The sequence below is a fragment of the Giraffa tippelskirchi genome, chromosome 2, assembly GCF_054371585.1.
Source record: "Giraffa tippelskirchi isolate mGirTip1 chromosome 2, T2T-mGirTip1v1.2.pri, whole genome shotgun sequence".
Lineage (NCBI taxonomy): Eukaryota > Metazoa > Chordata > Mammalia > Artiodactyla > Giraffidae > Giraffa > Giraffa tippelskirchi.
The window spans coordinates 236242267-236386445 of record NC_137276.1 but is presented as its reverse complement, the minus strand read 5'-3'; the positions used below and the strand labels follow the sequence as shown (position 1 = coordinate 236386445).

The window sequence follows — 144179 nt, the reverse complement described above, 5'->3', positions numbered from 1 at the left end:
CAAACTTCATCTATAAAGGGCCAGGAAGTAAGTATTTCAGTCATTGTGGGATGTGTGCTTTTTGTTGCAACTCCTCAACTCTGTCATAGCATAAAAGCGGCTACAGACTACAAATGGTCATGCCTGTGTTCTAATAAAACTATTGGACATTGAAAGGGATACTAATTTTGAATTTCATGATTTTTCCACATCATGAAATACTATTTCTCTTTTTTGCTTTTTCCAAATGTTAAAAATATAAAATAAAAATGAAAACACCATTCTTAGCTTGCAGACTATACAAAAACAAGCAGTGAGCAGGTGTGTCTAGCTGCCATAGTTTTCCAACTCAAGAATATAATCGAGTACTTGGTTGGGTGGCTCAGATCCAACGGTACACAAGTTTAAGGAAGAGGGGGAATCACTGAGATCCCTTCATCAGAAAGTCGAAATGCAAACTGAATCTAGAAGGTAGTAAAATAAGTTGGATGATGGAAGGAGGGAAGAGTATATTCAGTCAGTGACAGCGTAATCCAGGAGGGATGAGCTGAGTGTGAAACGTCAGTGATTAACGAGGTAACGCTTAAAAAGGTCCTTCCTGTGCTGCGCTGTGCTCAGTCACTCAGTCGTGTCTGACTCTTTGCGACCCCATGGACAGTAGCCCACCAGGCTCCTCTGTCCATGGGGATTCTCCAGGCAACCCAGGGATCGAATCCAACCCAGGGATGGAACCCAGGTCTCCCACATTGCAGGTGGGTTCTTTACCGTCTGAGCCACTAGGGAAGCCCAAGAATACTGGAGTGGGTAGCCTATCCCTTCTCCAGGGGATATTCCTGACCCTGGAATCAAAGCAGGGTCTCTGGCATTGCAGGCGGATTCTTTACCAGCTGAGCTACCAGGGAAGCCCGAAAAGGTCCTTATGACTCACCAGCTGTTGGGTATCTGTTGATGATGTACACTTGGCTGTGAAGCTGAGAAGATAAAATGAAGTGTTGCTTCTTCTCTCTATCGTCTCCTTGTAGAATGGCTTTTAGAAAAACACTGAAACTTGTTCTAGCCTCTGCAACTCATAAACTCCCGCAGTTTTTTCTTCTCCGTACTTCTTCCATCTTTATTCTGGACACTTTCCTCAGATCTGTTTTCTATTATCTAGTGCTTATTCTCAATAGTTTCTAATCTACTCTGGAACATTTCCACCAAGATTATAACATATTGATATTTGGCCTCTAGGTTATTTTAAGAATTCTGTTTTCTTAAAACTTCATTTCCTAGTTTTATAATGACCTTGTTTTGAGTGCAGTATTATAACTCAGTTTTCTCTTTAAGCCAACTACATATACTTACTTTATAGTACAGTTTGGACTGTTTTATTTTCTCTAGGTTTTTGGGTTAGATTTTATTGTTTGTTTCTCATGATGCTTTAATTCTTTGGGCAGGGTATAATTTCTGACAGAAAGTGCCTATTCAGTGGGGATTTTGCCTGGGAGACCTTTATGAAAGTGTCCTTCCAAAGTGGTTTTGCTTTTGTACTTGCAAAGCCCATAGAGCTTTTACCCATTCCATAACCATTTCTACATGAATTTCTTACCTTATATATCATGTGAGTAATATAAATTTAAATCCCACAACCACAAAGAGTACAGGCTTGAGTTTGATACCTTATGAAGTAATTATTTTCCCATTCATTACCCAAGCATAAGACAGGTTTTCTTGACACCTCCCTAAAGCTACTAGTTAGAGTTTTCTAGTCCCTCAAGCTCCTTACCCAGCATTAGCCTAATCGTTCATCTCCTGTCCCAGGCATTATGACTTCAGGCCCTGCTGTAAATCTGTGGGTCTCATATATTCATGGATCGTTGCTTTCTGTTCCATCACTGTGGACTGCCCCTCCATTTGAGTTTGCCTATGTATTTCACACACTTAATTATATTTTGTCTAACATTTCCGTCCTTGGAGGGCAAAGGGAGCCTTACCATACGCTTTCATCAGACAAATTCTCCAAAAGACCCAGTGGTTTTTGTGTTTAGGATGAGGACATAAAAATATGTGAGGACCAAGAGGATGAAGATTTTAAAGGTGGACAAAGAGAGTGTAAAGGATTTAAAGAAGGATGGTAAGATCCCTCCAGAGACACAGAGAACTGAGACGTCTTTTGGGTATACACATTTCATTTATTTTAAATTGTTTATTTTCAAATTTTATATTTGAATTTTATAAATTTTATATTTACAGAAGATCTGCAGAGATAGTACAGAGGTGCTGTATACTCTTCACCCAACTTCCCCTAATGTTAGAATCTTACATAATGATGGTGCAATGGTCAAAAGTAGGAAATTAACAGTTACAATACCAGTAACTAAATCACAGATTTTATTCAGATTTTGTCAGTTTTCCACCAACGTTCCTTTTTTGTTCCAAAGTCCAATCCAGGATCCACATTGTATTAGATGTTGTGTCTCCTCCTCCGCCTCCAATCTGGGACATTCCCTCAGTTTATCACTGTGTTTCATGACCTTGACACTCCTGATGAGTACTAGTCAATTATTTTGTAAAATGCTCCTCATTTGCACTTGTTTGGTGGTTTCTCATGATCAGATTAAGGTTGTGCACTGATAGGAATGATATCACAGAGCTGGGGGCCCTTCCAAGGGCACCAGATCAGGGTTCCATATCCTATTGTTGTTTAGTCACTAAGTCATGTCTGACTCTTTGTGACCCCATGGACTGTAGCCTTCCAGGCTCCTCTGTCCACGGGATTTCCCAGGCAAGAATACTGGAGCAGGTTGCCATTTTCTTCCCCAGAGGATCTTTCTGACCCAGGGACGGAACTCCTATCTCTTGCATTGCAGGTGGATTCTTTACCACTGAGCCTCCTTATCCTATCCAAGTGATAATAAACTTGATCGCTTGGTTAAGCGGGTATCAACTGTGTTTGTAGCTTCTGTAAAGTTATTCTTTTCCCCTTTGTAAATAATAAATATCTGAGGAACAAAATTTTGAGACTATGCAAATATTTTCTCTTTAAACTTTTGCCTACTCATTTTAGCATATATAGATGAATCCTGCCTAATTTTTAATAATTACTAACATTTTTACTAATGTTCTAGTGATCTACTGATGACTTGCTATTTCCTTTGTTCCTTTTTCATTTATTAGTGGAATTCTTCTGTAAGAAGGAGTTATCCTTTCTCTATCATTTTTTGAATGATCATTTATCTATGTCAGTATGGACTTCTGAGTATTCACTTCATTGTTTCATAATCCAGTGTTTTATTTTGTTACTGAAATGGTTCTTGCTTTGGTCACTGAGAGCAGTTTCAAGTTGGCACCATGTCCTTCCCGCCTGCTGTCATCCTTAGTCTTTCCCTACATTTTGGTAACCATAGGATTCCCCAGACTCACCTTGCATCATCCCTGCCCTAGCCCTGGAATCAATCATTTCTCCAAGGACCTGGGTAGATGTCTTAAACTATGGGAGTGGACAGTTCAGAACCCTCCACTTTCATCCAGGGGATGAAAATTGGAAATTGGGTCAGAAAAGAAGTTGGAAGGAATCTGGGGAAGCCCAGCGTTCAGGGTTTGAGTAAAGAAGACTCTCAGAGAAGAGACGGTAAACCTAGAGCGGGACGTCAGCGACACCATGAAGACAATTCTGTGCAGCATTCTGTCGCCTTAGCTCAGCGTTTCTCCTTCAGCCAGGTGGCCAGAGAGCTTCATGCCCTGGGGGCCCCCGACTCTGAGGAGTGGAGGCAAACACAATCACAACTAATAAATTCAGCCGATGGACTTTAGCCCTTCATCTCTCTAACTGAAATGTTTTCCCATACTTTCTCAAGCCAAATCCCACTCATCTTTCCAAAGCAGGGCAAGTTGCACCTTTCAGCCTATATTTATCATTTGCTTTATACAAATATCTTGGCTCTTATCTCTTTAGTCAATTGATGTTTGGGTTATATTCTTAAAATTGTTTTTCCATTTGTTTCATATTACTTGTTCCTCCAAAATACTGTAGTTCCTTTAGGTCAGGGGCCAGACCTCACACCCTCGGTATGCTCAGCAGTCAACAATATCTAAATACCAAATAAGCATTTAATAAATATGTCATTTAACATTCATATTAATAAATCAAAAGGTATATCGAGTCATCAAAGAAATAGTTGAGCACTGGGAAGTTTCCAGGAGCTATCTTATCTATGCAGGAATGTTAAAAACTACTCCTTAAGATGCAAAGTTAGAATAGTTATTACTTATGGCTTTGATGATAGTCCAAGAAAATATAATCCTGAGCCACAGCAGTTCTTATTTCTCACTAGGAAATAACTCATTAAGATATTTATGGCCTACTTATTAATAAAGCAAGTATTTTATATGGCCGCTTCTTGCTTTTTTAAATAAAAACTATCTTATCTATTTCCATTTTTAAAATCAAGTACCCTTTAGAGAATTTCTAGTATATAAAGCTATCAAATTTTCAAAGGACAAATGGGGGCATATTAATAAAATTAATTGTTTTTTTTAAAAAGATAAATACCATTGTTTTTCATATTAAAATAGCATGTACTATTGAAAAAAATCAAACTGTAGGTAAGCAAAAATAAAATAATCTCATAATCCCAACACCCAGAAACAGATGCTATTAACATCTTTTCTAGCTTTATTGAAATATAATTGACTCATTAACATCTTATAACATTGTGTGCATGCGTGTGCTCACTCAGTCATATATGACTCTTTGCAACTCCATGACTGTAGCTTACCAGGCTCCTCTATCCATGGAATTCTCCAGGCAAGAATACTAGAGTGGGTTGCCGTTTCCTACTCCAGGGGATCTTCCCAACCCAGAAATCAAACTCATGTCTCTCTTTTTTTTTTTTAATAAATTTATTTATTTTAGTTGGGGGCTAATTACTTTACAAAATTAGGGCGGAAATAAATGCAAAAGAAACAAAAGAGACCATAGCAAAAATCAACAAAACTAAAAGCTGGTTTTTCGAGAAGATAAACAAAATTGACAAGCCATTAGCCAGACTCATCAAGAAACAAAGAGAGAAGAATCAGATCAACAAAATTAGAAATGAAAATGGAGAGATCACAACAGACTACACAGAAATACAAAGGATCATAAGAGACTACTACCAACAGCTATATGCCAATAAAATGGACAACTTGGAAGAAATGGACAAATTCTTAGAAAAGTATAACTTTCCAAAACTGGACCAGGAAGTAATAGAAGATCTTAACAGACCCATCACAAGCACGGAAATCGAAACTGTAATCAGAAATCTTCCAGCAAACAAAAGCCCAGGACCAGACGGCTTCACAGCGGAATTCTACCAAAAATTTAGAGAAGAGCTAACACCTATCCTACTCAAACTCTTCCAGAAAATTGCAGAGGATGGTAAACTTCCAAACTCATTCTATGAGGCCACCATCACCCTAATTCCAAAACTAGACAAAGATGCCACAAAAAAAGAAAACTACAGGCCAATATCACTGATGAACACAGATGCAAAAATCCTTAATAAAATTCTAGCAAACAGAATCCAACATCATATTAAAAAGATCATACATCATGACCAAGTGGGCTTTATCCCAGGAATGCAAGGTTTCTTTAATATCCGCAAATCAATCAATGTAATACACCACATTAACAAATTGAAAGATAAAAACCATATGATTACCTCAATAGATGCAGAAAAAGCCTTTGACAAAATTCAGCATCCATTTATGATAAAAACCCTCCAGAAAGCAGGAATAGAAGGAACATACCTCAACATAATAAAAGCTATATATGACAAACCCACAGCAAACATTATCCTCAATGGTGAAAAATTGAAAGCATTTCCCCTAAAGTCAGGAACAAGGCAAGGATGCCCACTTTCACCACTACTATTCAACATAGTTTTGGAAGCTTTGGCCACAGCAATCAGAGCTGAAAAAGAAATAAAAGGAATACAGATAGGAAAAGAGGAAGTAAAACTCGCACTGTTTGCAGATGACATGATCCTCTACATGGAAAACCCTAAAGATTCTACCAGAAACTCATGTCTCTTAAGTCTCCTGCATTGGCAGGCAGATTCTTTTCCACTGCACCACCTGGGAAGCCCTTTATAACACTATATATGTATATATATAGTCTGTAAAAATTACTTTGTATTTTTTTCATTTAATGTGTCTTATTTTTCACATCATTAAATACTTTCTACACTATTTCTTTTGTAATAGTGAATGGAATTTTATAGATTGAATTTATTATATTAAACTAGTTTCTATGCTTTGACATCAGGTGCTTCCAATATTTCCACAATATATGCTGCACTGAACATTCCTATATATAACTGTGAACACATCCATATTTCCTTTGCACAATTTTCTAAAAGTGATGTGTGAATGGCTATACACAATTTGTTTTTTTGTTTGTTTTTGTTTTGAATTCTATCACCACCTCTTGTTCCAATTTACTATCTCAATCAGCAGTAGTTAAAGCAACTATCAAATAATATATCATCTCATATTTTTAAAGGAACTTTGCTCCTCTCTTGAGAGTCTCCAAAAAGATGCTAAAATAAAGCTACATTTTCTTTTTCCTATTATGGGAGTGCCATTTTCCCTAAAACTTTGATTAACTTTTTAATACTTTGCTTCTTGCTATAAAAAATGCACAATGACACACATTATTGAGTGTGAGTTGCAAAGAAAGTACAAGGTCATCTGAAGTAAAAAAGTTCAAGGGATCAAGGCAAAAGCAGGAAGAAAAAAACAAGAAATTTATAAATTAGGCTCCTACATGTAAATCTGTTGTCAAGAACAACTATTTTTTAAGTAAGTTGTCTTGTTTTCTCTGGTATTATCAGTATGTTTGCATGAAAGATAATCTTCTGCACTTTTATTTCAGATTCACCAGTTTTTCTTATAAAAAAGGAATCCATATAAAAGCCCATATAAAAGCAGTTGGTTAGATTTTTTAAAGGAGTAAATATGTGGCTGGGACAAGGCACCCTTATAAAATATTTTTGTAATAGAACTGTTTCCATCTAATATATAATTTAAATTAGGCCAAGTCTCTGTTCCCTTGGATCAGAGAATGTGTTTTCATGGACAAAATAAAATACCGGAAGTTTTGAAGTGAAGAAAAAAAAAAAAGGAATCAGGGTCTGCCAGCAGTTTTATGTACACAAATAACTGAGGGATAGTTGTCCCATTTAAAAAATATTTCCCAGTAGAAATGTGATCATCAGGCCTTTGTCATTATTTATACACTGTGCAAATACCAATAAGGCCAAGAGAAAGGAAAACACAAATTCATGAACATCACAGTTCTGCTTGAACTTCAAATTTGGATTTCATGAATTATCCTTTCCTGTTTGGGACATAAGTCTTTGTTGCTAATATACATATTAGATTTACTTAATGTGCAACATTAAGATGACTATTCAATAATTTCCAATGATTAATTTTTATGCCAAGAGACAAATGAACACAAGCCCTTAAAGAAAAAAGTAGCTGATATATACACTTCCTCATTTCTATAGCTAAAAACCTGAGGAGCAATGTAGCTTTACTTACTTTCAAAAATTTGAACAGTTTTCAAGTACAATCTACTTTCTTTCCCCTTCAAGATCTGAAAGGCTGGGGATGAAATAAACCTACTTTTTTTTCCTGTATGTCCATCAGTCATGGGTGAGAAAATCTCTACAAGTTTGTTTTAAACTGAAAAGTCCTTTAAACTAATACTGAATTCTTCAAGTATAAAGGAGACGAAGTTGGTGGTGTGTAGGAAAAAAGAAACTCTACTGATTCCCAAAGAGACATGAAGAAAGCCAAAAATTACATAAGCAGTCTATTTGGCACTGGCAATAGTTCAGGAAAGAGCTATCAGTCCTAAATAGATCTGTGCCGCCTAGGATGTACGAATCTGCACACAGGATCTCCTTTTGCTGTTTTCAATATTATTTTTATTTTCTGCAAATCGGATACTATATATTGGTAAGATAAGCAACATTGCTTCTTACACAAAGTAGTGGGTGAAAGAAGTGATAAGTGATTAGCAGAGTCAGGTCTACTTCTGGCAAGTACATCACAATGTTTATAAATCACATATGTGATTGCCAGCATGCCTACAGGACGACCGAGTGAATCTTCTAGAAAAACGCCTCCCAGTTTCAATGCTAGGAGAGTGACTCTGTAAACACACGTTACACCTTGGAAGATCTCACTGGTGTGGGGTAAGAACATGCACAGATGCACGCAAAACACTTCACTCTCCTTGTAATGTTCCAAATTCTATGAATGTGTTTTTAACTGGCGTGAGTTATCTCTACGATACTGGCAAATTACCTGTTTTTCTAGCTTAAATTTTTGGAAGAGCTTTTTCGTAGACTGAGTGTGTACTGAAAAAAATGATCCATTATTTTCCAGAAACCATACTCATTAGAAACTTTTGGAGGAGGGAAGAGATTTGTGTAAATTGGCACTTTGACAACTCAGTACTTTTCAGAGCTTTCCTTCCTCCTTAATAGAAAATGTTGACTTTTTTCTTTCTAGTGAAAGGGTATAACTAGATACAATGACTCTTATTTGGGGCTTTAAATTAAACTTCAAAAACAGCTTCGCTAATATTCAGTGAGTGCCTGGATGGTCCATCTTTCATTCTATCTCATTGTGTGTAATAATGTCATATTTTGATGCGTGTGCTTCTTCTTTAACTTGTTTATTTCTGGTCTTGCGGAGGTACTGTGCATTTCCTATGTCTTCAAGGCTCTGATCAATAAGCACTTTCCCGATGCTTCCTGTGCTAAGGGAAGCAGAGATACCCCAGAAAGAGCCCTAACTCTTTCTACGCAGACACCAGCAGCAAAGTATCACAGGGAGTTTATATTAATCTACCATCTATGTCCATGACCTCCTTCACTGTCTCAGAAAGTCCACTTTCAGGTGACAGTGATTTTTTTGTTGTTGTTACGGCAAGATTGTAAAGACAAAGGGAAATAGTTAATGTTCAGACTTTTGTAGTCATTGAGTCGCAAAATTTTGTCTGACTCTTTTGGGACCCCATGGACAGCAGCTCACCAGTCTCCTCTGTCCATGAGATTTCCCAGGCAAGAATCCTGGAGTGGGTTGCCATTTCCTTCTCTAGGGGATCTTCCAGACCCAGGCACTGAACCTGCATCTTCGGCATTGGCAGGCATATTCTTTACTACTGAGCCACCAGGGAATCCCAGTGTTCAGCCTACAATATCCACAATAAAATGTTTTATCTTGCAAAAGATAAGACTTGAAAGCCAGGCTTTGTTAAGATTTTCTACCAGCCCCATCTTTCCCCGTTTCATCCTATCAAGGATGATATACAGAGCATACGATTTTTCCATAGCGTAGAAATGATCGGTATTCCACCTGTTCCTTACACTGTGAAGTTTTCCCTTCATTGTTTATTTATTTATTTGCTTTTGGAAGTGACTACATATTTACAGAAGAGCCACAAGCATGGTACTGTGAGTTCTCCTGTACCTTCCCCCAGTTTTGCATAATGATTAAAATTAATAAATGGACATTGGCACCACATTCAGACTTTATTTGGATTTCCTGGTTTTCTACTAATTTTCTCTTTCTTTCAATTCATGATATCACCCTGAATCTACAGCATGAGTCTCCTCTAAGCTATGATTATATATATCTTAGTCTTTCCTTATCTTTCATGATCGCTACAGTTCTTTTGTTTGTTTGTTTTTGGCCAAGTCGTGTGCCATGTGGGATCTCAGTTCCTCAACCAGGGCTCCAACTCCCAAGCCGTGCACTGTGGGCACTGGGCCTGGAGCACTGGGCTGCCAGGGAGTTCCCGTGATCTCTATAGTCTTAAAGTAAATGGGGTAGAGACTTCAAAAAATGTCCCTCAATCTGAGTTTATCCAATATTTTCTCACAATAAGCCTAAATGCATGTGTTTTGGGGAGGAATACCAGAAAGGTGATGTTAAGCCATGAGTGGTATTCTTAATGTACAAAGACAAGATGTGGAGGAAAGAAAGAGCCAGAAATTTGCTGCTTCTGGTCCCAAGCGATGGTAGGGAGAGAAGGGAGACAGAAGCAGATAAGAGGATAATAGGGGATCAACTTTTCAGTATCTCTTCCACATACAACTTTTGGGGGCTAATCTGGAGGGCAAGGGCTGCTTTGTAACACCTAGATAAGTGTAGTGTGAGAGAGGCCACTGGGTTAGTGGGTCACTTTCCCAGATTTACGCTCTAGGCAGTGATGTGCTGGTCAACATTGAATAACTGGCCTTGGGCGCGGGGGGCGGGGGTGGAGGTGTGGGTGGGGAGCCCTGATTATAATGTTTGCTCATTTCCATGGTGTCAGCACTCTAGCCTTGACCAGTCTGAAACTATCAACATAATGTTACTGAACAGAAGTGAGAAGACCTGTGTTTAGGTCACTGTTACATGGTATTCCCACCACACGTCTATGGCAAGCATGTTGCTGTTTAGTTGCTAAGTTGTGTCCGACTCTTTGAGACCCCATGGACTGCAGCCCACCAGGCTCCTCCGTCCATGGGATTCCCCAGACAAGCATACTGGAGTGAGTTGTCATTTCCTTCTCCAGGGGATCTTCCCAACCCAGGAATAAAATCTGCACCTCCTGAATTCACAGGCAGATTCTTTACCACTGAACCACCTGGGAAGCCATAACAAATATAGATAATAGTAAAATGCTGTAAAACAATAGAAAGTGATGGTTCTGAGTATCAATCAACTTGGCTTTTAATATAATTCATTTAAAGATATGGTTATATCATTTAATTTGTAGCAATGGCTCTGTTTCACTTAGAGCCAGACATCTTGGAGTGTAAAGTCAAGTGGGCCTTAGGAAGCATTACTATAAGCAAAACTAGTGGAGGTGATGAAATTCCAGCTGAATTATTTCAAATCCTAAAAGATGATGCTGTGAATGTGCTGCACAAAATATGCCAGCAAATTTGGAAAATTCAGCAGTGAATTGGAAAATTCAGAAAATTTGGAAAATTCACAGGACTGGAAAAGATCAGTTTTCATTCAAACCCAAAGAAGGGCAATGCCAAAGAATGTTCAAACTACCACACAATTGCACTCATTTCACATGTTAGGAAAGTAATGCCCAAACTCCTTCAAGTTAGGCTTCAACAGTACATGAACCAAGAACTTCCAGATGTTCAGGCTGGATTTAGAAAAGGCAGAGGAACCAGAGATCAAATTGCCAACATCTGTTGGATCATAGAAAAAGCAAGAGAGTTCCAGAAAAACATCTACTTCTACTTCATTGAAAATGTTAAAGTCTTTGACTGTATGGGATCATAACAAACTGTGGAAAATTCTTCAAGAGATGGGAATACCAGACCATCTTACCTGTCTCCTGAGAAAGCTGTACGTGGGTCAAGAAGCAACAGTCAGAACCAGACATGGAACAATGGACTGGTTCCAAATTGGGAAAGGAGTACAACATGGTGGTATATTGTCACCTTGCTTATTTAACATATGCAGAGTACATCGTGAGAATTGTTGGGCTGAATGAAGCTCAAACTGGAATCCATATTGCTGGGAGAAATATCAACAACCTCAAATATACATATGACACACCCTAATAGCAGAAAGTGAAGAAGAACTAAAGAGCCTCTTGATGAAAGTGAAAGAAGAGAATGAAAAAGTTGGTTTAAAACTCCACGTTCAAAAAACTAAGATCATGGTATCCAGCCCCATCACTCCATGGCAAGTCAATGGGGAAACAATGGAAACAATGACAGACTTTATTTCCTTGGGCTCCAAAATCACTACAGATGGTGACTGCAGCCATGAAATTAAAAGATGCTTGCTTCTTTTAAGAAAAGCTATGACAAACTTAGTATATTAAAAAGCAGAGACATCACTTTGCAGACAACTGTCCATATAGTGAATGCTATGGTTTTCCCAGTAGTCATGTATGGATGTGAGTTGGACCATAAAGAAGGCTAAGTGCTAAAGAATTGATGCTTTCAAACTGTGATGCTGGATAAGACTCGAGTGTCCCTTGAACAGCAAGGAGATCTAATCATTCAATCCTAAAGGAAATCAACCCTGAATATTCACTGGAAGGATGGATGCTAAAGCTGAAGCTTCAACAGTTTGGCCATCTGATATGAAGAGCTGACTCATTGGAAAAGACCCTGATGCTGGGAAAGATTGAAGGCGGGAGGAGAAGGGGACAACACAGGATGAGATGGTTGGATGGCATCACCGACTCGATGGACATGAGTTTGAGCAAGCTCCAGGAGATAGTGAAGGACAAGGAGGCCTGGTGTGCTGCAGTCCATGGGGTCACAAAGGGTCAGACACGACTGAACAACTGAACAGACACAAACAGAAACAGTTGGAGTGCAAAATTCCAAAAAAATTGAGTTGTAAGCTCCCTCCAGCATGTCCCTACTTCTGGAGGATTCTGAGCATTTGGCCCAGCACCACATTCCATGTGGACCAGAACCAAGGATGCAGAGAGAGCTGTAAAAGGTATACAGAACTTAGAAAGAGATCCTGTCTCCTTGAGGCCTTTGTGTGGGAAGCAGGGGTCTCTGGAGTTTCTCACTTCCCCATTGAGACTGTTGGTGGACTAGCAGAGGTCTAAGGCCCGAGAAAGAAACTATGGGTTGGGGTGGGGGCAGGTATGGAACTTTGACAGCAGGGGAAAAGTCCAAAGTTACAGCAATACAAGTGGCCAGCACACATCATCTCGAAAGACCAGTGGAATCTAGTCAATTTCAATGACCTCAATTTCAGGCAGAAGATGAATACAACCCTTCTATAGAATCTTTTCTATAGAAGGGCTTCCCTGGTGGCTCAGATGGTAAAGCATCTGCCTGCAATGTGGGAGACCTGGGTTCGATCATGGGTTGGGAAGATCCACTGGAGAATGAAATGGCAACCCACTCCAGTACCCTTGCCTGGAAAATCCCATAGACAGAGGCACCTGGTAGGCTACAGTCCATGGAGTTGCAAAGAGTTGGACATGACTGAGGGGCTTCACTTTCTACAGAAGAGATTTGGAGCCTCCAGAAAACAATGTATAATCCAAGGATGCCACAAGTACACAAAAATACCCCCTTCATATACCCAGATGCCATCTCAGGAAAGAGACAGATGAAGGAGGAAGAGAATCTGAGACTCATCTCAAATTACATAAAGTTACTCAAAAGGCAGTCTATCAGCAGTGCCAGTCTGTTGGCTACCTGAGGTGAGATACATACGGGCGAGTCATGTTCAGAAGTTTGTATCATGAATTGGCATTGCCTTGACATCCTAGCATGTGATTGGTGGATGGGGTTTGTTGAACAAGACATGGACCAGTTCAGGTGCATTGAACTGGTGTAGCCAGGTGCTCTTGGCACAAGCTGCATCCTTATCCTACACTGGAAAGCCATGCATTGGATCCATGGTCCACTGGAAAGATCAATCAATTTGAGAAGCATTCTTCTCAGAGGGGATGGCTTTGAAATAATCACCTTTGGATGGGAAGACGATGCCGAGTCGTTTGAATGAGAGGTTGTCAGCGTGTGTGCCTTGGACCAACAATATCAGTGTCGTCCTCGAACTCCCTGAAAACACAAAGTTTAAGTCTCCACTCAATGCACTGAATCAGAAACCCTGGAGTTGGGCCCAGCAATCTGTGTTTTAACAAGCCCCTTAGGTGATTCAGCTGCAAGCCTGCATTTAAGAGCCACTGGTTAGAATGTTTTAAGTGAAAGAATTATGTTCAAACTGGAAGAAAATGAAACAAGATTAATTAAGTGCAAACTATTTCCACTAGAACGGTAAGCTGGAGCCTATGAAGAAAATCAGATCAGGTAGAGGAGAAAACAACTTTCTTTGCATATCAGAAGGATATGCAAATAGTAAAGCTGAATACTTTTAGCAGATGATGATTTTTCATTTTTCTCTACGAGCTTACCAATAGGGCTGTGGTATCACTCATTTCCCAGTCCACTGAGGCTTGTTTTTTTACCAAAAAGGGTCACAGTAGTAGGAACAGAAGAGTGTTTGCTTCGGCTTTGCTCTCACCACACAATTGCTGGATTTCTGGCTTCCCTCGCGTTCCCTACAATTACCACTATTAGTTGCTCAGGAGGCCCCTCTTGGCTGCTTCGGGTCATCCATCTCTTCCCTCTCTGCTGTCTGTTCTGGATACTCCAGCATTTCATCTTCCCTGATGCTTCTGTTCCTTCTCTGGAAGATTGATATGGTTTTGGCTTAGTATCTGGCTGACCTGGACATAAACCATATGACAGCCAAGAAATTCCCTCTACTTTCCATCAGCTGTACATCTTCTTACTGGGGGAAGCCATCTGGGGCCCACAGGATCTCCTAAGGCTGTCTTTCTCAAACTGATGTTTTGCAAATCACTCAGGGCTCTTGTTCTAGTACAGGTCTAGTCCTGCAGGTCTAGAAGTGAGTGAAAGTTGCTCAGCCATGTCCCACTCTTTGCAACTCCATGGACTGTCCATGGAATTCTCAAGAAAAGAATACTGGAGTGGGTAGCTGTTCCCTTCTCCAGGGGATCTTCCCAACCCAGGGACTGAACCCAGTTTCCCTGGATCAGACCCAGGTTTCCAGCACCGCAGGTGGATGCTCTACCAGCTGAGCCACCAGGGAAGCCCTGAAGCTGACCTCTGATAAGCTCCCAGGTGATGCCACCTTTGCATCTGCAGACAGTTACTCTGAGAAACAGGTTTAGAGCAGCACTGTTTCTGCTTTCACCACATCTTCTCCCCAGGCCTTGAATACAGGTTAGGGAGTGTAGCCACGGGGTGACCAGTTGTCCTGTTTGACAGGTCTTGTCCTGGGATGCCCCACAGTCCTGGGCAAACCTAGTGACTGGTCATCCCCAAGGCCCCAGAGCCACCCTGAATAGCCCTTATTCTTCTTCTCCCCAACTTCCTCCCCATCCGACCCTTGGATTTTTGCTTTTTGACACTTAAGATAATGTGTTTTCTCTTGAGGCTCTTCATTTCTCTTCCATGAGATGTCCTATCCTTTGGCAGACCTGTCTCCACCAGCCTTGAAGACAAAACTGAATCTGCACCCTGTGTATTTAGTTAGCCCAGTCTCTGGAAGAGCTGCCCGTTTAACTTGGTTTGGAAGGTCCGACGTGACACTTCCCCAGAGTTCATTAGAACTAGAAGGCCTCTCTGAGACTGACTGGGCCCCATTTGGACAGTTAATTCCTGTGCTTTCACATAAGCGTCCTCATCCCCTCTGTCTCTGCAGACCCAGCAGGCGCACCCAGTGCCTGGGAGCAATGCCTGTCCTGTTTTGCTGCTTAGGTGACAATGCGGACGTTATCTGCAATTAGAAAAAAAACAAAATATTCAACTCTGACAATTGGCAGATACGTGTTTTCCAGTATTGCTACTAGTCCTTTGTACATCAAAACCATGAATTCTTCTAGGCACAACTTCATGCCTTATCATATCAGAAATACAGCTCTGATTGTGTCCATCAATAGCCAACCACCTTCATTAACACTGAATTTCCAGGCGAATCACTTCTAAAATCCCCACAGTAGTACAAAGCAATGGTTCTCAAAACTCTACTATGCATCATAATGACCTAGAGGGACTGATTGCTAAAACACAGACTACTGGCCCCACCCTTGAGTTTCAGATTCAGTTGGCCTGGGTGGGGGCCCAGAAACTTGCATTTCTAACTGGTTCCCAGGTGATTCAGATGCTGCTGGTTCACAGACCATACTCCAAGAACCAGCCTAGTGGACCCATTATATCTGATCACAGATTGCTCTCCTAACACCCAGCTACAGGACACGTTTTCAAGGATGGCCCTTCATTCCCTGTTCATACTGAACGCTTTCCTACTCTGCGCTATCATTTTGTTTCATTCATAGATTCACTCATTCATTGTCTTAATCTGCTCAGGATGCTATAACAGAATACCACAGACTGGGTGGCTTAAGCGACAGACATTTATTTCTCATGGCTCTGGAGGCAGGAAATCCGTGATCAAGGTGCCAGCAGGTTTGGTTCTTGGTGAAGACATACTTCCAGCTGGTAGATCACCCCTTTTTCACTGTATCCTGTGTCTTTTCCTCTTTTTCTAAGAGGCTCCACCTTCATGACCTCATCTAAACTTAATTACCTCCCAAAGGTCCCACCTCCTAATACAACCACATTGGGGATTTCAACATATGACTTTCCGGGGGACGCAGACATTCAGCCCAGCGCGCTCATGGAGTCATTCATTCAATCAGTGGTTCTTTATTTCATGAAACTTTTTTACCCTCAGTTTTATTGAGGTATAATTGAAAAAAATGTAAATATTTAAGACTTATAAGATAAAACTAAATATTTAAGGCTAAAGGAACAGGAGAAAAGGAAAGATATACTCATCTGAAGGCAGAGTTCCAAAGAATAGCAAGGAGAGCTTAGAAAGCCTTCCTCAGAGATCAAGGCAAAGAAATAGAGGAAAACAATAGAATGGGAAAGACTAGAGATCTCTTCAAGAAAATTAAAGATGCCAAGGGAACATTTCATGCAAAGATGGGCACAATAAAAGACAGAAATGGTATGGACCTAACAGAAGCAGAAGATATTAAGAAAAGGTGGTAAGAATACACAGAAGAACTGTACAAAAAAGATATTAATGCCCCATATAATCACAATGGTGTGATTACTCACCTAGAGCTAGACATCCTGGAGTCTGAAGTCAAGTGGGCCTTAGGAAGCATCACTACAAACAAAGCTAGTGGAGGTGATGGAATTCCAGTTGAGCTATTTCAAATCCTGAAAGATGACACTGTGAAAGTGCTGAACTCAATAGGCCAGCAAATTTGGAAAACTCAGGAGAGGCCACAGGACTGGAGAAGGTCAGTTTTCATTCAAATCCCAAAGAAAGACAATGCTAAAGAGTGTTCAAACTACTGCACAATTGCACTCATCTCACACGTTAGTAAAGTAGTGCTCAAAATTCTCCAAGCTAGGCTTCAACAGTAGGTGAACTGAGAAATTCCAGATGTTCAAGCTGGATTTCAAAAATGCAGAGGAACCAGAGATCAAATTGCCAACATCTACTGGATCATCAAAAAAGCAAGAGAGTTCAGAAAAGCATCTATTTCTGTTTTACTGACTATGCCAAAGCCTCTGACTGTGTGGATCACAATAAACTGTGCAAAATTCTTCAAGAGATGGCAATATCAGACCACCTGACCTGCCTTCTGAGAAACCTGTATGCAGGTCAGGAAGCAACAGTCAGAATTGGACATGGAACAACAGACTGGTTCCAAATCGGGAAAAGAGTACGTCAAGGATGTGTATTGTCACCCTGCTTATTTAACTTACATGCAGAGTACATCATGCAAAATGCTGGGCTGGATGAAACACAAGCTGGAATTAAGACAACTGGGAGAAATATCAATAATCTCAGATATGACACCAGTCTTATGGCAGAAAGTGAAGAACTAAAGAGCCTCTTGATGAAGGTGAAAGAGGAGAGTGAAAAAGTTGGCTTAAAGCTCAACATTCAGAAAACTAAGATCATGGCATCTGGTCCCATCACTTCATGGCAAATGGAGAAACAATGGAAACAGAGACAGACTTAATTTTCTTGGGCTCCAAAATCACTGCAGATGGTGACTGCAGCCATGAATTTAAAAGATGCTTGCTCCTTGGAAGAAAACTCATGACCAACCTAGACAGCACATTAAAAAGCAGAGACATTACTCACCAACAAAGGTCCATATAGTCAAAGCCATGGTTTTTCCAGTAGTTATATCTGGATGTGAGTGTTGGACCATAAAGAAGTCTGAGCAGGAGAACTGCTTCTTTTGAACTGTGGTGTTGGAGAAGACTCTTGAGAGTCCCTTGGACTGCAAAGAGATCAAACCAGTCCATCCTAAAAGAAATCAGTCCTGAATATTCATTGGAAGGACTGATGCTGAAGCTGAAGCTCCAACACTTTGGCCACCTGATGCAAAGAACTGACTCATTGGAAAAGACCCTGATGCTGGGAACAATTGAAGGCAAGAGGAGAAGGGGACAACAGAGGATGAGACGGTTGGATGGCATCACCGACTCGATGGACATGAGTTTGAGTAAACTCCGGGAGTTGGTGATGGACAGGGAGGCCTGGCGTGCTGCGATTCACGGAGTTGCTAAAAGTCGGACACAACTGAGCGACTGAACCAAACTGAACTGAGCAACTGAACTGAAGTTTTACAATATAATTTTTTGAAGGTTTACAATATAATTTCTTGATAAACTCCATGAAGCATTTTTTAAATGCTGACACAATCAGTCCTGTCCAGTGCTCTCATGAAGTTTACGCCATAAGAGAAGAAAACATGTACCCTCTTCCTTCACTGAGTGCTTCATGGTTTCCAAGGAGTTTCCACACTTGAGCTCCTATTAGATCTTCTCCAGAGCCCTGAAAGACCGATGGGCACAGAGGATTTCACACATTTCACAGAGGAAGGAGCTGAAGGGGAAGCGGTCCAGCCAAGGTGACCCCATCCTAGGTCTTGCCAGTCCCAGGTCAGTGTTTGTTCTACTCAGTTCCACAGCTTTAGTCTTGGCTCATTGCACCCCTACCTTATCTGCTGTCTGAACTGTACGTCTTTTTTAAAGCCCAGTACAACACTACCTCCTCCATGAAGCCTTCCCTGACAACCCTAGTTAATAAAGTTTCTCCTTCTAGAGATACTCTGATTTGAAAAGATACATGCTACGCATGTTCACAGTGGTCTATTTACAGTAGCCAAGACATGGGAGCAATCTAAATGTCCACTGACAGATGAAAAGATAAAGAAGACTTGATACATATATATGATGGAATATTACTCAGTCATCAAGAAGAAAGAAATAATGGTATTTGCAGCAACATGGATGGACCTAGAGATTATCATACTAAGTGAAGTAGGTCTGTGCTTAGTCACTCAGTCATGGTCTGACTCTTTGCAACCCCACGGACTGTAGCCTGCCAGGCTCCTCTGTCCATGGAATTCTCCAGGCAAGAATACTGGAGTGGGTTGGCATGCCCTCCTCCAGGGGATCTTCTCAACCCAGGGATCAAACCTAGGTCTTCCACATTGCAGGCAGATTCTGAGCCACCAGGGAAGCAAGTGAAGGAGGTCAAACAAAGACAGATATCATGTGACGTTGCTTATATGTGGTCTAAAAAAAAAAAAAAAATTGATACAGATGAACTTATTGACAAAAGAGAAATAGACTCACAGACATTGAGAACTTCTGGTTACCAATGGAGAAAGGGGAGGAGTGTGGGATTAATGCATACACGCTGCTATATCTAAGATAGATAAACACAGACCTGCTGTATAGCACAGGGAACTGTATTCAGCACCCTGTAATAACCTATAATGGAAAAGAATATGAAAAAGAATATGTATGTATATGTATAACTGAATCACTGGGCTCTTCACTAGAAAGAAACACAACATTGTACATCAACTAACTTCAATTTAAAAAAGAATAATTTCTCCTTCTTGTAAAGGTAATACTTTATTTTGTTTCTCTACTGGCATTTAAAAAATATGTAGCCTCCCTTTCTAGACCCCAATTTCCTTGATAACAGGATTAATAATTCACTCTCCTTTGTTGTCTTCCAAAGTAGTCAGTTCTTTTAGTAGATGCTCATTAAAGCACTGAAAAATCAATAAAGGCATGAAGGCTGGAGAGATGAAAATTTCACCTATTTTCAGAATCAACAGCTCTATTCATAAGATAATCAATTTGGAATAGATTTCCAGATGAAATCTGAGTTGTGTGTTATCTACATAAACAGGGACAGGGAGGACTAGCATTTATTCACTGACTGCTGGGTACCAGGTGTTTTATGTTATGACATGTTGCTCTCATAACCTAATAGATAAATACCATTGTTCCTATTCTCAAGTGGAGATACTGAGGCGCAGAATTGTTTAGAAATTTCCCCCAAGCTCAGACACTGATGAATTGTTAAAGAGAGGACCAGACTCCATTCCATTTCATCTCATGTGGTAGCATAAACACAAGAAATCTCCTCCAATTGTACTATAAGAATAAGAAATTGTCTAGCATTTGCCTACATAAGAAACTAATTCAAAATATAGTGATAATCTTGAGATCACCTTTTAGTAACATAGACTGTCACCTTGTCATTCACTTGATTTAGCGTTTGCTGGGTGAATCCATTGACCCATTTTCCGAAAAGAGGACAGGGATTTCACGGTTACTATTACTGTTACTATTTTCTTGTTCTTCACGTGGCCAATCATCACTAATTGTGAAATGCTACCTCTGACTTAGCAAATGTCTTCAAAAGTGGTATTGTGCGCTAACAGAACCTAACTATTAGCAAAGAGAGTGTGAAAGGTTTGGGGTCAATCCTGGAATGAGGTGGAGGTGGATAAACCCAAGCATGCCTTCATGAATCAAGGCGATAATAACTCTAGCAAAAATGAGAAATTCAGACATTAAAACAGCTTGTTAGGCATTTACCATTTTATAGAGCTGATCATTATGAGGGAGTTTAACCAAGGGACATTATTCATGAATGCCGTAGGGCCTGGGAGAGACAGGTAAGGAGAGAGCTGGCATTAAGCAGAGGGCCACTCATCTCGGAGGGTTCAACCTGGGTTCTTAGAAGCCGAAGGCTCAGAAGAGCAGAGGCCAGCTGCACCCCGAAGCCCAAACAGACACGTCAGAGGGACTGCTCTTGCAGATGTGCAAAATACCAATTTTCACCTCTCCTCTTGCAGGTACTGCTATACTTCTCCTGTAAACACCTGTCAATATAACTGGCAGAGGTTATTATAAGGTCTCGTAGCTTCATTAGCCCATTACGACAGTTAATAAATCCTGGCATCTTAACAGTTGTTTGGCTTTCTGGTTTGTTTGTTTGTTTTGTTTTGATTTTTTACTTCACTGAAACCATTTCAAGTTGTGAATAAATTCTACCAAAATCTTCTAAATCTTTTGGATCTGCTGAATGGGATAACGTTTCAAAGCACATCTTCAGCTTTCTAGAGTGTGCGATTCAGAAAACTCAAGTCACAACAAATGTCCCATTTCTTAAACAGCTATCGACTGTCAGATCAAGGAGCTGGAAAGAGGCACGCTGCTAGAGGGAGGTGAAAACTGGGGAAGTAGGTAAATATTTTCTCTGACTCAAGGCTGGTGAGATTGGTGTAGTCCTGGGTTCAGTGGGCAGTGTCATCTGCTCATGTCCATGTCCTCGGAGACAGAACGCAAGCGGAGAGGTTGAGTTTCTTGAAAGTGGAAAAAAACATAGAAATTTGATTTTTGACAATGCTCCTTGGAGAGAATTCTCAAGGGTCCCTTCAACCAATAGTAGGTAGTTTTCTAGAAATCTCTGCATTGGGTAATTCATAGTAAAGACAAAGGACAATCTATATATAAAAACGAAACTTGTTACTAATAGATGTCCTATCTAAGGACGAACTAAAGGGAAATGTCATTTTGTCTGGTCACTAAGAAACTGTGAAGCAGTGAGGTTTATTTGTAAATTAACAACAACAACACTAGATGACACATATTTAAGTTCCACAGTGTTCTAAACACATTAAAAGCGCATTTAATCCTCTCAATCACCCAATGAGGTAGGTACTACAATTATCCTCATCTTACAGGATAAACTTAGAAACAAAAGTTCAACAACGTGCTCACAGCCGCACACCTGATGAGCGCTGACACAGGCCGCCTGGCTGCACAGCCCAGACGCTTACCCAATAAACGCTGCAAGTTCTCACACTTAAACAATGGTATATTTTTAATATAAGAAACTTAGGTCATCCTAAGTTTGAGAATGTGAAAAACGGAAGAAAAGAAATAGAGCTGTGCTGCGAACTGCCCATAACTGATGGGGCTTTATATTGTCTTCAACAATTTCTTATTGCTTTCTTTCTATCTTGCCTGGTGCATGGACTATGTCTTATTTACTTTTATCTTCCACAGTTATCTATAAAACAGATATTATGTTTCCCATTCAATTAGTATCTATAATAAATTGTTCACAACAATCTTTAAATACATTCTTACCTGATTATTTAAAAAGAAAGCAAAACTTTTAATGATTTTTCTTGTTTTGTCCAGTTTCTCTTTCCACATTTCGATCATTAGCTATAGCCTCTTTATTTAAAAATTTTAAAACCTCCTTTTCAGAATTATTTTATTGAAAACATTGCTTCCTTAATAAAAAAAACTCTAGTCACCAGCATCAATTCTTAATCACTTCCATGTTCACTATACTTTATTCATTTATTACTTTATCTTTACCTTCAAGGCTTAGTTAGCACTAATCATTTTCCCTGAAATTTCCTATTCTTGAATTTTTATATTGTCTCACTTCTTAGTCATCTAGAAGCTATCTCTTTGCAATTTTACAGAAAATACTCTTAGTTGTTCTATTTTCTGATACTTTGCAGATTTTAAAATGTTCTTCTGTTGTTTTTACACATAAGCCAATAACTGGATAGGCATAAAACTTGCAGAATCAAACATGTTTCTCTAAACTTGTGTAGAAATTGACCAATGGTCTTAAAAAAGTTCTTGTTCTAAATAAGAAATATGAAGGTAATCTACGACTGTGTATATATATATATACACACACACACATTATGTATTCATAGATACTTGCAGGAATTTTGCTTGTCCTAAAATTTAAAAATTAACCAGCCTATAACCAGACATTTATCTCTATTCCTTAATTTTGCCCAAAAGAAACCTTATAATATCATTATAGTTTTTATATAGAGAAAATTTTCTTCAGTTATAACTTTGATTTTTACTTCTGATCCACTTGCTTTATTTTCAAGGAAACATCCATTATTTTATTCATAAATTTAAGAAATATTTATATAACACTAATAGTATATACTATGTATATACTATATTAGGGGTAGGGTTACAATAAGATGTTTATTGCTCTCAAGAAGCTTACATTCTAAGTGAGAGCTTCATAATTTGCCCATTTTTCTCTTATCCTTTGAACTTTTATTCATTTTCTTTGGATGTTTAGACTAGTTACGAAGTTTTTCTTCTGTATCCCTCACTGCCACTCTGCAAAACAGAAATTTCATCTAATGAATTTTTTATTTAGTCACCATCTATTCTTATTTATACCTGTTTAATTAAAAACAACACAGTCTGTCCTGCTATACTACTGTAATTGCATTCCTAAGAAGCCTTGTATTATCAAAAGGCTATTATAAAAACAATTATTTCAAGGAGAAAAGGGACTAGGGGGCTGAACAGTTTCAAATGCACAAAAATAAGATAATTTTTACCACAGTAATGTCAATAAGTGTGCTTTTATATCTCTGTTTTTAACTCAAATTATGACTAATAATTTTTTCTTTAAAAATCAATAAATACAGTTCTCAACATTACTGACCAAGTAATGTTAGATTTACAATGTAAAGTAAGACCACATTTTAGACAAGGGGTTTCTAGGGCCATGAAATAAATTGTGACAGTTTGCAACTATCCAAGGTGAGGAAAGAACTCTAACAGCAATTGAACAATGAGCCATTCAAACAAATGTAGTCCAACTATTTTTATGGGATAATTTTGCTTCCATATGTATAGCTCAGGTTCTAAATAGGCCATCAGGTTAAAACTAACAATGGCCAGTAAAATGCAAAGATTATCTTCATTTATTAGTGGTGTTATTACAGAGGAAAAGCTCCCATGCCTTCAGTGTACTTCCAGGCAATTCCCCCTTTCCTGTAAGCCTACAGAGTCAACTTTTGGCACTTACAAAGAAAACAAAGAAGAAAACAGAAAAGAACAAAGGAGAGCGTTTGGGGATGCTCATATATTTCAAGTCATTCATGCACGAGGCCCAAGAAGCCATCAAAGGGAAGCCCTGTGTTTGACCATTAAAATGCAGTTCTGCCCATGAGTAGCTTTTACTCTGCTCGCATAGGAACCTCCCAAAGTATGCCAGGGCAGGCAACACAGAAGGCCCAGAAACATGTCACAGTACAAATGTGACACAGTAGACTCTTCACTCCTTCCAATATCTGGAATACACTCCTTTCTCATATTTTTATTGTTGATGCACAAAATTCTTTTGCAGATGGTTTTAAAGCCTTAAAAAAAGTAATTTGCTGGAGGAGTGTATTCATATATTGCAACTCATTCGGTGTCTTCACAGAAGTCCCCCAAATTGGAATCTTAAAATATGCATATTGGGATGAAAAAAAAATCCAGCTTAAAAACAGTTTTGTTAAATGTCTGTTTTTCTAATCCAATGAATGATTTAAAAAATTAACTTCATTGTTTTTTAATTTACCATCTGTTAACTCAATAAATATGAGTTCTTAAAGTTAACCTAATTGTCTTGAAATTTGCTGTTTTTGAAGCTGATTAAAGTTATTTAAATTAATTTTATTGCATATCCAGACTAGAACAAAGCATGTCTGTGTTTGGATAGATCTTGGCTAATAATTCAAAAATAAATTTGCCCATTTAAAAAATAGACTAGTTTTGTTTATGGTCTTTAATATATATCAGTCAACTGGTAGAAACACAAAGATGCTGAGTTAGATAACCTAAGAGATAGTATATCAACACACTAAAACTTGCAGTTATTAAAAACTGACCAGTACAAACTTTCACCTACTTTGACTCTTGTGCTATAAAGAGGGGATGTCAAGTGAACGTCAGCTGAAATGCAGTTTCTTCTCGACCTGCCGCCCCGGAGATGAAAGGAGCTGCTGTGCTTCCTTAAATACAGTCCTTCAGTCAGTTTGCTGGACCACGGGTGGTCATAGCCCCAGGCGGAACAAGCAGACTCTGCCCTGAGAACTGTGCAAGACAGAAAGGCAGTCCTGTCTCTGGGAGGCTCTACGGGAATATCCAAGGCTCAATAACAACCTGTAACAACGTTCAGTTATATCACTGAGGAGAGGAGCAGCAGGACAGCCACCAGGAAGAAAGACAAAGGAGAGAGTCTGAGAAAAGAGACTGATGGGCTCCCTTCAGCGCTTCAGGACTTCCTCTCCAGGTGGCCCCATCACACCCCTGACCCTGGATCTCATGGAAAGCCCCAGCGGGCTTTTCCCTTTTCTGCTCAAGCTCACAGTCCCGTTCTAGCATTTACAAATCAAACCAATTTGAACTAAGGCACAAGACAGGAAATCCTCTTGACGGTGATGTTTGCTTAATCATGGATTCCCAGGCTTTCAGTTCAGTTCAGTCACTCAGTTGTGTCTGACTCTCTGCAATCCCACGGCCTGCAGCACGCCAGGCCTCCCTGTCCTTCACCAACTCCTGGAGTTTACTCAAACTCATATCCATTGAGTCGGTGATGCCATCCAACCATCTCAGCCTCTGCCGTCCCTTTCTCCTCCTGCCCTCAATCCTTCCCAGCATCAGGGTCTTTTCCAGTGAGTCAACTCTTCCCACCAGGTGGCCAAAGTATTGGAGTTTCAACTTCAGCATCAGTCCTTCCAATGAACACTCGGGACTGATGTCCTTTAGGATGGACTGGTTGGATTTCCTTGCAGTCCAAGGGACTCTCAAGAGTCTTCTCCAACACCACAGTTCAAAAGCATCAATTCTTTGGCGCTCAGCTTTCTTCACCGTCCAACTCTCACATCCATATATGACCAATGGAAAAACCATAGCCTTGACTAAACGGACCTTTGTTGGCAAAGTAATGTCTCTGCTTTTTAATATGCAGCCTAGGTTGGTCATAACTTTTCTTCCAAGGAGTAAGTGTTCTTTAATTTCATGGCTGCAGTCACCATCTGCAGTGATTTTGGAGCCCCCAAAAATAAAGTCTGACACTGTTTCCACTGTTTCCCCATCTATTTCCCATGAAGTGATGGGACTGGATGCCATCATCTTTGTTTTCTGAATGTTGAGCTTTAAGCCAACTTTTTCACTCTCCTCTTTCACTTTCATCAAGAGGCTCTTTAGTTCTTCTTCACTTTCTGCCATAAGAGTGGTGTCATCTGCATATCTGAGGTTATTGATATTTCTCCCAGCAATCTTGATTCCAGCTTGTGCTTCATCCAGCCTGGCATTTCTCATGATGTTCTCTGCATATAAGTTAAATAAGCAGGGTGACAATACACATCCTTGACGTACTCCTTTTCTCATTTGGAACTAGTCTGTTGTTCCATGTCCAGTTCTAACTGTTGCTTCCTGACCTGCATACAGGTTTCTCAGGCTTTAGTCTTACCCTTTCCTTTAATGAGGAGAAATTTTTTAATATGTAATTTATCTACTTTTTTCTTTATGATTATCACTTTTCAGGCTTCTCTAAGAAAACTTTGTCTATCTTCAATGTATGCTTTAAAACATAAAGCTCTAGAAGTCTAGGGTTTTGGCTTCCACATTTACAGCTGTTAATTCATTGCCGATGAGTTGCTGTGTATGGTGTAAGGCAGGGATCAAGGGCTTTTGGTTTGTTTTCCCCGTGGATGTCTAGTCACTGCTATCGTGGGTTGAACACTTCCTCTGGCACACTCAGCTGACTGGGGGACAGAGAAATGGGGAGGGAGGTCATGGAGAGATCACGTGAACCTGAACTAATGACAGGACTGAAATGGAGAGGTAGACTTAGTTTATTTCACTCATCTTACTGAGTTTAAGAAAACATAGTAGTCTCTTCACTTAAGAAAAGAATGGGCTGACAGTCCATTCATTAGAGTTCACTTTTGCCATGAACTTTCACATAATCCGCCTAAAACATATCCAATGCCCAGTAGTTAACTCAGTTTTCTGTCCTATGCTGTTTCCAGCTTATCCTTTTGCATTGTGTTTATAACGTGCATCCCTTAATGTTCCAGACATTAACTGAGATCTAGAGTAGGACTGTATCCGTTAGGTGGAATAGACTGTGTTTGCCCAAAAATATTAAATAAAACCAAACTGAAACTCAAGTCAAAGTAGGAGTTAACTGCTGGTCCTGCTTGTTTGTTTGTCTTGTCCCACTTATTTTGCAACATCATTGGAGCTTTTATTGTCCTTTCAACTGGATAAATCAACTCCCAAGTTATCTTAGAATAATCACTTAGATCTTAAAACAATAACCTTACTATGTTAGAAACAACCCCAAAGTATGAATGATTCTCAAAATCCCTTGATTTGCAATCTGCAAGTCACAGGTAAGCTGCATATAAATCATCCTTGTGGAACACATAGAAAATGTTTAATATTGGCCAAAAACACTGGAGATCAAACCAGTCAATCCTAAAGGAAATCATCCCTGAATATTCATTGGAAGGACTGATGCTGAAGCTGAAGCTCCAATACTTTGGCCACCTGATGGGAAGAGCGGACTCTTTGGAAAAGACCCTGATGCTGGGAAAGATTGAAGGCGGGAGGAGAAGGGGATGACAGAGGATGAGAAGGCTGGATGGCATCACTGACTCAATGGACATGAGTTTGAGTGAGCTCCTGGAGTTGGTGATGGACAGGGAGGCCTCCCGTGCTGCAGTCCATGGGGTCGCAAAGAGTCGAATGCGACTGAGCCACTGAACTGAACTGAAAAACACTGGGGTAAATGGATGAGGCAATGGGTCAGGGATTGTAATAACCTAAGCCTTTCCCACGGAGAAGGCAATGGCAGCCCACTCCAGTACTCTTGCCTGGAAAATCCCATGGACAGTGGAGCCTGGTAGGCTGCAGTCCATGGGGACGCTAAGAGTCGGACACAACTGAGCGACTTCACTTTCACTTTTCACTTTCATGCATTGGAGAAGGAAATGGCAACCCACTCTAGTGTTCTTGCCTGGAGAATCCCAGGGATGGCAGAGCCTGGTGGGCTGCCATCTATGGGGTTGCACAGAGTCGGACACAACTGAAGCAACTTAGCAGCAGCAGCAAGCCTTTCCCAGGCCCTGTTGGATCTCCTGGAAAGCTTAAGACCTCAATGTATCGGCACATTGGTCATCTGTTTGTAACAGAGCAGTTGGCTCATTCTCATCCAAGTACTTCCAAAAAATGTGAGGTAGTGGCTGGAAATCTACAGTTGTGGTCAATTTGCATCCATTGTTTCTGTTTCTGGAAAAATGATCCCGTTTATCTTGGAGAATCATATCTCCCTAATTCCAGACTACTTGATTTGGGTAGGATGGCTACACTCACAAATCCAAGGTGGGCATTTGACTGAAGACTAGTGAGTCAAAGTACCACAGCCCCTGAGCAGGGTGATGAGTCCAGGATGTAAGTTGATTTAGTTGCAACCAGGTGTAACTCTTTTGGCTGGAAACTTTGAGCACGAGGGAAGCTCTTTCTGCTGGGTTTCCTATGACAGAAGAACAGACGCCTGGAAGGGTAGCTTACTCCAGTGAAGGGACAATCAGACCAAGAATAAAGTTAAAACAGAAGAAAACAGAACCAAGAGATAGTTGGTGACATTATTTGAGCAGCTAGATCTAATTATGCCTAAAGCAGTCCTCACACAGTATTTTCAGTGTATGGGTGCATGTGTGAGAATATATACGTATCAGGGAGAATAAACAAGGAAATAAGCTCTTCAGTTTTGAGTTGGATTTTTCCCCTTACAGCCCTCATTTCTCAAATCCGTGTGGATTGCTGGATCCCAGCTTGTTCTACTGAATCTGAATATACGGACTTAGAGCCGAGGAAGCTGCACTGCAATAAGCATTTTAGCTAATTCCTGACGACACTCAAGTTTGAGACCTGCTGTTCCAATTTTATGGTTTAGGAAACTGAGGTGATGAAGATTAGGTGTCTATCCAAAGATCTTTCAACAGCACATATTTATTCCAGGTTGGTAGGCATTATAGTTGGGCAGACATCAACAAACTAGCTGATGAGTTACAGAACCAGAACTAGAATTTTGTTCCTGGCGACCTGACCTTCCCAAGCTTCTGCTTTAATACATTTCTTCCTGATTTCTCGTCTAAACTGTGAACGCTGACTAATGGCAAAGATTCTGCATTTGGGCAGCATTCATGGTATATAAAAATAGGTGTTCTAACAACCTTGAGGTAAATGCTACTAAGTGGATGGTCTGAAACTTGCAAACATTTCTATCAAAGAAATGGTGGGTACAGAGCAGCAGAAAGAAGCAAATGCAGGCCCCGCCCCTCCCCACCCAAGTCTCAGAGACACTTGTTTTCCTCAAAAATGCATGCTAAACGTTGTATTCAATTCCAGAGGATGTAACAGAAAAAGAATTTCTTCCAAAGTATTTAAGTAAAAACTAAATATTCCAGAAGCAGCAGCCATCATTATTCTGGGGCTTTGTTTACCCCTGGCACACCAGCAAGTCACCCAGGAGGGACTTGCTTCTACCCCACTTATATTCCAGTCAATTCATTTTTAGTCTTCTTTAAACCCCAGGATTTCTTTTCTACTAGAATCATTCATAATGAAAACATTAACGAAAGAAGCAATTGTTAGCCTTTATTGAGTACTCAGTTCAGTTCAGTCGTTCAGCCGCATCTGACTCTTTGCGACCCCATGAATCGCAGCATGCCAGGCCTCCCTGTCCATCACCAGCTCCTGGAGTTCACCCAAACCCATGTCCATCGAGTCAGTGATGCCATCCAGCCATCTCATCCTCTGTCGTCCCCTTCTCCTCCTGCCCCCAATCCTTCCCAGCATCAGGGTCTTTTCCAATGAGTCAGCTCTTCGCATCAGGGGGCCAAAGTATTGGTGTTTCAGCTTCAACATCAGTCCTTCCAATGAACACCCAGGACTGATCTCCTTTAGGATGGACTGGTTGGATCTCCTTGCAGTCCAAGGGACTCTCAAGAGTCTTCTCCAACAACACAGTTCAAAAGCATCAATTCTTCGGCGCTCAGCTTTCTTTATAGTCCAACTCTCACATCCATACATGACCATAGCCTTGATTAGATGAAACTTTGTCAGCAAAGTAATGTCTCTGCTTTTTAATATGCTGTCTAGGCTGGTCATAGCTTTTCTTCAAAGGAGCAAGTGTCTTTTAATTTCATGGCTGCAATCACCATCTGCAGTGATTTCGGAGCCCAAGAAAATAAAGTCTATCACTGTTTCTACTGTTTCCCTATCTATTTGCCGTGGAATGATGGGACCGGATGACATGATCTTTGTTTTCTGAATGTTGATTTTTAAGCCAGTTTTTTCACTCTCCTGTTTCACTTTCATCAAGAGGCTCTTTAGTTCCTCTTCACTTTCTATTCTGCCTATTTATTTATTTTGATGTTTGCTGAAAATGTTATAATTTGCTCACGCTGCTCCACTGTCTTCAAAACTCATGGAATATATAAAATAGGTGCGTTTTATCCTATAGATATTAAACCTCAGGAAAGTTGACTTAAAAAATTACAATTTGTAGAGTGAGTTGTTGAGAATTTAAAGATTTCATTGCCTAGTAAACTGAGTGGCTTGAAGAATCTGGATGTGCCCAGGGGAACAGAACCTACAAGAAACCAATCACACATCTTATGAAAGAATACCCAGTGATTGTAAGATTTTATAGGAGTTTATGGGAGAGTGTGGGGCATTCTTTCAGACTGCTGACTGTGGAATGGCAGACAAGTATGGTTTCAAAGCAGGAAAGAAGCTGTGAGAAAGAAGTGTTTAGTGGACTCATGCTTTTTTAACTGAAAAATTAACAACATTGAGACGGTCTTAGACACATGGGTGGACAGACTGAGTTATAATGTACTCTGATGGATAGTAATAAAGAGCTTGGTTTTCACTAGAAACATACAGAAGCTATACAAATGGGTCTCTACAGTTTCACGGAGCCCAAGAGTACAGTTGTAGGCCCTGGAATAAGATCCATCTGTTTAGGTGGCGTTCCTTAATAAGGTAGACAGATCAGCGAGTTCAGTCCTAGAGAATAGATATTCTAACAGCTGCTGATCTTCACGTGCTGCACTGAATCATTTGTGCATTTTTAAAAACCCAGTAATATTCATCAGAGTCATACAGACAAATTATATCTGATCAAGAAAAGATCAAGGTGCATCCATGTTGCTGCAATTGACATTGCTTCATTCTTTTTATGGCTGAGTAATATTCCACTGGTTACACATACCACATCTTCTTCATCTGTCAAAGAAAATTAAGTCAGAGAAAGACAAATATGATATGATATCACTCATATGTGGAATTTTAAAAAATGATATAAATGAACACATTTCCAAACATAAACAGACACACAAATTTTGAAAATAAATTTATGGTTATTAAAAGGGAAAAAGATGCATCAAGGAGGAATAAATTAGGAGCTTGGGATTAACACACACACACTACTATATATAAAATAGACAACCAGCAAGGGCCTATTGCATAGCACAGAGAACTCTACTCAATATTCTGTAACTACCCATATGGGAAATAAACTTGAAAAAGAATGAATGTATGTATATGTATAACTGAATCGCTATGTTGTACACCTACAACTGACACAACACTGTAAACAACGATAAGCCAAGAAATTTTTTTAAGTCATTAAAAAAACCCAATCATCGTGATCTTGAAAAATAAACAGTCTAGCAAAGGAAGGGTATAACACAAGGAGTACTCAAAATATGTGCTCCTCCTCTAAAAATGTCTTCTCTTTCATTCATTAGTTCTGTAAATATTTATTGGGTATCCCCCATACATGGGCTTCCCAGGTGGTGCAGTGGTAAAAAATCTGCCAGCCAATGCAGGAGATTCAGGAGACACCAGTTCAATCCCTGGGTCGGGAAGATCCCCTGGAGGAGGAAACGGCAACCCACTCTGGTATTCTTGCCTGGAGAATCTCAAGGACAGGGGAGCCTGGCGGGCTCCACAGAGTTACAAAGAGTCTGATGGGACTTAGCAACTGAGCACGTACGTACCGCATACACACGGAAGGTTGTGTCCTTATAAAGGGCTTTGCATCATCACTCAAATGGTTATGAAGTATCAGCTAGACTCTCCTGGCTCCAGGTTTTCCTGTCCACTCTACCTCCAGAGCGATCCTTCTAGAGAGACCTGACGGCGTTACCCCACCTTTATGCGCCTTAATGACGCTTTAATGACTCCCTGTCTCATGCAGCAAGAGACGTAGGACTGGGCATCCTTGAGCTGGTTTTGACCCACAGACATGTTTTCCCCCCACGTGTGTTCTTTAAAATGTGGATAAGTCCTCAACATGTAATGTTTTAATTTTTCATATAAATCTGAATCAGCAGCTTCTCTTTAAAAGTTGCAAGGCCTGACATTCGGCAATGGGCCAAACTGACCACCCCATTTAGACAGAGGACCTCTTCTCCTGCTTGCCACAGGCCTCGATGGCTTCAGCTCCACCTGCTTTGTTCATTTACCTTCATGCTTGGACCAAGGAGATGTAAAGGTTTGAAATCCCTTGAGGGATGGGATAATGTCTATACAGAGTATGTCTTCGAGGATCTTCACAACTTGAAACGCTTTGGTTTCATCCTTTGTAAAGACCCCCTGTTCCAGCCACAGTGAGTTCTCTGTAGTTCACTAAATGACAAGCTTTGTCATCCTCAGGGCCCTGACTCATGATGGACTCTCTGCTTGAAAAAGCCTCCCTCCAGCTTCCTTTCCTGCCTAAAGGAATCTCACGTGTCCTCAAGACTTAGTCCAATGCCTCCGAGGAACGTTCCTCAATCCCACCAGAGAGTTATCTGCTTCTACCCAAGTGTTTCCACAGCACCATGTGGCTCTGTTAGTACCGCAATTCTAATAGGAATTAAAATGCAAAATTCTATCTGTCCAGTTGGAAAATATATTTCTTGAAAAGGAGGACTCTATCCACTCCATAGGGCTTCCCGGGTAACTCAGAGGTAAAGAATCCACCTGCCAATGCAGGAGATGCAGGTTCGACCCCTGCATCAGGGAGAAACCCCCTGGAGAAGGAAGTGGCACCCCACTCCAGTATTCCTGCCTGGGAAATCCCACGGACAGAGAAGCCTGGCGGGCTACAGCCCATGACGTTGCAAAACAGTCAGACACCACTTAGCGACTAAACAACAATCCACCTCCACATCCCCAACTCTTTAATACGGTACCTGGCATCTGGTAGGTACACAATGTTTACTGAATGGACAAAAAGATGGATGAATGGATGCATGAATGGATATTTCCAGGAGAATGTTTTATCTGTGGCACAAGATTGTGACATTTAAAATAAGGGAAGTAATGAGTTGAAACCAAATTTCAAAGTTTGATAATGATCATGACATCTTCAGATAGCAGCTCTTAAAAAAAGTTCTTGTTCATCGTACCCTTTCTGGGAAAACAAGTCTTGAGAAAATGAAATATATACAACAAAAGTAAGTGAATTTTAAGTAAAAGAGACTTAAAATTGACAGGGCACCACGTGCTGTGTGGAGGGGTGAAGCATCATGCTGCATTCAGAGAGCTGGCGGTGAAAGGACCCACAGCGTGTCTCATATTAGCTACTGGTCCCTCTGGCAGCATCTGCCCTGAGGAGCAGCACATCCGGGCCCCCGAGTGGCAGGACGAAGTCGTTTATCTGGAGTGGTCATGTGGACACGAGCCACCATGAGCACAGCAGCTCTTAGAGCTGTGGCCACAGTTCTCCTCTCTGGAGCACAAGACAGGCCGCTCTCTTTGGTCTTGTGATGATTCCATGGGGCCATGTCGTTAGTCCTGGACAATGAGCTGTGAGCCCAAAAGATGTGTGCCTTGTGGCCGCGGCATTTAAATACCAGCATGAGACTGCCCAGGGTGATCTTCATTTCTACCAGAGCAACATGAAACACCAGGGTGACGATTGTTCCATCAGCCTAGGACCCTGAATGAGGAGACCTGGAACAGACCAGTCAACCTGCAGTGGACACATCACATAACCAAGACAACTTTTGCCATCGTGGTCACTAATTCTTGGAACTGTTTCTTACTCCAGCATAACATAGCCTTTCCTGACTAATACAACAGATGGCTCTGGTTTGCTGCAAGTGGCAGAACTAAGATTGACGGCTGGAAATTTTAGGAAGACTGATTCTGTGCAATTTAAGAAAAAGATGTACAAAGTGTACAAAGATGGAATGAACTACTTAGGTTATTATTCATTCATACAGTGTACACTAAACTCTACTCTGGGGTAAGTATTCTGTAGACAAAATCCTCGTCTTTATGGAGGTAAGTGGCAAGTTTCTCTTCACTCAAGATGTTTGTTTGGATGGCCCCGAAAGTTTTGACTCAACAAGTTAACTTTAAAAATTCCTTCCAACCTGGAACTTCAGGATGTCTACTTCCTCTGGTCTAAAAAAGAAAACTAAACTCTATTTATTTAAAGTATTCTTTTGCCTCAAACCATTCACTGACCCACTGAGTTGTCTTTTCAGATTTTAATGTAATTTTCCCAGCAAATCAGTCCCTTGCAGGCCAATACTCTTATTTTTCCTTTGCATCTTTCTCAGACTATTTAGGAAGCAATAGTTTATTGTCTGTCCTCCTAGGAAAATAGCATTTGACACTAGCTATTATTAACTGATTGGTATGTTTCAGGTTTACTTGTCTTTCTACCATTTAAATTAGGTTTGGACTTGTTTTTAAAAAAACAAACAAACAAACAAAAAACAAGGAGCACAAATGTATTATCCTAATAATTTTCAGGCAACATGATTCTTCCTTCTGAAAAAAAACCCTTAGCCCTGTACTATTGAATTTGTGGCCAATTACAATATTTCATTAACTTCTTAATTGGGTAAGTATTTAATGTATTCCTACTATGTGCCAGGGGGCAAGGTTTACATAAGAGTTTACCAGATATGTTATTTCATGCACTGTATCCATCATTACATAATTCTATGTCATAATAGTGCCTATGAGTTCTCTGTATAAGACTATTTGCAAGAGGAAAAACAAACTCAAATGGATGGAGCAAACCATCCCCTTGGTTTAACACCTTAAGTTCTGAGGCTTTGATGAATGACTTGGGGTAGTGATGGGTAATGTAAAAATATGTAAGGGAGAAGAAACAACCTTTTTTTCAATATTTCCATTTCTGCTAAGCTTCATTGCAGGCTTTCAGAATTGGAGAATCAGCTGCCTGCTATAAGAAATTGCTAATAAGCAGTAATTAAAGACTGAGAATTTATTCTTTCCCTTCCAAACCTGATGTCATCCCCAGATGGAGATATTGGTACTAGTTAGGCAATTCAGCATTTTGGTAAATGAAGGCAGAAGGATTTGGTATCTTCTGGATCCTGTGGAGGCAGAAAGTGGTCCAGGAAGAAACATTTGTGTTTTATTTTGTTTAGCCCACTGGGATCATTTACACCTTTTTGCTTTGCTCTAGAACCAGGAGCTGAGGTGGGCACCTGCGTCTTAAAAAGCAAGGTGCTAGCTCTCTAAAAGAACACTAATTCATAAACTTTCTACATTCTTCTGTCTTTGGGATTGCGGACTCTGCATAAAATGATAATCAACTGAAAAAGACGGATCAATTCCAGTGAATTCAATACCCATTAATAGAAAAGAATGGGCATATCAGAAGCCAGGTTGAAGACAAGCGCTGCCCTCCTTTTATTTAGAAAAACCACACAAAAATACAGCACAGTCGATGTGCTGTTACCAGGACTTGAAAGTAGATTCAACCACCGTGTAAAAGATAAAGCAAGACGGCAAGGATATCAGGATTTTCCCAGCGTGCCTTATTCACAGACATCTGACAGAAGAGGACCTCACAGAGCTTTGAGGAAAAGCTGAATTCTCAGCCCACAGCCGCTTTCCAGGAACTTCCCTGCAAATAGTGCTCTGTACTGGCGGGACGGAGATCTGAGCCATCTGCCTCCTGCTCCCCGAGCTTCCCTCGAAGCACAGTTATTGACGGGGGCTTCATGAGAGAGCCAGCCTTAAGCGAAAGGACCTCAAGAAAGTGCAGCTTCTAAAAAATACACCGGGGCGCCTCTGCAGTCCTTATTGTTACAAACTGACGTTTGACAGTTCAAGCCACGAACTTAACTACACACACAGATACGCACGCAGAAAAACACCTCGTTTCCGCAATTTCCTTAACTTTGAATAAACAGGAGTCATTTTCTGCGGTCACACTGCATGCGAATTTCCCAAAGACAACACGACACAAAAGACCTGTGAGCTCCCTTAGGAAAAGAGGGCAAACCGAGTTCCCTTCCTCCTGAGCCCGGGGTCCGCGGTCACCCAGCCCCCCGAGGCGTGTGGCGCCTCAGTCCCTGGTGGAAAGGGCCCCTCGCCCCCTCTCCCCGAGACCCCAGTCATTTCAGCCTCCTCACTTGCCCTTTGTGCTGCCTGCCTTTTGGAGCGTGTGGACCTCAGTTTAGGCGTCTTTGGCCAATGGGTTGAAAAGCAGGAGAGCTGCCCCGGGAGGATATTAAATGAACGAGGAGGAGCGGGGGGCGGGGGAGGGTGGTCTGCAGGAGGACCCCCCACTCGTCCGCCACGTGCTCCGCGGAGGGGGCGCCGCGCTCCCGGATGGGGCGCTGCGGGCCGAGGGTGGGGCGCGGGGAGGGGAGCGGAGCCGCCTGGCGGGCAAGGAGGCCCTCTAGGCGGGATCGTCTCCGCTGAGCGCCGCGGAGGGGAGAGCCGGCCCTGCGCCCCGGGTAGGGGGCGAGCCTCCGCCCGCCGGCCGGCCTGGGGGGGGGCGCGGCACCGGGGGCCTCTGCCCTGACTTCCTCCTCCGCTGGCACTCAGCCACAGTCACCCCCGGACCCCCCCCGTCACCCCCGAAAAGCCCAGCCAAACAGCGAACCGCGGGAGGAAGCCGCCGGCGGCAGGAGGCGGGGTGCGCGCGCGGGGGGCCCGGGAGAGGCGAGGGGCCGGGCTGGCGGCGTCCGGAGCCGCGCCGCGCCCCCCGCGCGCCCCCCGGGCGCCCACACTTACCCTCGCGCCCGGGGGTCGCGGCTCCGGCGCCCGTCTCGGCGCGCGCCCCTGGCCGCCCGCTGCGCCCCGGGCCCAGCCGGCGCGCGCGGGGAGGGAGCCGGGAGCGGCGCGCGGCAGCGGCGGCGGCGGCGGCGAGGGCTCCGGCGCGCCCCGCGGGCGGGCGGCCGCCGAGGCTCCACCGCCAGGGGGAGAACCCGGCGGGAGCCGGGGAGGCGGCGGCGGCGGCGCGCGGGTCCGCCGAGCCCGGGGCGCAGCGTGCCCGGCCCGGGGCTGCGGCTGGATGCGCGCCCGAGCGGCTGCGGGCTCCCGCGGGGGGCGCCCCGGTGCCTCCAGACCGCGGGCGCCGCCCCCCCCGCCCCCTCCCCCGGCCGCACCCCTCCCCCTTCCTCCCCCGGCCCCGCGCGCTCGCGCGCTCGCGCCGCGCCTCGCTCTCCCCTCTAAACGCCCACTCCGGATGGGAAAAGAAGACAACTTGCAGTCAAGTTGCAGTTAACTTCCGCGGCGGCCGCAGCCCGGGCGGCGGCGGCACCGGAGGCCGAGCCCGCCGCCTCTGGAGCCCGACGCCGGCGCGCCCCCCGCCGCCCCCGGCGCCCGAGCCTGAGTGAGTGCCGCTCCGCTCCCCGCCCTCGCTCCTTTCTCTCTCTCTCTTTTTTTTGCCCCGATTCGTGCTCTTTTCCCTCAGTCTCTGCTTTGCTCGGAAGCGATCCAAACTTCACCGCGGGACCCGCGCGCGGGGCACCTCGTGGGGGCCGCCCGGCGACAGGGGTCCCCGAGGCCCTCCTCGCGCGCGCGGCGCGACTCGGAGGGGCGGCCGGGGGACGGGGAGGGGAGGAGGCGCCCGGGCCGGGGCTGCGGGGCGCTCACTCGCCCTCCCTCGGGGTGTGGACGCGCGCACACACCTGCCCCGACAGACTCCGGCTGAACGAACGCCTCTAGGCCAGCCGTGGGACCCCCTTTGGCAAGAGAAAAGGGGAGTCGGGCAGAGCGCCGGGAGCTCGCGGGGACCCGCTGTGTGCGCCCCGGAGCCGGCTTGGCCGCGCGGCGCCCGGCGGGGAGCGGGAAGGTCCCGTCGGCCGGCCGCGTGCAGGGCAGGCTCAGCATCCGTCCCGGCCCGCGCGCCCGCCGAGGGCGGCGAGGGGGGCGCGGGAAGTTTGCCGCAACTTCTCCAGCCCGGAGCCGCTCGGCGCCGGGGCGCTCAACTTGGAGCCGGGAGTTGGAAAGCGGCGGCGCCCGGCGTGTCGAGCCCTCGCCGGCGGTAGGCAGGTGGGTCCTGACCGGCTCCAGGGGCGAACGCGGGCGGGGCGGGGGGCCGGGCTGGGGGCCGCAGGGCGCGCCGCCCTCCCCGGGGGCCGGGACCGCACCAGGGCGGCCTGGGGTCCGCGCCGGGTCTGCCCCCCGCGGCCCCGGCCCGGGCACTGCGGCCTTCGCGGGGAGCTCCGCCGCCCAGGCTCCAGGGCCGGCGGGGCACGGGTTTGCACAGCCTCGGGGAGAGGGCAGGGTCGGCCAGCGGCTGCTCCGGGCAGTGACAGGCGCGTGCCGGGACCCGGAGACCCACTGGGCTGGACGCCCGGGCTCCCGCAGAAGCCACGGAGAGGGGCTCGGGGCGCTTGCTAGATGTTTCGGCCCGGATCGCCACTAGAGCGTAGCACCTTTCACTTCCAAGTGTCAACCTCGGGATCGCCTCTCAGAGCGCCCTGGTTGGCAACTTGGACCCTGGCGAACTTTCTCCGCAGCATTCCGGATTTTCAGGCAAACGCTGTGAGTCTTGGACTCCACATGGTTGCAAGGAGATCGAGAAAAGCGAAAGACGAAACAAGTCCTAGTCTCGGGAGAGAACCTTTCTGCCCCTACTGGCTAGGGTTCCCTCCTGGGAGGCCAGAGGACCTTACTTTCTCAAGAGGACAGAGGAGGGGTTAGGAATGAGGAACAGGAGACTGCTGGGTGTCAAGATTTGTCCCAAGCAGTTCCCGAAATCCAGTGTTGGTGCTGCCCACAGTCATTCATGCCGCTGAAATTTTATTGAAATTTACACCCAGTCTAAGGTGGATTTTTCTGAGATGTCAGGAATTAAGATTTATTCTGCAGTCAAACGTAGCTTGGGGAAAAAAAATAGACGAGACAGCCAAGGTTGAGGTGTTTGCTCTAAAAACCTTTAATCCTGTGTGGTACTCTGCTATGATTTAGCAGCAGTCCTTTATTTCTTTTGCATATTATTTTAGTAGAACAGGAGTACATTCATATACTGGCTGCTCCAGTCTGCTGGCAAACATTAGCATTCAGGCTTACATTTTTGACAAATGTGCAGACAGGAATAGCATGAATAGGCATCTTAAATATTAACAACCTAAGCATCTGTTGTGAAACAAATTTAATATATTTACTCTGTTTTTCTCACATTGTTAGAAAAGGTTATAATAAGTGCATAATTTCAACTTTAGTTAGCAGAAGTAACTGGCTGTATCTTTCACTACCTCTCCAAGTGTTTAACACAATCAGCAGACATAAATACTTTAATTAACTTGGTTAGGCACATTATTAAATACACTTTAGACAATGTGAATACTATATAAAATGTAACAGTAGCGAAATATGTATCCTATTTGTGTACATTTTAAATGACTATGCATTTTATAAATATACCAGGAATGTTTATTCTTCATCTCCATTTGACACTTATTACTTTATATTTTTCCTAATGGAAACAATATTTTAAATGCAGAGTTGTTCAGTCATATGTGATACATAATATGTAAACAGTAGCTATAAAATACAAAGCATTGTTAAATTTGAGCATGGCTACATTGTAACAAGATTATACAAGAGAAATAAAAATCCCTGCTCACTTTTGCTTTCCTTTCTGAATGATGAATACACATGATGGATGAGAAAGAACAGATAGGGATTTCCCTCCTAAAGTCCCAGTGCCTTAAAATGTGGGGGGGGTGGGGGTGGGGGGTAGAGGCAGGCAAGGGGGAGAAGCAGGGGAAAGGTCAGCAGGGAAAGAAGACTTAGAGAACTTCCAAAAGTCTGGATAGTTATTTCCAGAATCAATGCATTCCTCATTTTCCCACAAGCTGAAATATGTAATAAATAATAGTTCTTTGTATGTAAAAGTATTCCAAAGGAATGCCTTTTGTTCAGTTGTTGTAATAAATTAATATATTCTTTGGTTGATAATCTACAAAAGTAGTTCTTTTGTCTCACAGCATCTTAAACGAGAACAGCAACAAAATGAATGTTGGTTTATTTCTGCACAGAAGTCTGTTGCCAGCTATAGGAACCTGTGATTGAATAAGATGATGTGCTGAGTGATGGTTCAGCAAGTCTGCATTAAATTAGCAAAAAACGGAAATATCTGGGGGAGATCTTCAATGATTTTTGTTCATGTGATAGGTTGAGGATCGTAAATTAGGCCTAAGAGGTCAGGTGGCAAGCACCTGTTCCTCATTATTGTTAAAACCTTTTGGTTACAAACACTGTTAAGCTAAACACAACATGGATATACAGCAGGAACTCTGTAAAGCACTCTGGTGGTTTTTCATCTGCTCTGTAAATTTCCAAAAGGGCCATACCAGATATGCCCTTCGCACAAACACCTCCCCTCCTAGGACGCGTTGTCCCGGGTGAGTCTTGTGTCATTCTCATGCTTGAGATGATGGGGTATGGGATGCATGTGGCTGACTCGGTCTGAACCTGCTGTAGTCAAGTGCAGGTCTAGTCAAAATATGATTTTCTCAAACCTCTCTCATTCCTTTACAATCCACTGATCAAGGATCAGAGTTTGTCCAGGTTTTAAATAGAAACCTCCCCAAATTGCCTTTTATGCTTTTTAGATAAGGTGAGTTCCCACTTTAAATGATGCCAGGAGATATTCTGCTTGTGCAGAAGAACAGGAGTTGCTCCATGCCGTCAGAGCTTTCTGGTGTATAGAAAAGGAGAAGAAAACCGCATCTGACATGAATGCTGTTTGGGTGGGTATCATCATTTGCTCTCCAAACTTGCCACTTCTCTCAGGGGAGTTCAGTAGTATTTTGATTAGAATTAAGGCATGTGATTGGATTTTTATGAATGGTTTGCCATTAGATATTTCAGAGAGCAGAATAAGCATCCATAGTGAACAGACCTCAGTAGCACAAGGTTGCAAAATATAAAAGGTGCCAGTTGCTTTTAATTAGCAAAGGAGGAGGATTTTGAGTAAATTCGGTAACCGTGATGATTAAATTCTCTATTTAAATATGCTCTTTGTCTTTTTTTGGTTTGGTATAGTTTCTGCTTATTAAGTAGTCATTTTTAGCATTTGTGATCAGATTACAGAACCGTCATCCCTCTTGCTTTTCCAATTGATTTGGTTTGCAAACTCCAAAACTCTGGGATGCTTTTAACAAATTGGTTTACATTTTGACAGAACAGAGTTAAGTTAATTAATAGATCAGGCACGGAAAATCCTCTATGGTAGGGTGTATTTTCTGGTAAAATGAAAGTTATGTTTCAGCACGATGAGCATCAGGCTTCAGTAATCTGTTCCTCGTGTGGAATGAACACTTCCTACTTCGAGCTAGCAGGCACCTACTGTTTATTTACGCTGCATTAAACTGACAGCTCAGCAATCAGAGGAAAAATATTACTTACCTTCCTGAAGTAAATACCAGTTTATAGGTTAGTGCACGTATTTATACTCCTGTCACCAGGAAATAATGGCCCTGTCTCCACTTTAATATCCACCTGTACTCTAATCCGGGGCTTTAGACTCTTCCTGCTTGGGGGTAGGGGTCGAGAAGAGTCTTCTTACCATTTCGCAGTGGCTAGACTTTAAAAAAAGAGCCACTTCATCTTCTCATTTCTGTCCTGCAAGAATCAGTTGAAAGAGATATTATACATGTTTACTTTACATACCTCAACTGTTACATCCAAATCCCAAAAGAATCCACATGCCACTTAAAACAGTCATCTTAGAGCAACCTCAGGACAAATATGTTCAAACACATTCAAGTGTACGTTTGCTAAATTAAACTCTCTACAAAGTTCCAAAGACATAACTTCAACTCTTTGATTACTTAGATAATAGCTTTGATAAAGTGTCTTCTCTTCCAAGCTTTAGATGAAATGCTTCAGTTTTTAATGGAGATCTGCAAATATGAATATGAAGTGAGACACACAGATGAATGGATGGATTGGTACAGTTAACTTTCCTCTGAGAATATTCTTGCCTCCTTCATCTTTTTGTTTAAGCTGCCAACCTTGGATCTCAACTTTTTTACAATACTAAATTCAGGTGTTTTTCCTTTTAAATTGGAAGCCCATTCTCTTTGGAGACCCCTGGAAACATCAAAATACAGTTAAAGTTGAGTTCCAAAACTTATAATTAATTTGAGAAAGTGCTTGTTATAAAGGACATTCTGTAAGTAGCTCTTAACACTCAGCCTGTCCACCCAGTTGTCAGTCTCTAATCACATGTTCCATTGACATCAGAGCAGAATGTGGCCTTAATGCAGCATATCAATCAAATCTGTTACACAAGGTTCTTCTCCTTCCCTCCCAAAGAAAAAGTGTCTTCTACGGTAATTTATATATCGTTCCTAAGAGCTATTCTCAATGGTAAGTCTATTTCAACTTGATGTCTTCATAGAGTGTGATCAGCACATTAACACACATTATTTAGTACTTTTGAACTTATGCCAATGGTACCTTTTGCTGTTTATTTTTTAAAGTCTTTTTTAAGATCAGATATTTCATTTCAGAGTAAATAGATACAGATTGTGTGTATATATATTCTGGGTGAGATTTAGTAGCTTAGCGTTTCTCCAGCATATTGGCCTATTTTTATGCTTTGAAGTTATTCTGTATCTCTTCCACAGTTGTTGCTGTCTGAAGGTTCGTAAATAGAAATTCTCATCACCTCTTTCAATGGACTTTCAAGGATGTAATTTGGTTTATGTGGCGATCCCAGCTTAGTTATCAGAGATGAAAATCAGTTAACCAGTATCCCAGCATGTATGTGCCTAGATTCAGCTGACATTTATTCAGTCCAGTTATTTGATATTTGGTAGTGAAGTGTCTTGTAATCAAACATTAAGAGTTGGTTCAGTTTTCCAGTGGAGAAACAGTCTTGCTGGATAAAACCTTTAACTGTGCAATATTTTATTACACTCATCACTCATTTGCGAGCCCGCTTATCGTGACACGAATTTTTGCTGCACCTCAGGGGTGCAGGTCCCCCAAATGAAGCTGAAACGCTTGCAGAAGAAGCAGATGGCAGGCTGCACCTGGTCCTGCCCCTGCTAGGGTGTCTGTGGACCTGCATTGTGCCCCCCCCCCCGCATCCCTTCCCCCCAGGTGTGCAGGAAGTGGAGGGCGTTGTACCCGGTGAAGTGGGTGGACTCTACCCAGAGCTATGACCTGATTTGTGACGTACCCTCAGAACTGCAGTAATGGTCCAGCTGCTTTGCAGGCAACTGGTATCCACCTCATTTGGGGATGCTTCTGCCTTGCCAGCAGTGCCAGAGACAACTTCATCCTTGTCACCTCGTCAAAGACTACTTCTTGAGAGCTCTCCTGGAGGGCTAGATTCTGAGAGCAGCCTCTGGTGTTTGGAGGGTAAGTGCCAGAAAAGTTCCATGTGGAGACTCAGGGGCTACAGCCACAGGGAGAGAGTCACTTAGAGTCCAGGGGAGGTCTCCGTGTCTGGATGTTGCTTTTTCTTGGTGAGAGATGATTTGGAAGCAGATAGCAGCAGAAATTCTGCAGCATGCGTGCTACTCTGGGTGGTGAAATGGGGTAGAGAGCTCCCAGGAGAAATTACTAGATCTTCCTTCCTTGAGATATTTAAAGAAAAGGTACTCAGTAATCTGTGAGAGGGGGTACTCTTTGGATGCAGTTTTCCAGGAAGCTGGGCACAGAGTAGAGTGGATTGCTAGAGGTTCTTTTCTAGTCTTCCTCAATGGTTTCTGATACGCCGTTAAGAGCCTGCAAATGACAATTTGGCCTTTTAATGTTTATAATGTTAAGGACTTTAAGTTAAAAGAGGTCTTCTGTTATAAATATTTTATTGTAATAATTATTATAAATAAAATACAACCTAGTATATGCAGATATCTTTTGAAACAGAGATAGTCCTGAATATGGTGTCTCCATAATTAGCTGTTTGATGTTGAATGCAATTGAGTTTTCCTGATCCAGTGAACCAGACAATGGAACTCATTGGGGATTAACAGCAGGGCTATGTAATGATTCTTGATATAGCAAACCTTCCTTTCCCTGTTCACTGATAAAAATATTTTATCAGTAAATAAGGCACTCAATTCAAATACTTACAATTTAAAATTTTAAAAGGACATCCAGAATTGATGAAATAATCCAAGTGTTTCTCACTGTATTTTCGCCAACTGAAATGATACCTAGATGTTCTTTCTAATAGATTTCTCCAGACTGTGAGAGGAAGGAATGATATTTTAATAACTATGCTTTAAAATTTTTTTTCTTAGAGGTAGGCTCGCTGTGGGGTGGTTTAAGAAGATTCAAAAACAATTTAGAACATTATCTTAAAAGTTTAAAAATGACAGCCTTACTTTGCAAGGAGTCATTGTATTTTAATAATACTGTACACTTATTAGTGTTATTGGAGCAGTAGACAGTTAATTACAGCCTTTTCTGAGACATGTTAACTGTATATTAACAGTCATGTTAAAAAAGAATGATGTATACTGTTACATACAAGCTGCTGCTTGCTAGACTCTTTTCAAAACAGTCTTTCAGAATGTATGGAGTCAGATTTTGGGTCCAGATTATCAGAATGTTTTCTAATAAAGTAACTTAATTTTAAACTTTTCACTGGGATGTAAGATTTTTAATTTTCTTCTTTTTTCCCCCCTTCTCTGTATTAGCATTGACTTGAGCACTTTTGCTAGTAGGTTCAGAAATCAGTGTCCCTCAGCAGTTTTAGCCTTCCCACACTGTAGTTTGAGATGCCTGCATTTTTGTTTTGTGATGACTTTGGCCACCATAAGCCATTAAAGCTTTTTGAGTTGATTTAGCGCCTCTTACTGCTACTCGTTGTAGCATCTTTTTAGTCACAATTTCTTGAGCCAGGCTATGCTTTCTTAGAATTCTGTGTAGCATGATATATAAGATACATTTGAGCAGTTGATCACAGCAGTAGTTCTAAGACTATTTTATTTTCCAAATCTAAAGCCTGGGTTTTTGCCTTGGCTTCTGGCATGGCAGACAATGGGTGACTGAAATTAGTGAGCTTGAAAGCTGGACTGAGCCTGCCTTAGACAACTCTCAAACTGCTTGACTCTTTGAACTCTCTCAGTTAATCTGGATATGTTGACCTTGTAACCTTGCAATACAGCACTTAAAAATGTACTGGGATTCCCATTTTATGACTTTTTAGGTGCTGCTGCCTTTATTTATTCCAACAAGTTATCCAACTACACACACACACACAAAATCAGTATAAGGTACATGTCTGTGTTATAGAAAATAGTAACTTCACATTCTGTCTTGCATGGAGAGCACTCATTAAAGATCTGCTAAATTAATAACAGACTAGTGAATTTAGCTTGTGCCGATATGGTTCAGTGGGAAAAGGCTTTTCTCTTTTCCTGGGGTTATCTGCACGTGCGCCAGGGTCGGGATAACTGAGTGTCTCTCTTCTCTGTGTGCTGTGGCCTTTGGACAGTAGCACCAGGGGCTGTTTCCTCCTCCTCGACTTTGAGGATGGGGCAGGTCTCTGTCCAGGCTCTTGTCCTTTGGTGTCGGGTGGTGCTCATAACCTGCTCTGGCATCAGCGCAGAGCACTCCTGGAGGTCCCTGGAGTCAGGCTACTGGCTACCGGTTCTCCTGATCCTCTGGGCCAGAAATACTGGGCGCGAAGCAGCCCCCGTCTGACTGACCTCTGTCTGTCCTTTGCCACGATGCTGATGTTTCTCTAGGACCTCACTGGATAAGTATCAGCCATAATTAGTTGCATAACAGATATTTTTCTATCCACTTATATATAAAATGGATTTTTATATCCGTTGTATAACACTGTTTTGAGATTAAGGGTATTTATGTTAAGGACGATGTCCTTCTATTCCTTAAAATTAATGCTCGCATTGCAGTGGGGTTGGGTTAGGTGCATCTAAAACATTCTGAAAAGTTCCCAGCCTTCTAAGAAAGTTATCTTTAAAAAAAGACACTTCCTCTTTAAATTTATTTCCACGTTTGAGGCTCTTTGCAAGACAGTGCTCTTTAGTTACACAAAGAAAAATCTTCCTGAAGCAGGGACTGCTGTGTGACCTAGCCCATTATCATGCACATTCTGTCTCTTTAAAAACAGTCTCCTCTATTCGCCCTATTAATTGTTGATATGTTGCCATCCACGAGGCAAAAATTAGAGCTGTAATTAAATAATCATGTGATGCTCCTTAGTGCCAGTGAGAGCAAACTCATTTTTCCAGGCCCTGATGGTCACTGATTATTGTGTTACCAGTGGCTTGCTTTATTTTTTTAATGATTCTCTATCTGTAGATTACCCAACTCCTGTCCTTCTTTGCAAAATTAGAGAAAATAGAGAGCATTCAGCCAGTTAATTGGCTGGAGGTCCTTAGGGATGTAAGGTAGACACACCTTTCTCCGCTTTGGGCCCCTGGTAGGTTCTCTGGGGAGGCTACGTCAGTGGTGTGGTTGCCCGCCATTTAATTCACACTGGTGTTTTGGCTGGGATGGAGGCATATGGGGAATGCCAGGAGAATTACAAAAGGAGCCGGGTATTAAAATTCAGAAATGATTAAAATTGAAATAAAAGGATGCTGCTTCTCTGCCAGTACTCTGGCAGTCATAATGACACATAGAGATGAGTTTCCACCTTCATCTTTCCCTTCTTTTTCATTTCCTCTTGTTTATTGTTGACACATTTTCCTTCTGTCTGTCTCCCGTCTCTGTGTCTTTTTGTATAGTTATGCATTCCTGGTTCTCCTTCTCTCCTTAAGCATGGAGAAGCCTACTTAACCTTATTATAACAATAACAGAATAGGTTATTAATATTTAATATGCACATGATTAAAATTTCTCTCCCTTAAACATAGGTCAGCTGTATTATTATTAACCAGCATGTAATTTTTCATTTAAAATATTCTTATTCTGCCCTTGCTGTTTCTGAAATGTAGTCTACTTTGCTAGTGATTTAATACATAATGTTTAGAAAACTGTGGTCGGCTAGTGAGAAAAGAACTTACCAGTCATGGATAATCAATTATGCATGAATTCAGATGTAACAGATGGAATCTGGTGAGTTAAAGTTTCCCTTTGCCTTAGTGGGTTTTTTTTTTTTAATTTGTTTGTTTGACACCTGTCTCATATATAGATAAACATCTAATGTAGCATGTGAGAGATTTCCTCATATCTTTATATTCTCTTTAAAATGAACTTGATATTTTTTTAACTTAAATTTAAGGGAAGAGACTTTCTGTGGTCTTACAGATGATCAGATTCTTTCCCATCACTTCGTGGATACAGATCCGGGTCCTGTTTGGCTCACAAAGGGTGACTCTTCTAGTCGGTAGAGGAAGAACCACCTGAATCTAAGGTCTCTGCTGTTCTCCACTTCTTTTCCCACTATGTCACTGACTCTTTTTTGTAGGAGTTGCTTACTGATAGACAGCACTATTACACTAACTCTGGGTTTAAAAGAATTTCTGATGGAAACTGTGGTTGACTAGTTTTAATTTGTGTAACATTCTCTTGTATGACATGCGGATTGTATCTGTGAATGTATATATCATGCTATGCTAGATGTGTATCATATATACATTTATTCATACTAGGATGTTGGTCAAACAACTGGATTTTCCAAATCTATTGAAAATACCCCAAGATTTGGTTTATATCCAAAACTACAGCATATGCCAAAGATGCTTTTACACTAGCTTGTGGTGCTATAAATTCTTAGAGACAAAACCCCTTTGTGCAGAGTGAACTAAAAAGTTATTTTTGAGAGTCTTGTTACCTCCACAGAGAGATAAGTTTAATTTTCATTAAATATGATATGAATGTGTAGTAGTTTTTCAGTTGCAGAAGTAATAAAATGGTGGGGATTGTCCATCTTTACAGCAGTTACAGTCTCAAAACAGTTACAAGCTGGTCCCCATCAAAAATTTTCATAAATGTGCTGTTTGTTTCTCTCCCAAGTGTATTTATATATAGATTTTAAAAATACAAATGAAAATAGTCTTTACAGAATAAATAAAAATAAATGATTAAAAAAATAGCCTGAAGGCTCACTACTTCTGTTTTTAAAGTTATATTGCAGCATTATTTATCAACTTTTTGCTTCATATCAGCTGGAAATTTGCATGTGTATTTATAGTCCCTGTCGGTTATCTAATGAATTAAATTCCACAATAAACACACTAATAAAGCCGCACCTGAAAAATAGGTAACTGGATATCCTTTAGCTACAGTTATGCTTTGAAACTATTTTTTAGTATTTTATTTAGTCTTTAAATTATTTTCTTTTATTTAGTATTTTATTTTAGACCAATAAATATGTAATCTTCATTTGGCTTTACTATGTAATCATATTCCTTAGTCATACGTCAGAAAAATACATATATGTGGAATGAACTTCAGGGAGATACAATTTAGATACAAATTTCCAATACTTAAAAAAAAAAACTCCATCATTAATATAAAAGTCCCTGATATAAATGCAGTGATAATAGATGATAGGAAACAGTATCTGGCAATACACTATAAAAAAGATATCATTACAGATTACTGCATGCAGAAATAAATAATTGTAATTACTATCACAAAAAGTGACTGATAAAAATAAATTTGAAAGCCTTTTGAACTTATTCCTAAACATGCATTCTCTTATTAATAAGTCCAATCTAGACTGTTTATATGGAGAGTGTGTAAATTATTACATGGAGTACATATATGGAGTTGTCACACCTCTGTGACTGGACTACAGGGAGTGTCAGCATCCTACAGATGCTTCCTAGGGACTGTCTGCTGTCTCAGGAGTGTGGTTAATTTTTACTCATTTGAAAAATATCCAAATAGAATGTTTGGGTATTTGAATGTTGGATATTTGGAAGGCCTGGTTTTTGTCCCTCCTTTCTCTTCTTTTGCTAAGATACAAGAATATAGAAGAAAATCTGAAAAGAGAACCATTTTCTTGCATCAGAGGACCATCAGATTACCTACTTTGGGTGGGATGTTGGGTCTCTCATTAGCAATCCATGTTAATTATCCTTGGGTCAGGTAATCATCATATGAATTAATTATCCAGCAGAGACTGGACCGTGGCTGTTGGCGGGTGAGGGCAAGGCAGTGGAAGGTTGGAGGCAGTTGTCAATGCATTGCAGCTTATTGTTTTCTGCATAGCGTGATATTTACATGATAATATACATCTGCCAGCCTTAGGAACAAATGATTGTTTTCCTTTAGTTTTGTTGTTTTCAGAGTTTTAAATTGGAGTAGAAGATAGGTGCCATGCCTCATGCCGTTTGGACGGCGTGAAAGTGGGCAGTTTGGTGGCCTTGATCACAGCCACACCATCATGCGCCCCGTGCCACAGTCTCTTCCAGGTCTTTGCCGTCATCCCAAAGAGAATGTGCTTTAGTTTTGAATTAAACTCCTCCTTTGCTTCAGCGAGCTTCAGGCATCAGAGGAGTATTTCAACACTGTCCAGACGCGTTGCCCTTGTGTCCCCAGTGAATGGCCCTGTGGGCACGGTGGTACAGTATCTGATACGGCCCTCGGTTGATCCTTTTCCCAGAAACATTATGGACCAGCATCCAGGTCTGTTGCAACCTCAAAGAGACCTTCAGGTTTTTCCCTTCAGGTAAGCCGGGAAAGATCAGAATAGCATTGGCATCACTAAGAAGACTTGGTTGATGCGTCTTGACTAAAGGTTGGCTGAGAACAGTTCCTGTTCGACTTCGCTGGAATTAAAATCCCATGGGCTCCCTGGGGTGCCGCCCAGTGGCGAGGGGCCCTGCCCCCTCTCCTGGGCACGGACAGTGTGGACACTTCAGTCCTGCGCAAGTGCCACTACTGGGGCTGGAGAAGAGTTGAACGGTGTCAGCTGTTTCAAAGGGAATCTCACTAAAGGTTGAAATTTTCTGGGAGAAAAAGCCTGCTCAAGTATGTTGGGGGAAAAAAAAATTAGAGAAAAGCAGGATGGTTCTGGCTCCAGTAAATAATAGACTGGTTTTGGAACTTTACTTCCACGTGTAATTTTGTGGTTCGTCTCTTATGTCTGTGATGATAAATCATACACTAGCGCAGGATTTCTGGCACCCCTGTAAATCTCAAGCAAGTGCCCAAATGCTAATTTATCACGGTTCCTCAAACAGCAGACTTTTATTCAGCAAATCAATGATCTAATAGCTTTCCCCCTACCTTTTTTTTTTAATTTGAAACAAGTATCTTGCCTGCACATAAATTTCTTAAATTTGGGGTAAGTGCTGATTCTTAAAAGAGCCTTAACTTTCCCAAGTGACTCCAGGATCTCCATACCCTTGGAAGATGTCCTAACAGGTATATTTGATTTCTTGTCTCTAACACATTACCTACTCCAGTGGATGCTACACCTGGCTGTACACTGGAATCAGCTTGGAAACGCAACCGCTGCCTGCCTGGCTCCAACCCTTGGCAGTGGGGTGCAGCCTGGGTATCTGGACTGTTGACATACCATGTGATATTAACATGCAGCCGATTTGAGGAGCCACTTAACTAACTTCTGATCTTATCCTTGGCTTTTACTGCCTAAGAGTGCAAGAATCTTTCTAAGATTTTTCCAGCACGCACTCATCAAAACAGTCTTGGCTTCCTTTCCCTGTTAATTGCCGGCACTGTGAGACTCCTGGAATACAGACAGGAGTCCAGCCTCAAGATGTTGACAGACTTGCATTTGGGAAGGGCAGGCATGCAAATATGAAATGCCACAGTTGAAGGACTGGGGTGGGATGGGGCATATAGGAAGGGGCTAATAGCTGGAGGAGGCTTTGGAAAGAAGAGGCGCAATCAGGCTGCATATCAAAGAATGAGGCAGAAGGGAGGTCCCCAGTGAGAAGAGGGAGGCCCGGCTCTCCAGAAGCAATGGGGAAAGAAGACAGCCTGAAACTCTTAAGGGATTTGGTGCTGATAGCTATTAATACATAGGCTAATACGTAGGTATGTGGGGGTCTCAACAGCATTGCTATTGGAACCTGGCCCCCTATTCAGTTTTGGAGTTAGGTCTAGGCAGAGATAACCAATTTCAACGGGATTATTTCCATTGTGAATGTCAATGTTGTGGTCCATACTGATATCTATGGAAGGAAGATATAAAATTTTGTCTAATAAATTCTTGCTTTAAAAAGAGGTGATAATGAGAGGTAATATTTCTGTTAATTCCATCTCACTTCCACAGTCTCAAAAAGGAATGGTCATTGCAACTAGCGATAGAATTTGGTTGCAAGTGACACTGAGCTTTTGGCTCTCATTTATTTATTCAGAATGTAAACACTGCAAATATTTCAAAGTCTCACCAGGTTCTAGAAGCCAACTCTAATGGCCGTTCATTTATCTCAGCCCGCTCTCCCCAAACTAGCTCAAACATCAGCCTTTCTTTGCTTTGCTTTAATAATGACCTTTGTCTATTAAAACCATAACCCAAATTACCAGTGGGTATTTACATTCACCTTAAAGTAATTAGGAAACAACTTTTGATCGCTGTTAGTCCGGCTATAACTGAAACCCCACATATTAGGGAAAAAAAGAAAAACCAAAAACCTTAGGCCCCATATTTAGAGTTTATTATTTCTCCTTTATCTCTCCTGAAACATTTTCAAGCCGTTTGCTTTGATTCTCTGCAGCACACCACTATTTGTTTGGTATTTGGATGCCCTCCCAGTTTGAGTAGATATCTACACTAAAGCTTCCAAAAAAGCCATTTCTAGTGGCAACTCTGCTTTTTTAATGTGGTGATGGGAGAGGGTGTGGAATGATTCTGTGGTTTTCAGCTTCACCTGTGAGCTGTTGAAATGTTCGTGGAAAGCAGCCTTTGGGGTAAATGCATGTTATTCCAAACGTACTCTAAGACCCTTTCACATACAGACATGTCTAGAAAGCTGTCTTAAATTTGTGTGCAGTACCACCCAAGTCTCATTCCATGCAACTTTACAGATTCATGGGCCCGTTCTAAAATGGAAAAGGACTTCAATTTGAACTTCATTAGGATGTCTGAAAGCTGTCCAGCACCTCTAAGACTCCTCCAGACAAGGTCCTGGATTTATTTAGTCGTGTATTATAGAAGTTCTCTAGGTCCGTGGTGCCTGGGAGAACTTTCTGCGATGGTGGAAGGGTTCTCTAACCCACACTGTCTCATAGGATAGCCACTCATTACTTGGGGTTATAGAACACTTGATGTGTAACTGAGGAACTAAATTGTAAATGTTATTTAATTTCAGTGAATTCACGTTTCAACGATACAGCCACTTCCCCCACTGTTAACTCCACTTCACTTCCACAGTCTCTAAGAGGAACGGTCATTGCAATTAGCCATAGAATTTGGTTGCAAGTGACACTGAGCTTTTGGCTCTCATTTATTTATTCAGAATGTAAACAGTGCAGGGATGCGGTATGAATGCCTGGTAATAGGGCAGTGAGCAAGACACAGTCTCTGCTCTCATAGGGATTACAGTCCAGCATGGGACAGGGAGGCCTGGTGGGCTGCAGTCCACAGGGTTGCAAAGAGTCGGACATGACTGAACTGATGGAAGATATTTATTAAGCCAATAATTATCCAGATTGTTAATTGATGACAACTGTGACAAAGGAGAAGTACCAGAGGCTATGAGAGTGTAAAATGGGGACCAGGCCTTCTTGCATGATTAGCCTGAAAGTTTAATCAGAGTTCTGTTGATTCATTAAAGGAGAAAAGCGTGAGGTGGCTTCCCTTCCCCAGGTTCAAGGCGGGGTCAGGCTGGATGCAGGGCCCAAGCCTCTCGAGTAGGGCAGTCCCACCGAGCCTGACGTGACCTCCAGAGGTGCGGGGTCCGTCTGACTCAGCTGCACACGCAAACACGCTGCAGACTCCTGAACTTGAGCACACAGATCCCCTCCCAAGCGATGCAGTTGTGATGATGTCAGTCACAGATAAGACGTGAGAAGGAGGGTGAGAATGTTTACAGGATATTGCATTTCCTCTCCAATGTATGTTTTGACAAAGTTGCTTGGGCTCCAGCCCCAGTTTTTTTTTTTTTTAATCCGTCCCCCCCCCGCCCCCGCCCTGCTCTTACAAATTTGTATCTGGTCCATTCAAGAAACGATGTGGAAATCAGTCCTGACATCCGAGACAGACAAAATGAGACACATGACAGCAGAACATATGGCTCAGAGAGACATCCTTCTATGGCCAACACAGACCGTATTCCCAGAAATCATATATGGAAAACACCACCTGCAGCTAAAGCCAAAAAACAAAGAGTCGACGCGACAAAAAGAGCAATATGCCACGTGAAATGTGCTGCTTTAAGAGCGTGGAGAGATAGCCAACAGTATTTGAATTTAAAAAGATGGGAAAAAAAACCCCTACCATGTCCTTAGAAAGTGCTATGGTGGTAAACATTGCTTTGCTAACACAGTCACTGGCGGAGCTGCCGTATCTTAAAAGCGTTCAAATTCTAAATGCTTTCTCTGTTTGTTACAAATGTATGTGCTACTCAGAACTCTGAATGTGTTTTAATGCTTTCGGATATCTGCCAGCATATTTATCTTAATATGGGGCCACCTGAAGCATGCAGTAGTCCTTTTGTTATTGTTTTTAAAAAATCTCATATCTGTTACAATATTTTATCTCCACTACCTTTGTGTAGCCAGACTGAATTCCTTCTCCTGTGATAAAAAATTGATGCACTGTTTTAACTGTACACCCACATGTTTAGTAGTTCATGTATTTGACTTGTAATATTTCATGTTCCTGAGGTTTTCCGTTCTCATAGCTGGACTTATAAAGTTTATCTTAACTTTTCTCAATACTTGGCTTGCATCTTTATTGCCAAATTTAAGATACTTTGTAGAATAAAACTGATGCCTCCCCTATCACGATAGTTTATTTTCACATATGTCTGGAAAGGTGGGATTTTCCTTATTATTTTTCTTTTGTTCTTTATTTTAATCTGGGTTTAGTACTAAGTGGTTTGGTGAGTATTCTAAAAGAGTAGATAATATACAGGAAGTTCGTCAGTGTACTATTAGTTGGAGGGCATAAATCTCTGTGCCATTTTGCTTACATCTTACATAGTTCTGAAATAAAGAATGTGCTTGAGGGAAATTAATATGCATATATGATTAATAGACTTATAATTGAGTATTTTTTAATAGTAAAGTTATTATTAGATGCCTTTATCCTCATTTATTCTGTTTTATCATTTTCCAAGGCCATGTCCATTCTTATTACACTTTTTTATGTTTTGTGTTTGAGAATTAGCTTGGAATTCCTAGATAAAAGCTGCTATTCAAATTTAAAGATTAATATTTTAACCCCCACATCAATCGGAGGCTAAGGTAATCAGAAAGTTTTCTGTCTTATTTGTGGAAATAATGGGATAATCATCATTTACAGTATTTTATCCCAGTGTGTTTTAATATTGATATATTCAGTAACCTTTTTTAGTCTTCCTTTCTCTTTGTTCAAATTTTGTTTTGCCCAGCAACTTTCTTTCTTTCTTTTTAAACACTCAATTGGAGTTCCATTTGCCTGAATGATTCTTTGTAGTAAAGGATACTTTTCCTCTATTCCGAGATTTTGCTATTGCTTGTAAATTTATACACTGTGATACTAGAATGCACAGTCCCTACTGAAAAGCCAGGCAGGTTTCAGGGAAACATGTCAGGCAGCACCAGTTTGAAGCAACTATTATAATATACATCTTGGAAATTCCCAATTTAACCCATCACATTGCAAAAATCACTCATTATAAAGATAACAGTGTTATCCGTGTTTTTCTTCTGAATATCAAACATTTAAAAAAATGTTTAAGTACTTCCATCCACAACAACAACTCTGAGACCAGTGTTACATGTTGCCATGTTTATATATTTCCTTATTGATTGTATTTCTTATACTTTAATCAAAATACTCTCCTCCATACTTTCCTGCATATCAACTTTTGAAAATACGGTATCATTTGAGCTTTTTCATAAAGATTGCCTTGTATTTCTTTTCTTGTTTTTGATGCTGTGTTTTATCATCACATTCTTTAGCTCTAGGTTTGGGTTTATGTGTACCAAGATTCACTGCTGCCTTCACTAACCTTTCTGGTTTTGTGGGTGAAACGTGGGTGCCTTTAGAGTGATATATTCTCACTGTGTTCCTCCTAAGCTTGTCCTCCCCAGGAGGCCATTATTTCCTATTCTTTATCTTGTGTTTTACCTTCTGTTTGTCTAAGATTTCTAGTGTAGACAGTGTCTGAGAGTATATTGGTAGCTTTAAAGAGCTTCATTTGCATATTTTCCTCTTATCTCAGTACTTGCGCTAACTTGTTGCTTTTTTATGTGTAACAAAATGTTTATCTCACTGATTTTTCTCTTTTCCCTCTTAGTGTATTCTGAAAAAATAATTGGAACATTTTTGTTTCTGTTGAATGATTAACTACCTTCAGGGTCTTAAGATGTTAGCACTCAAACCTAAACGATGAACGCTACATCCCCATTTCGGGCAAGACTGTGATGTTCTTCATTTTTATAGGAACTGTATTTAATAGATTATCTAAATAAGAGGATCATACTTGGGTGGTAATGACCATTTATCTACCTGGGTAATTAACCTTAGATTACAGAAGTATTTATTGCTACAATACAGGTATTAACCGCCCCCCCCAACTTTACTGTCTTTCACCAGGGGTAAAGGTTGCACGTTTTCCTTGTAATAACTTTTAAGTAGTCGGGTCTCTTTCAAGAAAGTGACCCAAATTTTGTTTAACTCGGCCACCGTGGGCCACGTATTCCCTCCTCCGAGTTCTCCAGCTCAGAAGTGAGGGACCTTGGCATCTACCTGCGCCCAGTACAGAGAGGACGGGTACCGATGAGCACGGAAAGTGCTCGTCTTTTTGGGCCGCTGGCTCTTCGTGGAGGCTTCCCCTCCCGTGACGAGTGATCCTACTGCGCAGAGCGTTTCGGGGGTCCCGGCCCTTCCGTTTCTGCTGGCGCGCGCTCCGCGCTTCCCGAGAGCCTGTGCCCCGCCGTCCCCCGGCCCCGTCCCGAAGGGCCCCGGCCTCGGAGCCCCGCGCGGGCCGGTGCGCCCTCGCCCGTCCCCGAGCGCCAGCGCGCCCCGCTCACGCCGCCCCCCGCTCGCCTCCGGCCTCGCCCCCGCCTCCCCCCGCGCTCCCCGCCGGCCGCTCCCCGCCGCCGCCGCCGCCGCGCACACCTGCCCCCGCGCGCCCGCGGCCCGCGCGCCCCGCTGTTCCAGGCATTGTGTACCGCCCGCTCGGCCGGCCCCCCGCGCCGGGCCGCCGCGCCGCCGCCCCTCCGCGCTCCCGGGCCTCCAGCCCGGGTTTTAAGCCGCGTCCCTCCCCCGCGCCCCGCGCCCCTCCCCACGCCCCCGCCCCCGCGCCGCCCGCCCGCTCGCTCCCGCCGCCCGGACGCGGCGCAGCCGGCCCCGCTGGGGAAGGGCCGGGCGGCGGGCGGCCGGGGGCTGCGAGCGGGGGCCGTGCGTTAAGATGACGAGGACGGGGAAGCGGCAGCCACAGCGGCGGCGGCGGCAGCAGCGGCGGCGGCGCGGCCGGGCGCGCGGGGCCGAGCGGGGCGCGGCGGCGGCGGCCGGGAGGAGCGCGCCCCGCGTTTGATGGGGGCCGCGCCGGCGGCGCGGGGGGCAGCGGAGCGGCCGGGCGCGGGGAGCGGCCCGCGCGCGCACTCGGCGCCGCGCCGCCGGGCGCCCGCCGGCCTCGTCGCCTCCGCCGCGCTCTAGGCGGCGCGGGGCCCAGGCGGCTCGGGGGGCGCCCCGCGCCCCCAGCCCGCGCGCGCCGAAACTCCTGCTCAGTTTGGAGGGCGTCCGGGCCCCCCGCGCCCCGGGGCCATTGTGGGGCCGGGTGTTTACCTCGGACTCCGGCTGAGCGAGGGCTCCGCGACTTTCGGGGGGCGGCGGGGGCGCCCTCCGGCCCCCTCCCCCGGCCCCCCCGCCCCCGCCTCACTCTCCCGGCTCCGCAGACGCTCGCGGCCCCGCGTCCATGGGCCGCGGGGGGGTCCTCGGGGCGCTCGTCCGCGAGGGCCGGCTCCAAAGTGGCGCCCCAGTGCCTTGCCGGGGCTTCCTGCGCGCCCTGCGGCCCCCGGCGCCCCCGGCCCCCCGCTAGATGCCCCGCGCGGGGCCCGAGGCTGCGGGAAGAAAGTTGCAGGTCGGTTACTCTCCGGCGCGGTTCCCGGGGAGCGGGCGGGGGGAGGCGAGCCGGCCCCCCAGCCGCGCGCGCGGGGCGGCAGGAGGAGGGGACCGCGGGCCACGGCCGGGCGGACTTTCGGCCCGCGCCCCGGAGAGCCCCGGCGGGCGGGGGGCGCTTCTGCAGACCTCGGCCGCCGAGGTTTGTTTGGGTTTGTTTTTTTTCCTTTTTCTTTTTAAGAGAATCCCCGGTCCCCACCTCGCCTCCCCAGCACCGCCACCGCGTACTGCTCCGAACGGGTTTGGCTTTGTTTTTACGATTCCCCCCAACGAATCACTTGTCAGATCAATTCTGTCTTCCCCCTCCTCCCTCCTTCCCGCCTCCCCTCCTCCCCCGTCGAAAACCCCGTTCTCCGAGGTTAGACATTTTACAAACCATATATGCTGTTTGTCCAATTGTGATTTTTTTTTTTTTTCCCCTTAACCCCTTTCTCCCATGGCTACTCTTCCAGACGCTTATCTGCCCTTCCGTCGCTTAGGGGGGCGAGGGTAAAGGAAGAGAAAATAATACAATTTCAGGGGAAGTCGCCTTCAGGTCTGCTGCTGCTTTTTTTTTTTTTTTTAACTAAAAAAAAAAAAAGGACATAGAAAACATCATTCTTGAACTTCTCTTCGAGAACCCGGGCTGCAAAGGAAATCTCCTTTGTTTTTGTTATTTATATGCTGTCAAGTTTTGAAGTGGTGAGTTTCAGGTCGGTTTTGCTAATTTCACTCAGTAAAACTGCAGCGTTTCTGTTTCTAGATAGTACTTTGCTTCTTTGTCTCTTTAAAAGGTCACAGTGAAAGCTTGGCCTGGATCGTGCCGGCCATATGGAACGGATAAGGGCACAGTCTCTTAAAATGTGATTATGGGGTTGTGTGGGGGCGAGGGAGGCGATTCAGCAAGGAACTCGTTGAAAAGGCTCCCACACTGCAAAAAAATAGGTTCTTGAAACCGGAATTTAGTGCTTTGCTCTTTCTTTTTCAAGGAAATAATTGCTGTGTCTGAGTTCGCTGTTTAATTCGTTAATTATCATATATGGACTTCGTTTATGGACAGGGAAGTGGGGTTTGGAGAAAGTAGCCTGCTTTCAGTGTGCCAGCCAGACATCACAGTGAAATAGGTTTTTAAAATGTGTAACTCACAAGAAACTCTCCAGCCTGTCGTCTGTTGAGACCTTAGTTTGTTCCCATGCAGTCAGTCCAGCAGGCCCCGCAGAGGTTGCTCTTTGCAATTCCAAACTCAGGTTTGGTGAACTTTAGCCTTGGGCATAGAGTTTAAATGAGTAAATTGGGTGTTTTATGTGCATGTAATTTTGCTTTATAATGTAAAGCTTTTTACAAGATGACTGAGTGTTTAATAGCTGCTTATAGGTGGGTATTCATTCGAAGGACAATTTTGCATGACCTATATGATGTTTTGATTGTCAATACATTAACTAAATTATCATCTATCACTTCATAGTTTATAATGTTGTTAAGCCTCATGACTACTTAATACGTTTTGTAGCATTAACTTTGATGCTGTTGTCTACTTATCCTCTCTCTTTTTTTTGGCTCTTAAATTGCCACCCGGGTTAAGTATTTTCTTTTCAAATCATATGTTTTAAAATTCATCTTCTGCTTTAGGGTAAGGCAGCCAATTTCAGGAAAAGCAGTTCTATATTATAACCCACATGAAGCATTATAAAGAGTGTTTTGAGTAAGTTAATAATCACCACTAATTTTGGCTTTAGATTACAGTTTAATGTAATGGAAAGAGTAATCTTGATAAAAAGTGGTTAAAAGAGGCACATTTATTGTTAATGAACCTCATAACCAAAAGCAGATGGGACCTCAATCAGCGGGTAAACCTTTGGTGTCAGTATACTACCTTGGAGTACAAGGATAAATAGCCATTATTTCTCTAACTTTATAGTTCTTCAACTGGCATTCTGAAGGTTGCTTTTAAACTTACAGATTATCATTGCTTCCCCTTTCCCATCACCTCTTTCCTTAATTATAGTGGACACAGTAATCTGGTTAAACAGAGGGGGAAACAATGCTTTCAGAAAGGCCCTGCTAATAATGTAACCTAGCTTTCAAATCTGTATCTACGTAGCTTCTTCATATTTTATATATACGCATATGTATATATATATATAAATGTGCAAGATAGGTCAAATTACCAAACAGCTGGAGGAAAGTGATAATTATCATATTCTCTCTGTTTTTTCTGAATATGACTCTCTTTTCATTAGTATTGGTGAGCTCAATACTTCAAGTACCATGAAAGTTCATAAAATAATTCTACTCACCTGTTCTTGTCAATGTTAGAGCTATTGTAGAAGTGATTTTGATAATGTACTAACTGCTTTATTATAAACAGTATGAAAATTGATGTCCAAAGTATAATACAACTGAAAAATAATTATCTGTTCATTTTTTCTGGAGTTAATTGAAATGTTGACTTCATTGCCTGCTGAGATTTTTTTGAACACTGGTTATTTTGTTTTACCAACATTAACAAGATTTCTTTCAAAGCAAGTTTAGTGCTTCAGTCTAACGTGTATATTACAAAATGTTTTCAAAATTTTTGGTATTTAAATTGTTAACAGCACTCTATTACAAAAGAATACCTAAATATTAACTCTAAGATACATGAGTTGTAATACTTCAGTATTGAGGCTCTTTGAAGAAATCCTCCACTTCTATCCACTTGGTCAGGGATGGAATGATCCAATTGCATGTTTGAGCCAAGACTTGACTGAATCTTTAAAACAAGTCATGTAATTCTTGATACTTTGACAGTAGAAAACTTTTTCTACACATTAACCATAAAGCCAATAGAGAGTTTAAAAAGCAGATGTCTGCTACCTTCTTTTGAGGTGGTATATATACATATGAATCTATTTTTCCTTCATGAGAATTAAAATGTATATAAAAATATAAAGACGGCAGATCTAACTAATCTCTTGTACTGATAAGATAATCTTTCCACCTTTGATTAAAATGTCATTATTATGTTCTGTAGTAAGTTTGTCATTTTTAAAAATTGGGACCCATAAATACAATTTGTTATTTTCCTTTTAGCTACACTTGTAGTAATTCTTGTTCTAAAAATAATCCCCACACCCCCCACACCCCCCACCCCCCACACACATAGTTTTGCTGGTAGGTGACAAATTATCTTTTCGTTCATGTGTGTTGATACAATTTCCACAAGTTATTCCATTAACTTGAATGGAAATATAATGCTGTGATCTAGAAATAGAGTAACCTCTGCATTATATGTCTGGTTAAGCAGTCTTACAAATACATTATATTTGTGGAGAGAAATATCCAGGGATAAATCATGTAGATGGTGTTATATATACACAGAGAAAGGGGGGGGCGTGCGGAGACCCCCACCCAATTGTAACATGTCTTCTTCTTTTTAAATTCTGGCAGGTGATCTTTAGAGAGTAACTGAGTATGGATCATTTGAACGAGGCAACTCAGGGGAAAGAACATTCAGAAATGTCTAACAATGTGAGTGATCCGAAGGGTCCACCAGCCAAGATTGCCCGCCTGGAACAGAACGGGAGCCCGCTAGGAAGAGGAAGGCTTGGGAGCACAGGTGCAAAAATGCAGGGAGTGCCTTTGAAACACTCGGGCCATCTGATGAAAAGCAACCTTAGGAAAGGTAAATACTCGCGAGCCAAATCCTGGAAAGCAGCAGCCCTGTGTCCACGCGGCATCGCCTGGTGCGAGGGTGGACAGGTGGAACCTGGCTTCGCGCGTTCTCCTCCTTGGTTCTCTTTTCCGATCTGAAATTAGTTCCGTTTCTGGTTGCAGCGTCAGTCCTGTCTGGAAGTGTGGGCTCCGTGCTGGAGCAGAGCATCTCCCTGTACTGTAGGCTGGAGTCTTTGGACGTTGTGGATGAGAAAGACTGAATTAAGTCTAATGGTCTCAGTTATACAAGGCTTCCATTGATAAAGTGTTGGAGAAGAGGGTATAGAAGTGGCTGTTGCTGAAACTAACCCTGCTTGAGAATGAGACCTTTAAATTGTTTGACGACGGACCTTGCTTTTTCATAGTGTTACTGGTTGTAAGGCAGTTTCACAGATAATGGAAGTCTTCTGCGATATGATGTAAAAGTTTTGTGATTTTTTTTTTTTTGTGGTTTGTTTTCTTAGGAGCAACTTCATTACTTAGTAGCTAAAAACCTGATAATTCTGGTGTTTCCCTTTTGCTATAATTGGGTGTTTTGGATAAAAGGGCAGATTTAAACAAGTTTATAAGGAGGGGATATGCAACTGTGTGATTCCTTTTTGCCAATTTTATGTCACATTGATGGAGTTTAACCACGTTGACTGCATTCAGCACTGTTGTTGCTGTAAATCAGTGTCTACCCTGGGCATAATGTGTGGGCCTTAGAAGGTCTTTATTTGTCTGTGAATAACTGTGTATGGGATTCAGATTTTCCTTACATTTGCTAAAGCAAAGGATAAAAATGCCATCTTGTAACAACCAAGAATATTAAGTAGATAAAGTTAGCAGGCAGAGGAATTTCATTGTGTTTGATGCATAACATTTATCATACAATCATTTATTTTTTCCTTGGTTTGGCGAAAACAAAGAATATATTGATCCTGAAATGAACAGACACAGCAGTCCGTATTGTTAGATCTTTATCTATTAAAAATGGAAAAACAGCACTTCAGCAAATTCTTTGGCCTCTCCTCATGATTACCCTATTTATTGATTGTTTGCCAAGAATGTATGCATCTTAAGAAAGCCAGGGTAAGAGCATTAAAAATATAATTTATTATGGCTTTTCAAACAGAGTGCATTAATATTGTACTGTGAAGCACTGGGGCTCTATAAAAAAGACTTTCTGACGCCTGCAAACATATAAGTTCCATAAATTCCTAAATAGGAGATTTCAGCTGTCTCTGGTATTATGTGATATTTGCACAGCAAACTTTAATGCCAGGACAGTTTTAGACAAGGATTCTACAGACTTCACTGCTCCTTATGGCAGACGTGCTGTTTACACAGGCTCATAAACCTTCAGCAAAAGCTTCTAAGACTGCCTCCAGGTTTAAATCATGCGGTATTTTTAGCAGTCAGCAGTGACCAGCGCACTCCCCTTTCCATACTGGAAGGTTATGAAGTTGCTGGAGTTGGAAGCCTCGCCAAACACTGACACAAACAATCAGTTCAGAGAAGGCTCCTGTTCAGCCTGACTCGCAGTATCAGGAGGACGGCGTGGCAGTTTGCTGGAAGATTTAAGCAGTCAGATTGACAATTAAAGTCCGCGATTGTCACCTTATCAGCAGCCACCTTAATGATCTTACAGGGTCCCTCTAAAATCCAAAGCGACTCGCATTTATTTCCACAGTTTAAAAAACCTTCAGTTATCTCCCAGGTCTGAGGAGCAGCAAAGAGCAGCCCAGGCCTGTATCATTCTATAAGAGGAAAAATCAATGCCTATGTTTTTTGTTGTATTAGTGACCCAACTCTTTGAAGACCTCAGGATAGAGGGAGGAGAAACCAAAGTACAATAATTTCACTTCCTGCTCAAGTGCTGCTCCCCCCACCCCCAAGCACTGCGTTTGTAGTGACATTTTAAAGATGCACTTTAATTGCAGAAGGTTCTCTGCTTGAAGCAACAAAATGCCTCCAGCCTTGTGCTGGTGGTAGTGTTGTTTTACCTTCTTTTTCACGTGCAGCGTTTCTGCTTGACGGGTGCCAGAGAGTGAGTGTGGCTGGCTTGAGAAAGCACACCTTAAGGAAAGGGGTTGGAGGTTTTTTTGTTTGTTTGTTTGTTTAGGAGGTTTTGCCAGAGTACCTTCCAGCCAAGGAAGAAATCACCAGTTTGCGTATTGCTGTTTTTGCTGTGGTCTCTCCCAGTCTCCTTCTGATCCCTGACGGGTTCTCTCTCTGGTATAGAAACAGCCGAATGAATGACAAGGATATTGGCAAGCTCCACAGCTTGTTTTTCATGCCTAGCCTGTTGGGTCCCTCCAAATGAGTTTGTGAGCTTTTCTAAGTAAACCTAAAGGGGTTTATTTGTCAGAGCTAGAATCTCTTGTGAACAGTTCACTGAAGCTGTGGTGTAGATACCCACGTAGAAAACTGTGGCTGCTTTTCCTGCCGGCTTTGTTCAGCAGAAACAAGCAAATAGGGCGTTTCTAAAGGGTACCTCTGGTGTCAGGAGGAAACCCTGGTTTTTAGCTCTGCTTTGCCGGCCCTGGACACCTTCAGAAGTTGGTTGGCTTCTGTGGATCCAGAGGGCAGAGCTTAGAGAGGCATTAGCGTTCCAGGACTAATTGGGGGTCGTGGGCGCCCTGGCACAGTAACCTTTGTCATCATTTATGCTAAGGATGATGCCCTCCTGGCAGTGTGCCACAGTGCCCTCTGCTGCATCTGCTTTTAACCCTTTTCTGTTTATCACTGGAAGTCTGACAGTGGGCTGTGTAAACACGTCGAGGACGACAGCGTTCCGTGATTTCTGTTTCTAGAAGCCTCTTTGCTGACGGTGGTGTGGCCTGTGTGTAATAGCCATCTGGCTCCTGAGTTATTACCTGGGATTACAGTAAACAGGGAACACATCTAGTCTCTGCAGATTCCTGTATCCTGAGACACCCTGATGAGCACAGTTTCCTCTGCTCTCATCCTTACCCCATTTACTAGAGCAGGGATTGTTCGTTTTAAAGACCTGTGGTTACCGTGATGTCTTTTTAGGCAGGTAGATTAAATGAGTAGCCATCAAAATAAATATTACTCATCTGCAGTGTGTACATACTGAAATCCTGTGTTATGAACATCAGTTTGGTTAAGTTTTGTGTTTCTTCTGTGGCCTCAATGTGAAGATCTTAAAGAAGGAGGTGAACGTTCATAATTTTATAATCAAAGCTAATTTGTTTGGACACAGACAGGGAAAGTTGAATCCTAACAAAAGCATGTAGGAAGCATGAAGACGGGTTCTTTCGAAGCCGAGTTTGGTGAATTACATTTGCACACCAGGTACCACTCACAGCAGATCAGACCAGACACTCACTCCTCTCCTGTCAGCCCTAGGATTTGATCAGAAAGGGAATTCTGCATTAATTGGTTTGGGGAAATGCTCTGTTAAGATTGGAGCCCACGTTACCTCAGGGCCAAATTCATATGCTATTTCAACATTTCTCTTACAACTTAAGAAAATAAATAAAAGAAGGTGTATGTTTGTGTCTGTGTGCCTGGATCTCTGTGCCGGCTGCCTTGGGAACAGTCTCCCCTTCTCTCACTGTGGTGAAGATTTATTTTCATGGCTTCATTTTTCCCTCCCTCCTCCCCCCAGACTGTGTTGCTGAAATTCGTTGGTTTGCATCTCTTTTCCCTCTGTCTCCTTGATAGGAACCATGCTCCCGGTTTTCTGCGTGGTAGAACATTATGAAAATGCCATTGAATACGATTGCAAGGAGGAGCATGCAGAATTTGTGTTGGTGAGGAAGGATATGCTTTTCAACCAGCTGATAGAAATGGCCTTGCTGTCTCTGGGTTATTCGCATAGCTCTGCTGCCCAGGCCAAAGGTAAATAATGCATCCATGGGGTTGGGGAAATTGCTTGGCATCCTTTGTTTACCTTACAGAGAAGGCATCTGAATATTTTCATTCAAAGAACTGTAGGCTGTATGTTACATGGGTTCCTTCTAGACTGTGGCTTTAAAAAATTGGCTTAATTCAGTTTGGTTTAGTTAACACACATTTTGCTCATGTGGAATGTGGAGGTAGGTTTTTTTTTTTTAAATTACTTCAGCTGAATCATTAGTATGCTTATTGACCTTAATAATCTGCTCCACTGAGGACCCACAAGGAAGTGAGGAGCGTATCTGAGCAGATGGACTGTTGAGAGTCAATTTGCATTTATGACTGAATATCTAGTTCTGTTTCTTTTATTCTGTTTCTGATGGTTTTATGGGCTGTAAAGTATTTTTCAATGCTGATTCCCATTGCAATCGAGAATCTTATCTAAATTGTAAAGCCATTTAGAACTGGTTCAGCTATGTCTTATTAGAACTTCCTGTAAGTTAGGAAAATGTGGCCTCTGCCTAGGTTTTATTGATGGGATTTTATTTCCAAAATAATAAACAGCCCCACCGTCATTTACATAATTTCACAGTTTGGAAAACTAAGCTGTGAATATTTTCATTGACCTGCCTTTTAGAGGGAAGGGAATCATTCAAACAGAAGTAACAGTATTGCTCATGGTGGGGGCGGTGAGAAGCAGCCTTCCACTGGGCAGGTTATCTGAAGGGTCAGACATGCGGTGACACGTGCTCTTCATCTGGAATAGGGCTGATCCAGGTTGGGAAGTGGAATCCGGTCCCACTGTCTTACGTGACGGATGCCCCCGATGCTACAGTAGCAGATATGCTTCAAGACGTGTATCATGTGGTCACATTGAAAATTCAGTTACACAGGTGAGTCAGGAAAGCAGTTTCAGGGCAGAACGTTCTACTCACCTGATCGTTTGAATGAAGTTATCTTTGGTCAGCCTTCAGTTGTGATTTCCTCTGCATTTCAGAGAGGTTAACCCAAATTGATTTTGTCACTTACCCTTTCTCCTTTATTTTCCTAATTTCAGTCTATTGTTTAAAAGCAGTTTTCCCCCCAAGTGCGTCTATTTGTGCAGGTTATGAAAAGACAAGACTTTTTATATGTAATCAATTAAATGATGCATTGCAAGAAGGCATTTTACATAAAGTTTACTTAAGAGAAAAATATTTTTGCATATCATGAACAGTGCCATCTGTGTACACTTTGTGAAAGAATGCCTTATTCACTATCGCCCTGCTCTTATTTATTTATATAATTTTTTTTAACCATTCTAATTCGTACGAGCGGAGTCCTGAAGGGAAAACGGTTCCCACGTTCGTGTTTTTCACAGTGGCTCTTGAGGAGGCAGTACACCTTAAATTGTCTTCCCGAGCGCATCAGAGCAGGAAGGTAGAAGTAACATGGAAAAATAGCCACCACAGGCAGCTGATGTATAATTCATGCATCGATACAGCAGATGTGTTGTATAAAGTAATTAACTAATCGGAACAATCAGGAGACCGAGAGCAATCTCCAGATGCATCTGTTTGATGCGCAAAATGAAATCTGTCTGTCTTAAAGGAATGTTCTGCAGCGGGATGCAATCTTGTCATAATCCCCTTTCTAATCTGTGTCTCCAATAGTTGCCCCAAACTGGAAGACCTGCCTCCCGAGCAGTGGTCGCACACCACCGTGAGGAATGCGCTGAAGGACTTGCTGAAGGATATGAATCAGAGCTCCTTGGCGAAGGAGTGTCCCCTCTCACAGGTACTGGGCATCGCTGGTCCTAAATGATAAGGCATTGAGGGCAGCCTCATTGGAGGAGTGATGGGAAGCCATAGTCTAAAGCAGCTGGTATCGAAAGCAAGAATCTCCCCAAAATGCAAAGTGACTTGACCACTGGTGACTTTCAGAAGTATGCGCGATTCATCCTGAACAGTGTGCGAAAGAGAGGGGAGGAAAAACCACTCAGCAGAACTTTGCGCTAGCTCATCTGTAGACCTCTCATCCGAGTGCTCTGAGACTGGATGCCTCGTTGTCCTGAGGGCCTGTATTTAAGGGAATAAAGGTGGTACACCTTCCTGGAACCCCTGGATTCCAGGAAGCGCCTTGGAAGTGTTACTGTCCAAAACGTCACCATGCTACCTGAGTAAAGGAACAGAATAGTGTTTAGGTACTTTCTTCATTACCAAACAAAGGAAAAAGAAGAAGTAGAATTTAGAAAAAAAAATTATACAGAAAACAAATCTCTTCCCTCTAATTATAGTTTAGATAGTTATTATTCATCAGGATTCTGTCACCGGTTTTATGGCATTGGTTCAACCCCCCCTACTTTTTTTTTTTTTATTGGGTTCATATGTTTTCCTCTGAGATGCCTGTCATACTGTCAGGGATTTTTGCAATGAGACAGAGATTTATTATTATTGTCTTTGAGTTTTTAGAATGAACTTTGGTAGAGGGGCAGTAGGAACTCTGGCGAGAGACTGCCTCTGTTTCTAGATGTAAAGCTGAGAATCACTTTTGATGCTGCGCAGTCGATTTCAAATAGAAAAGCAAAGGGCGCTATGAGCCCGCTCTTTTTTTTTGGCTTTCTTTCTTTCTTTTTTAATTTAAATTAGTTTATTTATCCATTTTTTAACTTTACAATGTTGTATTTGTTTTGCCATACATGGAGCCCGCTCTTCAGCGCTGCTTGTGTAGCCCTGACGTCATGCCGTCTCTCGGGGCCCACGCCCCTGCAGGTCACGCCCCTGGAGAGTATGATTGAGGTGCTGGTCTAACTAGATTTTTACTCAGTTTTTACTAACGTTTTTCTTTCAATGCAAGGTTAGTATGTAAGCCTGAGTGCTCAGTCTATCAGGTATTTGAACATGAACTCTGTGACTGCTGTAAATATTTCTGCAGTAGAGGATTTCTCCAAGTGTGTTTCCGATGTGATGGCCGTGAAGACACGTGGGCACCTTTGGAAGGAAGCTTGTGGGAATTCGTGCTCGTCTTTCATGAAAACTCCATGCATTTCAGGTTTACTGCATTACGGTCCGTCAGCTTGACTTTGATATTTGTTAGCAATTATAGGAATGAAGCAAATGAATTAAGCTTATAATAAATGATGGCTTTTTATGTTCTTTTAAAGTAAGCTGTAGCCACAGGTGAAATATTCTCTGGCGTTAAGTCCATTTCATGAAAATCAAAGTCTTTTTGTCACTTTAGCGGATCTCCTCCTGTTCTCTGTCTCATTCTTTGAGTCGAGAGGATGTGAATTTATAACCATCAAGTAAAAATAATTTAAATTAATTAAACACAGTTAAATCAATAGGATGATATAATGAAGCAGGTGACTCTTAGCTCTGGGGCTTTGGGTTTTGCAGACAATTCCAGATAATCTGTCAGCTGGTCTCTAGGATTTGAAATTTGAAATGTCCTACAAATAAAGGTTATAACTCAGTATTAAAATATGTATAAACACCCAGTATAGGAATCTCACGTATCTTCACGTTATTAAATGTCCCGTTGATTTGGGAAGTAAATTCAGGCAGAGGCTTAAGGCATTTACTGTGAGCTGGAGAAGAGGATGCTAGCTTGAGTATTTGTTGATGCAGGCGGTGAGAACTAATGGTTAAACGGTAGCAACATTCAGCCAATAAACTCCACCTCACTATAGCTTATGAACACAATTGTGAGTTTACTTAATGTTATCATGGGTAATTAATTGAATAAAATAATAATAGCATTAAACGGAATGACAAAATAAAATTCAGGACTGGATTTTGGAGTCAGATGTGGGTGAATTTCTGAGAAGCCTCAAGTGGAGCACCTGGGCCTGTATAGCTGGGCACCCCAGTGCCATCCTTCAGGGTGAAACCAGGCTGTAGCTTCAACATCAGTTGTAACTACCGTCTTCTTTTCTTTTACAAAACAATTTGAAAAGAAAGATAAACATCGTTCAGCAGTGGCAGCAAATATTTGAAATTAATATTATTATGAAAAAGGGCAACTTGTTCTCTAAACGAGGGACTTATTTTCTGTTCTGCTGCATCATCTTCTATTTCTTTCTCCAGAATGAATTTATGAATCTGATACTCAATTTGGAATGTTTTAATTATGAACTGTTTTCCATTTGCTTCTTTATTTTCTCTTGTGTCAGGAGCTATTAGTTAGAGGAAGCACAGGCATCTGAGGCCTCAGCCCCAAATATGTGCTGAACTGGGTAAAACTGCTGTCTTTCCTCCCTGCTGAGATGCGGTGGTGAAGGTGCTACGGTGAAAGAGGCCTAGCAAATAAATACTGCTTCAGTCTTGTACAAAGCGGCACCTAGCACCAAGAAATGCTTCTGCCTCAGACTTTCCGTCTCCGTGGAGTTTTGACTCATTCATATGAGAACTTTTAGCATATCATTCAGCGTGCACATTTTGCTGTGCATTAATGCTTTGGTTTTGCTTGATACGGTTGAAGGGCCCCAGTCTTAGAAGTGGCTGGTGGGCGCCTTAGCGGTACTCTGAGCGGCACGTCCATCTGCTGTGGGCCAGCAGATTCCGTTACTGAGTGGAGGCGGCAGGGGAGGCGAGGGCAGCCCAGGAGGACCGTCCCACACTTGACACGCACAGGCCCAGCTTGCACTTGGAATCTTAGAACTGGAATATGTTCTCCTTCACAGACTCCTCTTCAGAGCCAGCGTCCCTAGACATTAAAGTCAGTGTGCTGGCTGGCGACTGACCCACAAGTCCCTTCCCAATGTTACGTTTTCAAGTGTTGACTTTAAAATGCACGCATAGGTTTGGCTGCAGTAATGTTGTCTCGGAGAATCTCTGCAAGGGTTTCTGTAGCCGTAGAAATTCTGTTAAGTGTGCATGGGGTTTGATTTATAACTCAGACCTTCATGTCTGTGGCTGCTTTTTCTCTTATACATCTGCCCAGATAGATTGACATCCATTTATTAAGTTTTTTGTACCATGTGGTTATTTTTGTAAACTGTTCTAAGGCATAAAAAACCATTAGCTCATGGTTCTCTGAGATTGGGCATTTTGTTGCTGTTCTTGCTTTTTTCATTGGAGGTGCTTAGGTAAGGTAGGTTTTCTATTCATACCTGCAAGGAGGGAGGAGAGACTGAAGTCTGACTTGGGGGGACAAGGACGTTTAAGGTCATAGGAACTTGGAGAGCATGTGTTTGGAAGGTATCAATAAGTTGGGATTTGAAAAAGTAAATATTTTGATTTACAACAAAACATTTCATCTTGATTTTAGTTTCCCCTGAAGTTTTGGAAATTGAACTTGACCACTAGGTAAATGTACATACATTTGATACAAGGATACATTCATTTTTTTAAAAGTATCATGAGTAAAAGTTCAGTTACTGCTTCTGCCAGCCTAGTGTCTTATTCTAAAAATGTTTAGGTCAGATATTCCTGAGGGGTTTTAATCTGACATGTGTGCGTTGTTACCACTCACTTCCATGGTGCACTCGTGCGCGCTTATGCCCACGCACACACGTCACCACTTTCACATGTTTCAGGTGTTGGACTTTCTGTTTCATCTCTCACCTGGGAAGAGGAGTCCCAAGCCCGAGTTCTCCATAAAGTGAGAACTGTCATTTTTATTTTCAAGCAGCGAAAGACACATAAAATGAATTTAAATTTGAACATTCCATTTAGAAGTAATATGGGGAAAAGTGATTTTTTAGTTTTCCTTTTCCTGACAGCATCTAGGGATCCTGAACGCATCAGACTTTTTGTAAGATACTGGCAAAATAAACAAAAAAAAGAAACCAACCTCCCTGCCCTCCTGAAGCTTAGCATTTATCCAGGTCCTCTCTCTGAAACTTGATAATCATCTCTATAGACATTAATAAACCCCTGTATTCAGCTGATTTTCAGTGTATTATACAAAGCACCAATTAAAAAAACCTACTCATTAGGAGATATTTATATATATGTGTGTGTGTGTTTAACTGTACTTTGTGTTTTTTTCATAATTTTTGAACTAAAATGATGTTTCTGAAAAAAAAATCAGTAAGTATTAATAATCACATTGTCTCCAGAGAACATCCAGCATCAGTATTCATATATCGCATTTCACATGAGCGTCTAACCTATAAATTTATTCACATATTTATTCATTCAAAGGTATGTATCGACAGCCTGCTGTGTGAGAGGCATTCTGTTTTCCTGTGGAGTAATAAGGATAACAATCTTAGTAGTTTAAATAATGGTAACTTTCCTTTGGTATTTTTGCATCAAGAGCATGCCTGTCACTGTAAATGGTAGGTGGTTTTATATCCTCATTTTCAATTAAGGAACCTGAGGCATGGAATGTTTAAGCGAGCCCCATGGTTATGGAACGGGTGAAGCGTGGGGGTGGCAATTCATCCCCAGACCTGTGAGCTTAATTAGCTATCCTTGGGTGGATGGATAGATGGATGGAGAGAAGGGAAGGAAGGAGAGAGAGAAAAAGGCTTTAAAAAGTCTTTCTCCAATTAATTCGATGTTTTATAAAAGAACTTACATTTCTCTGAAGCGCTGATAACTAAAGTTTTCCAATTGTATTTATTCTCACTGCTGAAATTTTTAACATGTATTTTGTTTTTGTATCTTTGATTGTGCCATTCTTACATTGACTCCCTTGAAAAATACCATCATGTCCTTAATTTAGAGCGTGGGAGGGTGATTTAGAACACGGGGACTGACTTCTGGGATAATCTGGCGTTTGGAAGGTTTCGAAAGGGTTGACTGTAACAGCTCTGTGTCAGTCAGTTCTCGCTGGCTTCACATCCTGTCTGAATCAGTAAGTGTAACTGAGCTAAGAGCCTTTGTTTTGATCCCCACGACAATGTTAGGTATTTGCGTGGGAAGCAGTGGGCAGTTTCCCATGTTTCTTAGAAAATATAGACCTTAGTCATTCACTGGCTTGATGCGGTGAGCAAGGGTATAACTGGCAGCTCCAAAGTTTACTGGTTGAGACGGTGCTTGTAGGATTTTGTACTTGTCCCTTCCTAGCAGAATATTGTAAATCTATTGCAAAGCTTGCCGTTAAATAGCATGCATTTTGAGGAAGTCCATTCCTCTTTTACATTACAAAACTTTCCCCAGTTTTTACACTACTGCCCATGGAAATCCAAGGTTATGAGTAGCAGCTTTGCTAGGCACTGAAGTACTTGATATTAATTGGATTTTATTACCACTTTCAGCAATTGTATTAATGGTGCGATCCATAAGGAAATGGTAAACCAGTCTTTTATGGGCAAACTTCCACCAAGTCATTTTTTTCTGTCTCCTTTTCTGAACCAGCTATAACTTCACTCTAGTACTTCTTTCGAATTAGACAGTGAGATAGCTCTTCTGTTGATAATGTGATCCATAGTATCTATGATAGATCTGTCCTCCAAATTATGAGTTTTCCTTTTTGCATCTCATCTGTCAGGTTCATTTTTAGCCGTTTTAGATACGTGAAGATTGTATTATAGCTTGATATTCGTTCCCTGTAACCTTTCAAAAGAGCCAAACTTAATAAAGCATCTAACTTCAAATGGATTGATCTCAAATGTTGTATGGCCACTGTCTTGTCACAATAGTAAAGCCTAAAAGAGTTAAGCCATGCCAATTTAGAGTGCTTTAACAATGTGTAGGCACTTCATCTTCACTTAGTAGATATTTACCTATGCTTTGTTTTAGATCTGAACAGGTTTCCTTTGACCTCAAAATCACTAATGCAAGGAAAATTACCGTATCATGAGTGCATTTCCCTTATTTTTTTCTGGTTTGCAGAATAATAAATACTGCCAAGGCTTAGGAGCAGACGTGGCCTGAGAGAAAGCCTATTAAATGTTATTTTCTAATTGCTTTTTTATTTTTTAAAGTTAACCCAAATCATGCTAATCAATCAGATTTACTTACTCACACAGAGCAAGTTTTAAAGTGCTCTTTTGTTGGAATAACTACTTAAATTTCAAGTTGGGCTTTATCTGGATTTGCTTTTTAAACCTACTGTATTTCATGTCAGATTTGAGTCCCAAACTAACTCACAAACAGGAAACCCTCAATTCAGAATAATCAAAACCAACAGATACCATGTGCCCCCAGTTTTTTTCCCCTTTCTTTGGAAACTGCTTGATCGTAAGGTGCTCTGGTGTAAAAAACACGAAAGCCCTGAACGTAACAGGAGGGAGCTTCCGCCAGCTGCGCGGCTCGTTGCCAGTTGAAGCAGGGAACGCTCTGGCTGTTGGGACTTTTAAATCTAGACTTAAAAGTTATTTGTTCTGTTTAGCATTTTTAAAATGGGCCTATTAGGGATTGAACGTGCTTCAGTTTTAATTTTAACTCACAGTGATTGTGAAGCACCCTGGGATCCTTGCAACAAAGGGCGTCCCAGAAATACAGGCTTGTCTTGAGTTCCGATATGCAGTGTTGTTATGGGTGCTGGTTCATTATGGACAGTTGAGGAGGCTGCAGAACTCCACATCCTAGAGAAGGTGGATGATTTGCTTTAAGAGTCTTTTTCCCGCCTCTTATTCTTACTCTAAAACTTCATCCTCCTTAGTCATCATCTTTTTTCTTTCTCCTTTTCAAAAAAGCTATCCTCTTGTATGGCAATATTTTCCCATAAAATGCTAATCTAATTGAGTTTACTCAGGTTAAAGAGGCAAACCAGATGATGTGTTGAAAGTTAAGAAAGATTAAAGCTTTAATTATTAGTGCCATTTGAGATCACATTCTTCTCTAGACCACAAGACAGTATTTCCTCATTGGGTACCATCCGACTGTTCTAGGCTTGTCCCATTTTCCTGTTAATCCAGCGTGTATTCCTATGCAATGAAAAAATGTGGAGCTAACCAGAACAAGTATTAACTTTATGAAACGTCACAAGAAGTATTTCCCAAAATGTATTGAATCTCTTCAGTTGTGTTAACATAGAGTGTAATCTCATTTTCTTTTTATTTCTTAATGGAACTATCTTTGGAAGTGATATATTTCATCAGCAACTGCTCTTTGCCGTCATATAATTAGTGTGCTAATAGCATTCATTCCATAGGAATTGAGAATGTGAGCTCTGTCATTACTGATCTGTAAATTCAGGCAAGTGACTCTCCACGCCTCAATTTTTTCATCTATAAAGTAGCAAGATAATAGTACCAATTTTTCAGGAGTCTTAGGAGGATTGCGGGAGTTAATACTTGCAAAGCATTTAGGATAGCACTCGGTTCTAAAGTACACTGTAACGTTCCTTGTTTTTCTGCAACGTGGGGGCTTGAGACTTAGAAATCACTCTTGTAGGTCTCAGAGACTGTTGCTACATAGAAGATTTTGAAGCAAGTGTTGTTTTTAATGGAAACAACCAAGAACTTTTCATTTGTGAAAAAAATTGAAGGGCTGTTTTATAACTCATTCTCACCTTTCAGGAATGCTTTCACCACCGTCCTGAGATCATTATAGGGTTCCGATGTGTCTTACAGGGTAAGTGGGGGAAGCTGTCCCACGGGGACTGTCCTCTGGGGTGTTTTTCCCGGCGTTACATTAACTGCCCTCACCCCCACACCCTAATCCAAGGCCCAAACCCTGCTTCCTCCCCCCTCCATAGTGCCTTGCACATTTTCTGTAATTATAGGTGGACTGAGCAGGTTTTCTGAAAACACTACAATCAGTGGTCACAAAGGGACTTGGTTTTATTCATCATCACGTTCAGGAGTCTGGCACACAGTTGGGTCTCAGGAATATTTGTCAAACTGAAACAACCTCATAGGGTTTTCATCATATTTATTTTGTGAACCAATAAACTATGTCCATAGTGTTATTAGTAGTGTTTTATTTGTAATCTTATCTAAAATAACTTACTTTGCAAAATGTTTTTTCCTATTACGCTTAGTTCTGATTTTTTAGTTTACTTAACGTACTTCTGCATTTTCCTCTAAGAAAACCTACTGATGTTCCAAGCTGTCCCATAGTTTTGCTTGTATTGCAATGTTCTTGAGTGTATGTACAAAAGTTGTATGTTTGTAAGCAGAAGAATAATCACGGGAGGTACACAGGACCCAGAGATCTGAAAAAATGCTATAAAAGACCTAATTATATGTCACTGTTAAGCGCAGTCGTTAACAACTTATTTCCGTGCACATTTAAAATGTTTCTTTTATAATCATGTATTTCAGCGTGACTGATAGTTTTCATTTTGTCTCAGTCATCTCATATTTGAGATCCATGCTTTTTTACTATTAGTCAGTTTGTTTGTCTATTTCTCATATTGACGAAAGTATAAAGGAGGGGAATGTCAGTAGCAAAATCAGGTGACATATAGCCCAAGATGCTGATGCTGCCAAAATGGAAATGCTAACACTTAGTACCACCCTGTGTTAGCTCACAACATCCCTCCATCAGCTGAGGCTCCAGAGTCCACATTTGGCATTGGAGACTCCGTTTAGGGCTATAAACATGTGATGTGTGAAACGTCAGCTGTGTGCGGGAGCAGGATCACTGGAATTCAGAGAGAGCTGCAGGTGGAGATAAGTGCTCAGCCGTTCCAGAACGGGCCTCGGGGGGTCGGCCTGGACACCCTCCTGCAGGAGTACCAGCTCAGTGTGGAACTCAGGCCCCAGCCATGGGCAGGGCTCCTTATTTCATGACCGACAGCCTGTCTGGCACATTCTTACTGCTTCATCATAACTCCCAAAGAGGTGATTACCAGGATCTGGCATTTTCCTTAACGGTGAAGCTTTTTCATAATGTTGATAGAGATGACCTAGATTAATTTGATTTTTCTCTATGACCTCATCAAGACGTGACATTGCTTTATTTTTCTTTAGTAGACATGGGAGATCTTGGCTAACAACTAATAGATCACAGAAACCAAGGCCATGATTTAGCCCTCACTTTCCTGTGAAATATTGGATCAGATCTGAGTCAGACCCGTGGGCCCTGCTCCCAAGGGTTTGTACAGACCCCGAAGTTCCAAGCCTCTTTGGGGCAGTTTGTATGTGGGAAGAGCTTCTGTCAGTTTCAGGAGACTCCCAAGGAAGGTTCTTGGCCCTGTAAAAAGCTAAAAACCAGACTTTTCTCCCCACTTTTTAGGCATTGTGGCCTAAAAAACTAATAGGATTCATACAATGAAGCAAGAAATATAAAAATCTGTGAAGTGTTACAGAACTTAATTCTAGTATTTACTTTTGGAAAAATGGATTGCTCAAGCCAGTTTAGTTCTTGTTTTGACTCTGGGGCTTGAAGTTTTTCAAGATGCTGTATTTAGGACCTCTGGAGTTTAATACAAATTGGGTATCTATTTCTAAGTACAGATTCAAGAAATTTTAATCATCACAGAGAATGGGAGATTTAACCACATAAGGGCCATCAGAGAAAGAAGAAGCAAGCATCCCAGGTGCTCAAGATTTAGAATCTTGGGAAATAATTTTCGCTATAAAATCAAATAAGACTCATTAGATTTAGATTTATCTAATGAAAAACTTGTGAAAATTCTATTTGGGGTAGCATAGTGTTTAATAATAGTATATTTTTAATAATCACATTATTAAGCAAGCTACCAAGGGACTTCAACATTCTTCAGAAATAAAGCTGTCATTCACGTCTTCACAGTGAATGGATGATGTGTGTTACAATTGCATCGTCTTCAGTCGCTGGAGAAGACCCTGTAAGACCTGTGTCTGGGAATACATAGAGGTCTCCTAGAGTCTTCGGGCTCTGAGAAGGGACCTTGCAGATTATTAGTCCATTTCCCTTCATCCTGCAGATGAACAAACCTAAGCTTTTATGGGCAATTAATTTGAAATACTGCAAGCCCTTTTGTAATAATACACTTTTTAACAAGTATTTTCTAATCTAAGTTCTTTGCCAACATATTCAATTCATTTGAGGAGGAAGGTTTGAGCACAGTAGGAAGATCTAGATGGATACTTACACAGAAGGCATGGAGAATTTGGTCAAAGGATATCATCTGGGCCTTACATAAGATTACTTTAATTATGCAGAAAAGTCATATGAACCGTGAACCAGCATTTCCTTTAAAAATTATGAATTGCCCGTTTAAATCATTAGGTAAAATTTCCGTGCTTTGAAACGATGACCTTTTCCTCTTGAGGAGCTGCAGTAAGAGGGTTCTTGCGATGCTTCCTTTTGTATTCCGCGGAGCTCTGGACCCAGTTTCTGTTCTGAGCACGATACGAGGGTGACTGTGTGTGAAGGGGCCGTTTTCAGGTGCCAGGATTGATCAAGATGGCAAGAACCGTAACTGTGACACCTGGAGTTTAAGTCAAATTTAGAAGTGATTAGTCTCTTCTCTGGAGAAGGACATGGCAACCCACTCCAGTGTTCTTGCCTGGAGAATCCCAGGGACGGGGGAACCCGGTGGGCTGCCGTCCATGGGGTCGCACAGAGTCGGACACGACTGAAGCGACTTAGCAGCAGCAGCTGTCTCTTCTCCGCAGATCGAGATGCCGGCCATGCCCTGGTTTTATCTCCCAAGAGCATAGCTTAGAAAGCAGAAGAGGATCCCGAGGGAAGGGTTTTGGGGAATGTAAGCTAACATCTCAAACCAAACAGGACTCTTAGAAACCCTGCCGTTTGCTTCCCATAAACTGCAGCCCAGTCCGGACCTCGCCCTCTCCTCCCCCAACACCGGGTGGGGCCTACCTGCACGTTTTCAACAGATGCACCCCACGGCCCTGCCTCCTGCGATGCCTTTTAGAGCTTGTTTGTGGTGTTTGATGTCCTTTGGGATGAAAAGAAAACCCCGCTGACTGAGAGTCCCTATGAAAACAGTGTTTGAGTATGGAGTTGATGTCATTTGAGCTGAAGTTCAAGTTTGACCTTTTTAAGTTTCCCACACGCCTCGAAAAACCTGCTGTGAAGATTCAGGCCGCAGGCAGACAGGACCTGCAGAAAAGCAGAGGGACATCCGGGCCTGTGAAGTTACACACGTCTCAGAAAATAAAGATGTGAGGGAAGAGAGAGCCAGCAGTTTGACAGATTGGTCAGTAAATGCTCATTTTATTGAAAATTATAAAAAGGTGCTTAATGTCTCTGTGCCATTAATACCATACATAAAAAGGTTACTGTCAAGATGAGTGTTCTAGGCCTGAAAATTAACTGCGGAGTTTCCTTAAGCATTGCTCTGTGTCACCTGAGAAGTTAAAGGTTTCTGTATATCCATTTTACTCGCACAGACATTTATTTCAGAAAACAATTATTTTAGACTTGATGCCAAAGACATTAGCAGTGATGTACTTTCATTTAAGACATGGATGGGCCAGATATATGTTACCGACAAGGTAAGAACCATGAACAATCGCCTTACGGAATTAAACCTGTGCAAGATGAGTTCCCTTGCCGTCTCTAGAGTATTGCGATTCAAAACATACATTCCTTTCTACAGAAGAAGATACTCAGATTCCTTAGTTGAAATTAATTAGCATTCAGAAACCAGATAGCATGTTTTTGGGTATTCATGAGATCTCTGTTTGAAAAAAAATGTTTTTAACTTGTAGAAATGTGTTGCAACACACAGATGGGAAGAAAAAGGGAAAAAAAAATCTCTTTAGCAAGCACTGAGTGTAAAAGGAATATTACATTTTGCACGCTCCTGATTGCTCTGTGTAAACAGTTTTTGACATCTGTCTTTATAGTTTTCGAGGAGAGGAAGACTTTGTTAAAAGAATCATTTTTATACAGCAGTCCCCATTTCAGTCTTGCTTTACCTGTATTATGAAAGCAGATGGTCTGCATGTCTTTTGAATATTTATAACTATCAAAAACAATCTCTTGCTATTCACCCTTAGGCTTATGAGATGTCAGGACTGTTCTGGTTGAAAAAAAAATCATCTTGGGTGTTTACAGAAAGAGGATTACATTAAGCTGAAATGACTATACATTTTCCAGTTTAATATTTGTCCATCAGCTGTTTAATCGTATTTAGATAATTGTGTAAATAAGATGTTATAGCTTTTGCCCTCTCTGCTGATGGAGCCTGAAAGCTTTAAATATGGGGGACCCACTGTTTTGTAGATGCCTCCTCCCACCTCGGTTACACCATCCTCAAGTCTTTAGTAAGTTTTGATCGTGATATCCCAGTCCTGTTTAAAAAAACAAAACAAAACAAAACAAAACATTGTGCAGGGGAAGCCTGAATGGAGCTCACATGAACGCTCAGGAGCCGCAGGCCTCCGGAGCAGACTGCAGTGCGTTCCGTTCTAGTGTGCAGGTCGGGTCCAGTCCTGCGGTTACCCTGTAGAGATATCGTGGCATTCTCTTTCTTTCCAGTGAGCACAGTATTTTGGAAAACTTTTGGTATAGTGGGGGTTAAGTGTTTCTTTGACTGGAAGCTGAGCAATCACAGATAACAGATTTTGCTGTGGTTGGTTGATTTGGCAGAAAAGCATGAACAGTTCTGGTTTAAATGATTGAATAACCTGATTAGCATTGTTTGGGGCTGGGTTTTTTTGTTGTTGTTAAAGGCACAACAAAGCGGTTTTAAGGGTAATCAGATCACTGTCTTTCCCGGGTTGGTGAACCTTTTTTTTTTTTCCCAGAAGGTCTCACCTCTTCCAGCCTCTTCCCTTGGCTATCAGATGACCAAGGAGAAAAAGAAAGCTTATCTTCCTTTGGTTTCAAGTGTGTTATAAATACACACCCCCGGTGTGTGCCCTAGGTTGAAAGGATAGAATATTTTGGAAACGTGTGACCTCCACCAACTCCTTGTGGGTTTGGGGGTTGCATTTTGTTTTTCAAATTCAGAGACTGGCAGTCTTTGAGTGCAAAGGTTCAGAATGTTCTAACCATGTCGAAGCCAGGCGGTAGAAAAATTCCACCCTTACCTTTTCACAATTAGAAAGGTTATAAATAATGTATTTGGCTGAAAAGGAAGCTCAGCCTGTGGCAGATGGTATCATTCTAGAGAACCCGGGTTTCTGTGAAGATGGCACTCTTTCAGATCGGAACTCGAGCAGACTCTCAGAAAGAGCCGGAGCTCCTCATGGAGCGCAGACATGTGCTTTACGGATCTTAGAAAAGCTTACAACTTGGCTCCTAGGATGAGAATATTGTGTCACACTGGGGTTAGGAGACCCACAGCCAATTTCTGCCGACTTCCAAATTGTATTTCCTGACACTGGAAGCTGGGGCCTGTTCCTTGGTCTGTGTAGCGTTTGAACTTGGGATTTAAACCAAAGGAGTTTGATCAGCCTGGTTATTTTTGTCTCTGAACATGGATGCTTTATGCAGGCTGGCCCCCAAGTGGGACTTGCCAGGCAAGTCACATACAGATCTTCGTGAAAGAGATGGAGAGAGGGAGATCTCTCGTATCGATCAGTATAGGCGATCTGGGAGAAGGCAAGCCCCAAAGCCCCGTGACTCCCGAGACGTCTATGTGGATGTAGCTTCGAAAACCTGGGGCAGGATCTCTTGCAAATTCGAGAGCCAAGAGTTCGAAGAAGTCTGGGTTGGAGCTGGATAAGCAAAAGTGATGGATTGAAAAGATTCCTCTGATAATGAAGCTGCCGTAACCTTTGGCCTTTAAGGAAACAGAGAGGATGGGTTTCTGGTAGCCTGCAGAGATGACCCGTGTCAGTGACCTTTGATTGATCCCCATCGACGTGCCCAGCCCTGTGACGGGTCCAGGCTGTACAGAGATATACCCCGCGGCTCACTGCCTAGCGGGAAAGAAACAGCGTGACCAGGCCGCCACGGTGTTCCCCCTGGAGTTACACCCTGGGTGAGCAGCTGTGGCTAGAGATGGGAGAGGGCATGGAGCTGACGAGTCAGAGGAGCGCTGTGTGTCCTTCTGGCGTCAGCTGCCCCGTGGTGCCTGCAGGCCAGCTTCAGAAGATACCACCAGATTGGAATATTGAAACGATTCCAGCGGAAATGCTCTTTTCCATTGAGGTTTTCCCTTGGTCCGACTGGTCATTGGACCATTAATTTGTATTTTGTGTGTTCTTTGTAAGAAAATTTCTCTGACTGAAAAATGCGATGTTTGAAAATTGTGTCTAAGACTTGAGTTATTCAAGGCATAGTCTTTGGACTGATCTGAACTGTGATCATATAATAAAAGCCAATGTGAAGGGAGGCGGAGGGTTGTCGTCGTAATTAACTTCTCTTAACTCTGTGCTGAGTGTGTTCCAGGCTCTGCTAACTGCACCACATTCATTATTTTATTTATTGTCTGTCCAGGTACCTCTTCAAGTTCTTTTTCCAGCGACCTAGTCCAGTGGTAGACACACAGTAGGAGTTCCATAGTTATTTTCAGAATGAATTAGTGGATTCTCGGAACAGCCCCATGAGGTGGTTGCTGCTGTCGTTCCCACTACATATGGGGGATAGTCCTAGTCATTGATTAATTCAGCCAAGGTCGCCGTACCAGTGTGCAGCACAGCTTGGACTTGCATGCAGGTTTAGCTGATTCTGCTTCATAAATGAACATGTGAAAAGTGAAAGTCGCTCAGTCGTGTCTGACTCTTTGTGATCCCATGGACTATACAGTCCATGGAATTCTCCAGGCCAGGATACTGGAGTGGGTAGCCTTTCCCTTCTCCAGGAGATCTTCCTAACCCAGGTCTCCTGCGTTGCAGGCGGGTTCTTTACCAGCTGAACATGTCGTGTGTATATAATATGTGCCAGGCATTTGGGCTGGAAAGAAATACAGAGCCCCAGACCTGTATGGACTCACAACTTAGTGAGTCATCTTTTTAGTTAGTAACCTTTTTGAATCAAGATCTCCTTGTGAATGACGGAAGAATCCCAAGCCTTTCTCCTTAGAAACATGGATCTTTGTCTACCTGCCCCCTTCCCCGCCTCACCCCATAGGAAAATATTATCATCTTGACTCTGTTCTTTGTATTATCAAAGCGATAGGTATTTATGTCCAAATTTGAAATACACAGCAAAATGTGATCTTTCAAATACCTCGTGCCTCACAATTTTCTGAGATCTCTCTTCCCTACCTTGGAACTCATAGACCTAGTCAGATGCCATGCCTAAGCTTCAATAGCGACTTGACCACAAGGAAAAAAAAGTCTCATGTAGTGGCTGGCTGAGCCGTTTAGTTGTACAGATCACTTCATATTGTTCCAATAAAAATAGAGGTAACCCCGTGTTACCTGAATTACGGGCTATTTCCCAGCCCCCTAAAGGCACAGGAAGAGAATCTAGAAAGTTGCTCTGGCCTGCTTCATAACCTGTGGATTAGCCTTTTGATTTATGTCTCGCTTAGGCTAATATTTACATTAATCAGAGTTTCCCTAAGCACGCATCACTTGACAGAGGAGAAAGCATCCAGAAGGTCACTTAAGGACAGTGCTCACCCGTTTAGGGTTAACCAAGGGCGGGGGAAGCTTTGATGATTACGCACATATGGATATTATTTTCCACATATGGATGATAATGAACTACACAGCGCTGTTACATATGGGCTCTACTTTTATGAGAATATTTCACATCTTTTTTCTTTTTCCCCACGCAGTATATATCCCCCCCCCCATATATTTTCCTCTGTAGGTCTACTGAATCACAGTAAATTGAAATGATCTGTTTACATGTCTCTTCCTAGTGGAGGGTAAACTTCTTGTGGGCAAAGGTTGTGTCTGAGCCACCTTCGTTTCTCTAGTACCAGCCAGTCACATAGTAGGTGTGCAGCCCAGAGCAAATCTCATACACAGAACTATCGGCAAAGTCAAGTAGCCTAGACTTGTTTGTCAAAAACCTCAGCAAAATTTCAGTATTTCATCCCTTTCTAAAAATTAAGAATAAGCTACATGCAAAATTTGCATGTACTATTACCTTAACATTTAAGAATCTCCCAACATGTCTAAATTGAAGAGTAATAATTTTTTAAAAATTGGACCAAAGTAGAAGAACATGGGCTCTCGCCCATTTGCAGAATCATTGTGATCCATCAGCCATCTCCGTAGTTTTATTATCGTTGACTTTATTGATCCATCATTAACAATAGAGTAAGTGTGATTGAGGCTGATGGATTGTTAACTGGATCAGGTAGATTTCTGGCTCTGGTTTTGGCAACCTTGCTAAGTGTCTTTTTGTACCCTGGGCTGAGGGACGCTCTGAGTCTGAATTAATGGCCGAGTATCACATGCACATTAAGGATGTCTTCTTAGAGAAATAAAATGTGAAAATGACTATCAAGTAGAAAGTGTCACAAAAATGTCATTGTGGCTCTTAGGATAGCCGTGTTTTACATCGATAATGTAACTCCAGCTTATCCTTCACTGGAAGTTCTTCAAAGATCCCCTAGATTTACATGTTACGAGAATGTGTGCATGGTACGAAATTAACACTGATGATGGATGTCAGGAGAATCAGTGATAACCAAAAGGGCTCTACATTAGAAGTAGCTTAAAGAAGATAATGGTGTAAAAGATACTTTTGTTCCCAAACTGGCTTTTCTGGTTGTGTCTCACCTCCCAAACAATTGCCTTCTGTCAGTTGTTTATCGTAGAACAACTGAAGTCTGAAAGGTAAGTTCTCATGTTTCTCCATAAAGGAGGACAGGTTGGTGCTGCCAAGTCTAATTGTTCCTACAACTCAATTGAGAAATTAATTTAGCCGCTACTAGAGAATATGAGTGTTGTGGATCAAGTCACTGAAATGACCAGAACCAAAACTGGCAGGGAAGAAAATACTTTTCCATGTTGAAAATGAGTTTAAAAAAGAAGAAAACATACCCAGTAATATGTCAAAATCATCGTCTTTCTTCATTTTTTCTATGTTAACCTGTTGATTCTATTTTCCAAGCTTTTTGTTAGAAGCAGGATGAAGACAAGTGACAAAATAGGTTGTTTTCTTTTTTGTGGTATCCTTGAGAAACAATTCAGCATGAAATGCATATATTTAAAAATGTTACACTTAGTTTGAAATTGAAAACCCAAACTTTATATGAAGCTAGCAATAAGATGGCAGCATGCTTTTTTTCTGATAGAACATCTTTGTGAATAGTTTGTTTCTTCTTAAATGTGGTCAATCAGCCTTGGAACAGTGTTAATTTACCTGCGATTGAAACTCAAATACTACGAGTGAAAAGTATAAGGGGTGTTTCCCAAACTTTAATGTGCACGCAACCCTCCTGGGGATCTGATTGAAATGTAGACGCTGATTGCCCTGGCCTAGCTTAGGGCCCAACCTTCTGCATTTCTAGTAAGTTTGCAGATGATGCTGGTCCCTGGGCCATCCTGGGACTTGTAAGGATGGAGATTTAGGCAGCAGACCACAAAGTGGCCTTTCTGTATGAGCTGCGATCAGAAAGTCATCTCCAGGTATTTGGATTTATTGGGATGGGTGGGCAGTTGTCAGCCCAGGAATAGATGACATTTCCCATACGTACTGGAGCAAAGCCTGTGGGTGTGATCGCTTTATAGCAGTCTCAGTGGGCTGCAGCTTTCTCCTGAAACAAGCACTTGATGATCTACTTAATGACTTTGAGGAAGTCAAGGCTTTAGGCTAAAGTGTGAAGCAAAAACGTGTCCGTCCTCTGTGAATTTAGAGAAAAAACAAGCCAGTTTCCACGAGTGAAGTCATGACTGTGTTCTGTCTTGTGCCGCTGTGTATTACAACTGTTCTCCCCCCCCCCCCCCATGCAGAGCATGATCTCTTCCATTGTGAACAGCACTTACTATGCAAATGTCTCAGCAGCAAAATGTCAAGAATTTGGAAGGTGGTACAAACATTTCAAGAAGACAAAAGATATGATGGGTAAGCAGAACGCTGTCGCAGCAGTGGCTCCATACCACCGCGTGTCGTTTGGGGGTTTATCCAAGTCACATGTGCAGCCAGGTCTTGTGATTGCCCAATTAGAGATCGATTTAGAATGTTTCTTGGAGGGTGGGGAGTGGGCCTGAGTATAATGAGATAATTAAATTCAATAAATGTTTGTGTTTAAATCAGCCCAACTGACTTGGTTGTCAGACATGCAGGAGATGGAGGCGGGGTGGGGGGGGAGCTGTCATTTTTTTAACATCTCAGTGAAGACCTAACCAGGCCTGGAATAGCTAAGAGTGGCTGTGGGTTCTCTCAGAGATAAGTCATGCTTTTATGGGTTTTTTGTTTTTTGGTTTTGTTGGAGAAGAAGGGAAAGTGCCAGATTTTACAGCCAGTGTTTAAAGATGTTAAATTGTATTTATAGTCTCCAGAGTGGAGATCAGGTGATGATCGGAGCTGTTGTCTCCAGTCCCTTAGATGGGGACTTTGGGTGGGTCTGCTGCTGTAGCGGAGAAGGCAATGGCACCCCACTCCAGTACTTTTGCCTGTAGAATCCCATGGACGGAGGAGCCTGGTAGGCTACAGTCCATGGGGTTGCTAAGAGTCGGACAACTGAGCGACTTCACTTTCACTTTTCACTTTCATGCACTGGAGAAGGAAATGGCAACCCACTCCAGTGTTCTTGCCTGGAGAATCCCAGGGATGGCGGGGCCTCGCAGGCTGCCGTCTATGGGGTCGCACAGAGTCGGACACGACTGAAGCGACTTAGCAGCAGCAGCAGCAGCTGCTTTCTTGACCATCCATCACCCAAGAACCGTTGCATCATTCCACGACTCTCCACGCCAGGCCTCCTATCTTAACATGTAACTTTAGGTCAATATTTGTTACTCAGGGAACACATTAAAATTATCTGCAGTGTGAAGTAACAGATAAAAGTTGTGTGTTGTACCTGAGCGTTTAGATTATGACCTTTTTTTCCCCTGTTGAATCTGTTAGTGTTTGTAGAAGCAAACACTATGATTAAGGTTAATGTTTTAATTTCTATTAAGGTTTTCTTTCCATACTTGTCCCTTCCAAATAAATGTCTTAAAATAATATAGGAATGGGATGTTTAATATGCATAGCATTATGTCATGTTTTCAGTCTATCTCTGTTTACTTCCATTACATTGATTTAATAAAACAGCAATAATAACTTCTTAAGATTTTAAGAGGCAGGAGAACCTGAATTTTGAGCCTGTTTTAGCTTTTAATATTTGAAGCAAAATCATCCATCTACCAAAACAGATTCTTTGCCTTTTATAGCTTAGAGCTGTAATGAAGACAATACATCATTTTTTGGAATAATTGCTTGAATTACTATTCCCTATGAATGGCCCACTTGGGCTGATAGCACTGGTAGAAATGGAGGTTTCTTCCCCAATTCTCAGTTATATTTTGCATATATCAGTGATTATAGCAATATGATAAGTTCCTCTAAATATAAAGCTGGAATATTTAATAAAAAGAGAAATGATGATGAAAATCAACCCAGAGTCCACACATGGGAGGCAAGGTGTACTATTTTTTTATTTATTTATTGGCCGCACCGCACAGCTTGGGGATCGAACCTAGGCCCACGGCCGTGAACATATGGAGTCGTAACCACTGGGGCCTCCAGGGAGTTCCCATGGTGTGCTGTCGGGAAGGACTCACTGACCTACCATCCTCAGCTCTCGGTTCGATAGCATCAAAGCTGTCTCTTCCTTGTGGCCGCAAAGCATTTGGCTCCCTTACTGCCCACTCTCAGCCGGTGCGCATGAGGTATCTAGCCAAGGGAGAAACACTCATCTCGGGTGGGCGATAAGAAACTGCAAAATGGTGACAACATCACCTTGTACCAGGCTGATTCCCCACCTCTCCCTTGAAAGATTGTCCTTAGTGTCTGGTGGTGGCCACAGCTTCTTCAAGAAGCGTTTGGATCTTAGCAACACTGGGTGTGCTGGCTTGCAATATGCTAAATCAGCTGCTTCATTCTAAGAAATGACTGCAGCTCTCAGTGCCGCCTAACTTGAGCGTTATAATTCAGTGAAACAGGACACGTAAGCTGCTCAGCCCAGGGTTCAGTCTGAACTCAGCTATCATTACTTATCATTATGACCCCTTTTATTGATTATATTGATTACGTTGTTAAACTCACAACTGGTTTAAAATTGAACGTAAATAACATTTAGATCATTTTTCTTTCAAACCTTTTTCTTGAAGTGGTAACACTTTATATACGTGTGAAGTGAAGTGAAAGTTGCTCAGTCATGTCCGGCTCTTTGCGGCCCCATGGACTATATAGTCCATGGAATTCTCCAGGCCAGAACACTGGAGTGGGTAGCCTTTCCCTCCTCCAGGGGATTTTCCCAACCCAGGGATAGAACCCAGGTCTCCCACATTGCAGGTGGATTCTTTACCAGCTGAGCCACCAGAGAGGCTTATATATGTATCTCCAACTATTTTCTCATTGTAAATATACATATATATAGGGCTTCCCAGGTGGCACAGTAGTAAGAATCCACCTGCCAATGCAGGAGACACAAGAGACTGAGGTTTGATCCCTGGGTCAGAAAGGTCCCCTGGGGTAGGAAATGGCAAATCACTCCAGTATTCTTGCTTGGAAAATCCCATAGACAGAGGAACGAGGCAGGCTATAGTCCATGGGGTTGCTATACATATATATATATATATATAATAATATATATATATATATTTGGATATTTCTTTTTTTCTACAGTTGCATATGATGTTTTCTTAGCGTCACTCTTTCTAGTCGCCACTAAGCAACTAGTGTTTTTCTAGAATTTTTTTTTTGGTGGGCATCTGTACCACCTGGCTTCTGGGATCTTAGTTTCCCGACCAGGGATTGAATCCAGGCCCTCAGCAGTGAAAGCACCAATTCCTAACTACTAGACCCCAGGAAATTTCCCTAGAAGCTGTTTCAAAATAAACTTTGCTTTTATAAGCCTTCATGGTATCAGAAGTAGTAATGAATAATAATTTGACCCCAAAACTAGTCATGTAGAGTGTGAAAATCATCCATTTCGGGCCTTGAATCTAAACCACATCACAACATTAGAAAGTGTTTTCCCCCTTTCAGAGTTTGTGGCCGGGTGCAGAAAAGAGAGGTAGACTCACAGCTGGTTGGGTTCTGTCCTAAGATGTTCTTCATTTCGTTGGACCTTCAGCACACCCTGTGCCTCTCTGTATTGGGGGAAAGTTCAGCGCTCCTCAGCAGTGCAGAGTCTCATTGGCTAACATGGTTTTCCTTCTCGCCCGCTGCAGTGGAAATGGATAGTCTCTCGGAGCTGTCCCAGCAAGGTGCCAACCACGTCAGCTTCGGCCAGCAGCCCGTCCCAGGGAGCACGGCGGAGCAGCCCCCCTCGCCTGCCCAGCTGTCCCACAGCAGCCAGCCCTCCGTGCGGACCCCGCTTCCCAACCTGCACCCCGGGCTGGTGTCGACGCCCATCAGCCCTCAACTGGTCAACCAGCAGCTGGTGATGGCCCAGCTGCTGAACCAGCAGTATGCAGTGAACAGACTTCTAGCCCAGCAGTCCTTAAACCAACAGTACTTGAACCACCCTCCCCCCGTCAGTAGGTCTATGAATAAACCTTTGGAGCAGCAGGTGTCCACCAACACAGAGGTGTCTTCCGAAATCTACCAGTGGGTACGTGATGAACTGAAACGGGCAGGAATCTCCCAGGCAGTATTTGCACGCGTGGCTTTTAACAGAACTCAGGTCAGTTTTGTTCATTTGAACATGGTTCTGCTTTGTCTTGCTCTTCTTCATTAGTCCTGGCTGTGCTAACCTTTATTCTTCCGCTCTGTCCAGTGTGAACATTCTCTCCGCTCACCATGTCCTCCTATTGTCTGTTCCTGGCGGTGCCTGCATTTAAGTACTTCTCTCCTTAGCACAAACCTTTCCTACCCAGCGAAGGCTGTGTGCAGATGGATCCTGATTCGGGGGCCTTGAGAGAATGAATGTCAAAGATATTTCAAGTTGACATTACCTATGCTTTTACCTAACGGACTCATAGAGTGTTTGTAGCCGAGGGAGAAAGGTTTCAGGACTTGGTCAAGGCCACTGGTAGGACTCCAGGCTTCTGGCTGACCGGCTTCCTTTCCTAGACCAGGGATCAGCCAGACCTTTTCTGTAACATGCCATTCAGTAAAGATTTTAGGTTTTGAGGGCATAGTAGCCATAGAAGCAAATGCATGGATGTGGGTATGGTGTTTCAGTAAAGCTGTTTATAAAACAGGCCCCAGAGTAGGTAGGCCTTCAGTTGAGACTTCTCACTGAGTTTTGCCTACACCCCTTGTGTTCACACCTTTGTCCTCCTGGGCAAATTCCTGTGAAGATACTATCAGCAGGGAGGATATTTAGCAGGACTCCAGAGGGTGATCCAGGGGAAGGCCTAAAATAAACACTTTTGAAAACTCCTAAACAAATAGTGAATGAGAGGATTTTTTTTTTTTTCCTTTTTTTGGCAATTGGTGCAATGTATATAGTGTTTATTTCTGGCCCAGGCACACACAGGCACACACACACCAAAAAATAACCCAGAAGAACCTGTAACTCTGATTATCAGTGAGGACATTATGTCTTTTAACTTTCTTGTTCTGCCACTGTTATTTCTTTTGTCGTTTTTTTTTTTTTAAGCCTGAGTCATACTTTCCTTTCATATTTAAGTTATTCTGTTTATTACATGAATATAAGAATAAAATCCTGGTACAAAAATATCTAGTATTAATTCCTTGCTGGCAGAGTTTCCATACCTAGGAGAATCCCAGCTGTGACTTATTTTTGGCTCGCCTTCGCTGGATTGAAAGTTAGGAGGCCTTACAAAACCTTTAACTCGGTGTTTGTTTTTGGGTTCTTTAACTTGTTTTTGTACATCATTTGTCTGTGTTTAAAGGGGTGGTTCAAAAGTTTTTTCTCGGGTTGCAAAATTGTAAGCTTTTGCCTAGTTTTATATCTTTAACTTAAACATGTATTCATTATTACCTGGCAAATTTAATCTGACACCCCTATTCAGTTGGAGGGTCATTATTTTAGAAAGGTAAAATAAAGTGAACAGATGAAAGAATCAAGTCAACCTTCTTGATACTCCCATTTCTGGCAGCGTCATTACTTTTATAAATAGCAGTTAACAACCAATAGTTCTCGGTACTGGGCAAAAACCAGGCAGGTCTCTGCATAAAAGTTCAATAAGATGCTTGTTGAACTGAATTGAATGCCCACAAAGATAGCATTGACATGGACACAAATGACTCACAGATTCACTGGTAAGCATCTTGGAAGTTGAGCAAATTGTTATTTCTTAAAGGACCAAGGAAAGCGTGTTTTATATGGTGAAGAGTGTCCAGCTAAAGGAGAAAAGGGTTAAGTCACCACCCATTGGGGCATTTTTTTCATCTTTGGGGCTGTCATGTCCCAGGCATCACCCTGGAGAGGGACCATTTGTTCTTCTTGGGTTTTCACATGGACAGATTCCATAGATGTCAGTAGGATTTGTTCCTGGAAAAAAGGTGGAGCTCTCCCTTTTTTATACCCTATCAATCTCTCCAAAAAGATAGCTATTTCTGTGGTTAACATCGAAAACAGTGACTTAATGTTTTTGAGGGAGAGAGGGGAATGAAGTCTGGGTATAGCTTGATATCCATCTCTTTATTAATAATAGCCAGTTGAGAAACAGTCATTTCTGAAAAATTGTCTGGAGCCCCCAGTGACAGAGGGGTTTGGTTTTAAACCTTTATATTGGTAATTGGGATTCCTCCGTCGAAATGGGTGTTGGCCATGTTTGTAGCTGTCTGATTTCAATGAGAGTGATTTTTTAATGTGTATTTAAGGATCCACTTTTGGGGAATTTGCTTTAGAGCATGCAAGCATGCGTGTCTTTTCGGTGGTCATACTGCAACGCCGCGCTCACGCACGCGCACACACACAGCTGCATTTATTTTAATGATTATACATTCATAAGCGTGCGTGTAGTGTGTTTATTTCAAAGTGTATGCATTTCAATAAAAGCAGGTGCAGCGTGAGAGTGTATGGTGTGTGTGCGGAGGACGAAAATACGCACGCTAATGCATATGTATAGAGCAGGGGCTCTGCAGAGCTAGACCATGCACACGCTGTGTGCACTTATTACAGTGTGCAGTTCCAGCTCCAGGATTAAAAAACAATTAATGCAAAGTTCTATGATGTGGTCGGATAGGGACACTGACCCCCTGTAAACAGAACGTGAAAACATTCATATAATAGATAATGGTATTGTGAGCTGAGACTGTTTAAGCCATTGACAGCTCTGTACAACTCTAAAATCCTGGATCTCTTGTTTTGACTCTGCTTTGGAGAATTTTCTCATCATATTAATTGGGTCTCCTAATTTAAAATCTATCCCTCTCTTAAGATGTTCATGTATCACTTTTTTTAAAAGGTCTAAAAACAAAAAGGTTTTAAAAAGTCTACCTTTTCTGAAAGTTTGTTTCGAAATTGATATAATTTCTTGTTTTGAGGACTTCTCTACCTTCTAAATTTAGGGGCATATGTTCTTTAATTGCTAGTGAAGATACCAGCTCTTAGCATCTGCCATTCATTCAGTTATGCCTACTTGATGTCTTTTTAATGGAAACCCATGGCTAAAATTAATTGCTGAAGCTTCTAGACTTATACATTTCAAGTCACTTCTCTGTATTATTGTTATTTAAAGGTCATTATAGAAGGAAATACATTCTTTAGTGCCTCCCCCCTTTTAAAAAATTTAACCCAGAGTTTAACTCTGATCCCATCCAGTGGCTTTTTTTCTGCCCCCCTCTGCTTGTCTTTGGCACACTTTGTTTTCCAGTAAAATAAAGAATGAAGATGGATTATTCAAAACTGATAACAGTAATGGACCATCATGTAATGTTTTATTGAATTTGAGTCCTGTAAATTATGTGGTAGAGAGAAATTTGCCTGCTTAAGTATAACAGAAATTGCTACTGTGTTCCTATAATTCTTCACAGTGTAATTTAAGAAAAGTCCACTCTCCATATCACTATTGAATAAAAGGTAAAAAGGTGCTATTACCCCAACGTGACAGCTCCGGTTTGGCCTCCCAAACGGCAGAGATAAATGTGTCTGCTTATAACTTGCTTGGCCTGAGGCCAGGGTAGTAGGTGGAGCTTGAAAGTAGTCTTTCACCTGGACATGTGATTAAAAATTCACCAAACAGCAAAGGCAGGTAGCCCTGAAGAATATGCTACATGTTTTATTTTTAGGAGGCGATTTCATCAAATCATATTTTTTCTTCTGAGGGCTTTGAAGTTCCATGAAGCTGATAAAAATCTATTTGAATCAGTGATTATGTTCAAAGAGGAGACGAACAGGAGGCCAGACAGGCCTTTGTTCAGATTGGCAGTCTCTTCGCTTATCTGCTGTTTTCAAGAATTCATAATTAGCTTTTGGAAGTACTGATAGTATTTATTGAAGGTTTTTCTTTCTTTTCCAATTACTAATGAATTTTACTTGTAAACTCTGGAATATAAAAAAGGTTTAGGAATTCATCAGCAAGTTCACTCTTTAATTGAAAACATTAGAATTCTCACAACTGTTGTGGAGTGACGACGCAGAATAATTTCACATTTTCATGTACAGACGACATACTGATCGATCTGATGACGCAAAGCACAGTGTAAAGCCCACATACTGATCGATCTGATGACACAAAGCACAATGTAAAGCGAGTTCTCATTTCCCATAAAATTGACATCCACGAGGTGCTGGTAACTCACTGTGTAACATACAAACTCCAGGTTCTTTTTGGAAAAACGAATGACTGATGATTTTAATTTTGTTCAACAAATTTATTGAGCACCTGTAGGGCACAGTATTGATGTGTTTTAGTCTTGGCGTTTCAGCGATAGTAAGCATGGTACACGATGACCGTGAGATGTTGTATTTTTAGCACAAAGAAGAGTTTTGATAAGAGATCTTTCTTACCGTCCACCATGAGGGATTACTACCAATGGCCTTGACCTAATGTGACAGTCTGAGCTAGATTTTCAACCATGAGAAACGGGAAACAAGACCATATACATGTTGAATTCATAAACGCAGCTGCTCAAGTCACAGCAGCGTGAATAGGACCAAAATGCACATTCCCACTTTGTAAGTCTAGTGGCAGGCATTTTGCGTCCGGAATTTTCTCAAGTGACATCATTTTTTTGAAAGTAATTAACACATTCTAATCAAAACATTTTCTAATAATATTTTCAAGCGTTTCCACCAGGGGGCACTCCCCTCATTGAAAGCCTGAGCCAAAAAAAAAAAAAAAACCCGGAGGTTTTGTAAAACACCTGAGACTGTCTACACTGGCTGCTTTAGAGCTCTTGGAATCTCCCAGGATTTGAGATATCAGTCTAGACCTTCCAACACATCCCAGGCAGAAAACCCGTACTTGCTCTTGTTAGAATAATTAAGTGAAAATAAAATGCTTTGCCCCGAAAACACTTTATATGCTCAGATGGGACATCATGCCAACCTCAAAATGTGGTTAGAGAAATTTCTAAATTCTCTCCCAGGTGAGCTGCTGTTACTTTAAGCTGCACAGGAATGACTCAGTCTCGTGTTAACAAGCCTTGATACCGTTACATGTGTTTTCCTGTGTTGGCTTTCTCACCGTGGTTCTCTAGTGGAAAGAAAGAATATTTTGTTGAGATGGCTGAATACCTAATTCAAATTTCCCGAATATAATAGCATCCTAAATGTTTATAGGATCTCTTTTGATCTAAAATTATTTGTTGAACTGTAGTTGATTTATGATGTCATGTTAGTTCAGATGTGTAGCACAGTGATTCAGTTTTTATATATGTGTGTATATGCACACATACATATATGAATATACACACACATGTGTATACACACATACACACACGTGTACACACACATTCATATGTGTGTATATTCTTTTTTCAGACTCCTTTCCCTTATCACCAAACATTGAGTATAGTTCCCTGTGCTGTGCACTGCGCACTGGGTCCTTGTTTATATTTCATGTCTATATATATTTATTTTTATATGTGTTATTTATATATGGCAATGTGTATGTATTAATCGCAGTCTCCTAACTTATCCCTTCCTCCTTCCTCTTTGGTAACTGTAAGTTTATTTTCTAAGTCTGTGAGTCTGTTTCTGTTTTGTAAGTAAGTTCATTTGTGTCATATTTTAGATCCCACACGTAAGCAGTATTATGCTGTATTAGTCTTTGTCCGACTTCACTTAGTATAATTTCTAGGTCCATCCATGTTGCCACAAAGTTTTTTTAAATTACTGAACAGTTACTGCATATAAACATCTCATAAAGTGCCACATAACTTCTCACTGAAGGCTTACTTTGCGTAAATTAATAATTACCATTAGAATTTTCCCATGGGAAGCATAACTTGTTCTTAAGTTTCTGTCACCTGTTTGTAATTTTTTCCTTTTATGCTCCAAATACGTATAATCCATTTAGTAAATATTTTTCAAACATGTGGCAGGCGTTGTTCTGGGATAATATTAAAGCGTATTAGATTATTCTACTTGAGGAATTTATAACATTGTATTTATATCTACTATACGTTAATATCTCTTTCCCTATAGTTAAGATAGACTGCTTTACCAAGTACGTCTTTTAGTATCTTTAAAATTCTTTATCCCCATTTGGTGGGCAAGACTGGAAAGCAGGGGCTTTTTATTTTTTTTATTTTTTTTAACACCTATTTTAAAGATTGTTTCTGAGACCTGCATTTTTTGGTTTCAACACGACATATCAAAAACCCAGTCAATCTAATTAGTTGGCCTTGTGCAAATTAAATAGCTGGGTGATTGACTGCCTGTTTGACTAGATTTTACTTAAATTGACTGGGTGTTTTGCTTTTGTGTAAACACAGTTGCAACATTACTTGTCAGTGTTGTGAATGAAAGGACACATACCCTTCCTTCATTCTTCAGTCACCTTTCTTAGGGTGAAGCTGGCTTCCCTTGTGGGGACCAAGGGAGAAACTAAAATGTACTCTTGAGCCCTCTGAGCCTGTTGGAGGTTCTTTTTAACAACAGTCTATAGATCATTTTTAAAGTAGACACTGCTTTTATATTGCATGTACCCAGCTGTTATCTTGAGGCAATAGGCCACATTATCCGTGAGGAATTGGGGAAAAAACCAGGTTTGTGCTTCTAGGAAACCATGAAAAAACCCCAGTGTTTAACCCCGGGGCTTGGTTGTTTTGACACTTGACCTCCCTGCCCCAAGTGTACCCCATTGTCATTTTTTCAGGGTTTATCAGAAAGTGACATTTGCACATTATAAAGAGGTCTTGACAACATTTTATCTGGAGCCATATTGTGATGAACTGATTTGTAGAAAGCAAACATGACTTGGCATTCCATGCATTATTTTATGTAGAAGATTGAAGAGGTAGGGGCTACTCAGCCCTTACCAAATGGGCAGGAAATGTTTCCAACCCTTGTATTTCATATAATCCCTTAAAGAGAATTGTGGAAAACCACCCACTTAAAAAAAAACATTCTTCCAAAAATTAAAGTGTTGACAGTCTCCGTTATTGGGGAGGAACACCTGGAAGGAGCCTGCATCTCTTCTAGCACTAATGAAAATATTGGAATATATTGAATATATATTGAATATCATGAAATGTGATGATTACAGAATTTGATAATATTCTTTTTCATGGCGTACTATAATGGTATTCTGCAATGTGGAAAAGGGGTTATGTATCTCATGTAAAGGGTGGTTTGTGAATTCAGAATTTCAGCCTGTTACTGGGTGGTGTATAGCAGGCTTGGGGGTTGTCAGGATAGTCTCCTTAAGTGGTAAATAGAATCACTTGTCATTGACTCCAGTAGTTTGAAAACCAAGGAATAATGTAAAATTATTGCCTATGAAAACCTCGTATCCATCTTAGATGATGGCTTACTGATACTCTTTCCTAGTATGTTACGATTCCTTTTCGAGTCTTGTCTTTGTAAACCCTGCTTCTCTCGAAATGGCTTTGTATCTTTACATATTGGGCTGTTGGCATCCCACTGCCTTTGTGTAGGCGGCTTGAGAGCTGTACAGTTCAGCGCTGTTGTATTCTAAGCGTTTCATTTATTCTTAACTCGCCTCAATCCTCACTCTGTGAAAGATTTCATGGCAAGTTAAGCTACTCAAAGGAAGGAGACCAATTAGGCAGTTGCAGTTTATGTTATGTGTAAAGCAGACGCTTAATAAAATTAAGAACACAATTGAGTCTCTCTTCTCCACCACTTCAATTGTAACTAATATATTCCTATGTAGAATTAATGCTTCTGACTGTTCATTTTCTGAACAGAGTGGAGACGAAAAGGCAGGAACCCCACGGACGGGCAGAGCCCGGGACCAGCTCACTCTGTGCCATTCATTTCCGCAGGGCTTGCTTTCAGAAATCCTCCGAAAGGAAGAGGACCCCAAGACTGCATCCCAGTCTTTGCTGGTAAACCTTCGGGCTATGCAGAATTTCTTGCAGTTACCGGAAGCTGAGAGAGATCGAATTTACCAGGATGAAAGGGAAAGGAGCTTGAATGCAGCCTCGGCGATGGGTCCTGCCCCCCTGATAAGCACACCGCCCAGCCGCCCTCCCCAGGTGAAGCTCTTTCCTCCTCTTCCTTTTCTGCTTTTGGTTTTTGTTTTTGTTTTTTAAAAAAGCCTAAGGAAGAATCTCCATTTGAAAATAGAAAGATTGATGCTTAGGGAGATTTTTTAAGGAATAGTAATTCATAGTTGCTTGAAGAGAATTTGGTCTGAACTCACCAATTCTGGTTTAAAAACAATAAGCTACTAATTAGATAGGAAAAATCACTCTGCATTGCTTCATTTTGGGGGTGAAGAGTGATCTTTAAATGGACTATTTGGCCCTACTACTATTAAGTAAAAAAGTGTTTTAAACTCAATAGGAAAAAAGTAATGAAGTCCATTTTATCCCTACCAGTTTTAGAACCACCATTTGAATAGTAAATAAATAAAAATAAATAAATAATTCCATTTGTTTTATGCTTTCCAATACGAACTGCAGCTGGTACCAATTACATATCATCTCGTTTGTAATCTTTCATAATTAAGTTTAATACAATCCTTAAAGGCAGCTTTAAATGGACTGATACAGAATTCCATCCATATTCCCAGAAATGGGCACATTCTCTATTTTCCACATGTTTGCACTTTTTAGAAAAGTCACCTTCCTTGATTATTTTTTAAATCAAGTTTAAAAGCTGGCCTTATAACTATTATAAAAATTCAGGAAGTTAATTTCAGCACAAACTATTAGATATGAGAGTGGATTAGACTTAAAATCTTTAAGGAAGTGTATTTCTTACACATTTAATTTTTGTTTTGTGCAGTTCTTAAAAATAAGGTCAGCTAAAATGACAAAAAGTGCATATGGAATATTAATTTAAAGTACTTATGTAACATAATGTCATAATGAAGTTATCTCTTAATGTTAATTTCATCCATAGTAAAAAATAGCCATTCATTTCCAAGTATAGAAATAAAGTTCATTCAACACTAGAAATGAAACTGCCACAGAAACCCCATAAACGAGAAATAGATACAATATTACAGCCACTTGTGGAGGGTCTTAAGCTGCGTATTGTGATCTTCTGAAATGATTACTTTCTAGAAACGTCACAAAAGTCCATTTTCTCCATTTTATTCAATGAAAATCAATTTGGTTTTGATGTCTGTAGGAGGAGAGTAAGGAAGGCATTGCTGTAATTGTGAGTAGGAAAGACATATGTCTAGCAGAAAAGAATGGCTCCCATATACATTCATACATATCCATCTCCTGCAGATACACGTATTGAATTTGATCTGTCAAGGCTTCTCTAAAATACTCCTTACAAATAAGAACGAGGAATTCTTTATATACATATATGACATTTGTAAGAGTGATTAAATGAAAACTACTCTCCTTTGGACTTGACTGAACACTCAGTTCGTGGTGTTCAGAGTTAGTTTGCGTACCATCGTTAATTTCGCTGCCGCCGCTGTCATTGCAAGGCCTCTGGGCAGAGTTATTGTACTTATCGCTTAATCTGCAATACTAGCAAAAGAAGGACTTACTTAAGACCAGTGTGAATTTAATTGTTGAGTTTCTTTCTTCTTTTTTTAAAAATCTGTTCAAATATTTGACTTAGTAGTTCCCTAATATAGCTTTTGTTTTCTAGGATTTTAATGCTTTTATTTGCTTTTCAAATGTGATCCTGCTCTCTTATTTATTCATCAACCGTTTTCTTTAGCCAAAGTAACATTAATTCTTAATTGTGACACTTATTTTGGTGTACTAGTAAGACACTCAGATTGCTTTCCTATATGTATATCTGAAGACTATCTCTGATGACAAGTTGGGTTAGAAAATATAATTTATTTTGGCCTGAATTACTGATGAACTGGTTGAGCCACCCTCAGCTGATATGTTAGTTCTCAAGAGAAGTTGAGACTAAGCCTTTTAGCTTGGATATTTAGCCAAAGGTGAATGTATTTGGGCACAGTAGTTCTTAGTGAAGCTCTTTCAAAGAAAAAACATTTTTATTTACACAACAGTATTGTCCATCTAATAAAACTCTGAAATGATTCTGATATGTGTGAATAATTTTATTTCACTGCTTCATATAAATCTTCAAGGTATCTTCCGTGCTTCATTGGATGTACCTCACTGAGAATCCCTTTTCATTCCCTAATTTTATCATACCAGACCTCGCAGCCAGTGTGTTCACCTTTTACCCTTTGGCAATGATGCAATGAATTAAATTTGGGGGAATTTTTAATGTATTAAATGTATTATCAGTGTAAAATGAGTACTTTGTATTTAGAAAAACAGGCTATAGAGCAGTTGCGTTAGTACTGTCTTGGAGCAGTTGAAATCCACTGCTTACACTGGAGCCAGTACCACATGTAAGGTTTTCATGTGCTTATTTACAAATGACTAAAATGGGAGGAAAGGATGAAGCCACAGATTAGAAAAGGACTGCAGAATTCCGTCTCTTTACATTTTGTATTTTGCCCGAGAGGAGTCCATATGAAATCACTGTGCATGTCATAGCACCCCACCCCTGAAATGAAGATACTTGAAAGCTATTTTGAGACAAGTCTTTGGCTTGCATTGGACCTGGACAGGCTTTCTTTCTAAAGAACTGCCTGTTGCAGGCAGAGGTCCCTTGTGGCTCAGCAGAGACCCAGGGCACCTGATGCTTGAGAGAATGGAGCCTCTTCCAGCTCCTTCCCTGGAGAATGTAGGTCATATAGGAGGTGATTGGAAGTTCCTGGCTTTACCAGACCGAGGACCTAAACCATGGAGGCACTCGGATTCTAATCGTCTGCAAGAAGGGGCTTCCCTCAGGCCCCAGGCTTTACTCTCAGGAGAGCCTCCGCCAGGGAAGGCGTGGACCATCCTGCAGAGGCTCTGGGCTGGCCTCACCTTGGTGAGATAGATGCCTCCTGTGTACCCCTGTCCGTCAGACTTCGGAGGGGTAGCCCCACCAGGAGCTTTGTCGAAAGTATATTTTCACAATGTATGTGTTCTAATTCAAGAAATGCAGACTCCGTGGGACTTCCCTGGCAGTCCAGTGGTTAAAACTTTGCCTTCTGATGCATGGGGTATGGATTCGATCCCTGGGCAGGGAGCTAAGAAGATCCCGCTCACCTTGTGGCCAATAAAACCGAAGCATGAAACAGAAGTGATATTGTAATACATTCAGTGAAGACTTTAAAAGTGGTCCATGTCCCCCCTCCCCCCCAAAAAGGAATATCTGATTCACGATTTTCTGAGCACCTTCATGTACATGAATTCCTGGAATTCTCATACCAACCTTTTGGTGGGAGGAAAGTGAGAAAAGTCTAAGACTTAGTTCTCAGATCCTCTAGTCAGTCTGCTGCTCTTTCCTCTACCTCAAGCCACGTCCTGAGAACATACACACTTTACAAAGGAGAAAATGGAACTTGGAGACTCTGTCAGAGAGGATGAGAATCTGTGTTACTAGCTAAGGAAGAGGAGCGCAGATGAGGACGTGGTCCTGATGCAATACGTTGCGCATTTGACAGATGATCTGCTTTGGAAGACTTTGGACAGTTGGGCGTTTCTGAGATTGTAGAGAAAAGAGCCACTTTGAAGTAAGAATATCTGGGAGACACCAGTCCCTCCAAAGCCCCCTGATCTGAGAGGTTTCTTTTCTATCACTTGGCAAATTTTTCAGCTGAGTTTACAAGATGAATTTTATTAGTAGTAATTAACTGTTACTTTTTGGGAGTTGTCTATTCCACCAAACATAGCCATTTTAAGTTGGTAGTTTCTATTTAGGTGTGCACTTATTATGGATTTATTTGTGTGTTTTAAGATATGTGACGTTTGAAGTTAAATTAGCATTCTTCCTAAGGACTGTTCAAAAGCCTATAATTATCAAGTTTTAACTTTTACATGAATTATATAATTATTTTTCCCATTTTTTTTTTAGCATCTCTTTAAGGAATTCTTTGGTTTCTTCTGAACTAAGATATGATGTTTTATAGCAATGTTTTAGAAAATCTACAAAGTTTATAGACGCAATATACAGTATAATTAACTTAATCTGGTAGCTTCACCCTTCTGTCTCTATACAACAAATTCTTCTATAATATTATAAAACATTAGTTATGGGCAGGAACTTCACACTTGATAGAAGTTTTGTTATGAATCTCTTGACCAGCTTTATGTTAAGATCACATATGTGCTTGGAAAATACTTGTTAATAGTCATCTTTTAAAAGCTAGAGGACTTTTGAAAAGTCCATCAGTTCAGTTCAGTTCAGTGGCTCAGTCATGTCTGACTCTTTGCGACCCCATGAACCGCAGCACGCCAGGCCTCCCTGTCCATCACCAACTCCCGGAGTTTACCCAAACTCATGTCCATATTTGGAAAATAACCAATATTGTTTCTACAAAAGGAAGTAAAGTGTAAAAGGATCGAGCCATGATACTCCAAACAGTGTTAATATATACGAGTTTGAAAATGGAGGCTATTTTTTGTCACCAATAGGAATTCCTCAAAACAGCACGTCTTACATAACATTACTAAGAAAACATTTATAGTTTGCCTAACTTGAAAAATAAATTTAGATTGGATTGGTTAAACTAATGATAAAGCCATTCGCTACTAAAAAATAGACATTCATGAGCTAGATTTAGCAAAAGGCCACCAAAAAGCAGGTGCATTATGTCATAAAAAGTAAGAATTTTCCAAATAAAGAAGTCCTATGTAATACACCCTCCAGGGTACTGCAGTGTTTTCTAAGATAAGCACTGGTGTTAGACAGACCTAGGTTCAGTTCTCAGCCTTGCCCATGGACAGGTGACTTAACCTCTCTGTTAGTTTTCTCAATTTAAAAACAGAGCAATAATAGAACATTAATATCACCTACTCAGGGCTCTTATGCAGGTGAATGTACGTTAACCCAGTGGCAAGCTTATAATAAACAGCTAATGTCAGCTTCTCTTATTATCGTAATTATTAAGCCTGCATCAGACTGTAACTTGCGTGTGTGCTCAGCCTCGTGCACGTGTGCAGTATGTGCTCACAGGCGCCCCCCCCGCGCCAAGGACGACCCCGGTAGAGTCACTCTGGGTAGCATGTGTGTCCTACATACGTAGGATGGCTTGATGAATTCAGCAGTGTGTCAAGGAGCAAAAAAAAAGTTCACGGAAGATTTGTGTTCTGCTGCACAATTTTAGTGAAATAAAAAGCAGGCCTTCGTGCCGCACCCTGTCCCCACGTGGGAGGGTAAATAGCAGAAGGCCCCAGTTCTTAACTACTTCCCCGGCGCCTCTGTAATGATGGAGTGGTGTGCACTACCTTGATAAAAGCTATTCAGAAAGCAACTGCCTTTATTTTACCTCCTGTGCTATTTGCGGAGAAGAGCTGGAGAGTAGTTTGTTTTGCCTGGAATGAACTACTTTATGAATTTTAATGTGTGATATAATATTAAAAGCTAAACCAGGATTAAAGAAGATTTTTTTTGTGCGAAGCTAAAATAGTACTTAGTAGAGTGAGGTATAAAAGATTTTTGTTTCCATTTTTACCTGGGGAAAAAATTTCAGCTTTCCTATTTTTGAAAAGCTGTCCAAGTCAGTTCCCCTTAAGCAATAGCTTGTGTTTAGGAAAAAAATGTGATTCCAGAATTCTAATAGCTTATCTCTGATAAGATGCCTGTCCGAGCCAACAAGATGGTAAAGAAGAGCTTTTCTAAATATTTTTAAAATGTGTAATACAGTTCCTTAACATTTCTAAAAGTTACTGCTCTCACTTAAAAAAAAAATGTTTCATGTGCTTCTTTTCCACTTTTTACTATGTTAGCTGCTAGGAAATGGTTATTTGATTTTTTTTTTAATAATTTAAAATGTTTGCTGTTGATTCAAGTGGTAATTGCTTTATTAAAAAAATTAAACCAAAAAAAATTTTGGAAGCAAAATCAGAAGGTTGAAACAAATGATTATAGCCCACCTCGAAGATAAATTCTCAAGCATCATTTTTACAGAAGAATGAAAATTACTTTCAAAACACACTGAAACTCCCAAGTTTCCAAAGCCTGCCCTCTTAATGACTACTAAGCAGGTCACTACCAAGAACTATTTCTTCCAATGCACCGGACTCCATGCCTCCATTTCCATAACATTCAGTGTTCAAAGCAATTGAAATGGCTTTTCTTTTCTCTTTTCATTTAAGCAGTGAGAAAAATAGGTATTAAAAGGACCCCATGGGGTGATCACATCTATCCCTCTGCCTCAAAGCAAGACCACCCCAGAGCAAAGTTGTGAATCTCACCAAAGCAACTTTGTAGGCGATTTATGGTAATGCGGTAACTCTTCTGGCTCCTAAAGTGGTGTTTAGCAGATTATTGCTTCAAAGCCCGGGGTCTGTGCCTGGTGTCCAGGTCCTTAACCGCCTCCCTGAGTGCCCCTGCTCGTTGAGTCCCGGAGCTGGTGGGGGCACCTGTGAGTCCAGCCTCCTGCCACCTCTGAATGCGGGTTACACCAAGGAGAGGCCCTGGACGAGCCAGCGGGCCCCGTGTCCTCCCTGGGGCTGCGGGCCAGCTGTTCCCCAGCATCCTTGTTTCTGAGCTCCCAAGGCTAGTGTCCAGGTAGGAGAGTCCAGCCACATCCTCCAGAGGTGAATTATTTTGCTAACTGGCTACAAGTTAGAAAGGGAGTCAGATGGCATCAGTTTTAAAGCAAGCTGATCTTTACTTTCTAAGCGCAGGGAATTAGATTGCTTAATTAATTCTGCCCCTCTTTTGATACCAAATATTTGGGAGCAAGGTGAACTAGAGATTAAAAGTCTTGCTGTTTGGGAGCATGTGTCATCTAGGGCCCACAAATTATTTGTTTATCCTAAAGTGAGCTTCAGTTTCTACTGTTCATGGTAGATGAGACGAATGGTCCAAGATGGTCAGTTTGTAGAGGACGGAAATCTGGATTCTGTAAAGGTTGCTAAGAAAAGTGGTTTTTGATGAATCATTCAGTGGGGAGAAACATGATCCTGCACCTCCGGGAACTTTTCATTTATGTTTTCATCAGTTTCCCAGTAAAAAGCAGCTACGGGGTTCATACATGAATGTCCCAGGCTGGTTCCTGTAACTGCGTAATAAAAATCAAATTTTTATTTTAATGATTTAAAGTATTAAGGATTGCTTTTTAAGTTTTAAAAAAGATTATGATATCAGTAAATTTTGAGGTTGATTTCCCCCCTAAATTTCTTGTCATTTTTCTGATGATATCTGCTTATCATTTTTACCAAAGGGATTGATACTGATTCCTCAGTCAAGATTATATAGTTTGAATATATTTGTAAAACCACGATTCTATATTTTATGTGACTTGCAGTCATGTTCTATTAAATATTGTAAAATATTTTCTTATTGTCTGGTTCCACAAGTTAAAAGGAAATAGTTATACAGGGGTGCCAGGAAGCGATGAAATAATTACACAGAACAGCTTGGACATGCACATGTAAAATGCAACCAGCCTTTATGATAATTAAGCAAGGCACTCTACCTGTTTCATGGATGGATAGAAGATTTAAATATGCAGCTCTGCAAATGGCTTTGTTATGGAAGATTTTTAAATGAAACATAAGTGGAAAAGGCATAAAAAAAAAAGAGTCTAAAATTAAAAAGGCCATAGTATATAATAGCTATTAGTGGTGCGATTGTCTATTAGGCATCAGGTACCCAACAAAGATACGGCACTGTGCATTACAATTTTAATTGTGAATTTCCTTTGTTAGAATTGCAATGGAAGGTAATTGGGTAACAATTAGTTTAGGGTTTTCAAGTCTTTGAAACTATTCCACTTTCCAGAAAACTTACTTTATGGCATTATAATTCCTGGTTGTCAGCTGGCAGTTGCTGTCATATTACAGATGCAATCACCTGTGACTATACGACTTCCTTACCTTAAGCAATCTGATCTCCAGCTAATAACTAATGTTGAATGACCGCCCTGTTGATCACCTTGATCATAAAAGGAGCAACAATGTCCAGTTTGGATGCCGAGCCTGAGAGGCTTCAAAACAATTTGGCCAGTGGAGAATGACAGGCATGTTCAAAATGTTTTGTAGGTGAAAACAGCTACTATTGCCACTGAGAGAAATGGGAAACCAGAGAACAATACCATGAGCATTAATGCTTCCATTTACGATGAGATTCAGCAGGAAATGAAGCGCGCTAAAGTCTCCCAAGCTCTGTTTGCAAAGGTGGCGGCTACCAAAAGCCAGGTAAGATCCTCTGTTTGGCGTGAAGACTTGATCTGCAGTGCCTGTGAAAGTTCATTCATAGGAGTGTCTGTCTGCAGTGTGAACGTGCATCCCTGAGAGGTCACGGTCTCCAGGTGCGCTGACAGCTCTAGGATGAGGCAGGGTTCAGATTCAGGTAATAGGTACTTGATTGTGTTTGCTCCAGCAGCCGTCGTCCAAATCACAGCTTTCTCAGTAAATCCCTCAGTCAGTTAATAGTTGTTTCCAGAAGAGGAGTGTAGTGTGTAGGAGGTTTCTCCATCTGGTCTATTGTAGTGGAACAAATTACTTGAATTATTATTATTTCATTAGAACTTGGGTGACCTTATTTCCATCCTAAAATACTGTGAACATTGTAGTTCGTTTCTGTTCCAACTGTGGCGTCTACCACTGTTAGGTGCACTTAATAAAGCAAACTCACACTCACACACACACACACTCACACACACACATACACTCACACACATACACACACACACTGGCACACACACATTAACTCACACACATATATCTTTGCATATTAATAATTATATATATGCAAAGATATATGTGTGTGTGTGAGTTAATTTTGCATATTAATAATTATATATATGCATATATCGGAGAAGGCAATGGCACCCCACTCCAGTACTCTTGCCTGGAGAATCCCAGGGACGGCGGAGCCTGGTAGACTGCCGTCTATGGGGTCGCACAGAGTCGGACACAACTGAAGCGACTTAGCAGCATATGCATATATATATGACCAATTTAATTACAATGAGAAAAACCATCTAAATCTTTTAGACACTGTATATGATATATGATACACAATTTTAATTACAGTTAGAAAAATTGTCTAAATCTTTTGAATTATAAATGAATAGAACTAAATTTGGAAAAGTTACACATCTTTACAAGATGACATAAAAAAGGATAGATAATGCAGTCTTTTATCAGTATGATTGTTATAGATTGGTAATTTAAGTTTATCAAATGTAGGGTCATCTACATGAACAAATTCATAATTATCTACAAGCTCTTGTTCAGAGGCAGGAATACTTTGTAAAGAACTGGAAGAATACTGAAGTCTCTTCCTCTTTGCAGAAAGATTTCGATCCCTGGGTTGGGAAGATCCCCTGGAGAAGGGAAAGGCCACCTGCTCAAGTATTCTGGCCTGGAGAATTCCATGGACCGTATAGACCATGGGGTTGCCAAGAGTCAGACACGACTGAGCGACTTTCACTTCACTTCACTTGATAACACTATCCAAGTGAGACTGAGAGGCAGTCAGAGAAATTTTAGACAAATACATTTCATTATCATCAATGAACTCTCCTTTATAAAACAGGCTGGCTGCTGTCAACTTCTGACAAGATTATACAATCCTGAAACTTATTTACAATACGATGTACTTATAATATAATACTTTTATTATTAGCTTTTTCTGGAATTTTACTCTAGCAACATTAATAGTGGTCCTTGTTGGGAGTTCTGCTTGAGAAGAGGCTGACTGAAATACTTAAGAGGTATCTTGGAAATGTTATATAAAAATGGTTAAACTGTGGACTGTAAAAATTATAGCTTTATAGGCCACATGCCTGCCTACCCTTCAATCACTGTCAAAGTGATAATTTCTACAATAATATGTTTCTTTTATTGTGCGATTCTAAACATCAAGTGCTGTTTAAACATTAAACTGAATTGTTTATGTTAGTGCCGTACCCGGCGTGTCATACATCAGGCCACCGTAATCTCTCATGGAATGTAAAATTCTGTCATGAATCATGGCTTGTATATCGGAAATTACTGTAATTTTGATTGGAAATTACAGGGCTCTTGAAATGTTTCTAATTATGATAGAATGTTAGAGCCGCTTCAAACCTGTGTGCTTCTTCAGATGTCTTCATTTACATGCCAAGACTCGGCGTTAAGGAGAAATGTCCTGTGCTCACTTTGCCCCTCACCCACCCACCCTGCACCTTCTCGCTATTTAGTATAATTAGGATGAGGATCTCCTATTTCAACATATTTTGTCCCACCTTTCTCTGTGATTATACACCTCTTCTGCCCTTTCCAATTAAATTATAAAGAATAACAGACTGTCTTCCTACAAGGCCAAACACTTTCCCTAAATCTCCAAAATAGATAAACAGAGACACTAAACACGCATTATTGCAGTAAGGGGCAGCCTTAAAAGGCACAAACAGAAATAGATATTAAAACTTTCTGGTAAGCTGGCATCTGTCATTTAACCACTGTCCCCGCCCCCCCCAACCCATTTTCTGTCTTACGAGAGCATATCTCCCTCTGACTAGTGGTGTTTTGGCGACCTGCATTCTTTCTTTCTTTTAAACATACCCCAATTCTGCCCACCTAAGCTGAGTTTCTGATGTTGGAGCCATTCAGACAGTGGTAGCAATGGGTTGATAATGTCACGTGAGTGATGTTCTGGGGGGTTTAAGCATCCTCGCTTTGTGTCCCTGTCCTGCAAAGCTCCCCGTGAGTCACTTTCAACCACATCAGTTGCAGCTTCTGTGTACCTGCCATGATGAAGTGTTCCCCAGAACCCCCAAAGCTGCTGGCTCATTTCGGTGCTGGTTGAAAGAGAATCCAAGGGGCCAGTTGTAGACTGTTGGGGTTCAACAGACTGTTAACTTTCCTCCCCTCACATCGCAGTTCCCAACTACTAATTTACTGGAACTTAATTAAAAAGCATTTCTGTCACTTTCTCTTCGTTGTTCAGTTGAGGTGTTAGCTACCCTCTTCATGAAAATCTAAAGGTTGATGATTACCGAAAACTAAGACCGTCCAAAAACTGAGAGGAAGTCTTGACTTAACAAGGGCAGGTGATCGTTGACAGGCCGTGTTCTCTTGCTAAGATTTTTGTGAAGGAAATGTAAAAACTGGAATACAAACTGAAACAAACAGAAATCTTCAAATGAGACTGACCTTTTGCATGGTCGGAACTCTCAAATTGTGAGTTATTTATGCCTTGGATCTACTTGCCGAGGCCCATCAGCACACGGGTCCCCCCAGATACTGAGGGGAGAGCTGGAGCACTCCTGAGTCAGCCCGTTCAGGCCCGTCCGCTTCTGTCTGGCCCTGACTCTCTCTGTTGGCTTAACATTCATCACCTTTTTTGTGCTAGACCCTATCATGTGCTATATGTGGTCTGCATTTAGTTCTCAGTAGCCCTGTGAGCTATAACATTGATTTCCCCTTTTTACACATGAGGGTCACTTGACTACAAGGAGGAGAGCCAACTCCAAGTTCTCTGCATCTCCGCACCACTATTCTAGTGTCTTCTCAGGGTTCCAGGTAGTATCAGGACCAAAGTTAGCTCCCCTCTTCCAGGAAAGAGGAATTCGGGATGCTGAACTAATTGATGGTCAAAACGGTGGGGGCTTTCCTGTCTTCGTTGACATATTCATGGATTATGGGTTCTCGGAACCCGAGCTTCTTCATGCCTGGTTGGGGCTGGGGTGTAGGGAGGGATGCCTGGTGAGGACTCAGAGGGGGCCGTGGTCCCAGCTCTGTCACTGGTGTTAGAGCGCTGGGAAGTGGGAGGGGCCTCATGCTGTCCTGTACCTGGAAGAGCTTTGAAATTTACAACACTGTAACACAAACAGATCGTGGCTTGTAATGTGTTAAGCCAGAGACTCAGGCCTTCACACAGAGTGACTTATTTATTACCTATTTATGTGTCTCAGATACCTTTCATTTTACAAGATAAAGCTTTAGGTAGGTTGCCTCAATGGCAGGCACAGAGTTCTTTCAAAAGATAGCACAGCCCTAGAATGTTGTGGAACCGGATGCGTAGTAACTATGGTCTGCAATGACTAATGCACCAGGGTGTTCTCAGGAGAAGAAACCAACTCTGCAGATCCCACCATTGCACATGTATTACATTTTCTCTTCGATGAGTAATAGAAATGAGATTGTTTTTAACTCTGATAGAAATGTCTGGGTAAAATATGCAAGTGCAGACTGAAGGTAGGCTACTTTTTGTGCTTGGGTAGGAAAGCAGGCTAATGCAAACTTTAAAAAGATGATATGCTTTAAACATAATGCGAATAGCTACAAATGAATACACTTTATATTCTGGGTATTCAAATAAGCAGCCATTTTTTTCCAAGTGAATCATACTGGAATTTTATCAAACATTTAGTCTGATAACATTCAAATAATTATGGGAGCAGAATTCGCTAATTTTACTGTTAAAAAAAATAGTTGATTTGGGTAATAACCATTACGGTATCAAGGTTCAGTTACTGTTCAGTGGTTATAGTGTTTTCATACGGGAGATGGAAATGGAATTCTTTCCTTAATGGTGGCAGATGTTGGAATCTAATTTTATTCCACAGCAAACCCCCTGAGAGCTCTGAGACTTAAGGTGTATGTCCAGCAAGGGGACATTAGCAGAGCTGTAGGCCTTGCCTTGTACATCGAGTTGTTACATTGATTTTCGTGTTTGCAGAAGTGGGGCTTGCAGATGCAGTAATGCAGTCAGAGTGAAGGGCTTTCACTGCGCAGCTGCATCCCCGCTTGCTTTTAGAAAGTGATTTCTCTCTGGTGCTTTATTGAACAGGGTATTTCTTTTAGGTAAAGCAGTCAGATGATGGAAATTCTATTTGACTGAACATGCTTTCAGCAGAATCGTTTGCAGTCTCTTCCCACCGGTCCTGGCAAGTTACTGGACACTTTGGCTGCAGCAACTTTGGTGAATAGATGTGGTTTTTCGCCCTAAAAAAAGAATTTCTGCCTCTGTTAAAATAGCATGCCAGTCGAAGCAACAAAATAATTCAAAGCCTCTTGCACTCTTTCACCTACTTTTCAGACACTTGTCATTGTCAGACCTGTAGGATGGGAGAGAGAAGGGAGAGTGAAGGAGAAAGAACATTTTCGTGCTCACTGGGCTTGTATGTGAAAAAAAAAGAAATCATCTTTGGGTTTGGAAATTCTTAGATGGTGATTGGAATGCCTTAAATACGAGTAAGACATGTCACACATCATCGGCAGTGGAAATAGGGCTGTGGTTTGTTGTTTACTGGCTAAGTCGTGACCGACTCTTTGCAACTCCATGGACGGTAGCCCGCCAGACTCCTCTGCATAGGGCTAAGAATGTCATTTTTGTTGCTGGTTATAGGAATATACAGTGCTAAAATCCAGGAGAAAAAAAATCACATAACCATATGCATTCTGTATACCAGATGCATTCTGTATTCCAGCATGTCAGCAAAGGCATCTTTTATTTTGTCAGAATCAAATTGCTTTCACGGAAACCTCACTTGGAAGCCCTGCACTGATTCATTCTTTTGGAATGTTCTCGTAACAGACTTTGCTGCAGCACGATTTCACCTGTGCAGCCTCCTGTCTCAGACCCACAGGAGGCCTCTGCACGTTTACGAGTCTCGGTTCCAATTATTTCTGGTGCCGCATGCTTCCCTGGCAGCCTGTGGGAAGGTCTTTCCACTGTGTCCTCAGAGCCCCTTCTCTTGGGCTGTTGGAGTTGCCAGGATCTAGGGAGAGAACCGCCCTTCTCCACCTAGCGCCTTATTTTATCTTTACTTATTTTTATTGATGGAGAGGAGACCCTCAGGAGATACACGTTTGGTTTCCCTGGACCAGCTTCCAGGAAGGAGGAAGAGGCATGAGGAAAGCTTGAGCTTGAAGGGAGAAGAACAGTAAGACGGCCTGATGTGCAGCATGTCGGGACGCGCTGGTCCCCAGGTCAGCCCACGTGTGGGGAGGCTCCGCGCTGCCGTCGTGACGAGGACGTGGAGTCCTCTCCGTCTCCTCTTACGGTGTTCTGCACTGGGAGCGAGCTCTAAAAGTCCATTCTGTCTAAATATCGGGGTCCCTGTTAGATTTACTTTTCTTTTTTTTAACTTGAATTATGCTTTCATTTTTTAAATTAATTTTTTTTTTTTGGAGTACAGTCGCTTTATAATGTGTTCATTTCTACTGGATGGAAGAATGATGGTAATGAGTCAGGTCACGATGGGACAGAAGCATAAAGGGTCCCACTTAGATGACCGCAGTGCTTCAGGTAGGGTTCCTCGTGCTAGACAGTATGTTCTCGTTAGTTATCAATTTTACACATGGTATCAGTAGTATATTTGTGACAGTCCCCCTCCCCAACCAGGGATGGAACCCACACCTGCTGCGTTGGAAGCATGAAGTCTTAACCACTGGGCCTCTAGGGAAGTGGACTTAGTTTTGTAAAGTGTAGACATATCTTTATGTTTCTGGGGGTCCCCAGCCTCCGGGGTCTAAGGCCTGATCATAGGAGGTGAAGTTGATGTAATAATAATAGGAATAAAGTGCACAGTAAATGAAATGTAATGCGCTTGAATCATCCAGAAGCCATCCCCTCCCCCCCAGTCACTGGAAAAAGCATCTTCCAGAAAACTGGTCCATGGTCCCAAAAAGGCTGGGGACCGCTCTAGTCTGGTCGATTGCTAAACAGGACTTCTGAAATTAATGGCTTTAAATACATAAACATTGACATAATGTAGCAGTTTGAAGGTACGTGATTGCATGTTACAGTGTTTTAAGAACTATATTTGTGAATCTGACTATGAGCTCTTTTCACATTTCTACATTATAAAAACAAGCATGTATTTTAATTAATCTGGGGTTTGATCACAGAGGCAGGTTCAGAATTATTCAATAGAAACTTACCTGCTGATTATATTTTTGGCTAAAATATCACGTAAAGGGGTGTTTTCCCCCTGCACACTTGATATTGTTTATTTCAGCAAGTCACACCAAAGCTTTTTGGTTATCTTATCGCAACCTGCAAATCATTTAAAAATTTCTTTTCTTCTAAAAGTTAAGATTAAGTAACTGGATTCATGTAAATATACGTTCCTCATTCTCCCATTTAGTAACTTCCCTGTGACAAGTATAGTCATAACTCATTAAGCCCAGTTCTCCAGCTTTCAAAAAAATGTCATAAAAATGTTTTACTCGGGATTTGGAGAGAAGCATTTGTGACTATGAGCCAGCTCTCTAAAGAGGATCAGCACGTGAGGAAGTTCGGGAAGGGGACCCCCAGAGCAGTCCTTCAGGGCGGCCAGCGTGTGATGCGTTCCAGGGCATGAGTGTACCAAGCACTCATGTGTAGAATCTGCTGTAATCTAAGGCTACCTTTTGTCCTAAAATGTAATATAAGTTGAAAAGTGTAGACTCAGGATATCTTATGAAAGTTCCTCTTTTTGGAAGCCTTCTGTTGGGTTGGCCAGAAAGTTCGTTCAGGTTTTTTCCACCCAAACAGAACTTTCTGGTCAACCCAATATAATTAGCTTGGCAGTTGGAGAGTTAGAAAGGACAGAATCCGGTATCTACAAAGTGGGAGTAGGGATAGACCAGACCAATGGGATTTTAACTCTCAGCAGGAATGAATTCCAAAACGGAATGCTAGTCAGCTAAACTTTGTGCGTAATTATAACACCGGTATAGTTCTTTAGCAGACTGCCAAGTGAAAAGACAAAGTGTTTTCTCAAAAGTCTCACCAGTTGTCTTTTATGGCTTGGGTAGTAAAGGTAGGTTTTATTTTAGCTTTATCTTCTTTTTCCCTCATATGAGAAATGAAAATAAAGGCCCTGTGAAATGAATGAGCTATGAAAATGCATTTATGCAAAATGACAATAGAAAAATAGCTCTGGAAGAAACTGCACTGTTAAAATTTCACATCAATGAAAGGTCCTAAAAGAGAGATGGAAGAACTTATGTTGGAAATATGAATCTGATGTGGTATTTTTCGGCCCTGCTAAAAGACGACCTTTAGTACCTTAAAAAGTAACCTTTGAGATTATTCATTCCTATAACTATAGTTATGCTTTTATACATGATGTTCTTTTGCCTGGTAAAATGACACAACTAAATCATAGACCACCCATTTAAATATCTAAGTAAATATCTATATCTGCATATACAAAATATATATATTTAAAATAGATTTTAGAGATTAATAGGAATATAGCCATTTTATAATTTATCATTAAATATCTTGTAAAAAGAAAAGCTCCGATCTGCTGGCGGCATCACCATATGATTGCTAAAGAGATGAAGTTGTCCTTTTTCTAAGACGTCATCTATTTCAGTTGTCTGGTCATAGAGAATGTATTCTCTTTTGATTTCTTGATTCAGCCATTCCAGTGGCCTTTTGTGGTTTTCTTTTCTTTTTTTTTTTTTTTTAAACGATCCCGTTTTCAGCCCATAGGCTTCAGGAATTGGGTTGAAACGCACAGTCTCATAAACCGCCAGCCTCCTCGGCCGCCTCAGCGCCTCTGATTCTGTAAATCAGATCATAGGCAGCATGCTGTCGTATAATAAGGTGTCTGATCCTTATTACCAGTTTGTTGATGCACAGACTCCTTCAAATTGACCATTGCAACACATGGTTTCCCCTGAAACTAGCTGTGATAATTAGCGTGGTTCTAATGAGACAGAATGTCACTGATCTTGTGCTGAACTGTCGAGTCCCGACGCTGCGGATGGGAACTGTCAGAGGCTGCCATCTGTGACAGCGCTTGGCACGTCCTGGTGGCTGCGGAGAGCATGCTCAGTAGACTAGTTTCAGACAAATGGCCCTTTACTTGACGAGGGCCCTGCGTTCTGTTCAACTCAAGAACGCTTGCCCCAACTTCGGCCTATGCCAAAACGCAGTTTGCGATCCAAAGGCAGAGCAATATGTAAACCTCTGTTGTATGTTGCAGAAGAGAGGACTCTCTTATTTAGCAGGTGAATTTTCAGTGGCATTCTTTCCTTTGGGCTTTTTTCCCCCTCCTCTCTTTTTTTCTGCTTTTTTTTCCCCAGTGGCCCCGTCCAGTCAGTTAATGGCAAGGCAGTCATTGAACAGCCTCTTCCGCAGTTTTCATACTGCCTTGTTTAAAAGAGATTTGTTGGGGGGTCGGGCTGGCTCATCACGACGGAGCAGTCAGATGGAGCAGAGAGGGGAGATGAAATAAATAGTTGAGAATGTGTCTAGGAATACACAAGTCGGATAGCAGAATGAAAATGGACAGGACCGTGAGATCTGAGAGCTCCACAGAGGAGTGGAGAGTTTTGTTTTTTTTTTTTCCTGGAGTACAAGTCCAGTGCTGCTTATCATTCCAAAATATGCTTTGTTGCTTTTTATTTCCTCCTCTCTGGCAGACCACACAGGGCTTGTTCTGAAGAACATTTTCACTAATCTGATCAGGCAGCCAAATACGCCGGGAAAACTGCTTTAATGATCCCACTAATTACCTCAAGTCAATATGAACTGTATTATTAGACTGAGGGAAAATATTCCATTAGGTCTCCCCCTTGGGAGTTCCTCCGCTTTGTGATGTCACCGAAGCCTTCACCCTCTCGCTTGTAATTAATTTTATTTACACACGCAGGCACGCACAAGGTCACACCTGCACGACCGGCGCTGGCCAGGGAGCGTGTGGCACTCGGGCTTAATCAGATCTGTCATAATTACCATTCTGCATGTTCCTGACACACGCTGTGAAATATTTCAATTTAACTGCCGCTACCAGCACAACCAGATGTAGCGCGAGCGTGGCTGCATTGGAAATATTATTCCTCAGGATAAACTCTCTCCTCCTCCTCCGCTCCTCCCCCCTTCCCAGCTAATGTAGCACAGAAACTGATGGGTCCTGTAAATCTTGAATGCAGCGCTAGATTGATAACAGGCTATTAGACAGTTTAACCACAAACAGCTTGTTCATTTTTCACAAATGAAAACCACATGTGGTGTAACTAAAATTTCAGGCCCCTTTTTTTTAAGAGTTGGGGGTCTGCATGTGTGTGTGTGGGAGATGTTCTTAAATAAAACTAAAATGCGATGGACAGAAGTGTCTAGAAAAATAGAGAAGTTGCCTAGTTATTTTTTCCAGGTAGTTTTATCCAAACTATCATCAACTTCCTTTTTTTTTTTCACTTTTGCCAAAACTCAGATGGAAAAAGATGGTATTCTCCATTCCCTTTTTTTTTGTTTTTTTTGCACAATTTTTCTTTTTTCTTTTTTTTTGGATGGGACCAATAATATCCCTTTAGTCTCTGCCTTTTTATTTTGTCAGTGTCAAACCTTTTTTTTTGAACAGAAGTTCTCAAAGAATTTCTACAGTGGGTATATGCAGTTTTTTAAAAGAGAGTTTCCCTTATTTTTGTCAATGAAAAGTTGTTAGTTTAGGCATGGTGATCATATTCCTCACAATCCCAAAACAAAAATGGAATGGACCCATCAAAAATTTATTTCCCAGAGAGGTGTGTTGATTTGCAGAATCAGTGTGAAGGGTAGAACCGAAAACCAGTGAGCTCTGTTTCTTTAGAAACAGTGGAGACAGCCTGGCAGAACGTGCAGCTGCACGGTAACCATTAAGGCCAAAGTTATCACCAGTCTCAGCAGGATCCAGCCATGAGAAAATCAAAGTACTGGAGCCATAAGAAGGCAAACGCTGGTGGAAAACTAAAATTAGGAGAGGAAGAAGGAATAGGGTCTGTGGTGATTTAGAATTGTACCTCTCGAGAAGGCTTGCAACAATCCACTTTAGAGACCATTTAAAATGTAGATGGAGCTAGTTAAATATCTTTTAATGCCAAATAAAATACACTCTTCCTTTTTATCTTTATTTTTGTTTTACTACTGAAGTTACGAGCCTCATTTCGAAACTTCCTCACTGATAAGAGGTGCCATTTCCCACGGAATAGTGGATTTTTCTCCTTTCTTTCCTTTCTTTAGCCACTTACCTTTCTTCCTTATTTCCTTACATTAAACAAAACAAAAAATTTTTCCTTCTCAGTTTCTCACTGTTTGCTCTGTGTTTGCTTCATAATATTTTCCAACTTTGCAACTAGCGTTTTTCTGCCTATTCATTCTTTTTCTTTTGGCCTGAATATCACTTTAGAGGAAAAGAAAGTATTTGTCTTAGAATCCCTCTTCCATCTGAACTGCTGAGCAGTTCACATGGTTGATGTCTTCAGTCTTAATCAGCCTGTGTAATCATTTTGCAAGATTTATTATCATGAAAGATTAAAGTCTCACTTTACCTGTCACTCCACTGACTTCTGTTGAGTACAAATACAACCTCAGAATCCTCCTTAACACAGAATTGAAGCACCAGTTGCTAATCAGTGAGATCCACCCACCGTTATTCTAGGATACCTAAAAAGAGATTTGCTCTATCTGTAACGGAGTTGTATGGGGATGAATCGAAGAAATAAGAAATGTGGTAAGAAATTACAGCTTGTGACTCCTGTCCTGCCTCTGCTTTAATGACCCTGAAGAATTTTGCACAGCTACTTCAAAATAGGTGAGCCAGCATGCAAATGAAATCACATTTTGCAGTCATTGAACTTGGCACTTAAAGGAAACTTGCCTTGTTTCATTGCAATTGAAAGTTTCCATTTGTAACCTAAGAAATCATCCCCAGCTTTCCACGTTTGCAAACTTTAGTTTTCATATGTTAGGATTTCTTTTTGTCTTAAGTATACCTGCGGATACAAAAGAGAAGAGGAAGAAGAACCAAGAAAAAAAAGAACAGCTGTTCAGGGATGCTGGAGTATGTGTGAAGTTTGAGTTTTGAGTAGGAGACGAGAACATGTCTTTCCATTAAATTTAACGAGAGTACAAGAATCCCCATTATTCAAGGAAAATACTGTAATTTTCTTTATGCACCCTGCTGGGTCCCTGTCTAATGCAAAGACAGTTTTCATGTATCTGTTAACAAGTCCTGGCTAAAGATTAGTAGAAAAGGAGTCTATAAACTTGATCCTGCCTTTCAGCTCAGTCCACCTTCACCCACTCTGCAGTCATGCAGATCTTTAGGAAGATGTACAGGAAGTAGAATTTGTTCTTTGACTATTTACTCTGTTTTCAATGTCAGCATTTTTCACCAGCATCGTTGAAGTCATCAATATCATCTGTAGTGTAGCCCATGTTTTTACCCCAAGCTGAAGGAAAGAGGAGATTGTGGTTCCTGAGTATCTATGTCAGAAACATACTGATCTGCAAAGTCACTTGTGGTTTATATAACAACTTGTACATAAACTTCATCTTTCCGAGAAGGCCTTGGGGATTGCAAAGAGCAGGGGTCCCATTTCCCGTCTGTCATGTTGTAGAGACCCAGGCAAGCTGCTTGACCTGTCAGGCTTCTAACTTTCGCCTTCAGGAAAGTGAACTAGGCTGAGTCAGACTGCCATGTCCTGGGCAGGTCCACGTTCCGTGAGTTTGTTGCTGAAGCAGGTGCATGAGTATGAAAAAGGATGCTGTTTTGATTGAAGGTACCGCCGGCAGGTATGTTAGTCTGGGGATGAGTCATAGACGAGGCAAGGTTTTGAATAACGGACGGGCTTAGCTGGTGGGCACACAGTGCTGTTCCGGGGGTGTTTTGGCCTAAAGGAATTACTTCTGAGGGACATACAGTGAGGAGAATGGGCTGTTTGAACTCCAGGCTGTGAACTCCATGTTCCATAGTGTGAACTGAGCTCCGGATGGACTCTTCTGAGACTTGTTGCTGGAAAGCTGGAACAGCCCCCTCCTTTGTCAGGGACCGCGCAGACCCGGGCCGGTATCCAGAGGAGGTGAGCTCCGTTCAGTTGGGGCTTGGGGTTGGGTCACTGTGTGGTGGGGTAGTGGCAACACCCTGTGATTAGAGATTGCTAAAGCACTTCCTCCTTTAACATGTCTTTTTTGGGGTTTTTAACTGATGCCTGAAAGTCCACCTTTAACTTCTCATTTTAGAGAAATGATTCAAAAAAAAAAGTTCTTCGGGGCAGGATAGCACATCGAAGGGGAAAAAATAGACTCAGTCCCTGAGAGATCAGAGGTTTGGAAGAGGGTGGTGAGATGGAGAGTTAACTGGTGAAGGAGGCAGGGAATGAGAGCTGCTGTGCTGGAGTTATCTGACACTCTTCTTGCAAGCTTGTCACCTGGTACCTGGAGCGTCTAATAGCTGCTGAGGAGTGCCGCGCCCCAGATGTCTTCCTCGAGTGTTTGCCCGTTTGTTACTCCTGCCAGCACGAGGCTGCTTGTCAGGGCGTTACTTGACTGGTTCATTGATGGAGTATTTGGTGGTTAAAATGAAATGCAGATTAGGTAAAAAATAAATTACTTTCAATGGGATCAAGGAAGTGAAGGCTGTAAATAAAATATACGTTCACAAACAGACAAATGCTGTTAGAAAAATCCAGCTTGGTCCATGCCAAGCTGTTACTGTCTAAATTGCCTTCTTTTTTCCTGACTTGCAATTAATTTTTGCTTGTATGTTTGGAGATTGGGGGAAGGGTAATAGCCTAATGGGTAATGATTTTATTTTAGTATTTTGATTAAAGAGACTAAATAACTTGGACCCTGGGTAACCATAAGAACTAACGCCTTATCCATCAAGCTTAATTTCCAGGCAGAGAGTTGTGTTTATATTTTTGGATAAATTTAGCACTGAGGTGTATATAGAATGTACAGTGATGAGACAGTCATGGGCTCCTTTTCTACCCTCCCTGTACCGTCCTTCCTGTTCACTTTCTTTTCTTTCTTTAATCCTTTGCTGGCTTCCTTCTGCCTGCTGCCGTATCTGCAAGGCTATCCTTTATAGCCATTTGCTCTTTGAAGAGGTGAGGGGAAGAAAGACCAGTCATTGGTTTGCAAGCCTCCCTCCCTCCACCCCCCAAAGGCCCACGCCTGCTTTAATTCCATTCCTTTCCCTTTGCCTGTCTGCCCCGCTACTTTATCCGCTTCTGTTTGGGAAACCCAGGCGTCTTTGGGAAAATACTGTTAGTGCTCCTCTCCCGGCAGAGAGATGTTTCTGGAAGGAAACTCTGCTAATCTTACTACTTTTATAGTTTCGGGGATGGTATGACCTGAACTAAGTCAGAATATGGACGCTTCTTTATTCAGTTGTAAACCCACTTACTGAGTTCATAACAGGACCAGGTGAAAACACAGTGAGGTATACATATGCGCTGGTGACACTGTCAATCAAGAAAGTTCAGGCTGTTAAACTATCACTTTATGAATGCATTCTCCTTCAGACCTGAAACAGATAAATCTGATGGCAGTCTTCCCTCGATCGACTTGGGGATTGAGTGGGGGTGGGGTCTTACACACACATGCACACACGCACACACTCTCACACCCAGGGCACTGCTGAAACACCCCTGGTGGAATCCCAGGGCTCCTTGGGACACAGTATGGGAACCATTGACTAGTGATTAACTGTTCCCTTCAGCCCATCTCTAAGAGGTGTGGTGGCAAAAACAAACAAAAACAAAAAAGCAACATGATAAGTAGATCTGTTCCAAGAATTCCCCAATGCCACCCTTTTCTAATCTACTCAGTTCAGTCACTCAGTCGTGTCCGACTCTTTGCGACCCCATGGACCGCAGCACGCCAGGCCTCTCTGTCCATCACCAACTCCCGGAGTCCACCCAAACCCATGTCCATTGAGTCGGTGATGCCATCCAGCCATCTCATCCTCTGTCGTCCCCTTCTCCTCCTGCCCCCAATCCTTTCCAGCATCAGGGTCTTTTCTAATGAGTCAACTCTTCGCATGAGGTGGCCAAAGTATTGGAGTTGCAGCTTCAACATCAGTCCTTCCAATGAACACCCAGGACTGATCTCCTTTAGGATGGACTGATTGGATCTCCTAGCAGACCAGGGACTCTCAAGAGTCTTCTCCAACACCACAGTTCAAAAGCATCAATTCTTTGGTGCTCAGCTTTCTTTATAGTCCAGCTCTCACATTCATACATGACCACTGGAAAAACCATAGCCTTGAGTAGATGGACTTTTGTTGGCAAAGTAATGTCTCTGCTTTTTAATATGCTATCTAGGTTTGTCATAACTTTCCTTCCAAGGAGTAAGCGTCTTTTAATTTCATGGCTGCAGTCACCATCTGCAGTGATTTTGGAGCCCAGAAAACTAAAGTCAGCCACTGTTTCCACTGTTCCCCATCTATTTGCCATGAAGTGATGGGACTGGATGCCATGATCTTAGTTTTCTGAATGTTGAGCTTTAAGCCAACTTTTTCACTCTCTTCTCTCACTTTCATCAATAGGCTCTTTAGTTCCTCTTCACTTTCTGCCATAAGGGTGGTGTCATCTGCATATCTAAGGTTATTGATATTTCTCCCAGCAATCTTGATTCCAGCTTGTGCTTCCTCCAGCCCAGCATTTCTCATGATGTACTCTGCATATAAGTTAAATAAGCAGGGTGACAATATACAGCCTTGACATGTTCCTAGGAGCTTATATAAGATAGTTCTGGAATAATGTTTGAAATATATATATATATATGTGTGTGTATGTATCTACATATGTACACAGACATAGATGTTGGTGGGGGCACCCTCTTTAGGAATTCTTAACCAGTGTCTCACCTTCCCCCAAGGGTCCACGCATGAACTTAGGTAGAATAAAAAAACTTTATTTTCACTAATGTCTTATTGAGAGTTGGCATTTAATTATCAATACAGCCAACAAGTGACAGTATTATTAGGAATACCTAAGGATTTGTCACCAATAAACGTCATAAATATTTTCATGTCACATTTTTATTGTAGCTAATCTCAAAATACTGTTTTTGCTCATCACTCTAAAATTATGATAGTTCTTAGCTCTGTTCCTAGATCTTGTTATTTAGTATGTTAATAAAGAAGCACATATTGTTATATTACTATAACATACAATTTTGATGACTGTATTTCAGTACAGTTGATTTTTTTTTTTTTGTAATTTTACACATTTTATTTCTGGCACATAAAAACATTGTCCTGAAAACAATGGACTTTACCAGACTACCAGAAGGGTTTATCACACAAAAGAGGGGAGACCAATGTTTAGATCAGTTGTGTGTTAGAAGAAAAAAAAATCTAAATTTTGATAACATTAGCTGAAGACTTCTTGAATTTACCTGGGAAGATTTATTTATTACTTTTTCAGATGCTTATTTTTCAAGTCCCCTTCGCTCCAGAGTATGTAAGCATGGGTGACGGGTGATTGCAGTGACATTTCAAACAACAACAAAACCCTATACACAGCCTTTTCTGCAGTATTCTGATGCCCACATGTAGTGCCAGCATTTGGGAGAGTGCCTTTGCCCTCAGGCTAGAAACTTTTTGCCAATTAAACTATACCCTTGCTGTCAGCTTAAGTCTGAAGTTTAAGCTGATCTACCTCAGTGGCCAGTAAGTGCTGGGAGCGCTGGTCCCTCTTGTGTCCCCTGTCTCAGCCTCACGGCAGACGGCACACAGGTGCCCTGTGCTGTTATTTGTGGAAGGGCGGGGTGATTCAGGACTAAATGCATCCAGTTGCAGTTTTGCCGGCAGGAAAGCTGTATTCCCAAGGCAGTCCGGCGGGAGGAGGGCGGGGGGAGGGACCCTGTGCCCGGAGGCCAGGGTCGGCCCGACTCTGCCCGCCCCTCTGCCCCGGCGCTCTGGACGCGCCCTCAGCCAGTGTGGCCCCGGCCTCCGCGTCTGCCGTCACTGGTATGTTCCTAACCTGGCCGCTATCACTGCGACTCCCGTGATGCTTCTGGAAATAGTCACCGTTTCTTTTTTTAAAGCCTTTTTTTTTTTCATCCCCAAATTCAGGTTCCTCATTTCAGCTGACTTCTGATGAGTCGCTTTGCATAATGGATAAAACAGTGTGGTTTTTGGCCACAAAATGGGTGTTACTTTATCAGCAGAATCACAAGCAGCTTGGGAGCTTGTAATGACCCTGCCCGCTTGATGGTTCCTCTAAGATATGAGCCCCATAACTTTTACAATCCCGAATTGCCTTCCCCTGGTTATAAACATTCTTTTGTTATCTCTCGTAGAATATCATAGAGGGAAGATTTAAATTTTTAATTCGCAGCCCCTAAATATGAGTAATGAGAGGTACAGCTCATTTGAGGAGATATCTGCAGTGTTGAAAAGTTTTATATAAATCAATGAAAAATGGAATGGCAGAAATATTTGTCTAAATTAACCTGACGATAGATTATTTTTGTAAGGTGACAGCTAGTGTATTGAGTCAGTCATCACCTAAAAATTATTCGTGTTATAGGTTCATATTTTTATAGGATTTTTTTTGCGCATGGCATATACAGATATTCAACACATTTTTTCTTTGTGATCATTGTAATTTTGAAGGAAATAAATATTGTAAGTTTTTAATACTGCCTTAATGCAACATAAGAAATTTGCTTCATAATATTGTGGTATAAGAGCACACATTTATTGGGATTGAGGGGTTTGGAAGAAGATAAGTTTCCCAGGAAACTTCTGTGAAGAGTCAAATGTATATGCCTTTGACAGAAGCCTTCTTTTTAACGCATCATTTTATCTTTAATTATCTATGTTTTGGCCATGCCGCGCAGTGTGTTGGATCTTAGTTCCCCAACCAGGGATTAAACTCATGTTCCCTGCGTGGGACGTGGACCACCAGAGGAGGCCCGGAAGCCTGTTACAGTACCTCTCTGCCTCCTCACCCTGCTAGGCTGAGCTCACTTTCGATCTTACTTTTTTGAAATGCAGCATTATTATGAGTATGAGTTGTTGGACTTTGCTATCATGCACAGTGCTCTCAGGAATTGTAGTGGTGTATACAGTTTTTTGCCACTAACTAAATGGCTCAGACTGTGTTATTTTTCTATTTACCTCTGATTCCCCTAACTCACTGCCACTTCAGTGTTGCAGGGACTCTTTTGCTGTATTTTTACACTCACTCACTGAAGTGTGAGCCTCAGGGCCTCTCCAGACCTCTTGGGTGCAGGCACGTGAGGAGCGTGCCCTTCACAGGGCTCTCCGTGTTGACGCTTGTTTGTGGCAGCTGTAACTCAGCAGAGAGCAGGGTGGGTTGGAATAAAGAAGTCCACCAGCCTCAGTGTGTGGGAAAAACGCTGAGGGCAGGGACCAGAGGAGTGGAAACGGAGAAGAAGACGCAAATTCAAAACACATCCATCCAGTAGAACTGACAGGAATTCATGATTGTTTATGGAGAAAACAAACAAGAAAAGTCATATTTTTAATTGAAGCTGTTTGCCATGGTTTTTAAAATTGAAAAATAGTACTAGCAAGTATAGAAAAACACATTTTAAAGAAATCATATGGAGGAAAGACCATTAAAAATACCCAAATCTCAATTAACTAGAAATAGCCTGATTTGTGTTCTTTGTATACACACGTGTGTATGTTTACACATAGACATACATACACACATGTGTGCACATCTGTGCCTTGCATTCATTCATACTATGTACCCACCTTTTCATTAATTCCCTATTGAGGTATATTTAAGTTGCATTCAACTTTTGCTATTACAAACAATGCTAATGTGAACATTATTATAGTTAAATATTTGTATACATCTTTATTATTTCCTTAGGATTAATTCTCAGAAGTAGAAATTACTGGATCAAAAAAGGCATTTGTGTTTTAAAGGTAATTGCTAGTCATTCCACACTCATCACTTCCCATTGTGCTTTGGAAAGATTATACCAGTTTGTGCTTCAAATAGCAGCCTTTCACCCGGGTGACTGGGTGAGTGGTCGTGCCATTAACAGTTAAACTATATAGAAGGAGCCGTGTTTGCGGGAGGAGGATGCTGGCTTCAGGTTGGGATGTGGTAACGGAATTATTTTCATTAACTCCCCAGTTGCCCACATTCCTTTGGATTATGTTTGTGATAATGACGACAATGATAAAAATAATAATAGCTAACATTCATCATACTGTTACTGTGTGCCAAGCCCCTAGTGTGAATTATCTCAACAGTTCTTATAACCCTATGAGTGGTGGTAACGTTACCCCCATTTTACAGAGCAGTAAATTCAGGTCTAGCGATCTCAAGGCACTTGACCAAGGGTACCGGGCTAGTCACTGTTAGAATAAGTGTTAAAATGAAGACGTAAGATTTCTTAGCAAATTGACCTTAAAGTTACATTATATAGAGGAGATGAAGTCACACTAGTTAAGTAGTATCCTCAAGCAAGTATGGTAAAGAGCAACGGTGAATGGTAAGCATAATGGATTCCACAGCGACTGTCCACCTGTTTTTCCTAGCTTATTGCTAATGCTTTTTTTTCTTTCTTTATTCTTCCCACTAAATGTTGCCCATTCTTCAAACCCAAGCCGCCATGACTCTTCATCAGCGAAGATGTCCTTGACCATTCCAGCTCATCTCTCCTCTTGGTTCCCACTTGATGTCTGCCCATCACTGACCTTCACTACATACTGCCTTGCTCTAATAGGCATGTTTGAATTCTGCTTCTTCCTTACTATACTGTGAGCCATTTAAGGCAAATGCTTTTGGTTAAGTCATCAGACCATTTGTAGTTATCACAGGCCAGTCACTGGGCTGAACATAACCCTGTTTCATTTGTAGCAGCCGCAGTCTTGTGAGATGAGTGCCATTATTATCTGCACTTTGCCGAGGAGGATCAGGGACTCGGGGGATTTGCTCAAGTTCGAATACATAAGTGCCTGCCCTGGATGTAACTCTTAACTGGTATCCTGAGGTGATTGAGAGTAACTGGAAGGAGAGTTGGTATTTAGATGCGCAGGAAAAAAAGGGAGAGGGCTCTTCTATTTGAGAAAACAGATGGAGAATGGGCGTAGAATGTGGAGAAATGACAGCTGATAAACGGTCCAATGAATTAGGACCTGAGTGTGATTGGCTTTCCAGGCGGCTCAGTGGCCGAGAATCTGCCACCTAATGCCGGAGACGTGGGTTGGATTCCTGGGTCAGGAAGATCCCCTGGAGGAGGAAATGGCAACCCAATCCAGGTTGCTTGCCTGGAGAATCCCACGGACAGAGGAGCCTGGCAGGCTGCAGTCCGTGGGGTCGCAGAGGGTCGGACACGACTGAGTGAGTGAGCCCGCCCGTGACTGGAGGAGCCTTCCGTGAAGCTCTGGGGAGGGTAACCTTTTTCTCTCTCGGGAAGCTTTGAAGGTCATTTTGAGCAATAGGATAACCTTGGGTAGTTTGAAAGCAAAGACCAGAGCAGTGATTTTCATCGTGGCCTCCCTTTTCCAAGGGCATCTCAAAGTGGACTGAGGGGATTCGAGAAAGCTTAATTACACCTGTGTGTTTACCTATCAGGAAGTTCCACAGGCCACGCCAGACGTTGTATCTGCTTTTTGTAGGAGTTACAGCTCTGCACGGTGACCCTTGTCATGTCCTTTCCTAAAGCTCTAGTCATCACTGGTGTACGCTTTCCCCAAGAGAGGAAAAGGAGGGATTACTTAAAGGCTGTTTTGTTCTGAGTGTAAGATAACCGTCCTTGGGACGTGCTTAAAACAATTATTTGGGGGCTAAGAGCGTCATTCTAGGAAAAGGTGCCCCTGCGCCGACAAGTCAGTGGTGGGCAGAATGGAAAGGAACAGACAGTCTTGACGGTAGAAACGGAGACGAAGGTTGAAATGGGTGTCACAGCGGGAACCTTGGAGAACCTTGGAGATGCCGCGTTTTCTGTCTTTCAAGGACACTAGATATGAAGAAGGAGGGGAGAATAAAGACTTAAGTTTAAGTGTGTGTGTTTTTTTTTAAACGTGGTATTTTATTTTTTATTTTCTTGGATTTTTATCGAAGTTTTAGGTAATTCACAACTTTGAATTAGTTTCACGTGTAAAGCACAGTGATTCAGTTATATATATGTTCTGTTTTCAGATTCTTTCTATTACGGGTTTTTACAAGATGCTGAGTCAGATCCCTAGTGCCGTACAGTCGGTCCCTGTCGCTTACCCAGTTTGCATGTAGCCATGTGTAGCTGTTAATCCCAAGCTCCTAACTATCCCTGCCCTCCCTTAAGGAAGACCTTGAAGGCAGAGGGTGTAAACGTTAAGAGCCAAATCTTATGACTGAAACTTACATAATATTAAAAAATGCATCGAGATTGAGAGGGACAAACATAAACTCTTTTTTAGAGTCTGTATCAAGTGTCGGGCATGTAAGCCAGGTTTTTGTTTAAACTTTGAAGAAGCCATCCTGAAAGCAGGTTTGAAGTCTTTGAAAAAATTAATCTTTAAATTAGTTATCTTCCAAATCTACTTTTTAAAAAAAATGAGATGAAGGCTTTATTTGGAAATTCTGTTTCAGTCAAATTAACAGATCATCTTCTTGTCAGCTAGCTTAATATGTTGTCTAGAATTTCATACTTTTATCTTCGTTAATTTTTCTCCTCAAATTCTTCCTGAAAATATTCTTTAAAACTTTCCTTTTCTTTTTAAGTAAGAACCATTTTTATGTTTTTGTCTACTCTGGCCAAACTATCTGATGCTCTTGTTATGAACCAAACAATTTATAGGAAAAGAAAGGAACACACGTTTATATGCCTCCTCAAGTCAGTGCCTTTGAGAATGTAAAAAGGAAGTGAACAATCAAACCACGGAGAACAAGTAATTTTCTTTCTTTTTTTTTTTTTGCTTAATTAAATTTTAAGCATAATTGATAAATAAAAATCATTTACCAGTGATTCTGAATATTCCTTCTAAATTGACTAAATTTTAATGTGAGTTTCCCCTAAATTGTAGAAACATTTGTTTTTGTTAAAGCCAAACCTCCAAAAATTCTGCTAGCTTTGTCTAACCTCTTAAAGACAGAGTGGCAAAAATCTGCTCAAGTGAGAAATTCATGGATAGTTGTTTATGACCTATTATTCAGTATGGAAACCCAGAGATTTTGGCTAAGATACTGAGTTCCTTAAATAAACTGTGGAGTCTGGAGAGAGTTTAAAACAGTAACAATTTAGAAGTTTAAAATAATAATAATTTGAAAAACCAGTGTGATTTTTTTTTTCCACCAAAAATACAAGCATCAGAAACCACACCTGAAGATAAATATATTTGGGATACACATCTGCTTTCCAAGTGGCACAATGGTAAAGAATTGCCTGCCAATTCAGGAGACACAAGAGACAGCAGTCCAATCCCTGGGTGGGATGATCCTCGGGAGAAGGAAATAGCAGCCCACTCCAGTGTTCTTACCTGGAAAATTCCATGGACAGAGGAGCCTGACCGGCTACAGTCCATGGGGTCACAAAGAGTCAGGCACGACTGAGGTCACACGCATACGTGTATTCCACTTAAGTATATTTCTTTTTAAAACCCCTCTTTGGATAAAGTGGATGTAGAATGCTACTTTTAGAATGGAAGGTGCATTTACTGCTCCGTCTCTGCTCAGATTTCTTTCCCATGTCTTCTTGATTCAGGCCCAGGTTAACTTAGCAGGAGAAAGTTACTTGTAGTGCCTGCTGAAATTCTCCTTACTTTACACCAAGCAGATGTTAGCAAGCTGGGGAAGAAGATGCATGTGTTTCCTGCTAATTCCATAGAGAACATGTATCTTTATTAATGTTAATGGTGGAGGCCTCTCATTATGTTACAGAATAATCTGCTTTAGCAAAGGTTTTTCTCCTTAAGAACTTCATAACATTTAAAGGTTAATATGTTAGGTAAAGAACAATATCTTAAGATAAGCGTTTTTATTACAAGACATGATGGGATGGTTTTTATTAAATTATGTGATGATTTGAATGGGGAGGAAGAAATGCATCGCTTCTTTGCCCTCAACTTTAATGCCCTTAATCAAATGATGACCTTCTGGAAAATAGTTAATTTTCAGCCTTTGGAAAGATCAATACCACTTTGCCACCAAAAAATGGCCCAGACGATGAAATTTGATGTATTTAAAGTATCATTTCACCCTTTTAACCTGGTAAATAATTGAAAATGCTTTCAGTATTGCTTTGCTGCTCTTTTCTCACTGTTCAAAGTGTTATGATTGTTCTCAAAAAAAAAAAAGTTAGACGTTGGTGTGTGAAGGAAGGATGCAGGCTTCACACCTAGAAGTAGGAGTGTACCCCCATCAGACCTGTGTGTCTCTGTGTTAGGGGTGTGGAAGAAGTAGTATGTTTCAATACTATATTTGAGGCAGTGCGTATAAAACATAAAAAGTGTGAAAATGTCCCTTCTAGAACACTCAGGGAGTGGTTTAAAACATCGTTAGTCACTTTGCATCTTTTGTGATACCTTTAAGCCTTTATAGGGTAAAAGATTCAGTAGCTCTGACAATTAGAACTCACTTCCCCCCTTACAGAACATTGATATAAAATTACCCTCCAGCGCAGACAGCTTTGTAAAAAAAAAAAATTGCCCTCTATTAGCATGTTTGTGGGCAGATTAAAAACTGTCTTCATTAGCATAAGTAACACTTACAGATTCTTTTAAAAGTAGAAAATTATTTGCTGAATGATAAATTGCTAGCTCTGTAGTTAGTTGTTGTTGAAAATGTACTCATTCAAAATGCCTGGTGTAGTTTAGTCTACAATACTGAAATTTTTTTGTGTGAGAAGTACTATTTAATGGATTATGTACTTAATCCTGTTCCTACTACTTGCTAAAATGTAATTCATGCCTTCCACTAAAATGTTTGTATCAAATACCTCCCTATTTAGATTGATTTCTTTTAATATCATATATTATTATACTATACGCCCCAGAGATCGGAACAAAATACTTCTGCAAATAACACATAAAAGATGAGGGTGAGGGGTAGGGAATAAATACAGACTATAAAATGTTTTCCTTTTTAGAACACAAATTACCATTCGGGTTTTTTTTTTTAATGTATTTTTCCTTCTTAGTTGCAGTGAGAATTATTTGTCATTTTCTTTCTCTTTTTATAGCTCTTAAGTTTAAAACGTATATGTACATGACAACAATATATACATATCCTTGTATTAAGTGACTTTTTTTTTTCTTAGAGAACACAAAAGTCTCTTTCCCCTTGGAAAACTAGCTGTGTTCCATGCTCCTGACTGTCACAGACCCGGCCTTGCCAGGGGTCTCTCTTCATGTATGTGAGGCTCCCTAGGTACAATAAATTCATTCATGAAAGGTGGTTGCTTTCCTGACTCGGTGAAAAATCATTGCGTACTCCTTACCCATTAAAATGGTAGAAGGGAATCGACTTGAATTAACTGTTCTAAAAAGAGCAGAATGGAAATCAGAGATTGAGTTTGGGTGGAAATTAGCAGCTGAGAGATGAAGGTGCCAGGATTTTTATTTCAGTGTGGTACAACAAGATTCTGTCGGTAAAGCACATCATTAGAATATTGAGTTCAGAACTGCTAATTTTTCCTTTAAAATGAGCATACAGTCATGTGTTTCATGGACCATGATAAATTGCCATTGTGTTGTCATTGAATTTGTTTTGCTTTTTTTCAGCAGTGGGTTGGCAGTCGTTCCACATTTTCTTTTTTCCATTTTTTTTGCCCCCTTACCCTCCCCAAATCTTCCATGTCTTTCATAGATTCCCTAAACCAAAACCAGTCCAAAGACTGTTGTTGATTTCATGCTGTCTGAGGTTTAGCATCTTCTGTACCATTTTCTTGCTTATGGTGGCAAGACATTTACAGATGGTTCTTGCTTCCTATAAAGTACATAACAGTATTTCCTTTGTGGCAGATGGATTTAAGACTTTTAGTTCTCAATAAATGTAGGTTTACAATACATAACTTTACAGGATTTGTGTTGTATATAACAGGTTTGAACATATTATCTCAGAATTCATCTGCATGGCATTTTCAGCTTGTTCAGGGTCCATGCCAGTTTTTTTAAGTAATAGGGGGAGTGTTGTGATTGATAGCAACAGCTCAAGGCGTGATTTTGAATAGAAACAAAGGGTTTAGAACAGAAGGTGTCAAATTAAACTTTGTCAGTTTGAAAAGTAGGAACATCCTGAAAGTTTGACTAATTTATTTACATGTGGCTACTGTTTATATTTTGCCCTCTTTATATGCAGTGTAATGTTGCTTGGCAAATTTACTACATTTAAAGTTTAGGTTGTTCCTTGTGCCATTTTAGTTTTCTGAGAATAGATAGGTCTCATTATTTTAAGGCTGTTGGTCTCCTGTCTTTTCTACTGTTCAGAACAGTTGTGATCTAATTTACTTGTCACAGCAGTTCCCTACCCCTCTTACAATATTTCAAGTCCCGGAGACCCGGCTTAAAATGTAATTATGTTCACATTTTGCAGCAAAGTGCTTGCATTTTATTCACCTTCTCTCCTCCACCCAGTAAATCTATACATGTATCATTTTTAAAAAACCAATACAGTACTTAGGGAAATCATTATTTTTATTTGCCACATATTACCTATATTCTGACATATATTGTCTTCCCAAGTTTATTTGCTCAAACAGTATCATTCATGGAAAACTGACCTAGGAACAGGTATTGGGGAATTAGAAAGCATTTGGCACGTTTTATCACTTCCTGCAAAACGTAGACCAGATTACTGTCATCATCTTGATCGATAGGATTTGAGGGAGTCAGAATATTCCGACGTATTTAAATGGTATCATAGTAAATGAATCTTCTTTTTGCCAGTGTAAGTTGAGAATGAGCCAGCTGATTTCTCTGCTGACAAAGAACTATCCTGTCAGAATATCTGTTTTCCATTATTTGTTGAAAGTGACATATATCAAGAGAAAAGCACACCGCCCCTCCCATTTTTGTTTTTTGGAATACCCTTGTAGAACTAACAGTTCCCAGCTGCACCGTTAAATATTTTTCTAAGAAACATCTGATTTCAGTCTCTTAAAATCATTGTGTCTCTTGAAAGGCTAGCGGAGACATGCTTCAGATTTATAATTCATCACATTATTTTTAGATAAGGAATTAGAAGTATTATTTAATGGCAAAGGTTAATAGCAAACTACTGGAAATGTTATGTTAGTCATGGGCAATTAATAAAAATAAGAATCTGTCTTATAAGTATAGAGACACAGAAGTGACAATATGAGCAAAATATTTGTTGAATGAGTCAAGGCTCTTTTTCTGAAATATTTGTGAAACCAGCATGAGTGTGATTGTTTGGGAATTAGCTATCATTATTAGCCATTTTAAAAGAACTAATGATTTTCTTTTCCAAAGAACATCTGTGATCCACATGTTTTTTTCCCCCCACATATATCCAGTTGCTAACTGATCTCTGCGTTACTTTAAAAAGTTTCTAAAAGGATTCAAAAAATTATTGGCGTTCTTCAACTTGCTCCAAGAAGATTTTCTTACATGAATTGTTCTTAATTTAACTTTTAGCAATTTTTGGTTACAAGCATTTATTTCTTATTAAAAAAAAAAAGAGATGCTCAATGTTAAGCACTTATTACAAGAGTATAATCCTCGCTAAGTAAAGAAAAAAGAACATGTTCTTGATGAACCTTCTAACATCTCTTGAAAGGTAAATAAAGCTGTAGTGGTTTTCTGTGTTTAGGCACGGGGGCCTGTCAATTGCCACAGCTAAAGAAGAGATGAGGAGGGGGCGGGGTGTAATCTTAACCAGAGTTAATAGTCAAGCCTTCAGGAAGATGGATCTAAAACCTGCCTTGCATCAAAATATAGAAGTGAAGAATAAAGCGATTACTTTGATGCAGGGAAGTATAAAATATTTTCATGGCTCAATCCAGGTAGCAAATATTTGTCAGTAGGAGCGAAACAAACATTTCCGGGGCACCCTATGCAAGTGGGTCTCAAATATTTCAAATACTCAAATTGTAGTTAATATTGCGTTCATAGATAAGAGCAAACATGTGACCTATGGTATGATTCTGGAAAGAAGCATAGAACTGCCATGATTAGAAGAGAAGCATGTTCAGTGACACTATCGTCATGGTTATTTTTTATTGCACTGATATTCTTTCTGGTAAACCTGCAGTTTACCTCCTGCTCTGTTAACCTGGGGTTATCCACTCGGTGGCATCCACTGAGCGCACAGGTGCACAGCTGTCCCTAGGCGCATGTTTAAATGATGTGTGGTGCGGAGAATCAGAGGCCTCTCAGCTTCAGTTAGGGTCAGCAGCTGTCACCCTTGGCTGAGTGGTCGGTGGGTCTTGGGAAACTGGTGTATTAGTCTCCATCTATTCTTTTAAAACCTCTCGGGCCATTTTGGGGAAAGTAGGCCTTGCTTCTTCCCGCTGTTTATTACATTAGAAGAGAATTTCTCCAGTGGTTCATGTTGGAAAAGAAAGGAAAGTCATGCCATGTTCTGATCTCACCCTAAAGTCATATAAAAAGGCAACTCCCCTTGGCCAGTTATAAAAATCAGATACTCACCTGTCCTCTTTGCATTCCCATGCAACTAGTTTCCAAGGAACCCCGTTGTTTTAGGTCAGTTTCCCTAAAGCAGAGGCTAAGATAAGGGATCTGAGGCTCCTGATCTGGTGAGGGACCTGGCAGGAGTTCAGGAGGATAAGAAAGCGGAGGCAAGTCCAGGAAGAAGGTGGCCTCGGGAAAAGCCTGTATTGATGGGGCCCCGCGGCAGGCAGGGTGGAGAGGGGCACGTCTAGAGAGCCGAGGGCAGAGTGCGTGGGCCGGAGGGCGGGCGAGCCGGCCACCGGGCCGCCGGGGGAGCGGGACCAGGAGGAAGCAGAGGAGTGGCCGGGCGTCCCCAGGTGAGCTGGCGTGCAGACATTTCTCCAGAGCGCGGCTGTGAGCTGCCGGCGCGGAGCGGGTGTGGGTGGGACTCTCCACCTCCCTGCCCTGCTGCTCCGTGTCCATCGTGGTGGCCAAGATGAAGAAGGTTTGAGACGGCGGTTAGAGAACGTGAGACTGTGCACTCTGTTGGAACACTCGTTTTTTGTTTTTTTTTCTTTTAATTTTTATTGGAGCATAGTTGCTTTACAACGTTGTGTTAGTTTCTGCTATAGAGCAAAGTGAATCAGCTCTATGCATACATATGTCACCCCCCCCAACCTTTTTTTGGATTTCCTTCCCATTTAGGTCACCGCAGAGCATCATGCAGAGTTTCTGGTACTATACAGCAGGTTCTCATTAGTTAATCTATGTTATACATAGTGTTAATTGTGTATATGTATCAGCCCCACTATCCCACGTTCAACCACTCAGTTCATGATGGAGAATCTCAGGATCAGAAACTGGGCCTTGGAACGCAGCAGAGAGGTTCAGGTTTTGGCACTCAGTGGCTCCCTCAGCCCAGGGATTCTATTAAAATGCTTCCCTGATGAACCATGTGTGTACACAGCAGCAGGCAGGACTCTGAGGTGTCTTTCTGGAAAGTTCTGTATTGGAGAATTCTTCTAATGCTCATTCTAACATAAAGCGTTCCCTTGGACGACATTCTTGCTCACACAACTGCACACATCCTTTCTCTCCCTTTTCTACACACACAGACATACATTGACACACACACAGATATTCACAGAGCTGCCTTTTTAATGCAAACATCATAAACTTAGGGAATCCTTTTAGGAAAATTATTCTAAAAAGCTGTTCCAGCCCTTTGTAAATATTATCTTTAGAACCTCATATGGCTGTTCATCAGAGGAGACGCACACTCAGCCTTGCTTTCTCCTCGGGCACATTCTGCAGAGTCGAAGGTAAATGGGTCTTGCCTTTGGAGTCTGAAAAATAGTGCCCTCCTTTAAGATGCAAATCTGAATTGTGTATTAAAAAACAGAACCTGCGTCCTCTCCGATAGGCACACCTTTTCTCTTGCAACAGGTTAAAAAAATTTTTTTAAGCAGATTGGAGTATTTTGAGCTGGGAAAAAGTTAACTTGATAGGGTCCTTCCTTTTCACTTCCTAATGGGAATGGTCAGCTCCCCACCCCTCCCTCCCCTTGGACCAGAACTGACCTGCTAACGCCCTTGTCCCTAAGGGGTGGCTGTGCGAGCTGTTACGCTGGAAAGAAGACCCTTCTCCAGAAAACAGGACCCTGTGGGAGAACCTCTCCATGATCCGAAGGTTCCTCAGCCTCCCCCAGCCGGAACGCGATGCCATCTATGAACAGGAGAGCAACGCGGTGCATCACCACGGCGACCGGCCACCGCACATCATCCACGTGCCTGCCGAGCAGATTCAGGTTCGTGCACCTCAGCCGCTGCAGTAGAGCATGGGGTAAACACGCTTCAGCTGAGCAGGGAAAGGGCATTTCTCTTCTTTCCGCCAGTCTGAACACAGGCTTCTGAGCCAGAGGTAACAATACCCTGCCATCTCGGTCGAGGGGCAAAGGAGGACCTGGGTTTTCCAGCACGTGTGCTGTGTTCCTCTCTGCTCCCCCCTCCCAAGGCAGCAGGAACCCCCTTGCACACTTATTCTTTGGCAGGCCAGTCTTCCTTAGAACTATGTGAGAGCTTAAGAATCTATTTTGTCATATTGAAAGTAAAAGTCGCTCAGTCGTGTCCAACTCCTTGCGACCCCATAGACTATACAGTCCATGGAATTCTCCAGGCTGGAATACTGGAGTGGGTAGCCTTTCCCTTCTCCAGGGGATCTTCCCAACCCAGGGATCAAACCCAGGTCTCCCGCATTGCAGGTGGATTCTGTACCAGCTGAGCCACAAGGGAAGCCCAAGAATACTGGAGTGGGTAGCGTATCCCTTCTCCAGGGGATCTTCCCAACCTAGGAATCGAACCCAGGTCTCCTGCATTGCAGCAAAATCTGAATTTTTAGACACGCCACCTATTTTTTAATGAACACCGATCCTGTCCCCGAGGAAAGGCATGACTGCTGTTTCTGCAGAGGAAGTTTGCAGGATCACAATTGTGTACCTTGGATTCTGTCCCAGAGAGAGGAGAGGAGGGAAACCAAATTGACATCTGGCTTCCAACTCCCCAGCCCTGCCTTCACTTTAGCTCTGTCCCCACTGGCTCAGGGAGCATCAGTTAGGGGTGAGTCACATCTGTCTGTCTTTCCTTTAGAGCCCTCTCCCGCCACCCTTGGGCAAGGAGAGTCTAGGGGCGTTCGGCCCCGTGGCTGGTGCTGCTCCGCGGGTGAGCAGACACAAGTCAGCCAGCCAGAGGGGGCACACAGGTTGGTGCCAAGACCTGCTCCCTTAGTCGGGATGCTCAGCCTTGGAAAGGCCGCGCTAACAGTGGTGTTGGCGAACACACTGCACCCGCAGGGTCAGCCTCAGACTCACCTAAATTACTCCATTCATCCACTGAGTGGATCCACTAAATTCATCCCGAGTTCATTTAGATGGGGACGGTCTGGGCCGAGCTAGTTGTTGACCTCGATTGCTTAGAAGCGTGTTGAAGTTGAATGTCAGCTGTACTGATTATTTCTGTTACACCCAAGGGGATGCTTTTAGCTTTCCCCTTTAAGGGAAAATGCCATTGCTTTCCCGAGTCCTAAAATTCTACACTCTCTTTGTGGAATCACCTGCACATTATTTCTTGGTACTGCTCTGTGTGTGTCTGTGGGAGCATGGGATTGGGTGGGGATACACACACAGACTCCAAAAATAGGGTTATCCATCCACTAAGAAAATCCGTGCGTATATATTAAAGATAAATTGAGAAAGAGAATCCCTTAGGATGTCAAGCACTAAAATAATCACGAAAGCCTGAAAAATGTATTGTTTAGCAAAAACAAAAAAAGATATGTTAAGTAAAAAAAAAATGGTACTTGTTTGAAAATGTAAATTGTTTTTAATCAAATTGCTTCTTAGGGGGATTAAGGAAATGCTTAGGGCACAGTATAAACGTTCTAATATTTTAGGCTTCCTTAGGTTGATTTCCTTTGTTGATAAGAATCCTGGATCTGGAGAGTGTGTGTGTGTGTGTGACACATTTGTTATGTATAATTGTGTATGGAAAATTACAGCACATATACAGATACTAATTATGAAAAAGTGTCTATATACACTAAATTTAAATCCTGATCACATCTGAGTTTAGTATAGACAGAACAATTTGCTAGCCGTTGCGGGGTGAATGAAACCTTTATTTTTCGGTAAGAAAAAATCTTGCAGTGTTAGCCCAGTTCAATTCGGTAAGAAACGTGTGTTAGACTGAAACTGTCTGGTAGGAAATTCACAAACGTGAGACTCTCAGAAACACTTTGGATTCACAAGAGCTAATGGCTTCCCTCATGGCTCAGCTGGTAAAGAATCCGCCTACAATGCAGGAGATTTGGGTTCGATCCCCTGGAGAAGGGAAAGGCTACCCACTCCAGTATTCTGGCCTGGAGAATTCCACAGAGTGTATAGTCCATGGGGTCGCAGAGAGTCGCACACGACTGAGCGGCTTTCACTTTGAATGCTGCAGAAGAGCATAGGCTTCCCCATTTTATTTGGAACATAAGGCCTTGTAAGCCAGCTCCACGTTTTAGCCATCTGCTGAAATGGGACGAAACGCATTCTCTTCCCAGTGTGTCCACAGCTCACCTTTCTAAACTGCCTTTGACACACTTAACTGCTCCGCCTTCATTTAAAATCTTTATTAATGACTGACATCACAATGTGCTGCCTTCGCCTTGGAGGCGTATCCTCCTGGTGAACGTGGTCACGTTTTCAGAGGGCTGAGTTTCAGCCTGACCTCTGACGAGGAAGCCCTGGAGCCACCCAGGCCCTCCCCGGTCCTGCCTTTGCAGCCATCGCTCTGAGCTGCTTCCCAGTGCCGTGGGCCGTGGTCGGGGGCCTGCGTTTGTGTCTGGCACCCGTCCCCACAGTCCGCGCCTGGCAGGTCACGTCTCGCTCCCTCCTGGGGCCGTGTGCGTGGCGCGCGAGGCTGCATGCGCAGTGGTCAGGCGTTGCACAGTGGCCAGGCACGCGCGGGGCGGGGCATGCGCAGTGACCAGGCGTGGCGCAGGGGCCGGGCACGTGCGGCACCGCTGACCTTGCACCGCTGTCTCCCCACAGCCGCCGCAGGCGCCCCCGCAGCCGCAGCCCGCGCCGCCCCCCGCGCCGGCACAGGCGCCGCCGCCCCCGGCCGGGCCCCGGCTCCCCGCGCGGCAGCCGCCCGCGGCGGCGCCGGCCGAGGCGGAGGACGAGAGCCGGCCGAAGGCGCGGCCGCGGACCAAGATCTCGGTGGAGGCGCTGGGCATCCTGCAGAGCTTCATGCAGGACGTGGGGCTGCACCCGGACGAGGAGGCCATCCAGACGCTGTCGGCGCAGCTGGACCTGCCGCAGCACACCGTCATCAAGTTCTTCCAGAACCAGCGCTACCACCTCAAGCACCACGGCCGGCTGAAGGACCACGCGGGCCTGGAGGTGGACGTGGCCGACTACAAGGACGACGAGCTGCTGCAGGACGCGGACGAGGGCGCCCCGGGCGCGGGCGCCAGCCCCCTCTTCGCGGTGAAGCTCGAGGACGAGCCGGCGGCCGACGGCAGCACGGACGCGAGCGCCGACGCCAGGGACTGAGCTGCGGGCCCCTTCCACGCCCCCCGACCGGGGGTCCGCCCCGGGCTCCCCCGCGAGCCTCGCGCTCCGCCATTCGGCCGGGAATCGTCACAAACTTGCACAGACGGGAACGTCGGGAAAGGCCGATACTGACCGCACTAAACGTTGTCCTCTCTCTCCCACGAACTGCTTGGCAGCCCCAGGTGAAGCATCGGATTGTTTGGTATTAAAAATGGAAAATTTGTGTTCATGGAACACACCCGGCTGTGTGTACCCGTAAGCATGATAACCAGTGATTTTTTTTATAATTATTATTATTCTGGAGCCTCAAAACAAGCATTATAACTTCTGTGATTATCATTTCCTTCCTTTATTTCTGTAACACTTCACACTTATCTTTGGAAACTCGCCCCTTGTTTTAAAAAAGAAAAAGAGTTTGTTACTCTATTGTATGTTGCAAAAGAACTATAGACTGTGGAATGCAGTTTAAAGATGACATATGCCAACAAATGCCTTGTATTATATGGCACTGCCGTAATTCAAATTTGTTTTTATTTTGGAAATAAAAGTTCACTGTAATTTTTTTCATTCTCATTGTTACAAGATTTTTTAAAAAATGAAAAGAAAATGTGAAACACAATTTAGTCCTCATTATTTATTTGTAGATCCTGCAGCATCATGTTGTAATTAATTTTTGGAAGTTTCCGTTAAATGTAATATTGCTTCTCTTGTTACCATACTGGTTCTTTTCTATTTATAAATGTATTTTGATGGGCAGTAAAACAAAGTGTCTTAAAAGTTTTAAATAGATAAAATGTGCTTTACACAGTTGCCTATAAAAAGTGCTCTATGTTATCCAAGCAATTCATACTATAAGCTTCACTCTTATTGTTGTATGCAATTTTTACTATCATGCAAATAAGCTTAGGTTAATAAAACTAATAGATCACCTTAGAAAATTATGCAATTAATGTGAAAATAATTGATGTTTGCAACGTGTCTTCCTTTGGTTTACAATCAATTTTAAAGCTACATCTGTATAAAATTTCTGTATAAAGGTGTTATTTCTTTTTTATGAGTTTATGGCTATGAAAACACCAGCTATTTTGTTACAGCTGGCTGTTTTTATAAGTGTATCACAATTTTCTTTATGCAGAAATGTTCTGATTAGGAGTGGTTATTGACTGTAACTACACAATTAAAATTGTTTGTATGGTATGACATGGTAGGGTTTGTCTGCTTATGTGAAGTAACACAGAGTCCAAGATGGCCCTCTCAGTAAGATGCATGTTAAAAGTTTCTTGACATTTTATAGATCTGAAAAAGAGCAATTTAAAAGTCACTTGAAACACTGTAAATTTAAATCCCGAACACATGCTCGTTTTTTAAGTTAAACAGTGAAGACGATAACCTGTTTTTGGTTGACCTGTTTTACTTGATTAGGAGGATGGTCAAAAGACTCACCAACAAAGACATCAATTCAGTCTCTAGCAGATACGCGCTTAGAATAGATTCATCTGCATTTACTTCACAATACGCCCGTCATGGCAACACTTTTTTAAAGCTGATGTGTATACATTTTTAAAGGCCATTAAAAGTAACATAAATAGGGGAAAAAATGGACCTTCTGTACAAGAACTCCTGAGTAAGCACTGTAGTTTTTTTTTAAGTTGTAAATGGAATACAAGTTAATAACTCTGAGCTCATTTGGTTGTGTATGCCATAACTATAAGAACTCCATGAAGAAAATAAGAATAACCTGGAATTTAAACATGCACTTCAAAATTCTTACAACGTAAAACTCAGTAAACTCCAGGATATGAAGTGAGGTGTGCTAATGTTCATATAAAGGATAGGGCCAGTGTTGCAGTTTTTGGTTATTTTTGTTCACATTCACTTTATATTTTGCTGCTCCTTTTTAAGATTTCCTACTTGTTAGGGGGTGTTTGGGTTCCTTTGGTTCTGAAATCACTCACTCTCTTCCTGCCTCTTTTCCCTGGACCTTAATGAGCTCATCAGAGGGCAACTGGACTCCTCCGATGCCGAACTTAAACTAAAATGGGAACTCCCAATTCGATTTTCAAAGTTATTATCTACTTTTGAAGCACAGCTGAACTACTTCAGAGGCAGCTGGTTTGCTGTAAACTTAAAATTATGTCGAAAAAGTTATCACGTCTTTGTATTAAATGAGAAAACACCTTTAAACATTCTAGCTAATTACTAGGGTTCAGAAAATCATTTTAGCAAAATAATTTTGAGTTCAAATAGAAACCAGATTTCATATATTAAAAATAATAAATAGGGTAATAAAATATGCTATGAAATTCAAAGAAAAACAACCTAACTTCTCTGACTTTAAAGGGAAAAGCTAGAGCAGAGGGTAGTGGGTTTTTTTTTTTTTTTAACATGAGCACATCACCTAATATAAGGAGTCAAAGATGTAATATCTTTTTAAGAGGAATTTGTGTTGCAAATAAGAGTTTTTTCTTTCCCACTAACCTCCTAACTTCTTTGAAAATACATTTTCAGTAAATTGAAGAGTGTGTATAAGAAATCAACATGACAATAAAATTCTCAGACTCTTTTTAACTCACGCAGCATAATCTTGCTAATATATTTTAAACCAAAAAAAGCACATATCGATAAACAATGTTGGTCATGATGGAGTGAGCAAAATTGTTCTTCGGGAAGATGGTACATTTTGCAAGAGGTTTGAGGAACCTTCCACGTTGCTTCCCGGGTGTTGTTTATCCCTCCTACCAGTCCCGGTGTTGCCAGAGGCTATGGTAAAATTCCTTGAACAAGCTTCCTTGTGTCCAAGTATTTCAGAAACTTGAAAGCTGGGCATGACATAGCGCTCCGTGCCGTTAAGGCCTTAGCAGAGTCAGGTAGTTTACGGGTAATATTCAACCTTGTGCATCTGAATCTGTCATGGATTCCTTCCCTCAGCACTTTGCCACTAATTTGTATTACACTCTGTGGCCATATAATACTTGCACATATGCAAAAAATAATGTTGATAGTATCTCCTTGGCACATAATATGCAGAGTTGACACATCACCTTTGAAAACCAAGGTAACTAATATGTGCGCCCTAGTTGTGTGACCCTTGGTTACAAAGCCTGTACATATTATATATAAAATGCATATCAATTAACATTTAGTCCTAAGGAATTCTGAGCTAAAAAAAGAAAAGTGTTTATTTCTTCATTAGTGAAATCTGTATCTAACTGTGCTTACCTAAAATATGTAGTTTAAGTAGAAAACGTTTTCAAATGGTTCAAGATGGAGTGAAAATGACAATCTCGTACATTTCATTATTCAGTTCTGCCCTATTCCATATTGTTATCTTTGGCTGATATTAAGGTCCTTGATTTTCACGATATTATCAATAAATAAGATATTCTGAACTGCTTGGTGATACTTTCAAAAAGAGCAATTAACACGTGTATGCCCTGTCATATAGCCAACGGGAATTGGACTGCTGCATTAAAGCCAGCCAGACATTTGCGTGAGAGTGTGGAAACCAACGGAGGTTCAGGAGTATTAATACTATCTAAAACATTAGGAGATAAAGATGCTATAGTTCACCTTATAGTTCACCTCCAATCTTTAAAGATTTCTTTTTTTAACTTTTTAAGAGAATGTATTCACTATTCTGCAATCCATTTAGTGTAAATACTAAATACTTGCATGTCTTTGAACAAAGGCTAAACTACAGTCTGTTACCATGCACATTTTGATCAAATACAAAGAACCCTTATTTAAGAAATGTATATGACCAGAATACTATGACCTTTTTAACAATTCCACATGTCAAATAAAAATAGTTGGGAATTCATGTTTAAAAGAGGAACATTTTTAAGCCTGCCTTGCTTTACCCTCCTTAGGTGGATCATATGTATTTCCAAATTAATTTATCAAAATAATTCTACAAAAATTCCATTTTATCAAAATAATTCTACAAGAATTCCACTTTGATTCCTTGCTCTATATCAAGGTTGTGCATTAAGTCACCTTCCTGTGTTAGCTATTTCAACTAATATCCCTATTGTGATCAAAAGCACGTGACTGGGGCCCTATTCTCTCTGATACTAGCCGATGAGGTGGTTGGTGAGGAAAAACAGAGCAGTCCATTATTTTTGTTGCCTTGCAGAGTAACCGCAGAGAAACTCGAAAGTAACGTATTTTGCACTGCATTAAATGTTGCACATTATTTCTTTATTCTTTGTTGCATTTTCTTTTACTGTTATTGAATATTTGCTTTTTATGTTGTTCAAATAAGTTTTCATGACAGTGCCAATCTCTGATTCATGCCCTTACACCCCTCCCCCCAAAGAAAGGATGTCCCGTGGGCTGCTCTGTGAGTTTTTCCACTCATAGAAGGACCAACAGTACCTGTTAAGTGAGAGTGTTGAGAAAATTCAAATATTTTAAGTGGGTGCAATAATTCACTGAGTCTGTGGCAGTGTGCTGAATATACACATTGGTCCAGTGCACAAATCTACCCCACAGCATCTTAATGAGCGGACAGTTTTCACCTACTCCAACTTTGTTTCCAATGTTAATTTTCAAATATTTGTTCTACCAGGTCTCATACAAAGACTTCCTACCTTGTAAGAATCCTTCCTAGCTTTGCCCTCAAATATGCTTCAAATGATAACAGCAACAGCATTAGTGGAAGGCTTCGTTTACATGGCACTGCCACAAACATCTCCATCCCACTATGAGTACTTAAGGCGGACGTAAGGGAGGGGAGACTCCACGTTGGTTTCAAACCTGAGTCTTATGTCTGCAAGTTTCTATCTGTCTTCTTCTCAATAAGAGCTTGATCAAACGCAGAAAATATAGAGAAAAATTAAATGCAATTTGACATTTTCAGAAACAGAGCGTAATTATTTTACTACTATGAAAAAGTCCGTCACTACGTCATTGAATTCAAGTGTATGAAATATTAACAACAAAACTCTGGTTAAAATCCATATACCCAAGTTTTTTTAAACACACATTTGATTATAGGAATTTCCAAATACACACAAAAAGATAGAATAGTATAATGAACCGCCAAAGGTTCATCCCCTAGTTCATCACCTAGTTCATCACCTAGTTCAACCACTGTAACATTTTTCCATCAGTAAATACTTTGTGAAGCTTGTTAAAATTGTGATGAAACTTATGAAAATATCCAAACTATTCAATCGCTTTTGCCCATAATGACGTGACATCATCTTGCTTTTGCAAAGTAATGAATTTTCTGATTTCCGAAGAAAGCATTAAAACTTGAAGTTTTTCTTGGGTCTCTCTGAGAATTTTCGAAAAGCCAATTTTAGAAAGAGAACCTTTGAGAATTCCACAAATATTTGTAACATAAAAAAATAGAGACAAACCAGCCGCTCTTTATTTCTAAACAATAAGTGCTTTCATATCATTGTTGAAACTAAAGTACATAATTTTCAGTTATGCATAATAAAATATGTAATTAAGCAACATTCCATGGTGGATTAAAGAATTAAAAGCTTCAGGTGCAGAAAAGAATTTGTTGGCATTTTCTCTTTCAAGGTGGTATTTGGAGGTGTTACTTTTCATTTTCCTTTGACATCTTACACACAAATAAATAGACAGAAACAGGTGAGAAGCAGAGAAACAAAGAATTGGCTCTACTACAATGGACCTGAAGAACAGAGTGAGGTAGAATATTTGCAACGTGCTCACAAAGGCAAAATTAAAAAGGCAGAAATCTTCTTAGCCTGGGGAGAAAAAAGTCTCTAAATAGGGGCATGAGCTTTAAGAAATAGAAAACAGAACATACAAACTTAACTGCGTTTGGTGATTCCTCTATTTCATCCTACATTAAATTAATTCACACTCCAATCGGTACAATCCAGGAAACTTGTTTTCCAAATGAAGAACTACATCTAATTAATAATTCTATCCTAGAAACACTGAAGTTCATAGAGACGTTTGGCATGTATCCTATTTTTAAAAAAGGGTAATACATCAAACAAAATCAAACCACTCAAATGTCAGAATGTGTCAGCATGATTCTGAAAATAAATTATTCTACTGAACAGCTAAGAAAAATTTAATATAGAGGTGAAACTCTGCAGTAGAACTTTCTACCTAGTATTGGCAGTTTTACATGCAATGCTTTAACTACAGTGATAACCATATATGAGCAAGTAAATTCAATATCATGTTTGTATTACTCTAAGAAATCCATACTTGTAAGTTAATAAAAGAATGAATGATACCAGACCATTTGGGAGAAGTGTTGGGAGTGCAGTATGAAATGAGACCCATATCCCATGGACAGTCCTGTTTGTGGTGCATTGTTTTTAGTTTAGTTATTTATTTCTTTTTATTGAAGTATAGTTGCTTTACAATATTCTGTTAATTTCTGCTGTACAGAAAAGTGATTCAGTTATACATGTATTTATTAATACCTACTTTTTATGTATATATATTCTTTTCCATTGCAGTTTGTTGTAGAATATTGAGTGTAGTTCTCTGTGCTACACAGTAGGACCTTGCTGTTCATGGATGTTGCACATAAATGCTTTCGTCGGCTAACCCTAGCCTCCCTCTCCACGCCTTCCCCAGTCCATCCCCGAGGGCAACCGCCGGTCTGTTCTCTGTGTCCTGAGTCTGTTTCTTTGTGGTGCATTTTATTTTTTTTTAATGTGAATCATTTTATTATTATAATGACAAGACAGACGACAGGTTTTCATGTCACTGTTATACTTGAGCTGGGGATAACAATGCTTCCTCTACTATAAATGCTACCTGAACTTTTTAAAACGTGTTATTTACTGTGCTTGGAATATCTGGGCATGCTTAATGAAATGACCACCCTGGGTCCTGGGCTGAAGCTGAAGCTCCAATACTTTGGCCACCTGATGCGAAGAGCTGACTCTGACCTGATGCTGGGAAAGATTGAAGGCAGAAGGAGAAGGGGACGACAGATGATGAGATGGTTGGATGGCATCATCGATTCAGTGGACATGAGTTTGAGCAAACTCCGGGAGCTGGTGATGGCAGGGAAGCCTGGCGTGCTGCAGTCCATGGGGTCGCAGAGAGTCGGACACAAATTGGTGACTGAACACCAATGAAATGAAAAATTATGAAACATTCCAAATATTTTTACTTAAGCAAAGTATCTAATTTTATACAATTAACACACACTCTTTCACTTTAGTAATAGAAACAATGAAACTATTTCACTTCTTGACATTTAACAGTTATTAACATAAGACTTTAACTCCCCAAGACATGCACTACAGCCATAGAGTAGATTCTGTCATTGTTATGATGGTCTTGGCATCTTATATATTATATTTGCACTTTAAATTAAATCCTACTTACCAAAATAAAAACAGACTAACATAATGAACAAGAAGTTCATGAAAAAAGAATGCAAACAGTTGGTGACACATTTTAAACAGATATTTGTGCAGAGGCTTTGTTACCATTTATCATCTCTCGGTCCTGCTAAAATATGGCACTATTGTGTTTACTAGTGTGTTTTTATACCCCATCTTACTACAAAAAGAATTTGCTGAGACTTGCATATATACTAAAGTGTTGTTTGGTTGCTAAGTCGCGTCTGACTCTTGGCAACCCCAAGGACTGTCCCCCACCAGGCTCCTCTGTCCATGGGGTTTCCCAGGCAAAAATATGAGTGTGGGTTGCCTTTCTCTTCTCCAAAGAATCTTCCTGACCCAGGGATCAAACCTGTGTCTCCTGTGTTACAGGCAGATTCTTTGCCACTGAGGGCTTCCCTGGTGGCTCAGACCTGAATGATCCTCCTGCAATGCG

At 41.6% G+C, this 144179-nt stretch overlaps 1 protein-coding gene and 2 long non-coding RNA genes across 10 annotated transcripts; 1 reads left to right on the top strand and 2 right to left on the bottom strand.

The window, feature by feature from the left end:
* Positions 1 to 29361: 29361 nt before the first annotated feature.
* LOC145539375 (uncharacterized) lies at positions 29362 to 36507 on the bottom strand. The gene is made up of 2 exons (XR_014077747.1): positions 36195 to 36507; positions 29362 to 31022 (listed from the first exon to the last, which is right to left on the bottom strand). It is a non-coding gene; the product is annotated as an uncharacterized LOC145539375 (long non-coding RNA).
* A 764-nt stretch (positions 36508 to 37271) lies between these two features.
* SATB1 (SATB homeobox 1) lies at positions 37272 to 139774 on the top strand. Of its 8 annotated transcripts, XM_081573369.1 has the most exons (13): positions 56813 to 57166; positions 57657 to 57885; positions 60613 to 60847; positions 64549 to 64725; positions 65489 to 65615; positions 66375 to 66498; positions 84308 to 84419; positions 87734 to 88188; positions 95877 to 96089; positions 104091 to 104246; positions 132897 to 133104; positions 133939 to 134024; positions 135882 to 139774. In XM_081573369.1, the coding sequence occupies exons 3-13, from the start codon at positions 60637 to 60639 to the stop codon at positions 136383 to 136385; spliced, it is 2373 nt and encodes a 790-aa protein (XP_081429495.1). In that variant the 5' UTR covers positions 56813 to 57166; positions 57657 to 57885; positions 60613 to 60636; the 3' UTR covers positions 136386 to 139774. The 8 variants fall into 8 exon arrangements, with proteins under 8 accessions (XP_081429496.1, XP_081429502.1, XP_081429499.1 ...); XM_081573372.1 differs by lacking the exon at positions 133939 to 134024 and having other exon boundaries at positions 132897 to 133100; XM_081573374.1 differs by lacking the exons at positions 56813 to 57166; positions 133939 to 134024 and adding an exon at positions 58813 to 58885 and having other exon boundaries at positions 132897 to 133100.
* On the bottom strand, positions 38926 to 56065 carry LOC145539373 (uncharacterized). The gene is made up of 3 exons (XR_014077745.1): positions 55831 to 56065; positions 43210 to 43760; positions 38926 to 41642 (listed from the first exon to the last, which is right to left on the bottom strand). It is a non-coding gene; the product is annotated as an uncharacterized LOC145539373 (long non-coding RNA).
* Positions 139775 to 144179: the final 4405 nt, after the last annotated feature.

Coding starts and splice junctions, on each gene's coding strand:
- SATB1 (XM_081573369.1), top strand. CDS start 60,637: ATGGATCATTTGAACGAGGCAACTCAGGGGAAAGAACATTCAGAAATG. Junction 64,726..65,488: donor CTCTGCTGCCCAGGCCAAAG/GTAAATAATGCA, acceptor CATCTGGAATAG/GGCTGATCCAGGTTGGGAAG. Junction 134,025..135,881: donor CCGCGGGTGAGCAGACACAA/GTCAGCCAGCCA, acceptor GTCTCCCCACAG/CCGCCGCAGGCGCCCCCGCA.